A 144,179-nucleotide genomic window follows, 5' to 3' on the forward strand; every position below is an offset into this window, starting at 1 on the left:
CTTCCAGTTCACCAATTCTCTCCTCTGCCTCTTCAATCCGAGCCATGGTCATCTCCATTTTATTTTGCAGCTCATTGATAGCATTTTTTAGCTCCTCCTGGCTGTTCCTTAGTCCCTTGATCTCTGTAGCAAGAGATTCTCTGCTGTCCTTTTTACTGTTTTCAAGCCCAGCGATTAATTTTATGACTATTATTCTAAATTCACTTTCTGTTATATTGTTTAAATCGTTTTTGATCAGTTCGTTAGCTGTGGTTATTTCCTGGACGTTTTTCTGAGGGGAATTCTTCCATTTTGTCATTTTGGATAGTCCCTGGAGTGGTGCAGAACTGCGGGGCACTTCCCCTGTGCTGTCTTGAATACCTTGAGTTGGTGGGTGGGGCGGCAGTCAGACCTGATGTCTGCCCCCATCCCACCCCTGGGGCCACAGTCAGACTGGTGTGTGCCTTCTCTTCCCCTCTCCTAGGGGCGGGATTCACTATGGGGTGGCATGGCCGTCTGGTCTACTTGCACACTGCCAGGCTTATGGTGTTGGGGATTTGGCATATTAGCTGGGGTGAATCAGCAAGGTGCACAGGGGCTGGAGGGGCAGGCTCAGCTCGCTTTTCCTTTGGAGATCCGCTTCGGGAGGGTCCCTGTGGCACCGGGAGTCAGACCCCCCGGAGGGATCGATCCACAGAAGCAGAGCATTGGGTGTTTGCACGGTGCAAGCAAGTTCCCTGGCAGGAACTGGTTCCCTTTGGGATGTTGGCTGGTGGATGGGCAGGGAGATGGTGCTGGCTAGTGCCTTTGTTCCCCACCAAGCTGAGCTCTGTCGTCTGGGGCTCAACAGTTCTCCCTCCTGTTGTCCTCCAGCTCTCCTGTTCTACGAGCAGAGATGTTAGCTTATAACCTTCCAGATGTCAAGTCCCTCTTGCTGTCAGAACACACTCCGTCTGGCCCCTCTGCTTTTGCCAGCCAGTCTCGGGGTCTCTGCTTGGCCACAGGCCGCCCCTCCACCCCGGTTCCCTCCTGCCAGTCCGTGTAGCGCGCACCGCCTCGCCGCCCTTCCTACCCTCTTCCGTGGGCCTCTCGTCTCCGCTTGGCTCCGGCGACTCCGTTCTGCTAATCCTCTGGCGGTTTTCTGGGTTATTTAGGCAGGTGTAGGTGGAATCTAAGTGATCAGCAGGATGCGTGGTGAGCCCAGCGTCCTCCTACACTGCCATCTTCCCAGGATCCCCCTGAATAATTTTTTTAATGTATTGTTGGATCAGGGTTGGCTAATATTTGTTGAGGATTTTTGCATCCATGTTCATCAGGGAAATTGTTCTGAAGTTCTCCTTTTTAGTGGGGTCTATGTCTGGTTTTGGAATCAAGTTAATGCTGGCTTCATAGAAAGAGTTTGGAATTTGCCTTCCATTTCTATTTTGTGGAACACCTTCAAGAGAATAGGTGTTAACTCTTCCTTAAATGTTTGGTAGAATTCCCCTGGAAAGCCATCTGACCCTGGACTCTTGTTTTTTGGCAGATTTTTGATTACTAATTTGATTTCCTTACTGCTTATGGGTCTGTTCAAATTTTCTATTTCTTCCTGTTTCAGTTTTGGTAGTGTATATGTTTCTAGGAATTTGTCCATTTCTTCCAGATCACCCATTTTATTGGCATATAATTGCTCATAATATTCTCTTATTGTTTTTATTTCTGCTGTGTTGGTTGTGATCTCTCCCCTTTCATTCTTGATTTTATTTATTTGGGTCCTTTCCTTTTTCTTTTTGATCAAACTGCATAGTGGTTTATCAATTTTGTTAATTCTTTCAAAGAATCTACTTCTGATTTCATTAATCTGTTCTACTATTTGTTTGGTTTTGATAGCATTAATTTCTGCTCTAATCTTTATTATTCCCTGTCTTCTGCTGGTTTTGGGTTTTATTTGTTATTGTTTTTCCAGCTCCTTAGGTGTAAGTTTAGGTTGTGTATCTGAGATCTTTCTTCCTTCTTTAGGAAGGCCTGTATTGCTATACGCTTTACTCTTATGACTGCCTTTGCTGTGTCCCAGAGGTTTTGGGTTGTGGTGTTATCATTTTCATTGACTTCCGTATACTTTTTAATTTCCTGTTTAACTGCTTGGTTAGCCCATTCATTCTTTAGTAGGATGTTCTTCAGTCTCCAAGTATTTGTTACCTTTCCATTTTTTTTCTTGTGGTTGATTTAGAGTTTCATAGCGTTGTGGTCTGAAAACATGCACGGTATGATCTCAGTGTTTTTGTTCTTACTTAGGGCTTATTTGTGTCCCAGTATATGGTCTCTTCTGGAGAACGTTACATGTGCATTGTAGAAGAATGTATATTCTGCTGCTTTAGGATGAGATGTTCTGAAAATATTTGTTAAGTCCATCTGGTCCAGGGTGTCATTCAAAGCCATTGTTTCTTGTGGATTTTTTGATTAGATGATCTGTCCATTGCTGTGAGTGGGGTGTTGAAGTCTCCTACTATTATCATATTGCTATTGATGAGTTTCTTTTTGTTTGTGATTAATTGATTTATATATTTGGGTGCTCTCACATTTGGCGAATAAATGCTTACAATTGTTAGGTCTTCTTGGTCTATAGACCCCTTGATTATGATATAATGCCCTTCTGCATCTCTTGATACAGTCTTGATTTTAAAGTCTAGATTGTCTGATGTAAATATGGCTACTCTGGCTTTCTTTTGTTGACCATTAGCATGATAGATGGTTCTCCATCCCCTTATTTTCAATCTGAAGGTGTCCTTAGGTCTAAAGTGTGTCTCTTGTAAACAGCATATTGATGGATCTTATTTTCTAATCCATTCTGTTACCCTATGTCTTTTGATTGGAGCATTGAGTCCATTGACATTTAGAGTGAGTACTGAAAGATATGAATTTATTGCCATTATGATGCTTGTAGAGTTGGTGTTTCTGGTGGTGTTCTCTGGTCCTTTCTAATCTTTGTTGTTTTTGGTGTTTATATATATTATATACATATTATTTATATATATAATTAATGTATATAGTATATAAATATACATATATAAACACACACATATAAATGTATATATATACATATATGTAAACGTATGTATATATATATATACACATAAACATATATATACATACACACACACACACACACACACACACACACACACACAAACACCAAAAGTAACAAAGAGTAGAAAAGATGAAAAAAAAAATATATATATATATAAATGGATATATATGTATATATATATATATATAAATGTATACATATATGTGTGTATATATTATATATAAATATATATATATATATATTTATATATAATATATATATATTTTCATCTTTTCTCCCCTCAGAGAGTCCCCCTGAAAATTTCTTGCAGTGCTGGTTTAGTGGTCACGAACTCCTTTAGTTTTTATTTGGGAAGCTTTTAATCTCTCCTTCTATTTTGAATGACAGCCTTGCTGGATAAAGAATTCTTGGCGGCATATTTTTCTGATTCAGCACATTGAATATATACTGCCACTCCTGGCCTGTCAAGTTTCTGTGGATAGGTCTGCTGCAAACCTGATCTGTCTTCCCTTCCCTGTTTTTCCCTTGGTTGTTTCATGATTCTCTCTTTGCCTGAGTATTTTGTGAATTTGACTATGATATGCCTTGTTGATGGTCGGTTTTTGTTTAACTAATGAGGGTCCTCTGTGCTTCCTGGATTTTGACGTCTGTGTCTTTCCCCAGGTTAGGAAAGGTTTCTGCTGTGATTTGCTCATATAACCCTTCTACCCCTATTTCTCTCTATTACTCTTCTGGGACCCCTATGATTCTGATGTTCCTTTTTAATGAGTCACTGATTTCTCTAATTCTTAAATCGTGCTCTTTTGCCTTCATCTCCCTCTTTTTTTCGGCTTCATTATTCTCTATGAGTTTGTCCTCTATATCGCTTATTCTCTATTCTGCCTCATCCATCCTTGCTGCTGCTACATCCATCCATGATTGCAGCTAAGTTATAGAATTTTTAATTTCATTCTGGCTATTTTTTACTTCTTTTATCTCTGAAGAAAGGGATTCTAATCTATTTTCGACTCCAGCTGGTATTCTTCTTATCGTGATTCTAAATTCTGTTTCAGACATCTTGCTTGTATCTGTGTTGTTTAAATCCCTGGCTGTCGTTTTTTTGTGCTCTTTCTTTTGGGGTGAATTCCTTCGTTTTGTCATTTTGAAGGGAGAAAAGGAATTAATGAGGTATAAAAATTAAAATTAAAAAATAAAATTAAAAAAATATTAAAATTAAAAAAATTAAGCACACACACACACACACATCAATCGAATAAATGATGCTAGATCCTAGGTGTGTTTTGGTCTGGGTGTTGTAAGTGGTTTGACAGATTAGAGAAAAAAAGGGGGGGGAGGAAATCGTTTGAGAATTTGAAAAAATGAATACACTGAAATAGACTAAAATGAGATGATGGGAGTAAAATAAAATTTGAAAAAATATACACAAAAGTAAAGAATATTGTAGAAAATAATAAAAGAAAAATATTTTTAATGAAAATTAAAAATAAATATGAATTTTTTCTTTTTCTATATTCAAGAAAAAGAAACAAAAAAGAGGGTAACATAAAAAAAGAAAAAAGAAAAAAAGGAAATCATTTGAAATTTTGAAAAAGTGAATACACTGTTGTAGACTAAAATAAAATGATGGAAGTAAAATAGAATTTGAAAAAATTTACATAAAAGCAAAAATTATAGTAATAAAAATTAAAAATATTTTAATATAAATTAAAAGTAAAAATGAAGTTTTTCTCTTTTTGCATTCAAGAAAAAGAAAAGAAACAAAAAACAAAGAAAAGGAAAGAAAAGAAATTGTTTGAAAATTTGAAAAAGTGAATACACTGAAGAAGATTAAAATAAAATGATGGAAGTAAAATAAAATTTGAAAAGTTTTGCACAAAAATAAAACATATAGTAAAAATTAAAATATTTTTAATAAAAATTGAAAATAAAAATGAATTTTTTCTCTCTCTGTATTCAAGAAAAAGAAGTGTAAAAGAGAAAAAAAAGAAAATTGAATAGATGGACCTGCTAACAGACTGAAGTAGGACTGAAATTACTTCGTTTTCCCCTAGAAGTCAGTCTATGTAGCACTTTATAGTCCATAAACTAAGCCAGCGGTGAGACTTGTCTTCTTGAGGAGCGAAGTTGGCCCAGTTGGGCGGGGCTCAGTGTAATGACTCCAATCTCCACTAGATGGCGCTGCTATTCCACTGTAGTGGATTGTTGCAGTGCTCGTAGGTGCATATGCGCATGTGTGGGAGTGGTGAAAATGGCCATCCTCTGTCTTCAGCTTTCATCCGCTCCCCACTTTTTCACTGTCTGTGACCAGGCCCCAGGCAGTACCTCTCTCCCAAGTTTTGTCTCAGATGCAGCTGTTTTCCCCAGCCCCTTACTTCCAAAGGACCTCAGCTTTGACCCATTCCTCCCTCTGCAGGAGGGCCTCACCAAGCAGTGGCCAAATGAGCAACGGCCGAATGTTGGCTGCACTCAGGAATGCTTGCTGGACCCTGCTGCTGCCTGTGCCCTGAGACTCTGGCCAGGTGCCAGCCCACCCCAGAAAAAGTTGGCGAGATAGTGTGGCAACAGTGTTTCAGGGATTATGGAAAATCACAACACACATCTGGCACCAGGCTTCACCCTTAATGACCTTGTTCCAGCACCAGCGAATGTGGCCATTTTCTGGAGTCTGCTGGGACCAGGTAGCTTCAAAAGTCTCTACCAAATGTCCTTCCAGCAGTGGAACCACTTTTGCCCGTGTGGCCCGAGAACCTCCCAGACCCCACTCTGTTCCTGGGGATTCGCCCTTCCCACCAGAGCACTGCCAGGTATGGAGCTGCAGAGTTGCAGCCTTTGTGCTCCCCTTGTTTACAGTCTTAATGGAATTTAAACCCTCTCCTTTCTTTCTCCTTTCTCCTTTCTCCCTTTTTAGTTTAGTCCCAGCGGCTGTTTCCAATTTTCCACTTTCTCTCCAGCTGCTTTTGGGGAGGGGTGCTTTTCCTGTATTCCTCCCCCCACCTAGTCTCCATCCTCTCTCTGCTCGCAAAAGCATCTCCCTTTCTGTGCCTTCTCACTCCCAAAGTTCACCTCTCCGCACCGTGTATCTGCTGAATTCTGTGGTTCAGGTTGTGCAGATTGTTGTGTTAATCCTCCAATCAGTTCTCTAGGTGTGTTGGATGTTTTATTGTTGGTCTGGCAGTATTTTACAGACGCGAGACACACAAAAAGCTTCCATGCTGTTCCGCCATCTTGGCTCCTCCCCAGAGTACTTCTTAAAATACATGGTATAACACAAGGAAGAAACATACGTAATATGCTATAAGTTATTAAAATATTGTGCATATTGCATCAAATTCCAAAATATCTAATGCTAGCTCTGATGTCTCTTTACAATCAAAATGACAAATCTAAGGGACTCACTGGGCTTTACTGCATGCTTCTTAACATGATTTTCTTCAAGCAATGATATTTATTAAAAACCTATTGTGTTAACCTTTGGAGTAGCAAAGATTTTAAAAAAGACATGGTATATTAGTCAGTAGCTCCACATATAAAGAAGGAGGGAATATGTATAGATGTAATTTCAGTTCAAAGTATCCATTTTGATAAGTATTAGAAATATATGTTTGCACACAGTGAATAATGAGGAGTGACTGACTTTGCCTGAAGCCCACAGCAACACAGAAGGAATTTAGGTCTGGCAGAGATCTTACATTGTATCTTGTTGAAAGATATCAGCATAAAAGGCGGGGGTGGGGGGGTGGGGGGAAGATACCAGGTAAAAAGAAAAGTGTGTTCATCAGAGTCTAATCAGAAGACAGAAACCACATTCGTTAATCTGAACAGGAAAATAGAATTGTTAACCATTAACATTTAGCCACATTTTGGGCTAAAAGAGGAAAAAGAGAACTGAGAAATATAAAGAAATAATAAATACAGAAAGTGCTACTACCTCTAAGAATGAGGGAGAACACCCAAAGGTGGAACAAATTTGAAAAAGTGCACCACCCCAACTCCCAACCCAACCCCAGAATAAGTCAAACCTCATTGGAGAGTGTGAACAAGCAACTTGCTGCTGGTGAAGAAATATACCAGAAAGTCGGGGCTCAAGATGGTTTGGGGCACAGCCTCGTATGGGACTAAGAAACCTGCTAGACCAGAGTTGGTCCACAAGAACCAGGGCTGTGTGGGTGAAGTGCTCACTGCGGTGCCTGCTGGCAAGAGTCGGTCCAGAAGATGGAGAGTGAGTGTCGCTAGACCATCCTTTAGCCACTAGCTGCTGTATTACAGGAGGAAGGTGGAATCCCTTTGGACCAAAAAGAGAAGCCTATTCTTTGTTATGGTCTCGCAGTGGCTTTCCTGCATCCTTTGTTGACAAAGCCTTACATTGCACCAGGTGGTCATGGAAAAATACAGAGTTAAGTCTCACAAAGTAGGGTAAAGACAAGTGGATTGGAGCTGAGAAACAATACAACTTGTGGGATTTGGGCTTCATTGAGCATGAAAAAGCATGGATAACTTAGAAAACATCAAACAGTTGAGTGTGGCTTGGAGAGAATAAGATGTATAGAGGGTCTGGAATAGTTGAAGCCAGATAGTCAAAGCAGTGTAAAACAATTCTGAGCAGATCTTAAGGACAGTGGTAAGGTGAGATTTGTTCTGAATGCTTTCATCATGGAGGATGAACCAAATGATTTTAAGGCTTTAGCGAATGATTCTCACCCTTGAAAATGTAGCAGAATCACCTGGAAAGACATAAAGTATCATAGGATTCTGTGTTTATTTTTATCTTTCCCACATCAAAATCTATAGGCTAACACTCTTAAACCAGGAGATTCTAGTGTTAACTGACCTGAGTTTTTCAACTATAGTGAAAAAATGACAATGATTCAAATCAAAGCAGTTAGTAGTGAAGGTAGAATTGGGAAAACTTAATCTTCTAAAGTTGCATATTTTTAAGTGACTTCGTATATGAAACATATGTAGAGTTGTTTCTTTTTTTTTTTAATTTTTTTTTCAACGTTTATTTATTTTTGAGACAGAGCATGAACAGGGGAGGGGCAGAGAGAGAGGGAGACACAGAATCGGAAACAGGCTCCAGGCTCTGAGCCATCAGCCCAGAGCCTGACGCGGGACTCGAACTCCCGGACCGCGAGATCGTGACCTGGCTGAAGTCGGACGCTTAACCGACTGCGCCACCCAGGCGCCCCATGTAGAGTTGTTTCAAGGCAAACTTTCATCTTCAGTATTCTTCCTCTTTGATGCTCTCTCAACAAGTAACTCAAATACTCACCTATCAAAATTTATCAGGAAAGGTTCTCATGTCAATCACTTGTATGTAAGCGTGAATTCAAACCAAAGTGTTTCTTTTTCCTGGATGTATTTGAAGTTTGTGTCTGACCTTGTACTGCAGAATATACAATTTTGTTCTTATTAAAAGACTTCAAGTATCATGGAATTAGGCAAGTTGGGGGGCCCTCTGATATCCCATATACACAAATAAATGATTGCTAAATCTGGCAACATTTAAGGCTGTTATAATTGTTATCTGAGAGAGAGAGAGAGTGAGAGAGAGTGCTTAATGCTCAGAACCCAAGTTCTCATGATTCTGGATTAATAAATCATCTTGTATGGATGCTTACAGAAAGACAGATAGACTGATAAATAGATGAATATGTACTTTGTTTCCACTTTAGTAGACCCAGTTCATTTGTAATTTTCTATCTGGTAAGGTTTATATAAAAGAGACAAGGTACTCTAATACGCCTTGTGTATTTGGATTTTTGGTCATGCTGAAGCTGTTCTCCTGTGCCTAAAGAACCAGAAAATAAAGATACTAAAGGAAGTGCAGAAGCTCATTTAATGATTATATACTTAACAAAGTCTGAGGATCTTGAAGCAAAGACTATGATATCTAAAGAATTTTTAAGTACCCTGGTAGAATAATTAACAAATCATTACTGAAACAAAACTTATATGACATTTTCTGACATTTAATTATGTTTAAGGTCTAAAATAACGCAGTGTGTTGACAATTAAAAAAATAGATTTGGAAAGGTTGCATGCTTCAGTGCAATTTATTTTAGTGTCTGAAAAATTAGTTTAATCAAAAAATGGTTCCTCCCCTTAAAATGGCCAGTGCTAGCAATTAAAATGAAAATAAAGGTCCACTTGGTTTATTTCTATGTGAAACATATTGAGCAGATCTGCTTTAGAAATTGTAAGGCTTTCAAATCTGCAGGAAATGTACTGCACTCTTGATACCCCTTTATGTATTGGCTTATTGGAAAATAGCTCACAAGGTTTGGAATTGTGGTTAATTAAAACAGAGACAAAGAGAAAAGGCAACTGCTCTCAAGTTGTTGTCTGGAGTTCCCAGTTTCTGACTCATTCCATTAGCAAAACTGTCACAACATAGCACTTCATTGGCAATATGCAGAACAGCTTTTCAGGACCACCTGACAGAGAAAACCAAGGCTGCTTGTTATATCTTACATCTTGACTGGTTGTTAAAGTCCCATCAAAGCCAAATATGATTCTATTACAGACCCATTTTCAATCATTTAAATTATTTCCCCTTTAGCTTAATCCACAAAGGGTCCAAATAACATGCAGATGTTAGGGAAAGGAGGGTAACGATGATTGTTTAATATTTCAGTGAATTATTTGAGGTTATCTGGTACATTATATTTTCAAGTCTCCAGGTAAAGAAGCCTATGTACGGTTGGTGTTGATTGAAAAATAATAAATAAAGTTTATAACCATGGTTGGTAATCCATGTCAGATAAATAAAAGGGAATCTTGAAATTTGGTTGAAGGGAAATAAGATTCATATTTGAGAAGTGAAAAAATATTTTGAAGATAATACTTAGTTAACCAAGAATTCAGCTCAAATGATCACAAAAGGCATCTGGTCAACACAAGAGTGAGTGTGGAAAGAACTGAAAACCCTGTGTAAAGGGCACATGGCAAACACCATTAGTGAAGATACAGGGCTTATTGGGGAAAAAAATATAGACAGGCATCTAGTCAAGTAAACATAACCCTCATTATCTGATGGCTTAGGACAGACATACCTGGTCAGCATTCATCATGACCAGCACAGAGTGTCCAATAGAGAGTGTTCCTGTTTCTGTAATACTCTTAACTATTTATTGGGTCAGGGAGCAGACTACATCCATAAACCTATAAACTTACTGGTCAGAGAAGTAGACATGTTATAAATGGGAGGCTCTGGAGGTTGCTGGCATATGTCAGCTTGTTCTTCTGTTGACATCACTCAGACCTGTTATAACAGCTCTTCTCTAAGCTCCTACAAGTGGAGAGATAATTAGTCTCCAAACCTTCAATGACTTTATTCAGGAAACTGACTGTACTTTTCCTTTATTCCATGTGTTTATTATATCACTGCTTACTTTCATCATTGTTAATGTATTCCCTGGATAAAATTATGCCAGAATCAATGTAGGGTTTGTATGCTCGATATGTGGAAAGCTCCACAGCAGGCCCTGCCTTCCATTGTCATCCTTTCTCACTTTCTTGTCTTCTTCACAAAAAAATGTATTAATGACCTGTAATTCCAGAAGTTGAAAAGCCCGTATTCTGGTGTTATTTTATCTTGGAATCAAGTGGCTGTGGCAAATAAATTGATTTTTCAGAATAATTCTGTTCACTAAGTCTGTCAGCAGCATTCAAAGAACTAGCACTTACAGGTTTAGATGGCTGGTCCTATACATGTATTTTTAAGGGCTATGTATTCGGACAGTCCTTGATACAGGGACAGTCCTTGATACAAGCACTTGTTTTCCTCATTCTTCTCCAATCCCTTAAATCAATCTCTCTTTCAGTCTCATCCCAATTAGGGGTCCAATATATTCCAGCTATAGCACTAGTATTGAGTATCCCAATAGTGTGATCCATAGTGTAGGCAGGTGAAAAATCATGAGTAGGCACTACTCACATTTTGGACCATATCATTCTTTGTTGTAAGAGTCTATCCTGTGCATTTTAGAATGCTTATCAGCATCCCCAGCCTCTACCTACTAGATGCCAATAGCAACCTTCACCAATTGTGACAATCAAAATGGTCTCTACACATTGTGAAATACTCCTTGGTGAGCAAAACTCATTCTCTCTCTCTCTCTTTTTTTAATGTTAATTTATTTTTGAAAGAGGGAGAGACAGAGCCTGAGCAAGGGAGGGTCAGAGAATGAGAGAGACACAGAATTCGAAGCAGGATCCAGGCTCTAAGCTGCCAGCACAGAGTCCAATGTGGGACTTGAACCCACAAACCACGAGATCATGACCTGAGCTGAAGTCAGTTGCTTAACCAACTGAGCCACCCAGGCACCTTGAGCAAAACTCATTCTTAATTAAAAACCACTGATACATGTGTGTGTGTGTGTGTGTGTGTGTGTGTGTGTGTGAGAGAGAGAGAGGAGAGACAGAGAGAGAGAGAGAGAGAGAGAGAGACAAAGAGAGAGAGAGAAGGTTAGAGAGAGAGAGAGATACGTATCACATGCACATATGCATATATATAATACACACCCATAAACATGCATGTATCCTACATTACCTAGCACAGAAACTCAGAATAAACAGATGTTTACTACAAGCTGAAGAGAGGAAGAGAAACAGTGATGATAAGAGGAAGAAAAGGAAAGAAAGAAAAAGGATGAAAGAAGAAAGCAAGATTTATTAAAATTTACTATTATGTATAATTTTTTGTTTACAGTTAGATTATTCCAATTCTGTAATTGACAAATAAGTACCTCATAAAATCTTTCAACAAAATAAATATAGGCTTCAAGTATGTATGGGTTCAGGATTCCTTGAATATGAATCATTTTTATGTAAGTTTTACAACAGGTGTGATGTTGACATCTCATTTTATTTTTATCCCAGTCTAATTAATTGGTTACAAGAAGTTGACATAAAGATACTGAACCTGGAATCTTTGCCTCATCTCTAACAGAACCCTAAGTGCCTTAAGTTCCCTTTTGGTTTTTACCTCTCACATCCTCTAAGAGGGGTTATTTCCCTGTTTCTTGCTATTTCCCTGGCTCTCTGCTACCATTCAGTGCAATCAGTTAACATCCATGTTTCCTTCCATCTTTAGTTGACTCTTAGTTAAGAATAATTCGAGTTACCTAGACAAAGAAGAGTATAAAGACAATTCCTTTAAACCCATCCAAGTGAGTTGAAAGTACTGTTAGTATCTTTCTGTCTGAACAGTAGGTGTATCTACAAGGGATACAGTGGACATGGAATTTAGTGACTCCAAAATTTCATATTCATGTCTTAATGTCATGGTAGCTTAACCACACTCTCTATGAGAATGATGCACCTAGTAGTGAATTCACTGGTAAGAATTTGTCAAAGACTTTGGCTTATCAACTATTGTTCTCCCAACTTGTCACTTGTTCAAGTGGGAAGTTCAAGACTCAAGTCTTGATCTGGTCAATGTGGATGAACACAATAGTAAGAGATGCTGGAACTCCTGTGTGGCTCAGTTGGTTAAGCATCTGACTTTTGACTTCAGCTCAGGTCATGATCTTACCGGCTCATGAGATAGAGCCCCACTTCAGACTCTGTGCTGACAGTGTGGACACTGCTTGGGATTCTCTCCTTCCCTCTCTCTCTGCTCCTCTCATGTGTGTGCTCTCTGTCTCTCTATCAAAATAAATAAACATTTTTAAAAATAGTAAGAGATGTAAAAACTACTGCTATCTTTGGAAATAGGACTCTTTAGAAGTAGGATTTATGTTTTATGTATGTATATGTGTGTGTATTTATTACTTACTTATTTTTTGTTTGTGTGTTTTATCATTTCCTTACAAACTCCTAATACCTACTTATTAGGTGTGTATATCTACTTTCCACTGAGTCGGTGACCTCATCATGCTTAGTGACATAAAATTTAGTGGCCCTAGGAAATAAAATTTAAGAGTTGGAATCTGCTGTTTAATATAAGTTCTTACTTTTGCCTATCTAGCATAGTACATGATGACATATACTAAGAGATGCTCACACACTTTTTTTTTATATCTTAAGGAGAGGTCATTGAAAATAAGTTTAAGAATTCTCTTACTCCATAGCTCAGATCCCAGCTTTTTTCTTTGGTTCCATTCAATGAACTAGAAAACATAGCAGCAACAACTCAGAACAAAGGAATATTTTCCTCACTCTTAGGGGAATCTTCTCCTTTATAGATAAGGTCAACTTCCTAGGAGGCCCACATATATTTTACATAGAAAAAAATGAATGAAAGCTTGGTACTAATAGTACTTGGTATAAATAGAACTTCTGTTTGGCTATGACACAGACTAAATTTGCTTGTGGAATTATCTTGGAGCAAACCCTCTTTATCTTGTGGTGTCCAAAAGAAAATATTCTGAGTCTGGAATAACTACTGTAATAAGCAAACATTCAGAACACAATCTTGAAAATTGATTACAAACAGCTTTCTTTCTGTTTCTGCCTCTCATTACACCTTTGAGTTTAATATAAATATATATAATGTATGTATATATGTAAACATCTTATAATCTTAAGTCAGATGAAAAATATTAGTATCTGGTTAGAGAATATATAGTATTGAAGTGTATAAAAATACATTTTATGGCAGCTAAATGCAATATTGTTGATGTACATTGGAGATAAAAAGAAAATGGAAAATAGCCTTGCTCAAAATCCTTTTAAAAACATCACATTGTTAAAGTGTGCTCATAATACTTAATAAGAGTGTATGTCCTATATCAAAATGTGAAATACTGTGATAATGCCATGTTACATAACTTAAATTTTAAATTATTTTTATGAACATGTCTAGAAAGATAAATTTTGAAATATTTTATCATTTTGATTAGTGGTTTTATTGATTTGCAGCCTATCATTCTATGCAAAATTCAATATTAACTCAATTATCTTCAGTCATTACCTAGGGATCAATTTTAAGAACCCTCTTATTCCCACTATTAAATAAAAGCAACACTAATGATATTCTGTCAGCTTCAAATTGACTGATTTATCACATCATTACACAACCATTCTGCATCTGCGCTTTGTTTGTGGAATAATATAGCTTGAAAATAACAAATCACTATGTTCTCTACTAGTGAAATTGTTAGTAGAAAGGCAACTCACACACCAAGAAACAAATGGAACTGCAATGTTTAGGGGCATTTGACTTATATATTAGCTATGTGTCAGTCACACTTCTAAACATTTACAACTGCTCCATTTCTAAGATTTCTAATTCTCTCTCCTCACTGCTTCAGACTGCTTGCTCTGCTTTGACCATTTGATAGATACACTTCTGAAATCAATCCACCTGTACAAAATATCTGGTTCTGGTTTGTTCTGACCATTGACCTTATAAAGATGAATTTTATAATCATAACTTTTAAGTTGATAATGGTCATTTATTTAGCACATTGATGGTCAGAACAACTTGAATTCCAGAAAAGTTGAGGAATTTTGACTGGTAAACCCCTACACTTCTGACTCATAGATTTTTAGTAAAAAAAAAAAACTTAGTAAAAAAAATTACAATTATATATTGTAGATGCAGAGAGCCACTATTTTCACTTCCTTTTAGTTTTTCATTTATGGATATATACAGAATAACAGGGAAAAATGTAATATGAAATTATGTGTTTTTTTCTCTTTAAATGACTTAAATTATTTTATCAACCATATGATTGCTTTTGGTTTCAGAGCAGTGCTGAAAGTATCCTAAGTATTACATTAACCAAATTAAACTTATATTTGGTTAGATTATGTAGGAGAAATATTACCTGTATTTTTTAATAATTACAAATGAAAAAAGGAGAATATCCTAAAAACTTAAATTAAAAAAGATTATTGAGAGGCGTTTGGTGGCTCAGTTGGTTGGGAGACCAACTTCGGCTCAGGTCATGATCTCGCAGTTTGTGAGTCCGAGCCCCGCAGCAGGCTCTGTGTTTACAGCTCAGAGCCTGGAGCCTACTTCGAATTCTGTGTCTCCCCCTCTCTCTACCCCTCCCCTGCTCACGCTCTGTGTCTGTCTCTCAATTATAAATAAATGTTAAAAAAATGAAAAAAAAGATTATTGAAAAATTCAATCATTTCACTATGGTAAATTAGCTTCATTAATTAAAAAAAGTTGAATCGAGTTAGCATCTTATTCTAAATGATTCCCTCAACTTATTTGGAACAATTTCCAATTGATTTTAAGAAACCAAGTGGGAATTGTGGAGTAGCTTTTAATAATATTATGCTTTTAAGAATTCATCAATGTTAATTGTTGTTATTTAAAACATCAGTCTCAGGCTATTACTCTAATTACTAGGTATGGAATATTCTAATGGAAGCATTTGCTCTTTGTATTATTAAATTTTCTCATTATCATTTAAGCATAGTCCTGAGTATTTAAATGTTACCTGAAAAAAAAGTTCATTATATAAAATTGTTGTTATGGCAACAATCCTGGCTGAAGTTAATTGTTCAGAGTGTACTCACATCTTCAATGTGAGTCAGGTAGCTCTCAACCACTTTGTTAAAATGAATCTACCTCTAGCTTTCGTTCAAAAGTGATTCTAATAAAGGCAAGTTCCTATAGCAAGTGTATATATATATATCGATATATATATATATGTGGATATATATATGGATATATATGGGTATATATATGGATATATATACGGATATATATATATATGGATATATATATGGATATATATATATATGGATATATGTATGAATATATATATGGATATATATATGAATATATATATGGATATATATGGATATATATATGGATATGTGTGTATACGCACATATTTAGAATTAACATCGTTAACATAATATAATTAACTGTATTGTCGACAGTATCTACAGTTGTATTAAGGAAAAAATGTGAATTTAAAAACGGAATATGTTTGCTCTAATATTCCATAGATTTGGAATTTGTTCTTTTAGTTGATATAATCATGAATTACTATATAATAGAGCTTATCATTATAATATCACCAGTTGATAAGAAACTACATAAATCAAATTTTATAAATACTAATAAACATTACCATTAGCTTTATTGAAAGATAAGAGTTGTAAAATCACATTAGAAACAATCTCAAAGTGCATGGCTCCTGCCCTATCTCCAAGAAAATAGAATATACTCAGTGTTCCTTGAAATATCTCTGTGAGTCAGTAATGCTACATGATATTAATCTGAAATATATGACCACATTCATACTAACACTTAGGTTAAAAGCATAAGCAGGCCACAGAACTTATTCTCACAGCAAGCAGTCTTATACATTTGTAATTTTGTTGTTTCAGTCTTACTAGGTACCATTTAAATTTATCTTGCTTATTCTCTTCTGTCCCACCCTCTATGCAACACACGTGAGGACACTCGCTCTTGACTATTGAACAAGAATTTGAGTGTAATCTCCAAGCTGAGGCTCACTCCATCATTTCTCTTCCTTTATGGCAAAAGGAGCCTGATGCAGGGCTTGAACTCACAAACTGTGAGATCATAACCAGAGCCGAAGTCAGACAGGTAACTGATTGAGCTACCCAGGCACCCCTGTACATTGTATCTTAATCCCTTGGGGAAAAGTGGGTTGAGAAAAGGCTGTACTGGATACTGTCAGGAGGGCCTTGTCTTTATTGGATATATATTTATGATATAAATAGGGGGTTTAGCTTGAAGAAAGAAGTGAAACTAAAAGAGTCTAAGATACTCTTTGGAGGACTAAAAAACATCTGAATGATTATTTTTTTGTAATTCATTTTGTTATGTTGAATGATGTATTGTTGATATATATTTCCTCTAGGTGTAGAAAACAGAAATGATAATGTTCTAAACATCTGCATCTTAAAAATTCTGAGTACTATTTTATTTATATAAAGAGAGTTATCCAGCAATTTTTATTCTCCATTACATTTCAAAAATCTAGAATTGATTTAAAAATACAAGTATAAATTAAATATCACAGTTTCTTCAACAAAATTCATGCATCACATATCACAGAGAAATGTGATTTTATAAACTAACATATTGAAATAATCGTCATCATGAGAAAAGGGAGGAGGAGCAGAAGGGGAGATAAGAAGTGGGGAAGAGGTGGGGTGCCTGGGTGGCTCAGTCGGTTAAGCGTCGGACTTCAGCTCAGGTCACGATCTCACATTTTGTGAGTTCGAGCCCGGCGTCGGGCTCTGGGCTGATGGCTCAGAGCCTGGAGCCTGCTTCCAATTCTGTGTCTCCCTCTCTCTCTGCCCCTTCCCTGTTCATGCTCTGTCTCTCTCTGTCTCAAAAATAAATAAACGTTAAAAAAAAAAAAAAAAAGAAGTGGGTGGAGGAAGGAAGGAAGAAGAAACTCAGGACCATTAACAAAGGAAAAAATTTTCCAACACATTTCTGAGAATTTTGAGGAAATCAATGTATAAAAACAAATCTATGTATAAATTTTTGAGGATATCAATATATAAAAAGTAAACTTCATGATTTAAATTTAATATTGACTATTGTAAAGAAGATAGAAAATTATGCATCACAAGGTACCAGGATTTTGATATGTGTTGTTAAAATATGATTTGCTTTTGGGGCGCCTGGGTGGCGCAGTCGGTTAAGCGTCCGACTTCAGCCAGGTCACGATCTCGCGGTCCGTGAGTTCGAGCCCCGCGTCGGGCTCTGGGCTGATGGCTCGGAGCCTGGAGCCTGTTTCCGATTCTGTGTCTCCCTCTCTCTCTGCCCCTCCCCCGTTCATGCTCTGTCTCTCTCTGTCCCAAAAATAAATAAACGTTGAAAAAAAAATTTTTTTTAAAAATATGATTTGCTTTTTGTTTGCCATATATGCTCATTTAACTTATATTCACAATCAGCCTCTTGAGATGTTTAATTCTTTTTTTTATTTTTTAATGTTTATTTTTGATAGAGGGAGACAGAGACAGAGCATGAGCATGGAAGGGACAGAGAGAGAAGGAGACACAGAATTAGAAGCAGACTCTAAGGCTCTGAGCCCAATGCAGGGCTTGAACCCACAAACTGTGAGATCATGACCTGAGTCAAAGTTGGACACTCAAGCAATGGAGTCATCTCAGAGCCCTGAGATGTTTACTTCTTAATTATTTTTTAATATTTATTTATTTTTGAAGGAGGGAGAGAAAGAGCATGAGTGAGGAGGTGCAGAGAAAGAGGGACACACCAGAATCTGAAGCAGGCTCCAGGCTCCAAGCTGTCAGCACAGAGCCCGATGCAGGGCTTGAACTCACAAAACGTGAGATCATGACCTGAGCTGAAGTCGGACACTTAACCGATTAGGCCACCCAGGCACCCCGCCAGATGTTTACTTCTTTAATAAACAAGATAAATGCCATGTCTTGAAGCAGGATTTTCACACAGAGAGATGGGACATCGAGGCTTTTCTTTCCAGGAAGCAATTTTATTCATTGTGCCAAGCATAGGTTCAGTGGGTTTGTACCCAAAAAACTGAGCCTGGAGCACAGCAGGATGTAGCCTTTTATGCAGTTTCTACTCTTTGTCTCCCATATATGATGACAGATAGTCTAATTGGACACAGCCCAAGTTACAGAGCCATTTCAGAGCTATGTATGCCTGTATAGGAGTTGATTGGGCCTTTGTTCTGTGGAGGCCTCTAGCACATTCCTTAGGAAGGGGCTCTACCACAGTCTCTCTCTCTCTCTCTCTTAATGTTTTTTTTTTTATTTTTTTTTTATTTTTATTTTTGAGAGAGAGAGAAACAGAGTGAGCGGGAGAGGAGCAGAAAGCGAGAGACTGAGACACAGAGTCCGACGCAGGCTCCAGGCTCTGAGCTGTCAGCACAGAGCCCTACAAGGGGCTCAAACTCATGAGCCGTGAGATCATGACCTGAGCCGAAGTTGGATGTCAACTGACTGAATCAACCAGGTGCCCCTCTACCACAGTCTCTCTTAAACAAAAGAAATTTTTGAGAGTCTTTGATTCTGGACTTTTGAGAGTGTTCTACATGGTAAGATGCATTTAGAATTTGAAGAGGAAATCACTGTGTAGTTTCTCCCAACATTATTTGTAAAAAGAACTCTCCTGTGGAGTTCTCTCACTTCACTTTGAAAAATACAGCTCTACTGCTTATTCCTTTTTTCTTAACGCGTTGCTTCTGAGCTGTTGTGTGGGAATGTGACATGTTATCCAAGTAATTATTTACTTATTTACATGTTTATTTTGTACATGCCATTGCTCATGCATGGAGCAAGCTTCTGGAAATATAAAGATGAATGAGAGAGTTCATGCTCCCAAGAGCTTATATTCTGAGTGGAGGAGGAAGGCAGGTAAATACTCAATTATCATACTTACTGATATATGCTGTACTAGAGCACAAGCATGGAACCCTTAAATATAAGAAAGCATTTCACCCAGACTAATGAATTTGCGTCTATAAAGTGTTCTCTGAGAAGTGACATAAAAGTGAATCTAAAAAGACAGGTAATGGTTAGCTGTGCAATGTAGAAGGGGTGATGGTATAGGGAGAAAGGATAAAACAGTTCACAGGCTGAGGGAAAGCACCGACTAAGCTCTGGAAGTGAATGCATTGGTTATGGAAGGTTCTTATGAATTAACAAGAAGAAAAGAAAGGTGAGATTGGAGATGTAAGCCAGGGCCTGACAGTCCAGTGCACTATCCTAGGACCATTATACTTGACTGAGGGCTATCAGGAATGAGAAAAGGTGTTTTAATAAACGGTAACATAATGATATTTATATTTTAGAAAAATCCAGCGGCTGTTTGGAAAATCGACTGTCAGAGCAAGGCACAAGAAAGGGAGATAGGTTTTTTAAGGTAGGGATCCAAACAAGAGATGAGGAGAACTTGGAAACAAAGTCCTTACACTGTTTACATATAAAATGAATTGTGAAGTATATAATACAGCTATGAGATGAAAATGTGTATGTAAAATCATGATATTTTCTACAAAAAAAGAATCAATTTCAATATACATTTATAAAATGAAGTGTTTTATAGTTCTGGAATGTTATAATATGATTGGGTCAATTTTAGTTTTGTGGACTTTGCACATAAACATTGGAAGAAACATGCTAAGTAGACATGTAATACAATATGCCATGATTTTGTAAGTAGAATATATAATTGAAATATTGTTTTACCCAAATCACACTTAACACTATAAAACACATTCTCTCCATGGCAGATTTTTAATTACTTCTTTCTATAGTAATCCTATTAACTTTTCTTTTGTAAGGTAAATAGAGATATTTTTAAGTGTACAGTGAAATTATATACAAATTCAGTGTATTTTTATTTTTATTTAACATTTTGAAATACAATTTGGATTTCTAAAGCTTTTAAGAAACACTAAAGTTTTAATTTTATGGAACTTATGTATACACACATACCTATATTTGTATATATATTTTCTATTAATAGAACTCCTATGAATGGCACATATACTTATGTATCTATGTCAGTATCTATGTTTACTATCAATAGAACTCCTGTAAATAGATGCAAAATAATTTATCTTGTCCCCTACTCATGTGCAGTTTTTCTTAATTTTTACTTTTAAAAACAATTCTACATGGGTGTCTGGGTGGCTCAGTGGGTTAAAATTAGATCCTTGATTTCAGCTCGGGTCATGATCTCACCATCATGGGATCGAGCCCCGCCTCAGGCTTTGTCTGACAGTGCAGAGCCTGCTTCGAATACTTTCTCTTTTCTTCTCTCTCTTCCCTTCTCCTGTTCTGTCTCTTTCTCTCTGGCTTAAAATAAATAAATAAACTTAAGAAAAAAAAAACACAATCCTGCAATAAATTTCATTGTATTTAAATGTGTGTAAGACCACATTTAGAGGTAGTGTCTGACATGGTTCAATCAAATAATACATTTTTTCTCAAATTTTGAATTACCAAAATTCCTTTCACTTGCACCGATTTATTCCACTATTTACTAGGCTAAAAATGTCTATTTCTCCACAACCTCACCAAATACTAGTATTATCAAGCCTGTTGGTCTTGCCAATATTGTGAAAAATATTGTATTTTTTTTTCTTTAATTGTGGAAGAAGTTGAGCTTCTCCCTTAGGATCAACAGGATTAGTCACCACCCCATGATGGCCAGCTGCAGGAATGACTTAGAGCAGAAATCTAGTGTCCAGCTGCTGAAAGAAAGAGCTCTTTGCTCTGATTCACACTAAGCTATCACAGTAGCCAGTAGAGGCACTGATTTGCTCAGATATTCTTTGGCTACCATTCTATGGAATTGTTGAAATCTGTCTTAGAGCTATGACTTTTTTTTAATGTTAAGCATGTTTATTCTTTGTCTTATGTGCTGCAAGTTCATTTCAGAATTTCATTTTGGTTGGTTTTATTTTTATCTGTAGAATTTTTTTTTCACCATAAGAAGTTTTAAATTTTTGTGTAAAGTTTATCACCGTTTCCTTCTTATGCTTATAAAGACGTTACCTTCTCTAGCAAAAGGGAATAGTATGCATATTTTCTTTTATATATTTAAAGTCACATATTTATGTTAAAATTTTGATACCTAGAATACGTTGTGCTGTAGGACTGAGCTAGAAACCAGTTTTATCTTATCTCCAAATAACTAATAATTTTCCCCTCGTTGAAATGTCACTTAAAAAAATGTTTATTTATTTTTGAGAGAGCGTGCACAAGTGGGGGAGGGGCAGAGAGAGAGAAGAGGACACAGGATCCCAAGTGGGCTCTGCACTAACAGCAGAGAGCCCCATGCAGGAGGGAGAGGGAACAGGGGATGGAAGGGGGTGGTTTGAACTCGGAAACCCTGAGATCATGACCTGCGCCGAAGTCAGACTCTTAACCAACTAAGCCACCCAGGCGCCCCCTGAAATGTCACTTTTAACATCACTTCTAATTTATACTGAAATGTGTTTCTGGATGTTTTTATTGCTCTGGTTATTTATCCAAGTACATTGGGCTATTTTACTATTCTAGGTTTATAATATGATTTGAAGTACAGGAAAATTAATGATATCTCCCTTTTTCCCCCTAGATTCAGTGGCTTGATCTTAAATGTTTAGTATTATAGGGAATTTTTAGTTCCAAATTAAATAATATAGCGGTCCTTTAAATTGATATAATGTTTAATTTAGAGATAAAAAATTGGTTTACATGTGAATGGAAACAATACAAAACTAGAAGGCAGAGGAGATAATTATATGAAAATACGTCTAGGAAAAAAAGGAGCTGATAAATTGGAAACAGAATACAGAAAATTTTGGATAAAATGAGATAATGTTTAAGGAGTTGTACTGCTCATCAGTGATGACTTATGGAATCTTTTAGCTTTCATAAATTCTAATTTTGCTTCATATCCAGTTTCCCTTTGCTTAATTACACCTATCCGAATTAGACCTGCAAGATCATCCCTATGCTTTACAACAATGTTGTGTTCTGTTGACATTTGGGCTGTTGAGGTCACACTCTTTTTACCCCCTTGGATTGCCCTATTTGTAGTTTTATTTTGCAAATTCGTATCTATAGACCTGTCTCCAAGTATAGATGCCATGCCTATATCTTAATATTTAGACAAGCTGGATTTTATCTCACCTTGCCGGTTATTCTAGATGCCATGCCCCATATTTCCCTGTCTATTCCAAATTTATGCTGCTGGAATGAGAAGTTCAAATTATAAATTTAAAACGTGCTAAATGCTGGAAAAGATAGAAAATAAGTATAAAATATAAACTTCAGCAGCATCTAGCTGAAAAACTTGCACTAAGGTAGTTTCATTTTCGTAAAATCACTAATTTGTAGCACTTCTATTATACCCATACATCAACTCATCTATAATATCAAAATAATTGAGGAGGGCTTGGGTGGCTCAGTCAGTTAAGCATCAGACTCTTGATTTTGGTTCAGGTCATGATCTCTCAGTTGGTGAGTTCGAGCCTCACATCAGGTTCTGTGCTGACATCATGGAGCCTGCTTGGGATTCTCTCTTCTCTCTCTCCCTCTCTCTGTCTCTCCAAAATAAATAAACTTAAAAAAATTGACAGAAGTACTATTAAATCATACTCTTGTAATTGGGCAAACAAATAGGACAAACACTAAGAAAGTGATATTTGTCTTTGATATCCCAGAGCCTAGAAGAAGTTTTCCTCATAGATGCTTTATGGTAGGCACTCAATAATATTTAATGAACAAGCAAATAGAAAAGGAGCTACTTTTTGGAGTAAACATTGTATTTTAAATTTTAATGTTATTTGAATATCAGTGTGAAATTTTGGAACTTTTATTAAAATAAAAATCAATATAGCACATGTTGAATCATTACATTGTACGGTTGAATGTAAGGTAACTTTGTGTGTAAACTATACTTCAGAGACAAAAAATCAATATAGCACAGGTAAGGGTAAATTTTAGGATGAGAATATATAAGAGTAAGTTTTCTTGGTGCCACACAGACTCTGTTAGAGTAAAGGAGTCATCTAGTTTATAACAATATGTTTCTTACTTAATGAGTATCTAATATTTTAATATTATGAAATTAATATTTAAAATTTTAATATGTTAATTATTTAATATTTTCCATAGAACTCATAGGCAAATTTGTCAGGTGCTATGGCTGCTTGAAGATATCAAATTGAACAATCTACACCTAGTTGAGGCCTGCAGAGTTCATATCCAGTGATCTGTGTCTACTTGTACTAGAGATCATAATATATTTCAAAATGTGTCCAAGTTCCACATATAAAACATTTTCATAAGACCAAAAAAAATGAGAATGTATACAAGGTGGAATTTCTAAAAATTAACACTTATATTTCATCTAAGTTGGACCAAACACAACTGATCTAATCCACAACTGTTAGCAAAACTGTGAAACCAGGTCATAGAAATTAAATAAACTTTCTTATTTGTCTTAGGAGCATTTTATATGAACATATGAATAAAGTGGTGAAGGAGGAATTCATAATAGATAAAATCAAATAATGCCCTATGAAAATATAAAAACCTGGTACCAATCTTATTTTAAGGAGAGTCATGACTCTTGATTCCTGCATTTTACTAATTTGATGATTGGGAAGTAGCTATCATCTGGCCAAAAGGCTAATTTAATCATTTGGATATGAATGTCCCCATGGTGAAGTTATTTCAATATTGGCACATTTTTAGTTCTCTGCTCATAATTAATCTTATGCATACCATTTTTACATAATGTAAATCTATTTCTTGCTTCTAGTAATTGCATATCTAATTTACTGTGAAAAGAAGCAGCCAATATTGCATCTGCTAAAGTAACTAAAAAGCACAACTGAAAACATCATCCACTAATGATTTTTATCACTTAGCTTTACTTTGTTAACTTTTGGAACTTTGCAAAATACAGTTGCTTTTGGCCAGAACTTTGAATTACAACTTCAATTTGGAAGAGGAATTATGTCTTGGCATGAAACAATACTTTATTTTAAACACAAGTTTCTTGTTGATGGTTATGTAAAGAAAGCAATCCAAAAACCACTACTGATAGGAAACATTACACTTAAATAAAGCTGATTTTCTTTTTTTTTTAGCTGAAGCCCAAGGGATGAATGTGAAGCAGTAGAAAACATTTCAAACAATGCAGTTGTAAAATATGTTTTAAGAAGTGCTTACTTCATTATAGTTGTTCTCTCTGGTTGTAAACCATTCTGCTGCATGGAAAATCTTGAGCACAATGCTGACTTCTGGTACTCTCTAGATTTTGAGAAATACAAACTTATGTTTGTTTGTTTCTTTGTTTTACTTCTATAGAATAAAAAATCTAAAGGTGATTTTTAATTTTTTTTTCTTTTTCCTTTGTAGCTGTGACATCTTCCTCTCAGTTTATCTCCTGAGTTGGTTTTTGTTGTGGCAACTTGATGTCCAGTTATTCCTCCCATTTTTTGAGTTTTTTTCCCCCAAGGTATTATTGTTAATAGAATATAATGATAAATCATGAGACAAAAGAGAATTTTCCTTGGTATGGGGTATTCTACAATTCTCTGCTGGAATATCCAGTCAAAAATCTCAAGGTACATGTGTACTATTAATGGCCCTGACCTCAAATTTCATCAAGAAATATTTATCTTCTTCCAAAGTTTACTAATGATTTCCTAACCCCAGAGCAGAAAACTATTTCTGTTCATGTGAAAACATTGTTTTTCCCATTTTTTCTTGATTCAAATCAATGGTAGTGATCTTTAAATCTTAGAGAATTAATGAGGTATTTATTTTACCTTTTTGATTCATCAAATTTCATATGAGACAGCATGGTTTTATAAAAACCTCAATAAAAATTTTCCATTGATCATATTTCCTAGCTGCTACTTAAATTTGAATTCCTACCTCTACATAGCAAATTTTTCTGAAATTTTCCTAACTTTATTTTTTGGTAGTACATTTTATGAAAATTTAAATTTCCTTTTTTTTTTTTTTTTGAAAGAGAGAGAGAGAGAGAGAGTGCATGCACACACAAGAGAGAGCAGGAGAGGGGCAGAGGGAGAGGGAAAGAGAATCTCAAGCAAGCTTCATGCCCAATGTGGAGCCCAATGGGGGGATGGATCTCACCATTGTGAGATTATATACCTGAGTGAGATTATGACCTGAGTTAAAATCATGAGTTGAACATTTAAATGACTGAGCCACCCAGGCACGCCTAAAAATTTAAATTTCATGGAAAGTGTGGAGTTTTACTTAACACCCCAGAAACAAACAATCCATTAAAAAATGGTCAGAAGACATGAACAGACATTTCTCGAAAGAAGACATACAGAAGAAAACATGCTCATTATCACTTTTCACCAGGGAGATTCAAATCAAAACTACAATGAGATATCACCTCATACCTGTCAGAATGGCTAAAATCAACAACACAAGAAACAACAAGTGTTAGCAAGGATGGGGAGAAAAAGGAACATTCATGCACTGTTGGTAGGAAATCAAACTGGTGAAGCCACTATGGAAAACAGTACAGAGTTTCCTCAGAAAAGTTAAAAATAGAACTACCCTATGATCCAGCAATCACACTACTAGGCATATACCCAAAGAACACAAGAACACTAGTAGCAACATTATTTACAATAGCCAAGATACAGAAGTAGCCCAAGTGTGCATCAACTGATGAATAGATAAAGAAGTGATATATATATGTATATATATATAGATATGTATATATAGATATATATATCTTATCTATATTTTATCTATATATCATCTATAATTCTCTATAATATAATCATAATATATAATTTATATATATAATTATATCTTAAATATATAAAAATATATACATATATAATATATATACATGTATACATATAAACACATATAAATATATACATATATAATATACAATATAAATGTATAAATATATATAACTATATATAATTGATATATATATTAATATATGTGTGAGATATATATAGCCCATGTCCATCAACTGATAAATAGATAAATAAGTGAAAAAATATATATATATGTATGTATTTAATAGATTACTCAACCATAACAAAGAATGAAATCTTGCCATTGGCAAGGACATGAATAGAGCTAGAGAGTACAATGCTAAGCAAAATCAGTTAGAGAAAGACAAATACCATACTATTTCACTCACATGTTGAATTTAAGAATCAAAAAAAAAACCCAAAAAACAAACAAATGGAAAAAAAATGAGAAGAGAGATCGAGAAACATACTTTTAATTATAAAGAACAAATTGATGGTTACCAGAGGGAAGGGAGAAGTGAGGGGTAAAATAAGTGATGGGGATTAAGAAGTAAACTTGTGATAGCACTGGGTGTTATATGGAAGTGTTGAATCATGATATTGTACACCTGAAACTAATATAATACTGCATTTTACTTAACTGGAATTAAAAATAAAAAGAAAGTGTGGAGTTAAATGAAATTCAGTTTGAGATGGGATGTCAGATCTATCTGTCATTTACCTGATTTTTCTAGCCTAAAGTCAAGCTAATAGATCGTCTTCATTTCCAGTTTCAGGTTAGGGGGTTAGCAGCAGAGATTAAAACATTATGTCAAATCCATTACATTCTTTGTATTGTTATTTGAAGAGTTTGCAAGTAAAGTAAAAGGGGTATATTTTAAAAATTCGTGTGTAAGTATTTATTCCACTGCTTGGTTAAATCTTTGTTTTGATACCTGATTTCTATGTGAACCTCAGCCAAAACTGTGTTACAAGTAGGTGCTTATGGTTTTACAAAGGCATTTTGGGGTCTGCAGATAGATTTTGTAGGAGGAATCAAGATAATCACTCTAAAAATTGAGTTCTAAATTATAGTCTATTATTTTCTCATGAAGGGCAATATTATCCTATAACCCAATGGTCTAACCCTGAAAAGTCACAAATCCTAGATTTTTATAATGTATTTCTTCCACTGTAACAAAAAATGGGAAATAATTTAATAATGAAAAGTTCTAAGTACCATATATCTATGTATAAAAGTTACCACTTATAATTATAAGAAAGATACTTAAACTTTTTGTTTATATCTTCATTTCTACACTTCAAGTATGCATATATTTTTTTTATTAACTCAGATGAACTCCTAATCATATCATCCCTATTGAGCATACTCATCTAAAAACTTTTATTAGAAAATGCTTCCCTAGCTACATATTGGATAATTTTAAAGTATTCTGCCTTTTTAAAAATCCCCTATTGTTAAAATGTCAGACATCTCTATTTACTCTAATTGAAAAATGTATACTAATGTAAAGATTTCAGAGTTATATATTTGCTTTACCTCTTTTATTAAAACAAAAAACCAGTCCTTTTGATATTTAATTATTATTAGTGACATCGTAAAAGAACATGCTGTAAATTCTTAAGCACTTGGTTACTATTTTGAATTTACATTTCACAATTTTGCAATAATTTCACATAATTTTATTAGAGCATAGCATCCTAATTAAATATATGCATTTACCTTCTTCCATAAAAGTTAAAACAGATAGGTGATTAATTTGTTTATATTAAAATAAGGACAGTGGTCAGAGTTTATGTTGTTCCAATAATATTTACTATCAGTTAATGTTATATATTCTAAATATTTTAAAAATTATATTCACCTAATTTTCTTGTCCTTCCTAATGTATCTTGTAATTATCAATTAGAAAACAATTATAGATTCATTTCTTTATTCCCTTTATTAAACTCATATGACAAATTTAAATGACAATCTTATCATTATCAAACATTGCAACACGCTGTTTGGTTTTACCAAGCATTTTAAAAAAATTAACCATACATTAAATGATTTACCTACCAAATTTAATTAGTTTGACATAAGAGGGAAGTCAGGCTATTCAGAAGATTTCTTTCATAATAGACCTTGAACTATTTGCTCCTTATTAATAGTGAATCTCTGAAAGAATTTTTTTCACCTACCATACAAATGCCATTTATGAAAATACTAAATAATCTCTGGTAAATGCAATTTGTTCAAGATTTGGACAAGAACATTAAACTGAGCCCGGAATTCAAATATGTGACCATATGATGTTGGCCTTATGCTTTAGTTTAAGACAGTGGCTGATGTTTTAAAGTTGTCTGCCTAGTGGGAAGACCAACAACTAATAATGCTCATGGTTTTTCATTAGTTGCTCCTGGCTCCTCCTTGATTCAACTTCCTTCCTCGTTTTAATGTAGGATTTCTGCTTCTGCATTAGCAGAGGCCTCTCCAATTGTCATTCGATTAAATTCCAATCCTCCTGAGGCCTTATGTTGATAACATTAATTTCAAATTCAGTTAGCCGATTTCCTTTTGCAATGGCCAGCTCCAATCTGTGATATGATGTTTGTTTAATCTACCTGTCAACATAGAATGCTGAGTGATAAATCACTGGTCTATTTCTAGTCTAGTCTATTTCACTGTCATGTCATATTCTGATTGGTTGGTTTCAAAATGGTAGCATATTGTGCTCTTCTTCATTTCTTGGGTGCATATTATAGACTTTTTGGGTAATTCTGCTCTGGTCATTCACCAGCTTGTCTCCACTAAAACAACTTGACTGTTATATTTTGGTAGTTTGAGTGTCACATTAGTTTATGTCATTTATAACAATTAGATCCTGGCACTCATCCCATTTTCTAATGATGGGTTTGAACTTTGTTGAAAGCACTGTTGTCTTTTTTGTTTCTTTGTTGTGGCAAAAAGTAACTTTGGAATAAGCTGACAATGAATTCACTGGGGTCCAAAGTCAGCTATGGTTACCAGTTCTGTTGGAGGATGTGTGCATTTACATCTAAGTGGGTATAAGTGTTACTTTAATTTAAAGTTTTACTTTTTAGTGTCTCATTATTATTTAATCTCTGTCTGTGTAGTTTATAAATAATGGATTTACTTGACATATGAGCAATATACAATATGCCACATTTCACTTTTGGTTATCCCATCTTTCTTATTTTTAATTTTTAAAATTTTTAAAATTTATTTATTTACTTTGACAAAAGCAAGCAGGGGAGGAGAAGAGGGAGAGAGGGAGAGAGAAAATCTCAAACAGGCTCCATGCTGTCATAGCAGAGCCCAATGCAGGGCTTGAACTCACGAACCGCTCTGATCATGACCTGAGCCGAAACCAAGAGTCAGATGCCTAGCCAACTGAGCCACCCAGGTGGCCCTTCCATCTTATTTTCTAATGGCATCAAAATGTCTTCAAAAATTTTTAGGACCTATCAGTTGAGTTACTTTTAGAAATGAGTTATTTAGTTAAAAAAATAAAAACTATTAAACAAGCTCTAAATACAACAAATAAAACCAGGAGATGTATGGGATAAAGTAAAAAGAACTGATGTATTTCAAAGGATCTCATTCATTGTCTTTCAAGGTACATACTGATGCTCACTCTGCCTTATTCAGGTATTTGCATTGTACACACCAATATTTTAATTTTAGTCACACTAGTTTATGACAAACCAGTGGAAGTGATGAGAAGAGAGAGGATGTTGAAGAAAACTAAAGAGTGATGCAATGATTTACAGAAGTTGGCTAGAAGAAAACCAGTGTTTCTTAAATCAGGAGAGCCAAACTGAGAAACTGAATGTCAATTGCAGGTTAGTTTATCAGTCTTCTCAGGCTGCCATAAAAGGTACCACATACTGGGTGGCTTAAACAACAGAAAAAATTTTTTCTCATAGTTCTGGAAGCTGGAAATCCAAGGTCAAGGTGCTGACAGGTTTGCTTTCTCCTGAGGCCTTTCTTGTTGGTTTGTAAATGGCCGTGTTCTCACATAGCCTTTCTTCTATACACACACATTTCTGGTGTCTCTTCTTCTCCTAAGGACATCAGCTCTACTGGATTAAAGGCCTACATTTATGACCTCATTTAGCCTTAATTATGTCTTTGAAGCCTCTGTTTCTGAATGCAGTCACACTAGGGTTTAGGGCCTGAGTGTATGAATCTGAGAGGGTCACAATTCAAATCTATAAGAGTTAGCAATGCACAAATCAGTACAAAACCATTCCAGAAGATGACACACTCTTAGGCTACATCTATCAATTGTATTCTCAATAGAGTCTTGACACGGTTTGAAATTAAAATACCCGCATCAGCTACAAATAGCAGTGCCAGGAAGCAAAGGAAACTACCAGACCAGTGGAAAGCCATGAAGTGTGAATGGGCTAGAATTCATGCTTTATATGAGATTTTTGGTCTTAAAATCTCTTCATTAATAACAACAATGAACAAATGGAACTTGAGGGGCGCCTGGGTGGCGCAGTCGGTTAAGCGTCCGACTTCAGCCAGGTCACGATCTCGCGGTCCGTGAGTTCGAGCCCCGCGTCGGGCTCTGGGCTGACGGCTCAGAGCCTGGAGCCTGTTTCTGATTCTGTGTCTCCCTCTCTCTCTGCCCCTCCCCCGTTCATGCTCTGTCTCTCTCTGTCCCAAAAATAAATAAACGTTGAAAAAAAAATTAAAAAAAAACAAAAAAAAAACAAATGGAACTTGAAATTAATAATGCAATACAACTTACATTAGCAACCCCCAAATAAAATACATAGGCATAGATCTAACAAAATATGTAAAAGATCAATAGGAGGAAAGCTACAAAACTCTGATAAATTAAATAAAAAATGAAGCGACAGATCATGTTTATTGATAGGCAAAGTAAATGTCATCAAAATGTCAGTTCTTCCCAACTTGATATATACACTCAATGCATTCCCTAACAAAATCCCAGGATGTTAGTTTATGGATATCAATCAGCTGATTCTAAAGTATATATGGAGAGGCAAAACATCCAGAATAGTCCACACAATATTGAAGGGAAAAAACAAAGTTAGAGGACTGATACTTCTTAACTTCAGCCTTTACTATATAACTATATTATTCAAGATAGTATTCAATATTGGTGAAATAACAGGCATATAGATTAATGAAATAGAACAAAAAGCCAAGAAATAAACTTTCATAAATATAGTCAACTGAACTTTGACAAAGGAGCAAAGGAAATACAATGGAAATGCAATGGAGTAAAGATATTGTCTTTAACAAATGGTGTTAGAACACCTGGACACCCACATTACAAAAAAAAAAAAATGATAAAAATTTTAAAAAAGAATCTAGATAAGGAATTTAACCTCTTCATAAAAATTAACTCAAAATGTATCACAGACTTAAATGTAAAATGTAAAACTATAAAACTCCTAGAAGGTAATGTAGGAGAAAATATAGATGACCTATGGTTCCACGACATCTTTTTGATATAATACCAAAGACATAATCAATGAAAGAAAAAAATTGAAAAGCTAGACTTCATTAAAATTAAAACATTCTGCCCTGTGAAAGACAATGTCAAGAGAATTAGAAGACAAGCCACAGACAGGGAAAAAATATTTGCAAAGACACATCTGATAAAAGGCTGTCTTCTAGTATACATAAAAAGTCTTAAAACTCAACAATAAGAAAACAATCTGATTAAGATATGATCCAAAGACTTTAAAGATGCTTCATCAAGGAAGAAAAGGAGACGGCAAATAAGCATATTTAAAGATGTTCCACATTCTATGTCACCAAGGAAATGCAAATTAAAAAGCAAGGTACCACTATATACCTATTAGGATGGCTAATACCCAGACACTGGCAACACTAAATGCTGGTGAGCATACGAAACAACAGGAATATTCAGCCATTCCTGGTGGGAATGCAAAAGAGTACAGCCACTTTGCAAGATAGTTTAGCTGTTTTCTGCAAAACTAAACATACTACTACCATGCAATCCAGCAATTGTGCCTGTTTGTATTGAGCCAAAGGAGTTGAAAACTTATGTCCACACAAATACCTCCGCATAGTTGTTTATAGCAGCTTTACTTATAATTGCCCAAACTTGGAAGCAAGCAGGATGTCCATCAATAGACAAATGGATAAATTGTGATACATCCAGGCAATGGAATATTGTCTATTTAATACTAAAACGACATGAGCTATGACATCGAGGAAATTTAAATGCATATTACTAAGTGAAAGAAACTAATCGTAAAAGGTTACATACTTTAGGATTCCAATGATCTGACATTCTTGAAATGGTAGAACTATGGAGACCAAAAAAAAAAAAAAAAAAAAAATCCGCGGTTGCCAGAGGTGAAATAGGGAGAAATGAACAGGCAGAGCACAGAGGATGTTTGTGGTAGTAAAACTACTCTGTATGAAACTATAATAATGATATATATCATTGTACATTTGTCCAAATCCATAAAATATACAACACCAAGGGTCAGCCCTAAAGTAAACTACAGACTTGGGATGATTATGATATGTCAATGCTGGCTGACCTTTGGTAACAGATGTGACATTCTAGTGAGTGATGTTGATAATGGGGAAAACTATACATGTGTTGGGGTAGGGATTTATGGGAATTCTCTGCACCTTCTCCTCAATTTTGCTGTGAACCTAAAACTGATATAAAAAATCATCTTTAATAAAAAATCTCTGAGTTAAATCTGCATCTTCTCAACTGGCATTAATGATTAAAAGATAGCTGTATGTCCTATTATCCCAGGGCCTCCAGTATTCCTTTTAATGAACAGATTAATTGCCTCTATCAACATGGCAACCTAAATGAGACAATTAATGCTTCCAGCAACTTGCCAAAAAAGACATGAACAAAACCATGGATAGATAATAAAAAAAGATCTGAAATGACTGTGCTTTTTGTTGTATAAACTCACTCTTAAGATGTTTTTCAAACATTTCAAAAATCAGACAAACATGAGAACACATTTTTCAAAACTTGAAATTAGTGGTTGGTAAGAATGCAGATCTCTTTTACAAAACCTAAATTTACTCATCAGATTAATTTCAAAAGTAAAGATTTCAAACACATGTTTACCAAAGGAAGCATCAGGATGGGGAAAATTGTGTCTATTTTTTCCTATGATATCCTGAACTCCCAGAATAGCAACAAACTGGGCATTTGTAAGTATTCTTGAATAAATGGGAGGCTAAAATAGACAGCACTACAAACATTATATTCATATGATTGTTCAGAGATATTAACCAAGCATTTTTTTAATCAAATCAGGTAGAAGTGAGTGCAGTACTTCCAAAGCAGTGTCCCATACTGTGGAGATAGCTCATGAGGGAGATGCCATCATTCTAGAATGATTTGAGAGGTGTAAGATTGTTTCACCGAGTGCCTGGGTGGCTCAGTCAGTTAAGCATCTGACTCTTGACTTCAGCTCAGGTCATGATTTCAAGGTTAGTGAGTTTGAGCCCCGTGCTGGACTATGCTCTGACAGTGCAGAGCCTGCTTGGAATTATCTCTTTCCCTCTCTCTCTGCCCTTACCCCACTTGTGCGCTCACTCACTTTTTCTCTTTCTCTCAATATAAAGAAACTTTTTATTTTTGTAAAAAAAGATTGTTTCTCAATTTCTAATAGATATGAGACAGAATTGGTCACCATTTATCACATCTGTCCATACTAAAAATGACTATGACTAAAGAGGAAAAGGACCCCAGCATCTGGTTATTGGCGCTTTGATCTGAATGGCCTACATGTTGACTAAGAACACAGAAGTGTTCAAGTTCAATCTATTCTCTGAGGAGTCATCTTTAAAGAAAACACTTTGTTTTTCTATTTATAGGTACTCTTTTACTGAAAGTTGCTCATATGAAGGGAGAAAATGCAAATGCAAGAAAGTAGCCTGAAAGGGAATACGAGTCATTATTTGCAGTTTTCTAGAAATATATATTGTAAAAATATACTTGAAAACACTGTTCTGATTTGATCCTGAGATCAACTCTTCATAATAGGACCTCTAACAAAGGCTTGCAGTTCATAAGGCAAGTAAGGCTAAGTGACTCTCTCTTTGTGAATTAAAGGAAATAATGAGTTCACTGAAATATGAAGTACTGAGGACAAAAAAAAAAAAAAAAAAAAGAAAGAAAAGGAAAGGAAACAAACAAACAACAACAACAAAAAACAACTCCAGAGCTGTGCACCAAGAATAAAATAAATGATGCATAAATTATGCAATTCTAGTAGATTTGTCACTTTCCCATGATTGGTTTAAATTAATGGGCCCCTGCCTGTTTCCACAACATGATTACAAAAATAGCCTCTCTTAGGAGAAAGCAAATATGTAGTGTCTCAGTAGTATATAAGTTGGCCTGTCCACTTGCAAAATTTTAAATAACTGGTTTGTTCAGGGAAATCATAGCTCTAAAGTATTGTTTACAATGTGTGCAGAACCACATCATAATGACAGCAGAGTTAAGTTGAAAACTTTCAAGTGACATACATTATCATCTGAATTGGGAAATCAAATATGGAAGCTTTGCAGCAAGCAAAATAGTGATAATCTATACTGAATTTTAAAAAATTAATAATGCAAGCCAACTGTTAATGAAATAGAAAGGCTATTCACACACACATACCAAAGAAAGGCTATTAATGGAAATAAGATCAACTTCAAATTAGCATGGACGATTTTTTTAATGTCGGCTTATATGCCAAATATAAAATCTCTAAGTACCATGGAATCTGGCAAGAAGTTCAAAACAAAAGAGAGAATAGAATGATTTAAATGTTACATGAGGAAATACTTTACAAACATGTTTATGAGAGGTTACTAACATCTCACAAAGTAATAATTAAGTGCATTCCTAAATTATTAATTGCAGTGAACTGAAGTATACATATTTTTTCCATTTTGAAAACTGAATGAACATGTTCTTAAAAAAAATAATTCTCTAGTTGTTCAAAATGGGAATGCAACACAAAGGTACAGTGATAGAATGAGACATGCATATGAGATCCTTCCAGGCAATGACTCCTTATTTGCCTTTATTTCTCTAAAACTGAAGGGTCAGTTGCTGAGACATAAAAGATGGTAAGTAAATGTTTAAATAATGAAATTGAACTGAGTCCTAATGAACATAATCATTGGAGTCTGACAGCTTTAGTTCAATTCTTGGAGCCATCATTTACATGCTGAGTTGTCTTGGAAAAAGTCACCCAATCTATTGGACTCATTTTTTTCTTTCTTGAAAATAAAAATGTCCCCACTTTTTCAGGTCATTGTAAAGATTAAATGAGGTTATATGAATATTGAGCAAATGTGGCACACAGAAACATGTTGTCAGCACTCAGATCATGACAACCGTTGTTAGTAATCCCTTCTGGTTTTTAGGACATTCCCAAAAGGACAGCTCTCTCAGCCTCGGTCAATATGCCGAGCTGCCCCAGGAGGCTTAGTTGCCTATTTCCTATTCCCGGGCTATTGCATTCCCTCTCCCATCTCTTTTAGTGCATTCGCTTCACTTATGTTAATTCTTATTATTGCATACACTGTGCTATTTAAAAATTATCTGCCCTTTCATGAGTCTGCTCCAGTAATATGTGAGTTATCTAACAAGAAGAACTATGTCATATCAGTGACTGATAGAGTCCTTTTAGATAGTAGGCGCAACCATTTGATTAATTATCAATACACAGGAAATAATATTTCCTTATATTTTTCTTTTAATTTTTATGGATAAGTCCTTGTTTGAGAGAAAAAGGTTGATCTTGGAACATTGTGCTATAACTTTATTAAAATAAAATTGAAGCGCCTGCGTGGCTCAGTCAGTTAAGCATCTAACTCTTAATTTCGGCTCAGGTCATGATCTCTGGTTTCTGGGTTTGAGATCCGAATCAGGCTCCAAGCTGATAGCCTGCTTGGGATTCTCTCTTTCTCTCTCTTTCTCTCTGCCCCTCCCCAATGTATTCTCTCTCTCTTTTTCAAAATAAGTAAATAAACTTAAAAAAATAAAATATAATATGATGTTATGACACAAAATGCTGTTGTCAATGTACTTTGAACATGGAGTTGTGGATGTGCTGATGCAATGCCTATTAACCATGAGATTCAAGAAGAGGAAAGATTAAGCTGTGTGTGGGAATTTAATCAGAGTATCACACAATAATCACACATCGGCGCATCTTTAGAGGTCCAAGAAAAGAAATTTTAATTTACTTTGTGAAACATAAGCTTCAAAAGGTATTTGATCTACTTATAAAAATGAATTCAAGAAGGAATTGAGTAAAGCTATAAATAATAGATCCACAGTAAAGTATTAAAAGGAAACTTAAAAATCAGTGAGGAGAGAGTATATCCCTCACCTTTGGAAATTTTTATCTTGGAACGTAATTTCTGTGCTGCCATACAAAGATGTTTTAGAGTTACTTTCAGAGAAGTTTAGATTAATTCCATCAGCACAGTATTTCTTGCATCCTTACTATAAAGAAAGTTGGAAAGTTATTTACTCTGTTTTCATATTTTAAAGGAAGGAGAATCACATGACTCAAGTCTCTGGAATACATTAAGTAGATTTTAGAAATTCCCATATGATCAAGGTCCCCAAAGTATAGAACTTTAGGACAAAATAAAATGGAGGGAGAAGGAAGGAATGAATGGAGGAAGGAAGGAAGGAAGGAAGGAAGGAAGGAAGGAAGGAAGGAAGGAAGGAGTGTCTTAGAACATTGTTATTAAGATTTTTGTATAGATGAACTGTGAAAATTGATATTGTATCAGAACTCTTATCTCTAACTCAGACACAGGGAGATTTCAGATCAATTTAGTAGGAAAATCACCAAGGAATAATACTTAAAATTTGAGATGCAGAGAGTGAGGTCATTGAGGGAATTATTCCAATGACCTGAAGGACTTCAGTTCCATTTTAATCCTGCTTAACATAATCCCCTATTATACACACTCTATATTTCAAGAGCTTTGTGGAAGCACATTTCTCAAATTGTTACAACCTAGTTCTCACACAAAGAAATAGTGAGTACATGTTGAAGTTTTATTTAATCCATTGAGTGATCATCTCAGAAGAATGACTTGAGATGATCAACCAAAAAAAAAAAAAAAGAAAGGAAAGACAAAACAGATATATACACAGTTAACTAGGGCAAGTAACAAGAGATGAGTGCTACGTTATGCACAAACTGGTTAATATCCTTTAGGCCAAGGAGACTGTCATTGCTGAGGTCATCTTCTCTATGGGAAAGGAAAAACTATTAACCCACCTTACACTTTCCTGCAAAGTTAACCTGTAACTATATAGGATGCTAAAATAGCTGAATCCCTATCAATTGTGAAGCTACTCCAACAAAGTAAAATTCCACAAGAACGACAGATGGTCATTAAAGAGGATTATTAGGACATGATCTAAAATGATATTAAAAAGTCTCACAATCATCATATGCTTAATTTCCAAATTCCAAGTATTACATAATGTTTCGTGCACACCAGCTAAAGAAGATGAAGTAGCTTAAGGCACAATTCTAAATTCTTAACTAAATTCAAGAATAGGAAAGGAAAAAAAAAATGCATGGATGGAAAGAAAACTATTGCAAGCATTAGGAAGAAAGTGAAATTTCATATTGATGCTGGTGAGTGGAAGAACAAAGATGTGTGGGAGAGAGAGACACATAAAAAAAAAATCATTCTTTGAGCTCTATGACAGCTATAAAGCCATTTCTATATAGGGAGAATCTCTGTTTTCAGGTAGAGTGGGAAATGTAGCGGTTTCTGCCTCTTCCAGAAGAATCACAGGATTCTCAGGAAATAGGGGATATGGGAATGCCATTAACTTCTCATAGGTAGGAAACATAGTGATGATTTATATCTCTTACCTAAAAATCAGATATAGACCTGGCCAGACAAACCTGGTGCTTTAAAGCTGTTTCAGAGGTGTGTGTCTGGATGGCAAACTGACCTGACTTATCATCACATGTTGGGACAAATAAGAGACTTTCTAGAGACGGAAATCCAACTTCACCCCCAAAGAATCCCAGACGTTGTTTAGTACCATGAGTGTCTCCTCTGTTTACCTCTTAAAACTAGCTTTTCCCAATCCTTAACACTTCAAAATCAACCAAAAAAGGTGAAATCTCTATTAGTTTACTCTTGGAAATCTTTGTGATCATGCTCCCTCTTTCTTATTCCCTTTTCCTTTTGCTACTTTTTGTAGCTCCTAGAAAATCACCTCTATAACTTGACATTTCCTTACCTAAAGTCAATCCTGCCTTTTCCCTAATGCTGAAGTATTCTTTGAACCCCCCACCCCACCAGGAGTAGACATTGCACTCTTCCTTCTCGGTGGATTTCAGGACTGTGAGCTGATTGGCATCCTCTTTCTTGGCTACTGCTCTTGTACCCATGTTACTTTGTCCAAACCTCTTCTCGCTATTAACACATCTACTTCGATGCATTCCTAAGGAAATTTGGTACTGTCGTAATTTTCACTTCATGAGGTTTCTGACTTTATCATATTTTTTTCATTAGCCTAGTACCAATTAGGCAATCAGGAGTCTTAAAGAGACATGCTGCAGTCAGAAAGGTATTCTTTATCTTATTCTCCAGAAAAATAATCTAATAGGGGATTTAAGCAATTACATATCTAGAAAGTAAAGTACACTTGCTAAGAACAATAAGCAATGCCACACTAATCCATTTGATTTTTGGAAGGGTTAATGGACTGGAAACTACCTGAGGACAAGGATTACATCTATGGAGGTCATCACTGAAACCCTAGTACTTAGCAAATAATAGGTACTTATTAAATGTGTGTTGTATGAATGAATGACTGACCAGCTAACTAATTAAGAGTGAGTCATAATCAATTTCCAAGCATAGTATGCAAGGATTTTCCTGGGATTTCCAACAGTTCTTAATAAAGTTTTGGGAGTGATGGATGTTATAAACCAGCCAAAAGATAACTTCTACCTATCTTCTTTTAGAAAGACAAAGCTAGAAAAGCCCCAAAATAAGAGATGTATTACCTATTTAGTATTATTTTATGAACAAAATTAATACTGATTTGTTCCATTTAAAGAGTCTAAATTTCTTGGAGATTTAAAAATATATTGTGTAAAATTTTTAAAAATTAGCTAATTAATGAGATTAAACATACATTGTTTTATAAATATGTGATCCTACTTTAGGATAAGAAAATATAGGTAATTCTGATTTTTAATGATTCGCTAAATAGAATAGCAACATTAACTTTATGTTAATGGAAACTCTTAATTGAAGAATTAAGGAAAACATAAAATTCATGGAGTCTATAATATCCAAATATCCTAATCAGATGCTTCCATAGCATGGAACTATTTGAGATTCTGTATTATTGGGGAAATACTGATATTCTTAAATTATTGTATCACATTTCAAAGTGATGTTACTTAATTTGCTCTTTGGTCTTTGTATGTAGAGGTCATGGTCTGTAAGCAGAAAACTAGTCTGTTTTTTTAAAAAATACTATAAAAGTAAAGTAAAAATAATATATCTTACTGGCAGTCTAAGAGGAATTTTTGTAGTAGGTAACATGTTTCCATTTTGACCTTTTCTGGGGTAAACAAAACATGTATTATTTGTAATTCTTCCTAGATACACATATTAAAGTAAAGGCATAGGAAAAAAAAAAAAGGAAAAAAAAAACCAAGGACTTTTCTTTTTCTTTTCAGTCATTTCAAAATGTGAGTCATCAAAGCTTTGTAACAATGGAAACTTTTGAAAATATGAAACAATCTGAAATTAATCCATTAGTTTCTTATGTATATGTGTTATTTTTAGAAAAAGCAATATATTTCAAAGCAATTCAATATTTGTATAATACTGGATATATTAAAATTATAATTATATAATATTAATTAAATTAAATGACACTATAATAGTTAATGCTTAATATTAAAACAAATATGCATTATGTAGAATGTTACATTTTAAAATACTAGCATATTGGATTTATAATAACATATAGATTAATTTGAGGAAACTTAATTTTGGCTGTATTACCAAATAAATAATGCATGATTTCCATAACTAAAATCAATTTACCATGTCTTTGCTTTACCAGTCTTACTCATTTTTTAGTAACATCAGATGACGAATTACATATTATACCTTCACTCTGAGTTCCTTTGAGAACTTAGAACTGACAAGGTACCTATGCTAATGTCATATTGGTCTGTTATCAGAAAAAAAGGCATTTCATAAAAGTGAGCTTTCTAGATACTGAAATTTTAATAAATGTAACCACTGAACAATTATTAACTATTTTATGAAAATCTTTCTAAAGTGCAAGATATCTGTATGATTTTTTTAAAACGTACTCTGAATATGCAATTAACTTCACTTCATGACTATGTTATTTGTGTTTGTATTTAAATTCCAGTATATTAACATACCATGTAATATTATGTTCAGATGTATGATATAGAGTCAATACTTCCACAGATAGCCAGTGCTCATCACAAGTGCCTTCCTTAGTCTCTGTTACCTTTTTAACCCATCCCCCCACTTCATGACTATGTTATGTAATTAATATTGCTCATTATAATGCTTTGCTAGATGTGTGTGTGTGTGTGTGTGTGTGTGTGTGTGTGTGTGTGTGTGTGTTATAGTATGAAAGGCAAGACTTAAGCATGCTTTGGTGCTTTTATAATTCTTGAACTTGCTTTCTTTTATCCACCTACTGCTTAACACAGTTCTAGCTTCTGCAATAATAACTTCTGCTTATATCCAGTTGGACTCAATATATACAATATTACATTTTATATACATTTATATACCTCATTTTATATACATTTTTAGTACATAGGCAGACAATCTGTTAGCTTTTTTGAATATTAAAGATAATTTTTTTATCTTTGGGTTCTTGCCTCTATTCTGAGTTACTGTTATAAAATCTCAAGATAATGAGGTATCTGTATATACATGTTAGTCATTGTTACTCTGCAAGGCAGAGGCAGAAATTATTGTATAAATATTTGCACACAAGTTAAACATCTCTTATTTAAGTTACTACTGGTGTTGTAAAAGAAGTCTGGTGAATTTTTAGGGGATAAATTTGTCATTTAGAAGTTTCAGGATCTTAAAAGGATGATGCACTTGAAAAATAAAGTAATAAAGGCAGATGAACTGAACCAACAAGTATAGAAATTGCAAACAGGTGATAAGGAAAACTTGCATAAACTCATAGTTAGATGCCATGTGACTCAGTTTTGGCCAAGAAGATGAGATTCTGGGAAATATTCTGCTTTTCTGATAAAAGAAATAGATTTGTTATTGCCCTTGTCCCCTTCATCCTACCTTGTGCTTCGATCTAATATCTGGAGCTAGACAATCAGTTTGCCACCAGGAAGGAAAAAATAGGTTGAGGGCTCAGAAAAATACTGTCACTGGCATCATCAGGGCACTGATCCTTGAACAAGTGAACTGAACTGAATAAGTTCAGTAACTCTGTGCCCCAATTTACTGCAGACAGTACTCCTAACTGATGAAAGAATTGCACAGAGTTTGTTATAAACAGAGGTAAAATGAACAAACCTTGAAAATAAATGTTAATTTAGTTTGGTAAATTATTTTTGCTTTGATTCTTTGTTGAAATAAATTGTATAAAAGCATCTGCAGCATGCCGTAAATCCAGTACTCTTTGATTTAGAATTACTACTATTGGTAAAAAGGACACTCAGTAGTCTGAGAAGATATGTTTAAATATCAACTATGCCATTTTCTATTTGTGTAGCATTGCGTAATTTAGATAGCCTCCCAGGCCTAAGCTCCTCTGTAGTTACTATTTGTACTTTGTCATAATGTTAGAAGCAAATTAAATGTTGTAATGCATATAAAATACACAGGAGGGTGCCTGGCATATAGCATATAGAGTCAATGCTCAATATTTTTTATTTATAGTATATTGTTAGATATATCAATTATTTTATAGATTATCTAATATTGATAAGTTAAAAATAAAGAGAATTTCTTTAAATCATACCACCCTTTATTTTTGTTAAGTTGTTTGTTTATTTATTTCTTCATTTATTTATTTATTTTGAGAGAGAGAGAGAGAGCATGAGCAGGGTGGGGGCAGAGAGAGAGAGAGAGAGAGAGAGAGAGAGAGAGAATCCCAAGCAGGCTCTACACTGTCAATGCAGAGCCCAATGTGGGACTCTAACTCATGAACCTGTGAGATTATGACCTGAGCTGAAGTCAGATGCCTAATGGACTGAGCCACCCAGATGCCCCAACCATACAACACTTTAAAGTAAATATCGACTGAATTTATTAGACATTTATGAAGTGCTCACTAAGTATCTGAAAGTCTGTCAGTTGCTGGCAACACAGAGATAATCAGAATATAATTCAGGAGATGTGGAATAGCAGGGAAGGTGAAGATGAAAACAAAGCATAGTAAACACTAAAATACAATTACAGACAAAGGACGGGAGGAGTAAAGAGAGAAGTATACTTAATACTCCTATACTTACTAGGGGAGGAGTATCAGATATTTGCAGTAAGTATTAAAGGAACCTAGGATAGAAAAATAAAGGAGAAAATGTCATTTCAGGAAGAGGGAGAGAATACATAGAGGCAAGAGATTTGCCACATAGTGGTATGTTTTGGAAAATAGAACCGTTTATGCATGGCTGTGACAGAGGCTTATGGGGAGAAGTGGTAAAGATGAAACAGAACATATTCTTGGAATCAGATTAGGAAAGTCCTTGTATAGCTCTCAAAGCTTAGATTTCAAATCAGCATAAAGAGTGGTTTTCAAATTATGTTCCACAGAATCCAATTATTCCACAGAAGCCTCAGGGCTTCTGGCTTGTGTGTGAAAAAGAATAAACAGGTGCAGTTTTAGGATTCACTCCTCCATTTAACCAATTTCTGCACATTCTTGTTGTTGTTAAAAATGTACGCACACATGCAGATACTTAGCTAGGCATTGGCGTATGATTGCTTTTCCAACGGGGAAAATCATGCCAAAAATAAAGACCTGATTATCAGATAACATGTTTATGTTTTCATATTTTCTATTCAAAAGTTTACTCTGGCAAGGGTGTGAGGAATGTTCCTGTGAAGGTCGTTAATAATCAACATGAGAAACCAGATAGTGTAGGCTTGAACTAAAGCCCTGAAAATGGGAATAAAGAAGGGTTGGAAGTTATGATAGTTTCAGGGACAGAATCAATAGTTTGGGGGACTTAATACAAAGATCTTCAAAATCTTTTCTCTCATAACTCCTAAAAATAGTTGTGAAACCTTTGATCTCTCATCATGTACTTTTATATTGGTTTCTATTTTTTTTTGTTTGAAATTTCAATAGTAGCAAAGAATAGACTTATCTGGCATATTTTAAACACTGATATTTTATTTTTTTTAATTTTTAAATATTTTATTTATTTTTGAGAGTGATAGAGACAGAGTACTAGTGGGGGAAGCACAAGAGAGGGGAAGACACAGAATCTGAAATAGGCTCCAGGCATTGAGCTGTCAGCACAGAGCCTGACAGGGGGCTCCAACTCGTGAACTGTGAGATCATGATCTGAGCCGAAGTCAGACACTTAAATGAATGAGCCTCCCAGGTACCCCTAAACATTGACATTTTAAAAGATACTATTCATTACTATCAAACATATCCAGTAGAGTCTAAATTCCGTAACAAGTTGATTTCAACCATTATTCAGTAGAAATGAAATAAAAAAGATTTTCTTTAACAGTTGTAAATTTTATCTCACTACTTTTATTCCTTGACTCTATACTAATAAAAATATTGCATATTTGAAAGTTTTTGATAGTCACCAGATCATGTTTTTTTTCCAATTTTGAAATTTACACTTAAGATTTTAATTTCCCTTCATTTTTTTTTTGTCTGTAAGTTGTTTAGTTCTATTCCTATTTCATTCTTAGAGAATGAAATGATATTTTGTCAAAAATCAATGAAAGGTACAAAGTTGCAGTTATGAAGGATGAATAAGTCGAGAGGTATGAAGAACAGCATGAAGGCTAAAGCTCATAATACTGTATCAAATTTTGGAAATTTGCTGAGAGAGTAGATTTTAGCAATATGAAAAAATCAGTAATATGAAAATATATTCATCAGCTTGACTAGTAATTATTCCACCATGCACATGTATATCAAATCATCCTGTTGTATATTTTACATAAATTTTATTTAAAAATAAATAAAAGGAAAACAAACTAAATAAATAAAAATGTTCTTCTGTGATTGTAAGTAAATATTTATATTTAAATATTCACACTAGGGCAAAATTAGCATTGGATATATACTTAAGAAATTAATTTGTTTCTAAACATGTTCTGACTGCATATTACTTTGTTACTAAAAACTAATAGCACTCTATGATTCTAATGGTACAGGAAAACTGTGCACTTTTAGAGGTCACAATGTTTCAACATTGCACCAACTATTTAATTTCTGGACCATTGGTTATGGAACAGATTATTTTTTCATTAAAATGAGAGATAACTCAATATATTCTATTTACTTAACACTTTAATACATCTTTGTAAAATAGCAGACATGCAACAAAATGACAGGTGCGTGATTAATCTAATATATATGTTAGGCCCTTCTAAATAAAAAAAATAATGATTTTTAATTTTTTGGTGTAATTATCTTTTTTTCCCAAGGTTTTCCTTTAAGGAGAAAAGTTGTTTCCACAAAACTTTCAGTGAGAGGGATGGGCTAATTCTATATATGCCATTATAACCCCTTCAATTACAAGTGATCATAAGGGATCAGATCAAAGATGTAACTTTGCTGAATACCCACTGAGAGTCAGCCAACAGAGGAAAAGAGAACTTTCAAAAGCCATTGCTAACTCAAAGTCTCCAGTGGGTTGTCTCCTGGGAAGTTCATTGCTTTAGGGTGGAAGGAAGAACAGGAAACCTGTCTATTTGATAGCTTTTCTTCCTTGTGTGAGCAGGAAGCTGTCTAAACCTAAATAAAAACCACAGAGATAGAGGTGTATAATTTATGTGAGAATCAAATTGTAATTAGCTATAGAAACTTTAGAGATAATTATGTGTACTTTTTGAATGGCTGTTTTATACTGCCATCCCACCTCCAAAAATGCCATAGAAATGGTAAAATAACTGAAGAATATTATTTGGACAGAACAAATTGAATTATCAATAGCTGGATATAGTTCTTAAAAGTTTTTGCCTTTCATAAATTTAATTTGAGCAAGGAAGAATTCCTATTGGTGAAATTGATTTAATAAGCATGAATACCGTCTGCAGTGAAAGACAGGTGCATGTAGCATAAAATGTAAACTGGTGATGAAGTAAAAAATGTCTTAAGTACTGACAATTGAGAACTCCTGTTCAAAATACAATTGGATTTAGTATGATTTTATACACAAAGTTGAGCTATAGATGCAAATATCACAGTTTAACTGCTAAGTGCACTGACACAGAATGTGGACTCTGTGTTAATACTGTATATATTTGTTCACAAATGTTCAATTTCCGCATTCAGCTCTGAAATTATTCCAATTTGAAATGACATTACTTTAAAGGTAGTTTTAGCAAAATTACATATATTTTCACATATTTTATTTAGTAATGAATGTATGTTTTATTCATTAGTATGATATCTGCATCTCTTATAATAAATCTGTTAAATATTTGAAAGGATAAAAAATTAATCACATTTTTTTCTCCCTAATTAGCACTCATTCATGGTTTTGTGCACTCACACATGAGTTTGTGTGTGTGTGTGTGTGTGTAAATAAATTTGATGCATGCATTTTACTTTTGTGGGTTTGTTTTTAATTCACGATGACCAAAGGTGCAATGCAGTGTGATATTTGGATTGTGGTAACTATCAGCCTGAATACTTGGACTTAAACTGCATTGGAATTAACTGTAATATTCTAATATAAAATATTCCAACAAAATTCCACTCGATCATGATGTGTAATCCTTTTAATGAGTTCTTGAATTCTGTTTGCTAATATTTTATTGAGAATTTTTGTATCTATATTCATCAGGAATATTGGCCTATGGTTTTCTTGTGGTATATTTATCTGGTTTGGTACCAAGTTAATGTTGGCTGCATAGATGAGTTTAGACATGCTTACTCCTCCTTGATATTTCGAAAGAGTTTGAGGATTGGTGTTCTTTATATGTTTGGTAGAATTCTCCAGTGAAACCATCTGATACTGGAATTCATGTGTTAGGAGTTTGATTACTGATTCACTGTCTTATAATTTGTCTGTTCAGATTTTCTATTTCTGTCTGATTCAGTCTTCAAAAAGACTGTGCTTCTAGAAATGCACCCACTTCTTCTAGGTTATATAACTTTTTGGCATATAACTGTTCATAGAAGTCTCTTATGATTTCTATGCATTTCTGTAGCATCAGTTGTAATGTCTCCTTTTTTATTTTTAATTTGGGTCTTGCCTCTTTTTCTTAGTATAGCTAAAGTTTTGTCAGTTTTGTCTTTTCAAAGAACCAGGTATTAATTCCATTACTCCTTTTTATTGTTCTTTTAGTCTGTGTTTATTTCCACTCTGATCCTTATTATTTCCTTCTTTCTCCTATCTTTGGGCTTAATTTCCTCTTTTTCTTCTAGTTCTTTGAGGAGTAAATTAAGATTGTTTACTTGAGATCTTTTTAACTTCTTAATATGTGCATTTATTGATATAAACTTTCCTCTCAGAACTGCTTTTGCCACATCCCACGATATCTGTTATGTTGTATGTCCATTTCCGCTTGTTTTGAGATTTCTTTTAAAAATTCCCATTTGATTTATTCTTTGATGTACTTCTTATTTAGAAATGTGTTGTTTACTTTCCACATCTCACTTTCTTCTTGTTGACTTCTAGTTTCATGCCATTGTGGTCAGAAAAGGTAGTTAGTATGATTTCAATCTTTTTAAATTTCTACTATTTGTTTTGTATATTATCGCAAAGACACATCCTGGAGACTTCCATGTACACTTCAGAGGAGTATGTATTCTGCTTTTGGATAGAGTGTTCTCTATATGTCTGTCAAGTCCATTTGCCCTAGTGGTTATGATTTAATTCCAGTGTTTCTTTCTTGATTTTTCTCTTTGGACAATCTATCTATTGCTGATAGTGAAGTAGTGAAGTTCTCTGCTCTTATGGTTTTGTTGTCTATCTCTCCCTTAACATCTGTTAGTATTTGCTTAATCTATTTCATTGCTTGGGTATTGGGAGTGGTTATATTTACAATAGTTACATTTTCTGATGTATGACCCCTTTATCATTGTATAATGACCTTTGCCTCTTGTTACCCTTTTTGGCTTGAAGTTTATTTTTTCAAATATAAGTATGGCTACACTCACCTAAAAGTTCCATCCTTTTACTCATCTCCTTTTATATTTTTGATATCACAAATTATCTTTTTATGCTGTGATTTCATTACCAATTGTAGTAGCTATAGTTATTTTAATGTTCTTTTTATTTATTTAACATTTATGCCATAGTTGTTTAATATACTATTCTAAAAAAAAAGAGTTACAGTTTTCTAATTCTGTCTATCACCTTAATCAGAGTTTTGTGTATTTTCGTCTTTTTGTTTCAGCTTGAAGAGTTTCTTTCAACATTTCTTATAAGGTTGGTCTAGTAGTGGTGAACTCAGCTTTTGTTTGTCTGGGAAAACCTTTATTTCTCCTTCATATCTGAAGAATAACTATCCCAGGATAAATATTCTTGGTGGGTAATTTTTATCTTTCAGTTCTGAATTCGTCATTGCAAACAACATATAGAGATTCTATAGAGATTCTGCAGAGAAATGTGCTGGTAGCCTAATGGGGTTCTAGTGGGTTTTATTTTACATTTTTTCTATTTTATTATTTTTTTAACCCTAGCTACCTTTACATTTTTTATTTTTAAGAAAATTTAAATGTTTATTTATTTTTGAGAGAGAGAGAGAGAGAGCGTGAGTGGGAGAGAGGCAGAGGGAGGGAGACACAGAATCCAAAGCAGTCTCCAGGCTCTAAGCTGTCAGCACAGAGCCTGACATGGGACCTGAACTTATGAACCCCAAGATTATGACCTGAGCTGAAGTCTGACACTTAACTGACTGAGCCATCCAGGCACCCCTACAATTCTTATCATTGACTTTTGATAGTTTTAACATAATGTGTCTTGGAGAAGGTATTTTTGTGTTGAGACAATAGATGTTCTGTCAGTTTTGTGAACTTGTATTATCCAGTTCCTTCCTCTCGTTTGGGAAGTTCTCAACTATCATTTCTCTAAATACACTCTCTGTTCCCTTCTAATGGGTACACCTACTAACAGTATGTTAGGTCTTCTAAGGATGTCTGAAATTCTTGTAGGGTTTCTTCACTTTTTAAAAAATCTTAGTTATATCTCCTCTTCTCCATGAAACATTTCTATATTTCTATCTTCAAGCTCTCTTATTCTCTCTTCCATTCTCTCTTCCACATTCTAATATATTCATCTCATTTACTGAGTTCTTCAACTTCAGAATTTGTTTAGTTCTTTTTAAAAATTTCAATCTCTTTGGTAAAGTACTCCTTCTATTCATTAAATTTTATTCCTGAGATCAGTGGATTGCCTTTCTGAGTTTTCTTGTATCCCAGAATTTCTTCATAACAGCTATTTTAATTTCTCTTTTTACTGTTTGTTTATTTTTGAAAGAGAGAGAGAGAGAGAGCAGGGGAGGGGCAGAGAGAGAGGGAGACACAGAATCCACAGCAGGATCCAGCTCTGAGCTGTCAGCACATAGCCAGATGCAGGGCTCGAACCCATGAGCAGCGAATTTATGACCTGAGCCAAAGTCGGATGCTTAACCAACTGAGCCATCCAGGTGCCCCGTAAGAGCTATTTTAAATTCTTGATCAGTTAGGACCAATATCCTGTGTCTTTAGGTTCAGTTGCTAGAAAACTGTAATTTTCTTTTTGTGATACTGTGTTACCGTGATTTTCCATGTTATTTGATGAAAAGTGTCTCTGTCGCCACTTTTGCGGTAGCAAGCACCTTTCTCATCTAGCAAAGTTTTGTTTATTTTGACTCTAAGGGTGCAACAAGTTGGTAATTAGGAGCTTTTCTTTTGTTTCCCAGGAGGTGGCGCTAGAGCACAAGTTTTTAGTTTCTCTTACCAGCTCTGACTCACCATTAAGGTTGGGAACAAGTGCATTAAAAACAAAAACAAAAACAAACAAACTAAAACCCTGATGGATAGGAATTCTTTTCAAAGGTAGGAGCAGAGTGGGGGTGAACTTGGCACCTGTGGCTTTGGGTATACCCAAGCCCAGTAGGGAGATCCTTGAGTGGTGGGGTGGCGGTGGGGAACGGTGGCGGGGAGTTGTGTCCCTGAGGTTTGCAGGCAGTCCTTTTTGCCAGAATCCTGGTTTGGACAGCAAGAATGTATCCACTCAGTTCTATTTATCTTCCTTTTTTTCCTTTCCTTTCTCTCCTCACAGTCACTGCTATTTCTCTTCAGAAAAACCAACAGGTCGCTCCTGCTGCAGCACTAGTGGCCAGGTAGACTTCCCCGTTGAGACCTTCATTCTCCAGCTCTACTGCCATAAAGGCGATGCTGGCTCAAGGCCTCTGCCAACCTTTCTGCCGGCTGCCTCTGCCACCAGTACACCTTCCTTGTGACTCCCTTGGCCCCACAGCTTCCTCGTAGGTCCAATGCACTCTCTTTCAAGTGCACAGATGGATGGATGTCTCTGGTGTCCTGGTGTGCTGTGCAGAGGTGAGATTAAGGTGGGGGAGATTGTGTTTTGGGTTTTGGTTGTTTTGGTTATAGATATCCGATTAGTTGTAAATGGAAGGAGAAAGGAAAATAAAAGGATGACTCACATGCCATGATGCTGACTTCACTCTCCAATACAATATGATCTTGGGGAAGATCAATTATCACCTCTTGGGGAAAAAGACATTAAGCAGCCCTCAAAATAATATTAATTATGAAACAAAAAACCTAAAACTAAATACAGTAAAACCATGGTTTGTGAGCATCATTCATTCTGGAAACATGCTTATAATCCAAAGCACTTGTATATCACAGTGAACTTCCCCATAAGAAATAATGGAGACTTGGGGCGCCTGGGTGGCGCAGTCGGTTAAGCGTCCGACTTCAGCCAGGTCACGATCTCGCGGTCCGGGAGTTCGAGCCCCGCGTCAGGCTCTGGGCTGATGGCTCAGAGCCTGGAGCCTGTTTCCGATTCTGTGTCTCCCTCTCTCTCTGCCCCTCCCCCGTTCATGCTCTGTCTCTCTCTGTCACAAAAATAAATAAACGTTGAAAAAAAAAATTTAAAAAAAAAAAGAAATAATGGAGACTCAAATAATTTATTCCACAACCCCAAAATACTCATATAAAAATTATTACAATACTGTAATATAATACAAAATAATAAAGAAAATACAAAATATTAAAAAAGATACAAATTAACCTGCTTACCTTTGAAAACCTTCTTGGCTGGTGTGAAGGAGACAAGAAAGAGGAGTGTTCCTGTGTAGGACGACTTTCACTGTCAGTAATGGAATCACTGCTATCTATTGGCTCAATGGAATCTTTTTCTTTTCATGCAACTTTAACAAGGAACCTATCCAATGACACTTACTCTTGCTTCCTTTTGAGGATTTTGCGGAAATGTGACATTGCATTGATGATCACCCACAATCCTGCAGCAGGGGAGAGAGAGAGAGAAGAACCACTGGTAGTTGTGATCATGTGACTTTTGACATCAGGCACTACTATTGCCAGACAATGCTTGCTTACCAAGTTAAAATTTATTAGAAATGTTTGCTTGTCTTGTAGAACACTCGTGAAACAAATTACTCGCAATCCAAGATTTTACTGTATATAGTAAGAATCCCTTTGTTAGTGGGTAGTTCAAGATTCTCAGATGGGCCTCATTTGGCCATACAACCACTATGTTTATCATCTAGTTTTCTTAGTTGTTTCATGGCTAAGGATTACCCTTTTTTAAAAAAATGTTTATTTATTTTGAGAGGGAGAATGAGTGGGGAAAGGGCAGAGAGAGAGGGACAGAGAATCCCAAGCCGGCTCTGTGCTGATAACAGCGATCCCAATGTGGGGCTCAAACTCATGAACCTTGAGATTATGACATGAACTGAAGTCACATGCTCAACCAGCTGAGCGACCCAGGAACCCCAGAATTATTCTTATATGTTGCTTTGAAACTGAACTTTCAAAAGTTACATACAAATGGATTTTGAAGAGTAAATAGATACAAACATTGAAAAGACAGTATGGTAGCTAACAAGAGAATTTCTCATATCATTTACTAGTTTACAAAGTATGTTACATGGGAAATTAATACTGTAAAATTAATCTAAATACAATGGAAATACTGGGTGCCTGGGTGGCTCAGTTGGTTAAACATCTGACTTCAATTCAGGTCATGATCTCATGCTTCGTGAGTTCGAGCCTCGCACAGGGCTCTGTGCTGACAGCTCAGAGCCTGGAGCCTGCTTCAGATTCTGTGTCTCACTCTCTGCCCCTCCCCTGCTGTGCTCTGTCTCTCTCTCAAAAGAATAAATAAACATTTTTTTAAAATTATGAATAAATAAATAACATGAAAATATACAATGAGATCACAAGCAAAATTCTGTCAGAGGAGTAGAAGTAATTAACAGAACAGGAGAAAGTAAATCAACTTTAAAAAACAATTAATGAAATTCAAACATAACAACATTAGACATTAAGCGACAAACTGGTTCCACATGTGGAAAGTAAAGGTAGCTAGAAAAGTACATAAAACTCTACAGCAAACATCTTTATCTAGGTTTTCTTTTTTTTTTTAATTTTTTTTTAACGTTTATTTATTTTTGAGACAGAGAGAGACAGAGCATGAACAGGGGAGGAGCAGAGAGAGAGGGAGACACAGAATCTGAAACAGGCTCCAGGCTCTGAGTTGTCAGCACAGAGCCCGACGCGGCTCGAACTCATGGACCGTGAGATCATGACCTGAGCTGAAATCGGACGCTTAACCGACCAAGCCACCCAGGTGCCCCTATCTAGGTTTTCTTAAACTTTGTACAAAAACAATGTAGAACTCTTTCTGTATTATTGGAAATTTTAATTCCTTAGTGTCTGTCCAAAATAAATGAATGATGTCTTTCAGTGTGACTTTGCTTTAAATCCATCTAACACAGATGGATGAACACTTGAGAACTAATTCTCATTTGAGAATGAACATTTGAGAACTGTTCTCAAATGTAGAACATTTGAGACTAAACATTGAACAAATATATTCTGCAAATAATTACTGGACTTTTGTTTCAAGAACCAGAAGAAATAACCTCTGGATTGTTTCTCTAAACAATGTTTTCCTTAATACTCTACTGCATAGCAATGGAAACACTGGGAATACCTGTGCTTGGCAGAAGACCACTGTATATTGCCATGGGATGTAAGGCTGGTAATGGCATTTGACTAATGCCATGCTATTTTCTAAGTGCGCAAAATGGAAAGTCTATTTCTAGAAACTGCTAAGGAGTCTAGGTCTCGGCTTGCTAAACTTCTAATAGATTCCCCGTCGTTCAAGAGAGATAACTGGAATTTTGGAGTTCCTACAGTTCCTGTATTTTGGTATTTCACCCATTTTTCTTATTTATTTCTCTATATTAATGAATGAGTCATCTTATTAAAGTCTATAGCAGACTGAACCAGCAATTATATTAAACATTTTATTGCTTCTGTGTGATTGGAAAGTGTATTATTCAGAAACAGTAAGCACCACAATACCTTTTTCCATGTGCTTTAATTTATTTTATAGACATATATATGTATATATAATATATATATACACATATATAATGTATGTATACATGTATATACAATGTGTTGTATATATGTATATATAATGTGTACACACACACACACACACACACACACACACACATCTTCCGGATGAGCATTTAATTCTGTTGACAATTTCCCTTTCTCAAGACATCTTTTCTATTTCACTCTACTCTAAGCCTCTAGATAAACAACCTCCAACTGGGGGAAACTTTGTGTCTCAAAGGACATTTGGTGATATCTAGAGATATGTTTGCTTCCTCAAATAAGTGAGGGAGGACTGCTACCAGGATCTAGTGGATAGAGGTCAGGAATGCTACTAAACATCCTGAATGACCAGAACAACACCCACAACAAAGAATTCTCTGGCCTAAATGACAACAACATGAAAGCTTAAAACCTCTGATGTAGAACGATAAGATTAGAAGCTGAAGTTGGAAGACTGGAGTAAGTAAAGATTGTAAAGTGTTTTGTATGATAGGGTCTGTTTGCCTGTTTGCCTAATAAATAGTCATTTCCCTTTCCCATCTTCTAACTGGTCCTGATAGTCAGGGGTTGTGAAATTGTTTATCCCACAGAATAAATTCTAATTGGTCTAAATTAATCATGGAGTCCGTCCTTCTTTGCTAGTTATTGGCCTAAAATAAGAAGTGTAACTTTTCTGATCAAAGATGTTTGCTGGAGACCTCTTGGAAGGCTGGAATTGTCATTCCATCAAAGGAGAGAAATCTACAAAGTGAAAATCCTTTTTTGTTCCTTTCCTTTTTTCTGGCCTTGGGTTCTGTTATGAGATGCCACGATACTTGAAACTACGTCAGCTATCTGATATCTATGAAGTGGAAAGTCTCTAGGTCAGATGCAATACTCAGAAGATTTTCGAATGAAAAGATCCTGTGTCCTAACATTCAGTCACCAGAACCAACTCCGGGACTTACTCAAAAAATATGACTAAGTAAAAACATGTGAGGTGGTGATATTCAGCTACAGTTGGATGGTTGATACCAAATGATATCTCTGCTGATAATAAAAATAAAATCTGTGAAAGTACTAAAATAGCTTTTTGAAAGTATCAGAGAGAAACCAAGGCATCCAGAACTTGAGAATCCAAGATTCCAGACAGAAAGTAAGCTAAATGATGTGGACTTTCTATTCACTGCTGCCTTTTCTCCACAGAATATTTACTGATAAATATGAAGTATAGGGCCACAAAATATTCTAAGAGTAAAGGTTTTGCAGAAAAGGAAACTTCAGAGAAATGACTCAAATATGCTGCACATGGTTCTACCTCAAGGCATTTGGTAATTTCTAATCTGCATGTGGAACATGATAAGAGTCTGAAAAACTGAACAGAAACTGCGGGAGGGGGGCAGCTAAAAAGGCAGGTGTTTGCTAGAATGTGAAACAACTAGAACACTAGTAGTAAGTCAATTACACTTTTGGAAACTGTTTGGCAGTATCTACTAAAACTGAATATATGCACAACCTAAGAGCCAGGAATTTCATGCACAGATATATATACTCAACATAAGTGCACTCTTGAGCATTAAAAGACATGTGTATAACTATATCAATGTTACTGTTAGTAGCCACAAACGGAGAACAACCCAATATCCATCAAACACTGAGTGGATAAATAAACTGTACAATAGTCATAGAACGACATATTCTACAACAATTAAATGAACAAACTCTACTGCATGCCTGAACGTGGATGGAACTTGTATATATTATACTGAAGAAAAGAAACCAGAGACAAACAAAACAAAACAAAACAAAACAGAAATGGACTGCTTGATTTCACCTACACAAAGTCAAAGTAGATAAAATTTATTATATATAATATATTACGCTATAATATACTATAGTATACTATAAATAATATATATAATGTATTTTATATATATACTATTTTATTTGAATGATAAAACTCAGAAAAGAGTTTGTTTTTTGAAGGTTTACAACTCGGTGGACACATCCAGAAGACACAATGGTAGCTGAGATTAAAATATTCACCATAACAGAAATGGTGATATAAAGTTAGATTAAATATTTAGAAAAGTAGGGTTGTTTTATTTAGAAAAAAGTAATTGCTGTTTATTTTAATTTAGTGTAACAGCAAAGTAAAATCTATAACCTATATACTCTCATTCTTTCTTAGCAAAGAAATACCAAAAATATGCAAAAAAATTTTCTGCCAATAACTAATACAAGAGAAGTACAAATAAGTTTGCTGCCAATTTTCTTTGGCATAACACTAATATTTCAGCTATTTCTGTATTATGATTTGCTCTCTTATGTCCTTTGAATTTTACTTGTTATGGAAAAGGGCCATTGATTGGTGGTACAAAGTGTGTCTTAAAAGAGTAGATTATCAGGAATATTGTTTTAATGTTTATTTCTTTATTTTGAGAGAGAGAGAGAGAGAGTATGTGGGAGCAGAGGAAGGGCAGAGAGGGAGGGAGAGAGAATCCCAAGCAGGCTCCGTGCTATCAGTGCAGAGCCCGTCATGATACTTGAACTCATGAACTGTGAGATCATGACCTGAGCCAGAATCAAGAGTCAGACGTGTAACCAACTGAGCCAGCCAGGCACCCCAGATTATCAGGAATAGTAATTGTAAGGTGGATGAAATCGATTCTAAACCCAGGTCACTAATTGTGCCATTTGTGACAAAGTGAGTGAGCAGGGCATAGAAAAACGCCAATACCATATTCAGGAAAAGACTGATGTAATTCAAAGTGCTAGTCCTTAAAGGTGCTAACTCAAAAGATTCTATTAGTTCACAGGAACAAGCCTGTAGCACTATTGTCACAGCGATGGGACCTTTTAGCAATAGTTTGTGAATAAGAACAGCTTCACAGATTTCAGATGTCTGATGCTCTGTATCTTTGTAAAACACATGCAGACCAGAAATAGTAAATGGAAGTATTGAGTATATCAAAATACTTTTAATGTGTTTTATTCTGGTTTAACAAGTTTTAATCATAATGAAGAAATCAAAATAAAACCACATAGAAGATTGATATAACTAACATAGGTACTGGCTTGAATAGTGTCCCCCTCCAAAGGTATGTCCATATGAACCTCAGAATATTACCTAATTTGGAATAAGGCTATTTGCAGATATAACTAGCTAGGGATCCCAGGACGAGATTATCCTAGATTAAGGTGGACACTAAATCCAATTATGTGCTCTTATAAGAGACAAATAGGAAAAGACACAGAGGAGAAGGCCCTGTGAAAACAAAGGCAGAGAGGAGAGTTTGCTACCACAAGCCAAGAAGTGCCAGCAGCCACCAGAACCTAGAAGCACAGAAAGATTCTGCCCTGGAGGCTCCAGAAGGAGTGCAACCATGATTTCAGGTATCTGACCTCCAGAACCAAGAGATAATAAATTCTTGTTGTTTCAGCCCCCAAGTCTTGGTAATTTATTACAGCAACCCTAGGAAACTAAAACACAATATACAAGTATGGAATATCCCATAATGCTATAGCTAACAATTAAAGGCAAATACATTATACCACGTGTCTTTCATCCCAGAATACAATGTACTCAAAATAATAGGAAAAAATATTTGAGCTTGAAAACTTATTTTTAAAAAAATTGTCATAGAACATTTTGTGTCAAATTAAATTGGTTTATTTAGAGTGGCCTCTATGGCTGTTGTGTATATAGAAATATATTCTGTATTCCATGCCCTAGGTAAGAGGTTCTTCCAAGGAATGACAGGTTTTTCTTTTTTTTTTTTTTTTTTTTTTGGTGGTTGCTATTTTGTTTTTGTTTCTTTTTTAATATTTTGTCCTCATTGAAGAATTCAGAGAAAAACTATTTTTTATGGCATTATCCATTAATCAATATGACTCTTCATGTGTCAGTCTCTCTCCTTCTCTCTCTCTCTCTCTCTCTCTCTCTCTCTCCCCCTCTGTTTAAAGCACTAATTTTCTTTTTTTTAGTCATAAAACAATCACATCTTAGGCTCCTATTTAGGCCATATTAATGCACTGGATAGATGATCTAAACATATCTCCTATGGATGATCTAGCCCTATAGTACCATTCTCCTCACATAACCTATTATATTTTCCCTTGCTCACTTTATCCCAGTAGCAATGGTTCCTCACTATTTCCTGAGCAAACAAGACACATTCCTTCTGAGGCTTCCTAAAAGGCTCTCCAGGTAGTCACCTTACCTTCCATTACACCTCACTTAAACTCTTTTTTTTCCAACGTTTTTTTTTTTTAATTTTTTTTTATTTTTGGGACAGAGAGAGACAGAGCATGAACGGGGGAGGGGCAGAGAGAGAGGGAGACACAGAATCGGAAACAGGCTCCAGGCTCTGAGCCATCAGCCCAGAGCCTGATGCGGGGCACGAACTCACGGACCGCGAGATCGTGACCTGGCTGAAGTCGGACGCTCAACCGACTGCGCCACCCAGGCGCCCCTCACTTAAACTCTTAATTATATAATGCTTACTTAAAATTCCAAACCCCTCCTCCTCTATGCCTCTTCTTTTATGCTTTCTTTATTTCCATCTTGTTGCTTTTTGAGATGTGATGTATAATTCATTCATATGGTTATTGTAGTATGCATCCTCTCCTACTGAAATGTAACCTGCATGAGTGTTAGCATTTTGTTTTTTTTAAATACTGTTTTCCAATGCTTAAAACAGTATTTGGCACATAGTAGGACATATAAAATCTTACTTGAAAAGAAAATAATAAAATTGTGCACTAAAGTCAACTCTTGAACACTGTTTCAGGTGTTTTAAATGTCAGAATGCATATGTCCATTTCAAGCAAAACAATCAATGGCTGTGCTCTTGGATATAACACATGTGTATGTATTAAATGTAGCCTATTGACCCTCATATCTTAATTTTTCCCTAGTATGTTTTCTCTCTTGAGAATTTTGGTTTTGATTATTTTTCATTAACAGGATTTCTTGTGTAATATTTGGAAGGCTCCCAATGTCATCTTTCAGTAACACAGACATATACAGGTAGGGTATGTAATTTCCATTCACTTCTGAGCATCACGTGAACTACCTGTTTCAGTGGTAAAGAAGAGAGCTGAAATCATTTGTAGTTTTCTGAAACTCTGTTATTTTATGATTTCTTAATTTCTAGCTGTAGCTTTTTTTCACTCACCCCTTCTCAAACTGCTTATCTTACTTCCTGCCTGCTTACTCTATTTTTTGTAGCACTTATCACCTTTAACATATAATATAGTTTAATTATTGATTTTGTTTTCCTATTTCATCTGTTTTCCCCTATAGAATGCAGGCTCCAAAAACACAGTAATATATTTCCATGTACACTGATGTATAGAAACCACATAGAATTGTACCTGATTCATTGTAACTACTGAATAAACATTTTTATTTTTTAAATTTTTTTTTCAACGTTTTTTTTTATTATTTTTTTAGGACAGAGAGAGACAGAGCATGAACGGGGGAGGGGCAGAGAGAAAGGGAGACACAGAATCGGAAACAGGCTCCAGGCTCCGAGCCGTCAGCCCAGAGCCTGACGCGGGGCTCGAACTCACGGACCGCGAGATCGTGACCTGGCTGAAGTCGGACGCTTAACCGACTGCGCCACCCAGGCGCCCCTGAATAAACATTTTTAAATAAGTAAAAACTAAATGAGTAAGTGAAACTTCCTTAATCCCTGCAGGAGACTCAGAATGCAAGTGTATAAATATAAGTGGAATAGTTTCTGTATACTAGCCACTTAAATGAGAATGGTAAATAAATGAACAAGATATTTGCCTCCAAGCTGCTAATGATATAATAACATCCACATCTGTAAAATTTAAAAAACTCTAATTCAAGGTAAAATGCTAACAGAAGGTAACAAAAGCTACAAAACTTTGGCTAGGAATGGAACTAAAGGTATTCCATGCTAAGGGTGCAATATGGATTTAGACTCTAAGGTAAAGGATATCTGTTATGGCTGCTACATTTGTGAAGATCTTTAATATATTATCAGATGTTTTAGAGTATCTACAATGGAACAGAAAATAGGCTGGACTTGGGAGATGTGAAAATGAATAATACTGGGTCAATGTGTTCAAAATTGTGACAACATCTCACCTGGTACCCTAAGTATTTATCAATTATGACATTGATAGCATTTAATTTTCTTCCCTTGAAATGGAATATCCTACATAGTCATGAATAACTGACACTTTCAGGAAGGCTATAATGTCAAGACTACTTAGGTTTTATAGGCACAGGCCAAACACACACAAGATGTTATCCTTCAAGATAAAACTCCCATATGTTAATCGCTTCTGTGAAGTTTGGATAACTGATAAAAGCATATTCAGAAGACATATTCTTGTAAGTGTCTGAACCTTCTATATCAGTACTGAATGAATTGAATTTGACATGCCCAAGAGGATTACAGAGGAAGTGCACGCAAGGAAAGCAGACCATTTTACACACGACCTCACCATCCTCACAAGACATAGCAGAGATACTCATATTGGTCCCAGCTTATTCTCTGAGATGGATACATTAGGGATATTATGACTGTGGAATGGCTTTCTATAGTTGGAGAGGGAGAAGATTACAGGGATTGTGTGAACACTTTATAAAATTCAAAATACCATGGGCTAAATGTTTTATTTATCGGCCATATTTTATTCTTTGACTTTTCCAAAGAAAATTTTTGAAAACATTAGAATTAAAGGGATACACATCCCTGGCACATAGTAGATCACAATAAATATTGGTAACTGATGACTAAAATAATATATGCAATAAAACTAATAAAATATGCAATGAAGTCACAAAAATGATAAATTATTATACCACAAGTTGCCTATTTTACTCATATTTTCATTGAAAATTTCTGACAACCTAAGTAAAAATAAATAGTGTAGTATATAAGCTTCCTTATTAAATAAGAGGGTCTCTTCAGGGTCTGCAGAGAGTTTTTAACTTAATATTATTCTTATTGCTGCTACCTCTTTTCTTGGATCAGACTTGGAGCCCTTCCAGAGCAGAGACTGAGCTAATACAAATAAGTGCTTATAGGGCTTGGTAAATAACATTACTGGGAAAACAGGCTAGGTATATGGAGATACCAGTACAAAGCGCTCCTGATTAATCTCTATAAAAAGGACAACTGCTCTAGTTGACAGATGCTTGATAGGAATATCAGCTATGTGTTGCCAGGTTTTTGTATTTTTAAAAAGAAAACCCCCCAATATTTAGTTTTTAAGGGTAATTACACTATATGTAAATGTTTGTATTATTTCTTAAAACCAAGTTGGGCCAAATATGTGACCAGCAGGCTACTAGGTTACAAATTTTGGGTTATAATTTTTTATTTTGAGTATATTTTCTTGCATATAGAAATATTTGTCAATGCCTACCGAATTAATGGTTTCTAAATGACAGACTGAACAACAGCAACAGAAGAAGGAAGAGGAGGAGGAGGGAGAGAATGACAAAGAAGAGGAGAAGAAAGGGAGGAAGAAGGAGAAAAAGAAGAATCTTCATTGTTTTCTTTTTTTTTTTTTTAATTTTTTTTTTCAACGTTTATTTATTTTTGGGACAGAGAGAGACAGAGCATGAACGGGGGAGGGGCAGAGAGAGGGAGACACAGAATTGGAAACAGGCTCCAGGCTCTGAGCCATCAGCCCAGAGCCTGACGCGGGGCTCGAACTCACGGACCGCGAGATCGTGACCTGGCTGAAGTCGGACGCTTAACCGACTGCGCCACCCAGGCGCCCCTCTTCATTGTTTTCATCATCACCATGACATTTCCATTTTACATGATGTAGCATTGAAAAGGTTTAACAGTTTTTAATCATAGTTCTTGATGGAAATTACTGTGGGAACTGATCTCTGATGAATTCTCTGTTCTCTTAGTTTCTTCAGATGGTTCTCTTAGCTTCATACTCATCTTTGTGGTAAATATTTAAGTATAGAATTGTGTCTCTCTCACTCTCTGCCCCTCCCTGTTCATTCTCTCTCTCACATGCGCTCTTTCTCTCTCTTAAAAATAAGTAAATATTAAAAAAATTTTTTAAGAAAGAAAGAAACCTTCCTTTAGAGAACCAAAGACCTGTTAGGAGGTCTGTGCTCAACACATTGTTATTGTTTGAAAATATATTGTAAATTTCATATACTTCAAAATTTGTATAAAAAGTTAGGAATTGTTAAAATGAGTGCAGAGATGGCAAGAAGAAAATAAAAAAGCAAAATTAAGCATAGAACAGCATTATCCCAATAATAGTAATCTTTGAAGGAATATGAAGAGTAAAAAGTAATTCCATGAGGACTAATCACTTCACATTCTTGCTGCTCCAGGCCATATCTTATGTAATGAATGAAAGTAGGCCAAAGAAAAACAGTTTCTCTAAGAAAGGACACTTGAATTCAAAAGTAGAAAGCATTTATATTCAGACAAAAAAAATAATTTAAAGGTCTGTATCCCATGCTGGACATAAGAGGACTATCAGAAGCTGAAAGAGACATTTGTTTAGGTCAATATAAAAATGTGCCATTATAGCAGTCATGCTTCTTACATAATTGAATGAAGCTAATGGGCATTCTTGGGTTTTGTTTCGTATTGCAGAAACTAGAATTTATATTCATGCTATATCAATGTTTCAGAATCCCAAGGAGTCATAAAGTCATATTTGACTATGTTAAAACCTAAAAAAAATATGCCATTCCAATATTTAAGGATAATTATTTTCTATCAGTCCTTCTCTAACATTGCCTGTTTTCTCACTTGCATGATTAGTTTCTGTCTTGGGGACTTGTTTATTCTTTTTCCCACTAACAAAGCACGTACTCTAGGCTACCTTAAAATAATACATAAATATATAAAATATACAAGTGATCTTAAGTATGCATATAATAAGCTGTCATATATGTGATTAGGAGAGTTACCATGAAGCTAAGAATATGTTTTAGACTCATAAATGATACTGTGACAGTGTGCCTTTGTTTGCCTGTTGAAAAAAGTTATCTGTAAATTACCAACCTTACATACAAATGCTATATTTCTGCTTCACCCTACAAATTCTTCTTCTGAGGGGAAAGAAAAAAAGGTAGTGTGGCTCATAGAAGAAAAACAACATGAAGGAAATGTCAGGTCTCAGAGTGGCAATTTGGACTTCCTCTGCTGCCTGGCTTCCACATGCTTGAGCAATACCTGGCTTCTCTGGCCCTTAATTTATCCATTGCGAAGTGAGCATAACACCACTAGCTCATAAGACTGTTGTGAGGAGACTCTAAAAAACACTTTTCAAAAATGCTGCATAAATGCTAGAGTAAAACATGTCTCGTTTCCATTGCATTTATGGAAGCTTTACGCGTGGGTTATTCTTTAATGAAGAGCACCTCACTGAGCTTCAGCAACCTTTCAAATACCATAGAGGCAAGCAATCCTTTTATTTATGTGAATGCAACATACATCTCTTATTCACACAGACAAGCATCTTGACCATTCAACACATATTCTGCTATATATACATAAGTATGTGAAATCTATTCAAAACTATTATTAGAGGTAAAGGATATAGCACTCTATTTTGCAGAATAAAATATATTTCATACTCGGGTGCAAAGGGAACCACTGTGGATTCAATATTTATATTCTTTTTTTTAAACATTTATTTATTATTGAAAGACAGAGAGACACAGAGCATGAGCACGGGAGGGGTAGAGAGAGAGGGAGACACAGAATCTGAAGCAGGCTCCAGGCTCTGAGCTGTCAGCACAGAGTCCAAGGCGGGGCTCAAACTCACCAGCAGTGAGATCATGACCTGAGCCGAAGTAGGTTGCTTAACCAACTGAGCCACCCAGGTGCCCCTTAAATATTTATATTCTAAATCGTTTGATTTTTAAGGAGATTTTAGACCATAATTAACTCTACTTTAGTGGACTTCAGTAGAAATAGTTACAGATGTGGAGACCATGTTCTAGGTTAGATAATTACATGCTTTCTTGCTTTAATTTGTTTTTATATATGTAATTACAGGTAAATAGATGCAAATAAAGTAAATAATCTTATAATTAGAATTTTGTTAATTAAGCTAGGTTTGTTGAATTGGTCACTCATTCAAACATGAAATATTTTTAACAAATTCTTTAATATTATCTACTTTGATTTAAAAATCAAATTAGTGAAGTAAAGTTGTAAAGGTATAATAATTTCAATGTTTCAAAATCCTATTGGCTAAATATAGACAGGTATTTATACATGTAACTCTTAATTTGCACACCCTATGTATCCTAGAAGAATTGGGTCTAAATCAGGCTATAAATATGGAAATTCCACTTATTATTATTTTTTCATTAAAAAGCTAAAAGGAAAATATTGTGGCTCTACTGATACTAAGCATGTGAAGCATGTAATTTTAACATTAGAGTGGTACATATTTTCTTCTTATTCCTAGCAGACCCACAGACTCCTAAAGTATTGAGACCAGAAGAGATAGTAATTTAGTCTAGTTACTATCAAAATGAACTGCTCATTTCAATTACCTCTGAAATTCAAAACAGTAATAATACAGTTTACTGGGCACTATTTTATTCTGTAGATCTGAGTTGGGCCTTTAAAAAAATCAGTTCCTCAATGATTCTGTTGTGCAACCTGTGACAGAAACCATTAATCCAATCAACATATTATTTAGTAAAGAAGAGTGAGTCCCAGAAAGGTTGAGTAATTTGGCTAAAATGTATAGCTAATTGACAGAGCCAAGTCTAAAGGCCTGGTATACAGGGACAAAGGGTTTATTATAACATTCTTCCCTGAGGAATAAAATAATGCTCCCAGCATGAAAATTCCATAAGTTTCAATTCTATAGATGAATTAGTGTTCAGCCTTTTTCAATTCCATACATGCATACATGTGTACATGTTTGGTGTGTGTGTGTTTGTGTGCATTGGATTTTACTTTTTTCTTGCATCATATTCCTTTTCCCTAATTTTGCATCCATAAGATTGTTTCTCTCAATAAATTGCACCTGTTTATTTTGTGTAGAGTTGATACTCTTATTCTGGAAATGTTTAAAATAATCCTTGAATAAGAAAGAAGTATCTTTATCATTTCCTAAGGATTTTTATAGAAGCCAAACACCATAGTGGTTGACCAAAAGGCATGATCCATGTGTTGTGAGTGAGGAGAATATTTTGAGATCTGAAAAATATGCAAGCTCCTGAGAGCCATATCTACGGAAAGGCATCCAGAGGGACATGTTAATATAATAAACGGCTTAAGGAAGTAACTATGGACTCTGTACTGAAATTTTGTTAATAGTATATCAATCATGTTATTAATGATTTATTCTTACCTATAGCAGGAAGATGATTGCTAATTCAGTTGGCTGTTCTCCAATATATACCATCCAATATATTCCTCAAAGGTCAGAAATTCTGCACAATTAAAGGAGTGAACATGCTATCAGCACTCTTAAAGATTCTCCAAGAATATTCTAAATATTCTAAATAGTCTCTAAACATGTATGCTGTAGTACATGATATATTCCTCATTGTAGAGTCAGAGTCATTATTATGGCAAGTTAAGAAAAAAAGTAAGTAGATATATAATCAAATACAGATATATATAATTCATTTCATATATATTTTCAACATATATATTGTTCATCAACAATATATAAAAACAGCATCAACAAAAATGTCTATTTTCAGCCTAAACCCCTTTTTTGACCACTGTATTTGTATAGTATATTTAATAGCCTATTTTTCATATTCACTCAAATGTCTACAAAGCACTTCAAACTATTTACCAGACTAAGGTTTAGATATGTTAATCTATGCTTTTTTTTGGCAGATATTGGCCTACTACCCATTGCCACCCCCCTAACCCTTCCACCCCCGCCTTCAAGCAAAGATGCACATTACCTAAAGTTAGGGATCAGAAAAGCAAAAAGACAGAAAAAAAAAAGGTAAGTTCTCTTTGGATTTTGTGTTCACTTTGTAAAATTTGGTTATAAATTTAAAATGTGTGAGAAAAGAATGGGCAAAACACTGGAACTTTCCCAGGAAATACTATCCGCCCCCCAAAATGCCTTGGATTTAGATAAACTGAAAGTTGAATCTTAGAGAGACATCTGGCAATCCACCACTGCATGCAAGCCAGAGAAACTATCAAGACACCACAGAGGAAATGGATGTATGCAGAATCCAAAGGCAGAAGCCATATGAAGCCTGGTAGAGATTCCTGAGTTATTGCTATAGAGGCCACTCTCTCATCTCTCTCAGATAATTACTCCTACTTATTTTCAGAACTTAATTACACTATGACTTCTTCATAAATGTCCTTTGTTATATGCTCTCAAGCACTTTACTACTTACCACTTATATAACATTCAAAATTAGAAATGTATTTGAATGATTTTATGATAGTGTCTATCTTTAGGGTAATAACTTCTCCTGTCCTAAGAAAACTCTATGAGAGTAAGGCTTTGTTTATTGTTTTGTCAGTGCTCAGTAAATAATGTTTCAGAGAACAAAGAAATGAAATTATTATTATCTTCAGAACTCACTTTGTATAGTGTTTCACAGTTATGTTGTGGTTGGGCAATAGATCCTAAGAACATGCCCATATGTCCAGAAAAATATTTTTCTTTTGTATTCATCAATCTTCAGGGCAACATACTTGTAACTACTTGAGGGTCTTACTCCTGCTTAATTCTGAGTTATATTAATCCAAAGCCATTTGCTTATGTCCTACAGAGATAAAAGTAATAAAACCAAAGACAATAAAGGCAGCCCGCAAACTAAATCATGTGTGAATTGTACTCCATATGATCTTAAAAATTAGCTTAGGGTTACGAGATTAACTGTCCCCTGAAAGCCCAAAGCTACCATGTCCAAATGGCCTTCCTACCAATTTATACATTCCTGGTTTCTTTAGAGTATCACATTCTACCACCTATCTTTTAAAAACTCTTGGTTCTTCAAAACAATTCACCTCTAATAATTTTATAAAAGAATTTTTAACATAAAATGTTATTCTAATTTTCATAACAGCTCTCTGAATAATGTCATGCATTATCATACCCACTGCCATTTTAAAGATAAGGACACCAGGGATGCCTCCGTGACCTAGTTGATTAAACAGCCAACTCCTTATTTCGGCTCAGGTCATGATCTCATGTGTCATGAATTTGATGGCTACTGTCAGCATGGAGATTCCTTGGGATTCTCTCTGTTTCTCTCCCTGCTACTCTCCTGCTTATGCTCCTTCTCTCCCTCTCTCAAAATAAATAAATAAATAAATAAATAAATAAATAAATAAATAAATAAACAAACAAACAAACACAAAAAAAAATAAAGATAAGGACACCAAAGTTTAATGGTGTCAAATCACATGCACAAGACTGTACAAGACATACATGGCAAAGCTAAAATTTAAACTAGTTTTATAATATCAAATATAATTTTTCTATTTCATCATAATTCTCTCCTTAAATATTATGCTGAATATCAGTAACTTTTAGAGCTAGGCGCTGCCAGTAAATAAACCATATCAACAATTGTTCTTCGAGTTATAAGTTATCTGTAATTTTGTCAATAAGATCTTATCTAACTTTATAAATGTTTGGATATATAAGTGATTACATCACCAGAGATTTGAGAGCTAAAATTTTACATAATTTACATTAAACATCATTTAGTGCAAACCATTTTTTGCAATAGGAAGTTGAGGTCCAAAGTGACCACGTCTAACCTAGCCCATCATCACACACCTATCTGGCAGCTTAGCAGATTCAAGTATTGATTCTTTTAACATGTTTCTTACTACACGTAAATTTTCAAGTTATTATGTATACATGAGAAGGACCCAAGAAAGTGGTTCTCAACACTGTGTGTGCATTCACTCTTTACATAGGAATTTTCTGATAAAGACTAGGCCCAGGAACAGTGAATCAAGCCTTTGTAGTGAGGTCTTGGCAACAGTATTTTTATAAAGTTCCTCAAGTTAATCCTAATGTGTGGCACGGCGGAGAACCTAAGTTTAAAAACTATATAGTTGCCAAATGTTGTCTTGAGCTTTCAAAAAGCACTTTTCTCTATTAACTGCTGAATTCCATGTTTCTTCTTATATCCTTCATAAATGTCATTTCATATCATTCCTCCACTGAGTTGAGTATTTGTGTGTGTGTGTGTGTGTGTGTGTGTGTGTGTGTGTGTGTATGTACACCTCCGTGTAAAGTAGAAGACTGTTTAGCTTCCTAACACATTGTATGTATAGGGAATACAGGCAAAATCCTGCTTTAAGCATTTATGTGAATGACTGTATGTGTATGTCTGTGGACCTCCTGAAAATGAAATTGAAAGCTACTTGAGTTTAAAATTTTTGTCATTCTTGCCTAAAAGTTTTATGTCTAAACTATCAGATATGTGTACATCATTGTAAATCTATAGGTAAAGTAAGAGAATGTTATTTCATTCTGATATGTTTATCCCACTTACCATTCTCCACCATGTTCGTTAAGGTAAGGAATTAGAATGCAATCACTTGTTAAAATGTGTATTAACAGTTATAACTATATATATGGTTTAAACTTCTCTTTTTATGCATCATTTCATTTCCATCAGTGAAATTTAGCTTTCTCCTTACTTTAGGATTGTTTGTAGGGCAAATGATTAACAGAGCAAGTCTTTATGCAAATTTTCCCATAATGAATACATTAATTAAATGAATAATAATAATAATAACCAAGAAAAGGGACACACCAGGGTAAAACATAGTGTGGATATACACATGAGCTCGTAAGTAATGTGGTTTGAATAATGCATGCAATGACATTAGGAAATATTTGTATTTATATGGCATGTGATTGCTATCTCAATATATTAAGTGTATACAATCAGGTATTTTTACTTTCTCCAAGTTTTGCTAATGGTCTCATGGTGAACAATTTGAGTTTGTGGTTAAAATTCTAGATGTATATAAGTGCTGAAAAAATTAAAAGTCCAGGCAATAGATCATAATTGTTTTGAGAAGAAGTATCAAAATTAGAAGCTGTGTTTTGGGTAGCTGCACTATTCTCTTTGAATGGAAAAGAAAGCTTGTCCCCCTACAGTAAATATTCTAAGGTATTTTCCATTTCATTAATTTACAACTGAAGAAGAGTAGTAAATGTGCTCAAGTTCATGGTTATAATTATACATGCCTTTGTAAAATAAAAAGACTTTCACATTTTGGTTTTGATTTACATATTTAAGTTTCTGGAAAAACATATTCTGAGAAAAAACTATGTATAACCTAGTTATAAAAGATAAGTTTATAATGCTTATAATATATTCAGAATAAATTTAAAATATGAGTTCCTTTTATCATGAGCTTATAAAAATCATGAAACATCAACCCAGTGGGCTGGAAATATTGACAAAATATCAAAAAAACTGTCTTCATTTGCCACAGGATTCTGTTTTCCAACCTTTCTTTGACAAGATATGTCATCTTGACAAGCCAGTTAGCATAAATGACTTACAATTCCCTGAACTTTTGTATTTAATATAGTCAGGACCCTGCACTTCAAATTGTCATACACCATTATCATGTTTCAGAATGTCAGTCTCTTTTCAGAAGGATATTACCTTCCCAAAGTGTAAATTCTTATGATATTTTGTCTTTCGATGTCAGCATCAAAATATATTATCTTTGATCACTAATCTAATATTTTATGGAGCTGTAAACAGACAATAAGAAAGCAAGAAATTTGTTTTGATTGATAGATTGTTACTTTGTGATCTTGAAATCCAGGGAATGATTTTTATTGACTGCTTACGTCTTCTATCATTTAGGATCAAATCCAAACCTTTATTATTACAGAATTTAAATTAAAATACTTTAATATTTTAAGCTATTTATAGCCTTCAGCAGCTTTCAAATTTAATTTTCAGAGGAGTTATTCTCCAAAGGCAAACTAAATTAATGAAATTTGATTCTTGTACTCCTCTTGTGTACAATAACCAGCAGAATTTCATATTCTACATGTATATAAAGAATGGTTACATAAAAGTTCATAAAAATCATAAAAAATTTAGACATTTAAGACCTATCTGCATTCATGGAGTAGTGAATTTAATAGAACTGGACACCTGGGTGCTAACCTCTTCCTAAATATTGTTCAATAATGCCCATGACTGAAAAGCTCTGACACAGCAAATCAATGTAGCTAAACATTTATGTACACATATGGTAATTAATCATACAATTATTTGTAAGAGTAAACTAATAGGGAAAAAATACTATGTATTGGGGTGCCTGGGGGGCTCTGTCAGTTATGCGTCCTACTCTTGACCTCAGCTCAGGTTATGATGTCACGGTTATGAGATTGAGCCCCACCTGGGGTTCTATGCTGGGCCTGGAGCCTGCTCGAGATTCTCTCTCTCCCTCTCCCTCCACCCCTCCCCTTCTCTCTCCCTCTCAAAAAACAAAAGCAATGACAACAAAACAAAAACCAAAACTATGTATTAAACAGTAGGAAACAACATACAAATCACCATGTACCTATGTAGTAGAATATTATGGCATGCCAATATTTTACTTTTCAAAAAGGACATTAGTGCCTTTATGTATTTTATTGTGCTATTAAAGAGCTGAAGGTTTATGTCTCATCTGCCTACAGTATCCAAACAATAGAAAGTCTTCCTTGAGCAGAAATTATTCAAAGATTTAATTTACCATGTGAATTTAAATATTTATGATTAAGAGAAAATGCATGAAATCCAATCGATGTATATAATAAATATCTTTTTCCCAATTTCAAAAGCTTTTAAAGACTTAAGAGAGGCATATAAATCACTCAGCCATCTGTAAGAGATCACTAGTGACTAAACACACTTATTCTCATTCTATAAATGTTTGCATCATCTGTACCTGCAAACACTGCTAGAATCTGAAGATACACAAGTTAGGTTTATGCCCTGCTGAAGCTCATCATTTATGAAAAACACAGAAGATGAGTAAATACATTAGAAAAGAATAGATGAAATATCTGAAGGCTTAATAAGAGACAATAATTTCCTATTTTCACATAGCTAACAAGTAGTTATGGTCTTGAAGGCACCACTAGCAAAACTCTAAAATTTTTCATATGTCAGGAATGTAAATGGACAAATCCCCAAATCATATTTTGTATAAAGTCCCATGACATTATGGACTAAGAACCTGAATCTGAAATCATTCCAGTGGAAACAAATTAAATTTGCAGTGGAGTAAAGCAATGTATGAAAGAAAAATTCTCTCCGCCAAGTGAAACTCAATAATGCGGTTTGACAGTAATATTCTTTTATGATTTTTTTTGAAAACTTGGTAATCATTCTAGTAGCTTCTTCACTGTGGCTAAGCAGAGACTTAAAAATCTCTTTGAATTGTATAAACAGGTATGTTAATGTATACATAGTTTTTTGGCGATAGAAAAGACATATTGGAAAGAACTGCAAAAAGAATTAGGAAAGATTCTATATTATCATTTAAACTAATATATATTTTTTGATAGCCTCTAAAATAACATTTAATATATTTTACTGAAATACATTGTTATGAAATTTGCCTTCATCAACTCTAACACATTTGGCTGAGTCTCTCATTAAAAAAAAAAAAAAAGACAGTGAGAGTCGGTAATGACAAGTTAAACTTTTCTAATAAGTCTTATTGCAATGCAAATTTACATTCCACGCTGTATATATAAGGGATAATTTGGACAGATGCTTAACTGACTTTCCCTATTAAAATTCACTATAAATGAACTGAAAAATTCAAATTGCTCTAAGCACAAAAGCCAACAAAGTCAAATTAAAGTAACTAACAGTAAAAAAGATTACTGCAACTTCTCAAAAGAAAAAAAAATTAAAAATAATTAAATGAAGGGTAGCCTTGTGTGTATGACAAATAAAATGAAATAATTACTTGAGTTTGACCTGCTCCCAAATCTTTTAAGAATGTCTTTATACATGAAGAAAAAGGAGGAAAAAATAATGTTTGGTTTAGCTTGTGTTGTTGTTGTTGTTGTTGTTGTTGTTGTTGTTGTTGTTGTTTCAGGCAAATCAGTATTTTCTCTTTACGTATGAAAGAGGACACAAGATTTCCCCCTGTGTTTACATATTGAGAAGGGACTTTTCATTCCATTTCTGGAAGGAACTGCAAGAAAGAAACATTCCAGAAACTCTAAACCCCCACGCTATTTTCCAGGAGAAATGATTTAGTGGACAACTGCGATTGGGAGAGGAAAATAAATATGAAGACGGCCCTTCGTAGCTCTCTCTTTGGGAACTGCCTGCCTGCAAAGAGGGTACTTGGGGACTGCTGATGGCAGTAGCTGTCCAACACTGTCTGTGACATCATAGTACTCCCACCTAGAATATATATTAAGAGGTCCATTTGGCCACAAGTCCATTCTACTTTCTCCAGTTTAGATTCATCAGGAAAAAAAGTTCATTGTGGTTTTGAGTCTAGCTCCAAAATGAATCCAAACTTGGGTATTAAAGAAGGGTGTTATTTGTCATTCTTCCACAATCTACATATGCATGACACCAACACATGATAGCAAATCTATGAATTAAATCAACTACTTTAATCAAGTTCTCCTTTAGAATGTAAATAAAATATGAAGCATATCTATTTTTCATGGGCTTCTTTATTTTCCACCTCAGATTATTCTGTTTCTGTGACCATTTTACACACATCACGTTGTTTCATGTATTTTGTCTGTCAGGTATTTTTAGATGTTTCACATGGGAGGGTAAATCTGGTCCATGTTAATCCATCTTGGCCAGAAGTGGATGCCCTTGGTTTTTCATTTGTACTGTTTCTATGTATCCATCCATAATTATTCTCAAAAAAGCTAGCAAAATATTCAATTATATTTGCCAAATAGTCTAGCATGTTAGATAATTTGTTCATTCAATTTAATTTCATAGGCACTTATTTCTAAGAGCCCTTCATCCTTCTATTCCTTGTCATTTTCTTTACATTGGCTTTAATTTTTAGAGCACATTTAAGCTCACAGCAAAATTGAGAAGACAGTACAGAGAGTTCACACATACAACCTTCCCCCAAAACACAAAATTTCCCCATTATCAACATCCCCACAGGAGTTGTTGATGAACCTTATACTGACACATCATAATCATCCAAAGTCCATAGTTTACATTAGGGTTCACTCTTCATACTGAACATTCTATAAGTTTGGATGACTGTATAAGACCATGTGTCCATTATTACGATAACATACAGAATATTTTCAGTGTCCTTATACCCCACTCCTGATCATCGCTGATCTTTCTTAGTGTCAGCAGCCTTTTCAGATTGGTTTCTTTCACTTAATAATATGCATTTAAAGTTCTTCTATGTATTTTCATGGCTTGATAGTTATTTCTATTTAGCACTAAATAATATTCCATTGTCTGGTTGTGCCATAGTCTATTGATTCATTTATCTGGGCTGCTTGCAAGTTTTGGCAATTATGAATGAAGTTGCTGTAAACATCTGTGTCTAGGATTTGTGTGGACATAAGTTTTCAACTCTGTGTCATAAAGATCAAGGAGCATAATTTCTGGATCATTTGGAAAGAGTATGTTTAGTTTTACAAACCCACCAAACTGTCTTCCAAATTAACTGTATCATTTTGCAAACCCACCGACAGTGAATGAGAGTTCCTGTTGCTCTGCATGCTCACCAACATTTCATATTGTGTTATGGAAATTGACCATTCTAATAGGTATATAGTAGTGTTAATTTGCATGATCCTGATGCCATATGATGCAGAGCAAGTTTTCATATTCTTATTTGCCATCTGTATATCTTCTGGTGAGGTCTTTTATTTTTTTTTTAATTTTTTTTTAATGTTTATTTTTGAGACAGAGACAGACAGAGCATGAACAGGGGAGGGGCAGAGAGAGAGGGAGACATAGAATTGGAAGCAGGCTCCAGGCTCTGAGCCATCAGCCCAGAGCCTGACGCGGGGCTGGAACTCACGAACCGTGAGATCGTGACCTGAGCTGAAGTCAGACGCTCAACCAACTGAGCCACCCAGGCGCCCCTGGTGAGGTCTTTTATTAAGCTTTGGCCCATTTTGTAATTGGATTGTTTGTTTTCTTATTGTTAAATTAAAGAAGTTTTTGTATATTTTTGATAACAGTCTTTTATTAGATGTTATCTTTTGCAAATAATTTATCCCAGTCTGTAGCTTGTTTTCTCATTCTCTTGACATTGTCTTTCACAAAACAGAAAGTTTTTGGTTTTGTTTTGTTTTAGTTTAATGAAGTCCAGGTTGGTCCTTTCATGGACCATGCCTTTGGTGTTCATCTAAAAAGTCATCATCATACCCAAGAACATCGAGGATTTCTTAAATGTTATCTTCAAGAATTTTATAGCTTCAAAATTTACATGTATATCTACTTGGAGTTAATTTTTATAAAAGGGTATAAGGTCTGTGTCTAGGTTCTTTTTTTTTTTTTTTTTTTGGTTTGTCCAAGACCATTTATTTGAAAGTCTTTCTTTGCTCCATTATATGACCTTTCTTCATTAAAGATCAATTGACTATATTTATATAGGTCTATTTTTGGCCTCTCTATTCTGTCCCATTGATCTATTTGTCTATTCTTTTGCCAACACCACATTGTCTTACTGACTACTGTAACTTTATAGTAAGAATTTGGTCAATAGTGTCCATCTTCTAATTTTGTCCTCTTTCAATGTAGGTTTAGCTATTCTTTGACTCTAAACTTTAGAGTCAGCTGAAATCCACAAAATACCTTGCTGGAATGGGAATTGGAATTTCACTCAATCTATAGATCAAGTTGAAAATAACTGACATCTTCATAATTTTGGGTCTTCCAATCCGTAAATATGGAATATCTATTTAGTTCTTCATTAATTTTATTTATCATCATTTTGCAGTTTTCTGTATATAGAATTTCTATGTATTTTTTAGATTTATACCCACAGTCTTCATTTTTAGAGGGTACTAATATATTTTGTTGAAGATGTTGCATCTATGCATGAGAGATATTGATCTGTAGTTTTTGTAATTGTCTAGTTTTGGTATTAGGGTAATGCTGGCCTCATAAAATGATTTGGGGACTATTACCTCAGCTTCTAGGCCTCTGAAAGGGATTGGTAGAATTTTTTCCTTAAATATTTGGAAGAATCTACCAGTGAGCCCATCTGGACCTGATGCCTTTTGTTTGGAATATTCACTCAATTTCTTTAATAGATATAGGCCTAGTGAGATAATCTATTTCTTATTAGCTTATGTCTTTCAAGGAATTTGTCTCTTCCATATTGGTTATCAAATTTGTGGGCACAGAACTATTCATAGAATCACTTTATTATTTTTTTTTAATTTTTTTAACGTTTATTTATTTTTGAGACAGAGAGAGACAGAGCATGAACGGGGAAGGGTCAGAGAGAGGGAGACACAGAATCTGAAACAGGCTCCAGGCTCCGAGCTGTCAGCACAGAGCCCGACACGGGGCTCGAACTCACGGACTGCGAGATCATGACCTGAGCCGAAGTCGGCCGCTCAACCGACTGAGCCACCCAGGTGCCCCACTTTGTTATTATTTTAATGTATGTGTTATCTATCTTTTCTTTTTAATAATAACTTGTACCTTCTCTCTTTTTCTGTCCTTAACTCTGCTAGAAGATTATCCATTCTGCAGTTTAATTTTCTCTCTTTTCTTAGAATATCTGTTAGAATTTTTAAATAAATTTAAATAAATTTAAATAAATTCTATTTATTTAAATAAATAAATGCTTTAGGTGTTGCTCATTCAAGTCCAATTTCAAATACACCAAACAACTTGATGAGTAGTCTGAGTTCCTAATAATAATGAAATGATCCTAACTTCTCTCTCCTGTCTCTTGTTTCATTGCTGTCATTCATTCTATTCATGATAAGCATACAAAAGTGCATATATATTAAATATACATATTACACATTTATATGTATTATTTCTTATTTAACTTACATTTATATTTAGATATTAAATATATATTTCTGATATATAGCATATATAATATGTATGTTTTGCATATATTATATATAATATATCACATATATAAAATACATATAACATATAACATATATATAATATATATGTGTGTGTGTGTTTATATATATATATTACATATAACATTTGATTATATAACATATATAATCAATTACACTGTTGGCATCATTATTTTGGACTGTTAGATCAACTAAGGAGAAGAAAAATAATAGTTTTTATTTTACCTTCACTTATTTCTTTAGGGCTCTTCCTTTCTTTATGAAGACTTTATGAAGTTTGTGACCCATATCATTTTTCTTCTCTCCAAAGAATTTTTAACACTTCTTGCAAGACAGGTCTACTAGTAACAAATTTCCTCAGTTTTTGTTTGTCTGAGTAATTCATTATTTGTCCTCCATTTTTAAAGAATAAGGGATCAGGGTATTGAATTCTATATTTTGTTTGTTTGTTTGTTTTCTTAACAGTATGTATTTCACTCTACTCTTCTTGTTTGCATGGTTTGAAAAGATGTCAGATGTAAGTCCTACATTTGCTCTTCCATAGGTATGATGTGCAATTTTCTTTTCTTTTCTTTTCTTTTCTTTTCTTTTCTTTTCTTTTCTTTTCTTTTCTTTCTTTCTTTCTTTCTTTCTTTCTTTCTTTCTTTCTTTCTTTCTTTCTTTCTTTCTTTCTTTCCTTTTTGTCATTTATCCTACCAGCGTTCTATTGATCTGTGGTTTTGTGTCTGAAATTAATTTGGGAAAATTCTAAGTTATTGTTTTAGATATTTCTTCTGTTACTTTCTCTCTTCTTGTATTCCCATTATGTGGATGTTACAACTTTTGTAGTTTTCACTCAGGCCTTGGATATTCTGTGTTTTATTTTGTTGTGTTTTTAGTCTTTTCTCTTTGCATGTGGGTTTTAAGGATTCTATTGATATATCTTATATTCTATTGATATAATCTTAGAGATTTTTTTCAGCTATGTCCAGTCTACTTATAAACCTGTCAAAGGCATTCTTCATTTCTGTTACATGGGAAGGAATCAATGGAAAGATAATATAATCTCCTTGATGCAGACCCCGTAATCCTGGTGTACAAAAGTTTCACCCATTAACCTATATTATTTGACTAGGGCTGACACAACAAAATACTACAAATTGGTAGCATAACAACAGAATTTATTTTCTCACAGTTCTGGAGCCTGAAAGTCCAAGATCAAGGTGCTAGTATGGTTGGTCTTCCTTGAGGCCTCTCTCCTTCACTTGCAGATGGTTACCCTCTTGTTGCTTCTTTTCATGGCTATCTCTCTGTACATACATCCCTGAAGTTTCTCTCTATATCTTAATCACCCCTTGTAGGGATGCCAGACAGACTGAATTAGAGCTCACCCTTACATCCTGATTTTAACATAAATTACCTCAACAATGGCCCTGTGTTCAAATACAGTTCTGAGGTCCTGAAACTTAGGCTTCAGCATGTGACTTTTGGAGGCACGGAATTCAATCTATAATATCATCTAATTTTTTAAATATATATTTATTTATTTTGAGAAGGAGAGAGAGAGCAAGCAGGAGATGGGCAAAGGGAGAAGGAAAGAGAGAATCCAAACAGTCTCCATGCTAGCATAGAGCCTAACATGGTGCTTGATCTCATGAACCATGAGATCATGACCTGAACCAAAATCAAGTCAAACAAACAACTGAGCCACCCAGGTGCCCCTACATCACCTAAAATTTTCAGCCGTTTTTTTTTTTTTTATTGCTCCCAATGCGTCAAATTCCTTAAAATTCAGTGCTCTACAGTTTAAACGAATGGTAACATCTCCTTACAGGTGTACTTCTCCATTGTACTTCTCATTTACCACTTACTTTTCCACCTTTTACATTTTCCCAAAATTTATTAAAATTTGTTTCCCACTATTGTTTCCTCAACTTTTATATTAATTCCAGTGTATTTTTACCACTTTATTTCCATTTATCTAGGAACGTAGAAGTGAGATGTGTTAAAGAGAAAGTTGAGCTGGATATTTTATCAGAAATTAAATAAATATTTTTTTACCTAAACTGGTTGCTGGTAACATCATTCAAATAAACACAAATATTTTAATTTTTTCCTCTAAACTTGTCTCTTCCAACATATTTAAAAAGGTCTTCACCCAAAGAGTATAATTAGAATTTATAATCCCAAGCAGTCATGGGGTGCCTGGGGTGAGCCTCTTGGCTTCCTAATAGTATAAGTAAGTTTGGGCTGAGGACTGCCAGGGAGCTGAAAAAGAGCAGCACTTATTCTTTCAGTGCCAATGGCCATGTGTATATGATTATTAAAAAATGCATTTAAGTCTCCTATGGATAGAAGCCTGGTTCCACTAATTACTGAAGCAACTGAGGCATTTGAAAAATGTTAATTTAAAAAAATAGTGTGGGAGTTTCACTTGTACCATGACAGTGTAAGGCATTCCATAAATCTGTTCCCCAGTGAAGCTGGTGACAATGATAAAATAGAACAGCAAAATTTAAATTTTCTGGAAATGGACTGAAGAGCATAAAGAAAAAAAAAAAATTTAAGAAAATATACTAAAACTCAGTAAGAATTGTAAGAATCTATTATCCCTTAACCAAAACTTATTGCATCCTTCCTCCTCCCAGCTAAGTGAGGTGGAAACTCTATTCCCCACCAGTACAGTCAGTAAGATGGGGCTCCCTCTTCTTTAAGCTCTCAATTAGAGGATGGGCAGGACTTTAGTATTTTGCATCTTGCCTTCAGCTACTCATTGATGAGGCTAGATTCTGGGGAGTAAAATCAGGAGATGGTCTCTCCAATTCTTCACAATTCTATTTGTATAACAGAAGTTCTACCTAATATAGGGTGCCACTGAGAATATCAGTGTACTGATTATCTTTGGCCTGGCTTATAATGTGGGAATCACATGACCAGGCAGTCAACCATGGAGACCTAGGCCTGCTCTCCCCTACCCATGGAGCACTCAACACCTAAAGTAGGGGTGTCAGAGAGGAAGTGTCATTTTTCCTACCCCTGGCAACAGTGATATGTCTCAGAGATTTTGCCTTGGAGGAGAAGCAGTCATAGAATAGAGAGTTATAATGACTCCAATAAACTGACTTTTTTTGCCACAGAGTATGCAGAACTTCATGCCTAAGGGCACTATTAAAAAACAATGGGGGTTGATAAAAAAATGATTGATAGGAATTGATGGATTCATTAGAGATATGGGTTAAACTGTAGGCCTGATAGTTTTCCAGAGAGTAATAGAAAAAAACATAGCTGGGAAGAGCCCTTCTGAAATCAATACAAATCTCAGACACTGACTTTGGCAGCTTTCCCTTGTAAAGAGCTTGAATTTGGTTGGATTAGTCTGTAAAGCAAAGTATACCATAGGATATTATTGAAAACAATATAGTAATCATCCAGCAATGAGTGTGGTGAGAGAAAGACAGACCTCTGCTAAAATCACTGTCATCATACAGTGATTATGAGCATACATTTCTAAGATGTATCTCTTAGAAACAACATCAGAGGCTTCACACTAGAGGTGGGGGGAGTTGGAATAAATCTCACCAGAATCGTCAGTCACTAAATGAGTAAGTAAGTAAATAATAACAAAGCCCAGATTAAGGAAAGCAAGAATACATAGAGTTGCTATCTTATACAAAACACAGTTTACCACAACAACCACAAAATGAGATATGCAAAGAATCAAAAAAGTATGACCCATATACCAAAGAAAATAATAGGCAACAGAAATTGTCTGCAAAATTCACTCGATGTTGAATTTAACAAAAAACCTTTAAAGTAGCTAGTATAAATATGCTCAGAGGATGAAAAGAAAAAATGCTTAAAGAGGCAAAGAAAGCTATAATAACAATGTTGCATCAAACAGAGAATATCAATAAAGAGACACAAATTATATTTCAGAGTCCAGAGTGCTCATTATACAAATTATGTTTCAACAGAATAAAATGGAAATAAGAGAGTTATAAAATATAGTAACACAAAAAATTCACCCAGAGTAGCTTAGCAGTGGATTTGAACTGATAGAATAATTAATACACTTGATAATAGGTGGGTGGTGACTGCAATTTGAAGAACAGAGAGATTTAAAAAATGAAAAATAGGGGCACTTGGGTGGTTCAGTTAGCTAAGCATCTGACTCTTGATTTCATCTCAGATCATGATCTCATGGTTGGTGATTTCAAGCCCTGCATCAGGCTCTGTGCTGACAGTGCAGAGCCTACTTGGCATTCTCTCTCTCTCTCTGCCCCACCTCCACTCATGTTCTGTCTCTCTCTGTGTCAAAAATAAATAAACATAAGAAATAAATAAAAATGTTTAAAATTTTTTTAATGAAGAAAAATGGTAATTAAAAAAAAAAAAACTCAGGGGCGCCTGGGTGGCGCAGTTGGTTAAGCGTCCGACTTCAGCCAGGTCACGATCTCGCGGTCCGTGAGTTCGAGCCCCGCATCAGGCTCTGGGCTGATGGCTCAGAGCCTGGAGCCTGTTTCCAATTCTGTGTCTCCCTCTCTCTGCCCCTCCCCCGTTCATGCTCTGTCTCTCTCTGTCCCAAAAATAAATAAACGTTGAAAAAAAAAAATTTAAAAAAAAAACTCATCACAGCATTAAGTATATCAACATACACAAGTGGAAATATCAAAAGAGAGGAATGAAAGAGGCAGAAAAATATTTAAAGAAATAGTGGCTTTCACTTCTCAAATTTATTGAAAAATACTAATTTACACATCCAGGAACTTCAACAAACTCCAAGCAGGATAAATACATATATCTATAAGTACAAACTTCATAGTAAAAGTGCTAAAAGACAAGGAGAAAATCTTGAAAGTGGCAAGAGAATAATAATTGCTCACTTATAAGTTAATCCTCCTAAGATTAACAGCTGATTTCTTAACAGAAGCAATGAAAGACATGAAGCAGTGGAATATATTCAAAGTGCTCAAAGAAAAAACTAAAAACTTGTCAGATAGAATTATATGAAGAGAAAAGCTATCTTTCAAAAATTAAGGCAAAGTAAAGACACTCCCACGTAGACAAAAACTGACAAATTTTTGCCAGCAGATCTGCCTCAGAAGAAATACTAAAGGATACTTTTCAGACTGAAAGTAACTCCAGACAGTAATATAAGCTCACATGAAAAATCAAAGAGTACTAGTGAAAATAATTATATAATTATTAAAGAGTTGTATTATAAAGGATTTTTTATTTTTCTTGTAACTGAATAATTGCATAAAACTAGATGTGTATAATATATGGGGCTAACACAAACATACAGAAACATAATGTGTTTGCTAAAAACAGCACAAAGGAGATGGGTGGGAGAAAATCTGAATTTCATTATACTGTGTTTTATGTGGAAAAGAGACAATATTTATGCATAAGTATGAGCCTCAATATCCTAGGTTGCCTGGGGAATTATAAACAGATTTTTAGAGAATGAGCCTCAATATCCTAGGTTGCCTGGGGAATTATAAACAGATTTTTAGAGAATAGGCTATAGATTTGGGACATGCACTTAGGATGCTATATTAGCAAAAAAGTAATTTTGTGCAGTTTGCACCATTACACATGTTGGAGCTATCTGTTTCAGGCTTTCAAAGTTTCTTGAAGGAAGAAAAGGAATTAATAAGATAAAAAAATTAAAATTAAAAACTTAAAAACAACATACACAGACACAAAATCAAATAAATGATGGTAGATCCTAGACGTGTTTTGGTCTGGGTGTTGAAAGCTTGATAGATTAGAGAAAGAAGGTGGGGGGCGGGGGGAGAAAAGAAAAACATTTGAAAATTTGAAAAAATGAATACAATGAAATAGAATAAAATTAAATAATGGAAATAAAGGAATTCAAAAAATTTACAAAACAGTAAAAATATAGTAGAGAAAAATTGAAAAAATATTTTTATCAAAAATTGAAAATAAAAATATTTTTTCTTCTGTATTCAAAAAAAATAAAAAAAGAAAAAAATTGAATACATGGACCAGTGAACAGACTGAAATATGATTGAAATTACATTGTTTTCCCCTAGAAGTCAAACTATGAAGTACATTATAGTCTGTAAAGTAAGCAGGTGGAGACACTTGTGTTGTTAAAGAGCAAGGTTGGTCCATTTGGACAGGGCTTAGTGTAATTGCTCCATTCTCCACTAGATGGCGCTGCTTAACTTACTGAGGTGGATTGTTACAGGTGTGTATGCGCATGCGCGGGAGGGGTGAAAATGGTGTCACCCAGCTACGGCCTCAAGTGTGGGAACTGTTCTCCCCAGTCAGTAATGGCGCACCCATCCTTTGTCTCCGGCTTCCATCTACTTCCTGCTTTTTCACTGTCTGTGACCAAGCCGTCACGTTGCCAGGCAGCACCTCCCTCCTGAGTTTTATCTCAGATGCGGCTGTGTTTCCCAACCCGTCACTTCTGAGGGACTGCGGCTTTGACCCTCTCAGACCTTCGGGGGGAGGGTCTCACTGAGCGATGACCAGGTGCCAGCCACACCCAGGAATGTTCGCGGGACTGTGCTGCCTCTGATGCCCAGAGACTGCGGCTGGGTGCCAGCCCGCCCCAGAAAGAGTTCATGCGATCGTGTAGCAGCAGCGTTTCAGGGATTATGGAAAATCACAACACACATCTGGTGCCAGGCTTCACCCTTAAAGTCCTCGTTCCAACACCAGTGGATGTGGCCATTCTTCAGGGTCTGCTGGGACCTTTTCCGGTGGGGAGGCCACACCGCCTCTACCAGATGTCCCCCCAGCAGAGGAACCGCCTCTCTTCATGTGGCCCAAAGACCACCCGGACTTCACTCTGCTCCTGGGGATTCGTCCTTCGCACGAGAGCACCACCAGGTATCGAGCTGCAGAGTTTCAGACTCTGAGTTTCCTGTTTATAAAGCCTTAATGAAATTCAAACCCTCTCCTTTCTCCTTTCTCCCTTTTTAGTTCAGTCCCTGCGGCTGTTTCCAATTTTCCACTTTCTCTTCAGCTGCTTTCGGCGGGGGTGCTTTTCCTGTACTCTCACCCTGTCCCTGTCCTCTCTCTGCAAGCAAAAACAGCTTCCTCTGTGGCTTTTCTCTCCCCCAGTTCATGCTGCATACATCCAGAGTTCTGTGGTTCAGGTTGTGCAGATTGCTGTATTAATCTTCAAATCAGATTTCTAGGTGTGCACAGGTTGGTTTAGTGTTCAAATGGCTGTATTTTATGGACGCGAGATGCAAAAAAAAAAACTTCCATGCTGTTCTGCCATCTTGGCTCCTACCAGGCTTTCAAAATTTCTTTAACCAACAGAAACATTATTCAATGAGTAGGGTGCTTTTGTAAGTGATATAAATATAATTAGCTAAACCATTTAGCTGTGATCTGTAAGGAAATTGATGTCAGCAGCTAGAAAACCAAAGATCCTTTTTATGCAGAGACAACATACTTGGCAAAACTGTTATGGCTGATAACTTGGAAAGCAGTCCATGCCCCTAACAAGGCTGCAGCTCTGTGGGAAGTGCTTGGAAAGAAATGGATGATAGTGTTGGCATTTATTTTCTGCTTTTACTATAGTACTAAACAAGAGAGATGTGCTCAGGCACAGAGAAGAATTGACAGTTTTCAGGCAGATATGTAAGAGAATAAGTAAAGTCCAGAAATGAGTGGCTTAGCCAGGTTGGAAAACCCAATTGCTTCTTAGCTTTAAAATCTAGTAAATGAGGGGCGCCTGGGTGGCTTGGTCGGTTATGCGTCCGACTTCAGCCCAGGTCATGATCTCACAGTCCGTGAGTTCAAGCCCTGCGTCGGGCTCTGTGCTGACAGCTCAGAGCCTGGAGCCTGTTTCCGATTCTGTGTCTCCCTCTCTCTCTGCCCTTCCCCTGTTCATGCTCTGTCTCTCTCTGTCTCAAAAAATAAATAAACGTTTAAAAAAAAATTTTTTTTTTAAAATTTTTTTTTTCAACGTTTATTTATTTTTGGGTCAAGATGTGTCTCCTAAGGCAAGTCAAACAAAAGCAAAAATAAACTATTGTGACTACATCAAAATAAAAAGGTTTTGCACAGAAAAAGAAATCATCAACAAAACAAAAAGACAACCTACTGAATAGGAGAAGATATTTGCAAATTACATATCTGATAAGGGGTTAATATCCAAAATTAATATAAAGAACTTATCAAACTCAACACCCAAAAAACAAATAATCCAATTAAAAATGGGCAGAAGACACAAATAGACATTTTTTCCAAAGAAGACATACAGATGGCTAACAGACACATGAAAAGATGCTCAACATCACTAATCAGCAGGGAAATAAAATAAAAACAAAGAGATATCACCTTACATTGGTTAAAACAGCTAAAATAAAAGTGACAGGAAATAACAAGTATTGGCAAAGATGAGGAGAAAAATGACCACTTGTGCATTGTTGGTAGGAATATAAATTGGTATAGCCACTATGGAAAATATTTTGAAGGTTCTTCAAAAAACTTAAAAATAGAAATACTATGTAATTCAATAATTCTACAACTGGGTATTTGCCCAGAGAATATGAAAACACTAATTTGAAAAGATATATGCACCTCCATGTTTACTGCAGTATTATTTACAATAGCCAAGACATGGAAGCAACCTAAGTGTCCATTAATACATAAATGGATAAAGAAAAAAACTGTCATATATATATATATATATATATATATAAAACACAAATATTACACAGCCATAATAAAGGATAAGATCATGCCATTTGAGACAACATGGATGGATATCCTAGAGGATATCCTAGAGGATATTACGCTATTATGCTTAGTGAAATAAGTCAGACTGACAAATACACATACCCTATAATTACATTTATAAGTGGAATCTGAAACACACACACACACACACACACACACACACACACACCACAAAACACACACCAAATGAATAAATAAATAGTTGAATCAGATGTATAAATACAAAGAACAAACTGGAAATACAAAGAACAAACTGGTTGCCAGAGAGGAGGGGGGGTGAGGGGTTGGGCAAAATAGATGAAGGGAAGTGGGAGATACAAGTTTCCAGTTATGAAATGATTAAGTTACAGGAATAAAAGACACAGCATAAAGAATGTAGTCAATGATGTTGAAAGAGTGATATAACAGGACAGATGGTAGCTATACTTGTGAATATAGCATAATGTATAAACTTGTCAAATCACTAAGTTGCACATCTGAAACTGATGTAGTACTGTATGTCATTTATACTCAAATAAAACAAATAACAAAAAAGAAAAGTTGTGCTTACACAAAGCCTGCACACCTGCATATGAATGTTCACAGGAGTTCTATCCATATCTTCCACATTTGATAATCATAGTACTTCCTTTTCTGCCAGCCAGCTCTATGCACAGAAATACAGAAAACTTTGAAGTCATGTATTAGATGGAAGAACCAAATATGCATTAATCCTGAGTATCTTGGGAAAAGCCTCCAACCAATTAGGAAGATGTTTTGGATCTTAGTGGAATGCTTTTGGTTTTGTTGTTGTTGTTATTTGTTTTGTGGAGTTATTTTTTGTATCAGATGGCATTATTTTGTTTACTTACTATCTTCTCTCTTCATCCTCTGTACACACCAGGAAGAATAAAGTTATACTTGGCATGATAATTTTAAAATGATATAGAGATTTAAATTCATAAAATATTGGCCTATTTGGGAAGTTAATATTTTTGAAGAGAGGTAATTCTTGCCCTTAACCAACTATGGAAAAAAAAAGGGAACACCTGATAGGTTCCTGCTTTCCCTTCCCCAAACCAAATAATTAAGATACAATAAAAGTATTTATAAGATTCAGAAAGGGCAAGAAGGAGAAATATACACCTTATTTCTTTGCTTATCTTATGTAGTTATATGTGACTGGCATGATATGATTCCTTAAATGAATACTGTAATAAGGTTGTAGTAAAATCTTTTGGGATTGTTGCTCATTACACACGAGGCTTGTGGTCCATTAGCAGTAGTCTCTTACTAAGATATTCCATTCTAATTCCTGGCTGCTCTCAGATAAAAATGGTTCTTTTGAAAGTCCCTTAGCCAAGTACCTCCCTTCTCTCATATATTTACCTTTTGTACCATGCTGTGTTTGGGTACAACCCAGCTTTAGGAAAACCTAAAGCCCCCAATCTCACATGGGAACTCCTGTACTCCACATTTCTGGAACTTGTATGCAAATGTCAACTGCACCTTCCATACCTTTCATAAACTATGAGCTTGAAGGTGGGATGCATTTTCTTCTCTACTTGGATATACTGTTATAGCATTTGTCTCAGCCCTTTCCCAGTTCTGTACCACAAGGAATGGTTATAAGCATGGTGGCTGAGCAGCTGGTCACTCAAGGAATGATCTCAAGGAGGAGATATAAATTTCTCCTTTCATCTGAAAAGATTCTCTTGGAGGTGCCTGGGTGCCTCAGTCAATTAAGCCTCCGACTTCGGCTCAGGTCATGATTTCATGGTCAGTGAATTCGACCCTTCTTTGGGCTGTGTGCTGACAGCTCAGCACCTGGAGCCCTTTTTGGATTCTGTCTCCCTTTCTCTCTTCCCCTCCCCCACTCGTACTCTGTCTCTCTCTCCCAAAAATAAATAAACATTAAAAAAAAAACTTTAAAATATTCTCTTGGATCCTCCTTAGCTTGGTTTGGGGATTTAAACTACACAATGATCTGTCCCTCCACACCAAATAACTTAAAAAAAGGTAAATGATACAGAAGCACTGAGCTCCCTCAGAGGATACCCTATCTTTACATCAATTATTTATGTCTGGTGTAAATAATGATAAGTGATAAGTCTTCAGGGTTAAATGGGAAATACCTGGGTAGGGACCAAATCTAATCATGATATACTATTTTTTTAAGTTTATTTTTTGAGAGAGAGAGAGAGAGAGAGTGTGTGTGTGTGTGTGTGTGTGTGTGTGTGTGCACGAGCAGCAGGGGCAGAGAGAGAGGAAGAGAGAGAATGAGAGAGAGGGAGACAGAGAGAGAGACAGAGAGAGAGAGAGAGACAGAGAGAGAGAGAATCCCAAGCAGGCTGCATACTGTCAGCGCAGGATCCAACTCAGGGCTGGATCTCATGAACCATGAGATCATGACCTGAATCCCAAGCAGGCTGCATACTGTCAGCGCAGGATCCAACTCAGGGCTGGATCTCATGAACCATGAGATCATGACCTGAGCGGAAATCAAGAGCTGGACACTTAACCAACTGAATCACCCAGGTACTCTGTGTTATACTATCATTATTACCATAGTTGTGCATGATTACTGGCAGGACTGATTTCAAGGCAAATGGAATCTAGGAGAATTATAACTGGGGGTATTTGTCCAAAGTAATTAATTTCATTGTTAAATTCAGACCTTTGTACTTGACATCTATTAATTCTGACTTTCTTTTGGCTTCTTATCTTTAATCTTATTAAATACATAGTTTTTAAATTTTTTGCACCTTCTGTCCTCCTTTTGACTTCTGCTTTCCCTGTACCCTTCTCTCAATAGCACTTTTACTGATTTTAGACTGGCAATGAATTAACACCTAAATTTTACATTTGTCTTTACTGCAGTTTAAATGTCTATCTTTTCTACCCATGCAAACTTTTCAATTGGAAACACAAAACAAAACAAAAATAAATGAACTTACAGAATGAGCATCATTGAGAGCATATGTTCTTGAATTTGTTCTGATGCTGCCTGCTGTCCTACAATTAATTGCCTTGTAAGACTTTCAGGTCCCAACTGTACCACAGGAAACATGAGGAAGAAGAATCATGTTTTCAGTTTGCATTGGTATGGGAAGATCCATAAGTACACATGCCCATCCAACATTCTAATATAGCATAATCACTTAGTATGAGTTGAGTTTAGGAAAACATGCTTTATTTCCAATATTATTATGAATAAAATAGAACATAACTTGATATTTACTATTCTTCCAGGAATAATGAGATTTAGTAGTCATCAATATATAACACACTATATGAAAAAAAAAATTTCAAGAAGATAGACCTTCTGGAGAACATTATGGTGAAACTGCTAAAAGTAAACAATTCTAACTAGAGATTAATCACTTCAACACGAATCAATTATTCACTTTCAAGACAGATGTTATGAACTAAATGTTTGTATCCTCCTAAATTACCTATGTTGAAGCCCTAAACCCCAGTGTGGCTATATTTGGAGATGTGGCCTCTAAGGAGGTGAAATTAGTCATAAGGCTGGGGCCTTATCTAATAGGATTACTGTCCTCATAAAAAGAGATATTGGAGAGCTCACTCTGTGTGTGCTTGTGCACAGGTGTGTAAACACACATGTGCATGCATGCACCAAGGGAAAGCAATGTGAGGATGTAGGAAGGAGGTGACTACCAGGAAGAGAGCTCTAACCAGAAATTGAAAACCAAATCAGTTAGAACCTTGGTCTTAGCCCTGTAGTGTGATAAACCGGGATAAAATTAATGTCACATAAGCCACCCAGTGTATAGTAGTTTGTTATGGCATCCTGAGCAGACTAATACAACACACTATCACACATATATTCTCTTTAGCACATTATTTTATTTGTTCAAATTTAAAATCAAAAGGAAAACGATTAAGCATTTTCAACATTCATAATGTATATTCTTATATATTTTATGTAATGTCTTGTGTTTTCACAATAATACTATACATGTTTTCATATTTTTTCTAATGTAAAATAGCATCAATTCTATATTTTAAAAATAGATATAGGAAATGTCAAATAGAAGAGTCATTTAGGCTTAAAATAGGTAACAGGTAAAAGTTACTATGTTGCATGTTAACAATATAGGCTATTTTTCTTTTTATTTTATAAAATTGATTGTACCTGGCTTTGTATTCCCACTTGCAAACTTTAGAAGGGAGTTCGTAATAGCTATTTCTGTAGCTTCTTTACTGAAGCTTACATAGCATGGAAACATAGGAATGGGGCAAGAAATGAAGCCTCTGGTCACTAACTCACATTGGTTACTTAACGCTGGATCTCTGACATTTGTTAAATATGGCTATAGGGTCCTAGCCTGGCCCATTTCAGGCAAGGAGATCATAGTAGAAGACAGAGATAGAGCTAACAGCAGTCCTGACTATGTGTATCCCCAAAGCCTACTAAAATTTCTTTCACTTATTTGGAATTTCATAAGTACTTGTGTGATGAACAAGTAAATATTTTTAACTATTCCTTTTCTTCTCCTCACCCCAATTTTCTTCTTTTTTTTCATGTTTGGTTTATTTATTTTTTTAATTTTTTTACGAAGTTTACTGTCAAATTGGTTTTCCAGACTTTTCCTGTGGTTGATTTCAAGCTTCATAGCATTGTGGTATGAAAGTATGCATGGTATGATCTCAATTCTTGTATACTTATGAAGGGCTGTTTTGTGACCCAGTATGTGATCTATCTTGGAGAATGTTCCATGTGCACTCGAGAAGAAAGTATATTCTGTTGCTTTGGGATGCAGAGTTCTAAATATATCTGTCAAGTCCATCTGATCCAATGTATCATTCAGGGCCCTTGTTTCTTTATTGATCGTGTGTCTAGATGATCTATCCATTTTTGTAAGTGGAGTGTTAAAGTCCCCTGCAATTACTACATTCTTATCAGTAAGGTTGCTTATGTTTGTGAGTAATTGTTTTATATATTTGGGGGCTCCTGTATTTGGCGCATAGACATTTATAATTGTTAGCTCTTCCTGATGGATAGACCCTGTGATTATTATATAATGCCCTTCTTCATCTCTTGTTACAGCCTTTAATTGAAAGTCTAGATTGTCTGATATTAGTATGCCTACTCCAGCTTTCTTTTGACTTCCAGTGGCATGATAAATAGTTCTCCATCCCCTCACTCTCAATCTGAAGGTGTCCTCAGGTCTAAAATGAGTCTCTTGTAGACAGCAAATAGATGGATCTTGTTTTTTTATCCGTTCTGATACCCTATGTCTTCTGGTTGGCGCATTTAGTCCATTTACATTCAGTGTTATTATAGAAAGATATGGGTTTAGAGTCATTGTGATGTCCGTAGGTTTCATGCTTGTAATGATGTCTCTGGTACTTTGTCTCACAGGATCCCCCTTAGGATCTCTTGTAGGGCTGGTTGAGTGGTGATGAATTCCTTCAGTTTTTGTTTGTTTGGGAAGACCTTTATCTCTCCTTCTATTCTAAATGACAGAGTTGCTGGATAAAGGATTCTTGGCTGCATATTTTTTCTGTTCATCACATTGAAGATCTCCTGTCATTCCTTTTTGGCCTGCCAAGTTTCAGTAGAGAGATCCGTCACGAGTCATATAGGTCTCCCTTTATATGTTAGAGCATGTTTATCTCTAGCTGCTTTCAGAATTTTCTCTTTATCCTTTATTTTGCCAGTTTCACTATGCTATGTTGTGCAGAAGATCGATTCAAGTTATGTGTGAAGGGAGTTCTCTGTGCCTCTTGGATTTCAATGCCTTTTTCCTTCCCCAGATCCGGGAAGTTCTTAGCTATTATTTCTTCAAGTACATCTTCAGCACCTTTCCCTCTCTCTTCCTCCTCTGGAATACCAATTATGTGTATATTATTTCTCTTTAGTGCATCACTTAGTTCTCTAATTTTCCCCTCATACTCCTGGATTTTTTTATCTCTCTTTTTCTCAGCTTCTTCTTTTTCCATAATTTTATCTTCTAGTTCACCGATTCTCTCCTCTGCCTCTTCAATCCGAGCCGTAGTTGTCTCCATTTTATTTTGCAGCTCATTGATAGCATTGTTTAGCTTCCTCTGGCTGTTCCTTAGTCCCTTGATCTCTGTAGCAAGAGATTCTCTGCTGTCTTTTATACTGTTTTCAAGCCCAACAATTAATTTTATGACTATTATTCTAAATTCACTTTCTGTTATATTGTTTAAAATCGTTTTTGATCAGTTCGTTAGCAGTTGTTATTTCCTGGACGTTTTTCTGAGGGGAATTCTTCTATTTCATCATTTTGGATAGTCCCTGGAGTGGTGCAGAACTGTGGGGCACTTCCCCTGGGCTGTCTTGAATAACTTGCATTGTCGGGCGGGAAGGAGTCAGACCTGATGTCTACTCCCAGCCCACCGCTGGGGCCACAGTCAGACTGGTATGTGCCTTCTCTTCCCCTCTCCTAGGGGCAGGATTCACTGTGGGGTGGCGTGGCCCGTCTGGGCTACTTGCACACTGCCAGGCTTCTGGTACTGGGGATCTGGTGTATTAGCTGGGGTGGATTGGCAAGGTGTACAGGGCCTGGAGGGGCAGATATAGCTCGCTTTTCCTTCGGAGATCCGCTTCAGGGGGGGCCCTCTTCCGTGGGCCTCTCCTCTGCTCTTGGCTCCGGAGACTCCGTTCCGCTAGTCTTCTGGTGGTTTTCTGGGTTATTTAGGTAGGTGTAGGTGGATCTAAGTGATCAGCAGGAAGCGCGGTGAGCCCAGCATCCTCCTACGCCGCCATCTTCCCAGGATCCTCCCCCAATTTTCTTCTTTTACTTCCTATACTACTTAAAATTTTCTCACTATAAAGTGATTCCAGACCTACCTTTAAATATGGTCTCTTTTTCATCCTTACCCCATGAATTTCACAGGGTATATTGCTCAACTATAACTTCCTGTTAAATCCTAATTCATATCTCATTACTTCACAACCTATGTGTAGAAATAATTTTCTCCTATTTATTGACTTAACTTTATATATCAAAATATTTAATTTGCCAATTTTATTGACCCCAGTTTTATAATTAGTTATGAAAAAAAGAACTTTTCAAATGTCAATAGACATTACCAAACAGACACAAACCATACCTCTGAAGCTATGTTATAGTCCCTTCTTTTTTTAGAAAAAATATAATAGACTGTGTTATCCTCATTTTATAGAAGAAAAAACAAAGACCTAGAATTATTCGAGGTCACAGAATGAATAAAATCTGCAATGTAAACTCAATTCTGTGACCTAGCAGCATTTTTAGTTTTTCTACAAAAAACTTCTCTGCAGTATAAGGATCAATGTAGGAATATAAAATAAATATCAATATTGAGAGTGATTTTCATCCAAAAACGTTGGACCTCACTTAATAAAATACATACCTGGAAGTTAAAGCAATTAAAATCTAAAATTTTCAAAATTTAATGTATCAACTTTGAGTATGTTAGTGTTAGTACTCATTTAACATGGCTATTATTTCTTTGGATGATTGAAATATTTACACTACAAGGTTTGACATGTCCTCTCTTAGTGGAGATTTTTTTAGGTCATTCTATAACAAACTTCTTGAACTTTATTATACGTAGTTTTGACCTTCAAAAATTATGAAACCCGATTATATGAAGTAAATATATGTGTTATACTATTGAAATGTACTGTTGTTTATTCTTGGGGATGACAGCACCTACTCATTCACTGGAATTTAAATAAAGAAAAAATATATGACTGATTATTCCTATTAAATGTCATGGAGTCTGGATATTGATGCCATGGTCTACAAAATGTGACAGGGAGTCAATATGTAAGGGATAATTCCACCTTGTTTGAGGACTAGGAAAAAAAATTCCATATATATCTGTTTAAACAAGTGAAGGGGATACATGACAATATGCAATGCCAATTTTTGTGTAGATATAGAGAAATAGAAACATACAGAAAACATATTTGAAACTTGTTAATGCTTATAATTATATACTTAAATAAAAAGACATGTTCCTGTTCTTAACCTGTCACAGTATCCAAAGGAATTTCTATTGCACCAAGATTGCTATCAACAATCTTCTTAGGAAGAACAAAACACTATTGTTTGATAGGCAAATCACCCATGATTATTTTTCAACGTTTATAATATTTTTATAAAAATGTTAATTAAAATATATGGTGTTCCAGGACAATCATATAGTCAGTCACTCACCTTTGATTCAGCTCACAAATATACAACATACCATCAGTTTCTTTTATTCCAACTAAATTTTGTATAATAAAGCATATGCATGGAAGTTCAGGGTATGGAAATTAAGGCAGTTAGAGGAAATTGAAACAGTAATATACACACAAAATCTTTTTTTAAAGTAAGTCTTTTTAAAAAATGTTTATTTGGGAAGAGAGAGATATTTATAATTAGTTATGAAAAAAAGAACTTTTCAAATGTCAATAGACATTACCAAACAGACACAAACCATACCTCTGAAGCTATGTTATAGTCCCTTCTTTTTTTAGAAAAAATATAATAGACTGTGTTATCCTCATTTTATTTTTTTTTTTCTTTTTTTTTTTTTTTTTTTTTTAATTTTTTTTTTTTTCAACGTTTATTTATTTTGGGGACAGAGAGAGACAGAGCATGAACGGGGGAGGGGCAGAGAGAGAGGGAGACACAGAATCGGAAACAGGCTCCAGGCTCTGAGCCATCAGCCCAGAGCCCGACGCGGGGCTCGAACTCACAGAGCGCGAGATCGTCACCTGGCTGAAGTCGGACGCTTAACCGACTGCGCCACCCAGGCGCCCCTGTTATCCTCATTTTATAGAAGAAAAAACAAAGAGTCAGTCACCCAACTGACTGAGCCATACAGACACCCTACAAAACTCCTCTTTTGAAAAACTCAAGAGACACTAAATTTTATAGGATGCAAAATGCGGAATTTGTGACAGTTACCTCATTCCCAAAACAATAGCCTAATGATTGAAAGATGAATTAAGCTCTATAGAAATAGCTTATTGATTCAAGAATGCAACCAAACTGTAAACGCAAATGCAATTGTTATTAGTAAGCTTAGATTTTGCTGAACATGAATGTGAGAAAAACAAGTAAATTCAAAGCAGCAAATATAAAGAAAATAGTTTCTATTTTACTTATATTAAGGCCTTAAGGAAAGCAATATGGATAATATTTTAAGTCTGAAATATGAAAGTGAAGGGAGGTTATTACTACATAGAGAGAGAGAGAGAGAACATATGTACATATGTATGAACATATCCTTTTGGAAACACATAACATTGTACTTACAATTTTTAAGTAATAAGTCATTCATATTAGAATAAATGAAAATATCTACTATATAAATATTATTGAAGACATACATAAGAATATTGGTATTAATCAGATCTATGTTTTAGCCACTTCATTAGTGACCATGGCAGCAACATATATAGGTAATCTAATAATGTATATCATTAGAGTTAAATTTTAAATTGCTTGCTGAAAAAAAGGAATGCTTTGATGGGAATGGTACATTAGATAATGATGACCAGCCCTTTTAGTAATGTTAGTTAGAAGCGCTGAATAATATATTTTAATAATTTGTTTGAAGGTACTGGGAAGCTGGTAAGTCAGGGAAGTGTTTACAGACCAAGACCAGAAAGGGAAGGCTGACACCCAGCCACCTTCCCGTAGCTAACTCCAAAAGAATGAGACAAGAATCTTGAGATGCTGACTTGCTGTTACAACAATGTCTGTTTCAGGCTGTGTCCTTGGAAAAAAGTGAAATTGATATGTAGGATATTGTGGATAAGAACATTTGGAAAGAAGAATAAGCAAGCGGCATTGAACACAAAGAAAAATTAGCTATTTTTTTTAGCCCCTCCTATGGTCTAAGTCAATCTCATGAGAAGCACTAAGCTGAGATGACCCAACATAATTATTCTGAGTTTGGAAGGAGTCAAGAACTTTATATGTTAGGTTGATCACTCATTGATGTACTTTAGATCTCAATTACAACAATGGACAGATCATATAATCAGAAGATCAACAAGGAAATAATGGCTTTGAATGACACACTGGACCAGATGGACTTAATAGATATGTTCAGCTTATTTCCTCCTCAAGCAGAAACATTCACATTATTTTCAAGTGCAAATGGGACGTTCTCCAGAATGGATCACATATTAGGTCACAAATCATGCCTTAACAAGTACAAAAGGATTGAGATCATACCATGTATATTTTCTAAACACAACACTATGAAACTTGAAGTCAACCACAAGAAAAAAAAATTGGAAAAAAATAAAAATACATGAAGGTTAAAAAACAACCTATTAAAGAATAAATGGGTCAACAGGAAATTAAAGAAGAAGAAAAAAAAACACACAAACTACATGGAAACACATGAAAATGAAAACACAACAGTCCAAAACATTTGAGATGAAGCAAAAGTAGTCAAAAGAGGGAGGTATATAGCAATCCAGGTCTTATTCAAGAAGCAAGAAAAATCTCAACTATGCAACCTAACCTTACAGCTAAAGGAGCTAGAAAAAGGACAATAAATGAAGCCTAACACCACCAGAAGAAGGGAAATAATAAAGATTAGAACAGAAATAAATGATATAAACACACACACACACACACACACACACACACACACACACACAAGACAGTAGAACAGATCAATAAAACCAGGATCTGGTTCTTTAAAAAAAATTAATAAAATTGATAAACCCCTACCCAGACTTAATAGAAGGAAAGAGAAAGGACCTAAATAAATAAAATCACAAATAAGAGAGATCACAACCAACACCACAAAAATACAAGAAATTATGGGAATATTATGAAAAATTATACAAACAAATTGGGCAATCTGGAAGAAATTGGTAAAACCATATATACCACCAAAACTGAACAGGAAAAAATAGAAAATTTGAATAAACCAATAACTAACAAATAAGTTGAATCAGTAATCAAAAACCTATCAACAAACAAAATTCAGGGTCAGATGGCTTCCCAGGGAATTCTACCAAACATTTAAAGAAAAGTTAATACTTGTTCTTCTCAACTTGTTCCAAAAAATAGAAATGGAAGGAAAACTTCCAAACTCATTCTATGAGGCCAGTATTATCTTGATTCCAAAACCAGACAAAGATCCCACCAGAAAAGAGAACTATAGGCCAATATCCCTGATGAACATGGATGCAAAATTTCTCAACAAAATACTAGCAAATCAAATCCAATAATACATTAAAAGAATCATTCATCTTGCTCAACTGGGGTTTATTCCTGGGTTGCAAAGTTGGTTCAACATTCACAAATCAATCAGTGTGATACACCACATTAATAAAAGAAAGAATAAGAGACATATGATCCTCTCAATAGATGCAGAAAAAGCATTTGACAAAGTAGAGCATCCATTCTTGATAAAAACCCTCAACAAAGTATGATAGGGGATACATACGTCAACATCATAAAGGCCATCTATGAAAGGCCCACAGCTAATATTCATCCTCATTGGGGAAAAACTGAGATCTTTCCCCTCTGAGGTCAGGAACAAGACAGAGATGTCTACTCTCACCACCTTTACTTTAACATAGTACTGGAAGTCTTAGTCTCACAATCAGACAACAAAAAGAAATAAAAGGCATCCAAATCAGCAAGGAAGGAGTTCAACTTTCTCTATTTGCAGATAACATGATACTCTATGTAGAAAGCCTGAAAAATCTATATGTGAAAAAGGAATCTAGACACAGACCCTTCACAAAAATTAACTTAAAATGTATCTTAACCTAAATTATAGAAGCAAAACTATAAATTTTTACAATGTAATTAAGAGAGAACCTCAATGATCTTGGGCATGGTGATTCCTTTTTAGATATACTGTACCACTAAAAATGCAACCCATGCAAGATATTAATAGATAAGCAGGATTTCATTAAAATTAAAAATGGAAATGGCTGTTCTTCAAAAGACAATATCAAAATAATTAGAAGACAAACCACAGACTGAAATAAAGTATTTGCAAAAAACCACATATGATAAAGGACTATTATCCAAAATATACAAGACCTTTAAATCTCAGCAGTAAGAAAACACCCTAATCCAAAAAATGAACGAAATACTTCAACAGACACCTTACCAAAGAAGATATATAGATGGCAAAAAGGCATATGAAAAGATGTTCCACTTATGTCATCAATGAAATACTATTTAAATGATGAAATACCACTACAAATCTATTAGAATGGCCCAAATCAAGAAGACTGACATCATAAACTGGTAAAAATGTGGAGCAACAGGAACTCTCATTCATTGTTGGTAGGAATGAAAAATGGTACAGCCACTTTAGAAGACAGTTTTGTGGTTTCTTACAAAACTGAATATATTCTTATTATATGATTCAGCAATCAAGCTCTTGGTCTTAATCCAAATGAACTGACAGCTGACGTCCAAACAAATCTCTGCACACAAATGTTTATAGCAGCTGTACTCCTAATTGCCAAAACTTGGAAGCAACCAAGATGTCTTTCAGTAGGTGAATAAATAGTGGTACATCCAGATGGAATATTATTCAGCACTAAAAAATAGCTATAAAGCCATGAAAATACATAGAGGAAACTTAAATGCACATTATTTTTTTAAAATTCTTTTTCATGTTTATTTATTTTTGAAAGAGAGAGAGACAGACAGACAGACAGACTGTGAGTGGGGGAGGTACAGAGAGAAAGGAAGACACAGAATCTGAAGCAGGCTCCAGGTTCTGAGCTGTCAGCACAGGGCCCATCGCAGGGCTTGAACTCACCAACTGCGAGATTATGACCTGCGCCAAAGTCAGTCGCTTAACCAACTGAGCCACCCAGGCACCCCAATTAAATGCACATTATTAACTGAAGCTAATCTAAAAAGGCTATTTATTGTATGGTATGATTCCAGCCATCTGACATTCTCAAAAAGACAAAACTATGGACAATAAAAAGATCAGTAGTTTTCAGATGTGAGGTGTGAGTAACAATGAACTGTAAGGGCCCAGAGAATTTTAACTCTGCATGATATTTTAAAAATAGACATTTGCTATAATTTGTCCAAATGCATAGAATGCACAATACTGAAAATGAACCCTATAGAAAGAATGAACTTGGATGATTATGATATGTCAATATATGTTTATCAATGGTAACAAATGCACTACTCTGGTGAAAGACACTAATAATGGGGGAGACTATGTATTTTTTTTTTATTTAGTCTGAAATATTTTTTAATTTCCCTAGAAACTTCACTTTTGACCTCTGCATTATAGAAGTGTGAAGTTTACTTTTGAAATATATGAGGATTTTCCAGATCTCATTCTGTTATTGACTTCTAGTTATTGTCTGAGAACATACTTTATATGATGTCTATTTTTTTAATTTGTTATTTTAGTTTTTTGGCCCAGAATATGGTCTATATTGGGTAATGTTACACATGCACTTGAGAAAAATGAGTATTGTGTTCTTATTGCATTGAATGTTTTGTAAACATCAAATAGGTCAAGTTGTCTGATAGTGTTATTCAGGTCATCTATTTCCCTGCTGAATTTCTGCCTGGTGGGTTAAGCCTTTTATTGAGAAAGAAATGTTCATATCTTCAACTATAATTGTGGAGTTACCTATTTTTCCCTTCAGATTTACCATCTTTTGCACCTCATGCATTTTAAACGTCAGTACTACATCTATATGTAATGAGGATAATTCTGTCTTCTTAGATAATTGATGCCTTTATGATTTTGTAATTCCCTCTTTATCTCTGACAATTCCATATTTGAAGTCTACTTTGACTGAAATAACGATCTTTCTCTTAGATAGTATTAGGATGGCATTTCTTTCTTCATTCTTTTATTTTTAACCTGCCTATTTTTAGACTTTGTAACTACTCAACTCTATCACTGTAGCATGAAAGCAGCCACAGGCAATATCTAAGTTAATAACTTTTTTTGTTTCCTCACATAGTTTCTGACAGGCAGTTTCTGTTTAATTCTTACTCTTTATCCACTGTAAGTAATATATGTGTTTTTTGTTAGCCATCTTCAAATTTTTCTCTTTGTCTTTAGTTTTCAGCAGTTTAAATATAGTACGGCTAAGTTGATTGTTATTTTTTATTTTATTTTTGGTTGATGTTTTCTGATCTTCTTATCTGTCACTAATTTTGAAATAATTTTGCCCTTTATTTCTTCAAAAATTTCTTTTTCTCTATTTTCTTTCTTCTTTAAAGATTCCAGGTTGCATATGTTAAACTGTTTGATATTGACTTAAAGCTCTTAGACTGTTTGGTTTGCTGTTGAACTCCGCCACCCCCACTTTTTCTCTTATATCCTTTCAGTTTAAGTAATTTCTCTTTGCCATCCTCAAGTTCTTTAATTTTTTCCAGCTGCTCTGAAGCTACTGATGATCCCTCAAAAGTATTCTTTATTTCTATTACTATGTTATTTCTAGCATTTAGATTTAGCTTTTTCTTCAAGCATTAAACTCTGTGTTGAAAATACATATGTGATCTTATATGTTGTCTACTTTTTCCATTAGGGTTTTTAACAAGTCATTCATCCCTACCCTATAGTTCCAACATATGTGTTATATATGACTTTTATACCAATGATTAATTAGTCTCTTCAGACTGTTTTTTTCTTACCTATTTGCATGCTGTATACTTTTTTGTTTAATGGGAAACCTGCTTTATAGAACAGGGATTAGCAAACTGTGGCCCTCAGGTCAAATCAGGCATGCCAAATCAGAGCTGATGTTGTACAGCCCATGACACAGAATGATTTTTCATATTTAAGTGTTTGAAAAAAAATCAAAAGAATAATAATATTACATGAAATGTGGAAATTATAAAATAAATTATATGTAAATGAAGCCATGATAATTAAAACTATTTCCAATATACATAATGCACGGTTTTAAAAAAAAGTCAAATACATAGTAAATATTTTTCATGACATTAATCTTCATATTTATAATGCTCATCATCAGGTACCAGATAATATTTTTCTTCCATCAAATTAACTTTCTCCTTCAGTATACTCATTAGCTATTCTAAAGGTTAAGTCTTAAATAATTACAGAAATCCTCTATGGAAGTTTAATCTCCAGTAATTATTGTCATCTTCTAATATCCATATAATTGTTCTTTATTTACAACCACAGATTATTTTAAGAAATTAAGATAATCTACTAACTCCTAAGTTTCGAAAACTTCCGTATCTGAAGAGATATTTGAACTCCAACCTCTAAATATTTGGTCAAGATTTTGAATGATTTAAAACCTTTCATTCATTTGCATTAATCCAAACTCAAGAACCTATTGTATTAACTTACACAGATATTTTTGTATTTTATTCTATAAACCCTTTTAACTATTTAGTGCATTTTTAAAAAGTACAGGATGAAACAAAGCTAGCATTTTCAAGCTTTCCAATCTCCCTATAGATCTCAAAACTCGTAAGCAAAATGAAACAATTCAATGTTTTTGACATTGAAATTGGAATGCCACATATTTCATTTCCTTTAGCAACCCTTATGTCAATGTCATTTACTAGCAAGAGCAAAGTCATCTCTGTTAGGATAAGCATTTGAACTGTCAGAATCTGAATGGTTATACTGGACATAAGTAATTTATGGTCAAAAAGCTCTTCTACTCAGTACCATCAACATCTATTACATGTACTGTTGAGAAATATAGTTAAACCTTTCTAATGCATAGATTGATATTCAATGCCAGTCACATATGAGATAAATCATAGCTCTTTAAATCTTGATGGTGGGAAGGTTATAATTTCTTAGTCTATCTCCTTCTACTTTAGCTAATGAGAAATGTTCAGATAATATTTATAAGATTTGGTCATGTGTGTGCACACACACATACACAAAAGTGTGTATATATATATATATATATATATATATATATATATATATTTTTCTCCTTTATCTATATCCCAGCATCTAGCTGGCTTATATTGCATTATATTATGGAAAAGAAGAAAAAGAAAGGAACAAAATATTCACATATTATTTTTTGATGGAAACAAATTACCAAAAATATATAATATGTAAAAGATAGTTATCTTATAATCATCTTGTAAACATGTATATTATAAATATAATTATAATAATATATAGTTACATAAATATAATTATAAATATAATTACATATGTGTACATAACACCTTGAGTTACTCTTGTTTTAAGTTTAAAATTTGAGGTAAGAAGGTCTGATGTATATTGCTTCTTGGTAACCCGTTTACTGCATTGTATGAAACTAGTATGGCAGCATACCAAAAAAACTGGCAAAACAATCCACATGCAAATCATCTAACTTACAAATGAAAGAAGTAGTTCCTAGAGCAATAATCTGTTCAGGTAGAAGTGCAGAAATTCTTCCCTTCCTTAATTAACAGCAAGTATTAGGAGACTAGTCAACAAAGAATACACATAATGTTGTAAATCAAAGTTACATTGAAGCAGTAGGAGAAAATATGTTCTCCTCATGAAGAAGATAAATATAATAAAGATTATGTGCTCTATGTAAACATACAGGCTTCACTAAAGATTATAAAATTCATTGGACATTTGAATCTGATTAATGAGATATGATTTTTCTTTCTCCTGCTTTAAACTTTTTTTTAGTTTTTTTCATTCCTTCTTCTCATTTTGACCTTCTCCTTTTCTATTCTACAAATTTCCCACTAATTTGGAAACATATTGTCTTCAGAGGGCTTCATTAAAGTTTACTACAAGGGGCACCTGTGTGGCTCAGTTGGGTAAGTGTCCAACTTCAGCTCAGGTCATGACTTCGTGGTTCATGAGTTTAAGCCCTGCATGGGGCTTGTTATTGCGGGCCTGGAGCTGTCTTTGGATCCTCTGTCTCCCTTTCTCTCTGCCTCTCCCCACTCATGTGCATGTGCTCCCTTTCTCAAAAATAAATAAACATTAAAAAAAGTTTAATACGAGATTTATATAAATGTATTCTGCCTTTTTGTTTTTCAAGTGAATGAGGGTCACATACTATGTGAAAAATAAGAAACTAAGACAATAAGATGATTGAAGGTATCATAAAGTAAATAATATTAAAATATCACATTTTCATCTAGGCATACCTAATATTTGCTTATCTGTTGTTTTCTAGGGTTATTTTACTAACAGTTGTCTGGGTGGTTTAACCCAGAAGCTGATCCACTCTGATTTTAACTGGGTTCATTTACTAAATTGTTTGTAAGACTTCTGCCTCACCCTTTTTTCTTTTTACTCCTTTGCAAGAGCACATATCAACTGTGACCAGAAAGTATGGTATGTTTAGTCAATAGGCTTTATGTTCTTTCCCAAGGTATGCCTAAAGATATTCAGGAACTTACTCTTTGCATACTTAATATATGTGGAAAATGAAAATGCAATTATTATATAGAGAGCTCTAAATATTTCAGAGCATTTTAAATATAGCATAATTTAGAAATTATTTAATATTTTCATCTAGTGATATTATGCTAAGTGAAAAAAGTCAGTCAGAGAAAGACAGGTATCATATGATTTCACTCACATGTGGAATTTGAGAAACACAACAGATGAACAGAGGGGAAGGGAAAGAAAAATAAGTTAAAAACAGAGAGGAGCCAACCCATAAGATACTCTTAAATACAGAGAAAAAACTGAAGGTTGCTAGAGGGGAGGTGAGTGAGGGGCTGGGTTAAATAGGTGACAGGCATTAAGAAGGGCACATTTTAGGATGAGCACTGGGTGTCTTATGTAAGAGATGAATCACTGGGTTCTACTCCTGAAGCCTTGACACACTGTATGTTAACTAACTGGACTTTAAATTAAAAAAAGAAAAGTTTTTTTGAGTATTTAAATAGTGATTTTAGACATCAAAACAAAGGATGTATTTCATATAAACCAAAAAGGCATTATTTTGTCTATCACCTATATGAAGGTTGGGTAAAGGTTGGTTTACATATAGCCTAGACTAGCCTTTTTATTTTTATTTATTTTTTTTAATTTTTTTAATGTTTATTTATTTTTGAGAGAGAGAGAGCATGAGCGGAGGAGGAGCAGAGAGGGAGGGAAACACAGAATCTGAGGCAGGCTCCAGGCTCTGAAATGTCAGCACAGAGTCCAATGCAGGGCTTGAACCCATGAGCGGTGAGATCATGACCTGAGCTGAAGTCAGCCGCTCAACTGACTGAGCACCCCGGTGCCCCATAGCCTTTTTACTTTTAAAGAAATAATGCAGGCCTATTACCTTTTCTTTTTCATAACATCAATATGAAGAAAATTCTATTTCTTCAAATTAGTTTTTTCTGGATAAAGACCAAGCTTAGGCTAGTATGTAAAACAAAAGAAAAAAAAAACTATCAATTGTGTTTTGTTTATGATGTATATTCTGAAAGTTGTCTAGGTAAAACTTTTATGCTTTCACTAACACGAGTGCATTTTAATCCTTTTCCATGGTCCTTCCATTAGTTAGCTTCAGTAAATGCTTCACAATGTTATCAGCTGTAATAAACTCAGAATCTCTAATCAAAAAAGAAAATCAAATCAAATAATAGTCAAATATGGAAATTAAACAAAATACTGTAGAGTACTATATATAAAATCAGACACTGAATACAATTGCAGATAGTTGTTTCCGTGAATGGAAACTATATTTCTTGCTGCTTTTCATCACAAAGTAGAAAGCCTATTTTATTTCATGCTAATAAAATTATAAGGAGTTATGCATATGGTACTAAATTTGTACTGGATGAAGTTACAAAACAAGATTTTATTCAAAACTATTGCAATAGGAAGTGATACTACTGCAATATGGAGAGAGATTGAACTCAATTCCATTGAAGCAAAAAGACAGTGTAGTTTTTAAACACGAGGGTGAGTTAATCAAAAAGTACTAAAGAACATTAGAGACATTAGTCAATGTGACTGCACCATATGTGTTTGCTGATTGGTGCTTACTGAAGTTAGGCTCTTACCTAACACAGGGTGGGAAATAAAGAATCTATCTTCAATGATTACATTTCAACGAGATGGCTTTCAAGCCCTTGAGAAAGACATTCCTGGGTTGAACAACTGGCAATAGACATGGAAAAGATTTATCTACATTCCAAAGAGCAGAGAAAGAATTTGGAATTATGTGTTTTTTAGAGTAAATACTCTAAGAAAAGGGGGTTTAGAGGTCTACAGTCAAGAACAAACTTGCCTTAATTTTTGTCAAGCTGAGGAGGAAGTTGAGGCCATCTTGGTTAATATCACATGATTTATTTTAGTTTATTACAAATAGTTTATACTATCTCAATATGAACACAATATGATACAATGTTAAATATTTAATGATAGGCAATGTTTGAGAGAAGACAATATTACATGTAAGAAGTTAAGGAAAAATGATTTATGACTCAGAATGTGAAACAGACATTCCATATCATGCTGTTTTTTTAAAGAATCACTGGATACTGGACAGATGTGACGTTTATTATTTTGGTGGTTTTGTTTGGTATTGCAGGAAGTAGAGAAAGCACAGATGAATGATATAGAATGGATTTGCTAGAATTAATAACTGGTCAATTGTTACATATAATTCTGATTTGGTAAGTTAAATGCATCTATCCTATTCTTGAATCTGTGGCAGCATGAATGCTCATCAAAATACTATTGAAATTCTATTAATCAGCAGGTAATGAACAATGGAAATGTAAAAGGATGCACACATATAAGACTTGAACAATATTTTCAAAAACTCTCTTGGCATGATTGGAGAGTAAATAGCTGGGGAACGTAGGCATGACAAAAAGAATGACATCATCATGGTGACAGTATAATTTTGTGGATGAAATTCCTCCTAACCTTGAAGACAGCATAGATCTCCAGCCTTTTATGACCCAGGGAGATAATGTAACCCAGGCTAACATTTTAGATGTTAATACACAGTTGGATTTGTTTTTGTAAAATTAGCTTGAAACAAAGGTAACTTTCACTGTAGGGCTGAAAGAGTACGTGCTCAGGGCAGGAAAGATTGGTGCAGAAGTGATCAGGATTTGAAATGGAATGCCAGAGTCATGTTTGGGGAAAAAAAATAAGATCATCGTTCTCTTGGAAAATTTAGCTCTTAATGATACAAAAGCAGATAGATGAGAATAAACTAATATTATTCAATGTATCCTAGGAAAAGGTCGGGTCCTATGTTGTCAAACTTTCTCTGAAAAAAAGGAGTATTGGCTCTGAAAGTTTAGGATCAAGGAGGCAAAGCCAAAGTAGAATTGGTAAGACTGAACACTACATGCTGTTGGCGGTACTTGGAATGGAAGAATAGAGTGTGGATCTTTAAAGAGTTGGTTTAGAGGTTTCTGTACATAAAAACATTTCCAGCCAAAATGCAGACATTACCAATTCATACATTGGTATGCATACCCCATGTTTGTCATCAGGTAGTTAGCTAACTATGTCTTTTGTCTTTTGTGCCTTAAGGAAGGGCTCTGTTTTAAAACCAGTATATTCTGTCTGTTTAATTATGTTAAACAATTGGAAATCCTTGTCATTCTAGTCATTGGTGGAGGATGCATGGACAATGAGTAGGGGAAGAATCTATCATTACATAGGTGAGATTTGAAGAAACCCATTGGCTTAGAGACCCTTACAAAAGTAGGCATTTTGTGTATTAAATGACTTTGTTATAAAAAAAAAAATGTAGTACAGCTTATGCCTACTTCTTTCCAAACCTTCTTGATTGTATCCAGGAGGAAAACAGAGACACAGAAATTCACTTAGGTCAGTAGTACCTAAAAAAACAGCACCAACTACTCTGCTTTCACATCTGTTATTTGTAGTGTAAATATGAGCATCTGCTCATGGTGGTCTTTTGCTCATGGCAAATTACTTTCAATGGAGATGGATTGGAGAGTGGCTGACTTCTCAGAAAATGATGAGAAGATTTGGAACCATAAATTGTCAGGAAACAACTATCTGATTATAGCCCATCTGGCAAGCTGCATGATTCAGAAAGAACAGGGCTTGGAGTTAGGAGGTTTCTTCAATGGCACTGTAAATACCTAAAATCAAGGTGATAGGACGTTAAAGAACAAAATTCTCAGCGTATCACCAAATCAAATGGGGGCACTGAAAGGAAACATTAAGGTATAGATTAGAATCAAGAATCAAGGCTGGAGGGGCACTTGCCTGGCTCAGTCTGTTAAGTGTTCAACTTTGGCTCAGGTCATGATCTCATGGTTTATGAGATTGAGCCCTGAATCATGCCCTACACCGAGAGTATGGAGCCTGCTTGGGATTCTCTCTCTCCCTTTCTTTCTCCCCTTCCCCCATTAGCGAGGGCATGCACACACTCTCTCACTCTCTCCCAAAATAAATAAATGAACTTTAAAAAAAAGAGTAAAGTCTGGAAAGACTAAAACATGCAGGTAAGTGTCAATACTGAAGTCACTGAGGTTCAAGTTCAGGGCTCTTTGCATTTAATTGACATGAAGTTCTAGGTGTATGGATTGTTTGGACTTAAAAAAAAAAGCAGAAAAGATGCTAGTGTCTATACTATATCTCTAAAAATGAATGACTACTTAAAGCCTGGATCCACATAATTGATGTCTTCTGTATAACTCCTATCCTTTTGATAAATCTTCACAGAGCATTTACTATTTATTAGACTCTACTACAGAGTGAACACACAATGGCTAAGGCACAATCTACTTTCGAAGATGCCAATGTCTAGCATTGAAGACTACATTAGCTCTCTATTGCTGTGTAACAAATTACCAAATATTTAGCAGCATAAAATTACACATTTATATTGTGTCAAAGTTTCTGTGGTTCGAGATCTGAACATACTTTAGAAGAGTCCTCTTCTCAGGGTCTCAAAGGATGGGGATGGAGGCTTCAGCCAGCTTATGTTTTTATCTTCAGGTATGACTAGGGAAAAATCTGCTTCCAAGTTTACTTAAGTGGTTGAAAGATTCATTTCCTTGAGATTATAGGACTGAGAGCTCTGACTTACTGCTCCAATTTATCTGCCAGCGGCTGCTCTTAATATCTAGGAGCCACCCTCAGCTTCTAGAGGCCGTCTTGCAGTTCCCAGTGGACTTCCACAATTTTTGCCTCATGACGTTTTTCTCAATATGGCCCTGTATTTCATTAAGACAGCAAGTAAAATCTCTAGAGAAGCCTTGCGATAGCAAGATGGAGTCCTATATAATGTAATTGTGAGAGTGATATCCCATCACCTTTGCCATAGACTATCGAGTAGAAGCAAGTCACAGGTTCTGTGTATACCCAGGGAAAGAGGATTACACACAGTCATGAACACAGGCAGTGGGAACAGTGGGGAGCTACCTTACAGTTTGTACACCACAAAGACTGTGATATATGTAGAAATGCAAATCAAAATTGTAAGAGCCAAGACAAACACACAACTAAAATGAAAACTGTAGACAAGAGGGAACTAATTTGTTATATGGATTGGAAATAGAAGAAGAAATCATGAATATCAATTTAGAGAATTTGTTATATGAAGTAATTACCCCAAAATGAGTAGTAATCTGACTGGATAAGAAAGGACCCAAGAAATTCTAAGAAAGTAAACATTATGAGTAGCAATGCAAAATTTAAAGATAATGACATATATGGGATAAGCAACTTTATATAGTGAAATATCAGATGCAGAGGAATAGACAAGCTAGAGACAAGGATTAGGTCATGGAGGCACTGGTAGAGCTCTGTAAAACTTGAATTTCATTTAAAAATCATAGTTCCATTAAGTACTCATTCTTAAGGAGATCATCAATCAAGGTTGGGTCACAATCTAAAGATGAAAGTGGGAGTATGGAGGAAGAAGCATGTAGGAAAATACCCCAGGTGTATTCCAATATACCTCTTGTTCCACGACTTATTAAAATCACTGCATTAAGTGATTTATGGTAGAAATGTGCCATGCTTAGTTTTTTTTATACTTGATAGCTATTCCAGTAGTGATATAAAGATATGTTGGAATGATAAGAGATGGCAGATAAATTATGAGGGCTGGAATGAATGTGATGGCAATAACAATGAAGTGAAGTGGGTAGATTTAAGAAATACCTAGTAAATGTGTCGAATGTGGTGAGTGACTGTCTGAAATCAGAAGAGAGTGCAGAAATAGTCAAAGCTTCCTCCTCCAATTCTGCCAGTGGTAGCTGCGATGATAGCATTACCAACTTAACTGAGAAAGCAATGGAACAACAGGATTGATGGTGACAGTTAATAACACTTTTCAAGATATTGATTGTGAATTGCCTATGGTAGACCAAATTCTAAGAATGACCTCCCACTCCAATGAATCACTCTTGGATAACCTCATGCCCTGCGAATGTAGTTGGAACACTGAATATGATATGCTATCATTCCCATGACTATGATACATCATATGGGAAAAGGAAGATGCATAGCCTTTAAGAGTAATCTGGATGGTGGCAGACGGGGAAGACAAAAAAAATTTGAAGTGTAAGGAGGATTTAATGCTATCTTAAAGACGAAGATACCGAATAGCAGTCTATGCAGAAGATATGAGGTGTGATCTTGGTAATGTGAGAGGGTGGAAAGAGGGTGCAAGGTTTAGAGTAAAAAATGCACAGGTGTAATTTCCAAGTATGACTACACTTGGCTAAAAAATTAGAAATGGTTATAGAAGGATTTTCAAGTCAAGGAGCATGTGCACATAGTCAATACATTGGAATTGTCAAAAATTCATTATGTTACAAAATTGAGAGGAAAAATTCTGAGTTATAAAATCCAAATCAACCCATGACCCTCTGTCAGAAAAACAGTATTGTCGAGTACACAGTTGAAATGAGTAAATGGGAGGACTTGACCTTTTTAAAGGTCAAAAAAATAACAAGCAGCTCTACACTAATTGATATTGGTGTGTTCGTTGTAAATGGCAGAGAGCAGGGGAAGGAATCAATGACGAGCAGCCTGGGAGAAACTTGCAAAACAGATATGTCAGAAGAGACGACAAGATTGAGTGAGCGCTGAAAGACATATGAAGGAGAAATAAGAAATAGGGGGATTTTGGCTGTTTGCTTAGTCCTTGGGTGTTTTCAGATTGCATGCAGAAGCAGAAGGTGGAAAAATTTTGTCTAAAAAATGAGGAAAAGGTTTTACTTTTTTATGTTAATTTCCTGTGTATCAGCTACCTTTGTGAAAATGAAACCGAATTATAGTACCAAACTTCTATGAGGACTAGGAAGGAATATGTTCAAAGGGGAGTAGGTAAAAAGAAATAGAAAAATTAAGGGCCTTACAATCAACCTAGAGCGGGTTTCCAGTCACTTCTAAGATTTGTGAAATCTGACAGCTATAAAAAAATTTCTAGGTTCTAATTTCTCCTATAGAAATTAGATTTCTACACATGATTCTCATTTTTGTAATATAGTTAAACAAAGTGTAAAGTGGTTTATTTTATGATAATGAGTAAGTACTTGGTAAATATTTTTATTTCTTTAGAATTATCGAAGGATAACAGAAGGACATCTCTATTGAACACTATGGAGGAATCTGTGGCTGCATTGCAATGATCATGATTCTTTAATATAATTTTATAGCTAGGAGCTCGTGGTTAAGAATTTAAGAACATACATTTAAGTCCAAATCTCATGCTCCTTTCTTTAACATTTCTTATGTTAACCAGGAAACTAGATAGAGATGATAAATAAAACTAAAGTAGATGATAAAGGTGAGATGAAGTCCCAGTTTTACAAGAGGATGGCACACGTGCATACACACAAATACAGTCCACTGCTATTTAGATATTTATGTCCTCAATTGAAATTATCCTCTTACTCCATTTATTATTAATTGATAATTATAACATCATTTCTAATGGTTAACTTACAGTTTTCAGAGACAGTATCTTAAGCACTTTACATTAACACAAACACAGCCAATTACTGAATTGCCAGTTTAAGACAAAAATGTATAATGCATGGGGCGATTTGCTGTCTATTTAGAGATGCCAGATGAAGAATATTTTTAAGAAGAAAAGTAAGAGAAATCATTTTCATCAAGCTATTCTCAGCTGTAAGTCCTAGAGATTTTATGAGGAAAAATACTGTTCTATAAAATAGTGAAATGAAACATAATTTAACTTGTCATATGAGAGTGAAAATAATGAGTAATTTTTGCATTGAGCATTAAAAATGCAAACCCTGAGAGAAATTTTCAATATAACATTTTAGCAAATTCTGAAATTCATGTTCCATTTCATTTCTAGTCATTTTCAGAAGATAATAATACAAACCAAGACAAACCACACTTTAGTTTTAAAGTATCATTCTGTAAATGAAATTTCTAGAATGATCAACAACCTTTTGCTAATTGCAAAACAAATGCATCATACTGCAGAGATTCTCCATTTTTTTGGCTGGGATCATCTCTGTCAATGACACGAAGTAACTTAGAAAACCTTAAAAATATGTATAATATGTGTATTAAAAAGTATTGCTGGTTCTGGAATATTGTTTTCTTTGTTATTTTATTATTAAAACATAATAGAAAATAGGTAAGTACATGATTTTCAAATTTTGGAGTAGACCAAAATTAAGAATAATAACAGTAACTAGCATAGCTAACATATCAAATGGTTTGTAGGTGTCAGAATATTATTTGAATTAGTTACATAATTTGTACAATAATCTTACTATATAGCACTAATGTTACCTTCATTTCTACAGATAAAGAGGTTGCGATTCTCTCACTTAGGACAGGGGCCCAGTCATCTGTATTTTTCATAAGATTCCTAGATGGCATGGATGCAAATCACATTTTCAGAAGTGGACTAAAGCATATTTTGTACTAATTAAAATATATTGTCATTAAAATCTTGTCTATACACATGAAACTTCTCTGATTATCTTGTACTGTAAGTTCAGTTAACTCATGATCTAAAAACTCACTGATTCATTGGGTGTGTCAAGGTTCTAGATACATTTTCTAGAACTGAATTATTTTTAGAGAGCAAAATACTCTAATTAGGAAATTCCAGGAATCTTCTTGCCTCCAATAGATTGATGTTCTCTGGTGATTTGACATGTTTTACACACTGCACATGTTTGGATCTGAAATATGATACATAATACACCTTTTCTTTACAATAGCATGTGAGATGCTTAATTTTCACTCTGTAATTAAGTCAGCATATCAGCAAAACACACAAATGTTCACTATACAAACTATTAAGTAGTTGATTAGTTTTTTAAGCTTATTTATTTTGAGAGAGAGCAAGTGAGCTAGGGAGGGGCAGAGAGAGAGGGAGAGAGAGAATCCCAAGCAGGCCCCACACTGTCAGCACAGAGCCCAATGCAGGCTGAAACTCATGAACCATGAGGTCATGACCTGAGCCGAAGTCAAGAGTTGTATGCTTAACTGACTGAGCACCCAGGTGCCCCAGTAGTTGATTAAGATTTAATCAATAAAGGGTAGTTAAGTGTCATATATCAAAATGGCCAACTAAAATTCTGTCTCACCAGATTCAGATAATTTAGAAGGATGTCAATCTTACCCTGTGGTCTTAAGTTGAGCAGATCTACTGCCTTGAATGCTCAGTCTTTCAGGACATACACTATTTAAATCCCTTCAATATGGAATACTTTCTTCTGTCTTGTGCCTTACATTCTTCCTGAGAAACATTGTTACCAAGATCTTGACTTGGCAATTAAAATTTTCCCACAGAAAAATATGGGAAAAATGTATTTACAGTTTTAGTTTCTAAATCTAGGCTCTCTCTCTCTTTTCGCACATCCTCACCCCTGCCGTCCCTATATCTCTGCCACACACAAAACCACAATGAGAACTTGAAGGATGCTTCAGCAGCAATTTAGGCACTTAAAAAAATGCAAAATATTAAGCAAGTAAGTACACAATAATAATGAATTTTTTACAAAATTCAAGTTAAAGAAAACACATCTTTATTTTCTATTGTAATATCTTAATTACATGTCATAATTATATATATGTATATATATATATATATATATATATATATGCCATTTTGATGGAAAATAAAGACATGCACTCACTTTGACTTAAATTTTTAGAGGCAACCATAAGAATTAAAACCATATTTTGATCAAATTGTCTATTCTTAGTTGGGGTATTCAATGGTGCTTGTTTCCAATCTAATAATGGTGGCTATTAAAATTCAAATAATTGCCTGGCATTCTTTTTTTTTCTTTAAATATCATAGCATGCCAGATAGAGTACTGAGTGGTACATGTTTCTGAGAGAATTTCATATTTGAAATTTTAAAATGCATATACATTCTCAAGAGATTTTTGTCTTATATTACCATTTTAAAAGTGTGTGGGAGTGAACCCCAACATATAGAAAGTTCAACTTAATGAGAGCTTCAAGAACATCTTATTAGAAACTGTCAGGATAGAGATTAAAGAACCTGAGGTCATTACAAAACTAGTGAGCTGCGATGGGAACTAACCCTCTAACACTTAGGTTTCCTGACACATCCCAGCTGGATTTATTCTATTCCATGTGCCATTTTTCCCTTTATCTAAGGTTAAAAACAGCAATAAAATATACCGAAATCTACCCCTGGTTTGATTCTGGGTATGTAGAAAATGGATTGGTGGAGACACCCTAAATTTCAAATTTCAGGGAGAATATGTGGGTACTCTAAGTTAGACCTGTACTTGTCCATGATTTTAGACTGTAGCTACTAAGACTGCATCTATTTGGTATGAGACAATGAGTTAACTTTTATTAACCTTTCACTTTGTGCAGTACACTGCTCTAATGATTTCTATGTTTCAGTCTGTTTAATTATTATTGGTTTTGTATTTTAATTATTACACAAAACTATGGTACTATTTTTGATTCCTTTAAAGAAAATTGTGATACCGACTGAAAACATTAAATGCCCACTCTCTCTTTTTGAAGGAAATATCCCTGTCACGGAAAGATACTGAATTTAAGAAGCTGATTTGTATTAAGACCATATCAATAAGAGTAAATAATGACACCACAGGACACTTACTCTGAAAGCCAATTCAGTCATCTGTGTGGACGATATTAACAATTGTAGAAAATGGTCATTATTTCAGCCTCAAATACCTAGACAATTTGAATTTGAATAGACTCAGACTTGATGTCCTAGACTCTGGGTCTGAAGTTCTCTCTTGTCCAGCAAGAGAGCAGATGCAAGATTGAAATGTGAGAGAAGCTAATGTCCAGGGGGAGTCAAGAGCCCCAAATAAGGGTCTTTGCTCTGATTTTATTAGGGTCAGAAGGCTTACAAGTGTGCACAAAGAAAGAATGAGACTGTGAACATTAACTCAAGGGCATGAGAGGAAAAGGGGGCATTGAAGACATGCGGTGTTACAGATTTGGGTCAATACAAAACAAAGTCCTGGAGTTGGGCAGATGGTTGTTTACAGCAGGCATGAGGAGCTACCTTAGGGTCAACAGGCACCATTATTTTGCTAATTAGCTCTGCTCAGGCAACTTAGCCCTGCTGTGGTCTACAGCCCTGTTTATGTATTTACCTAATTTGGTCCTTCCCTCCTGTGAAAGCAGCTTCTGCTATTCTAAGTTGGGGGGTGGTACTACCCTGAATACCTAATCTTGTTTACCTCGTTTTTTGATGCTTTCATTCTGAGGCTTTTCTTTTCCTATATCTTAGTCCTATGCTGGGGGCCTTTGCCCTATTTACCTAATCTTGTTTATCTAATCTTGGATACCTTTATCCTGTGGCTTTCTATTTCATTATGCCTTGTTAACCCATCAGTGCAAGCTCAGGGAATTCCTAAGCTTATTCCTCACAACTTGACCTTTTCTTTAGGTGAGGTGCTGACAGGAGACCATTTTGAAGTTATATTCTTGCTCAAAGTCATATAACTAATTGCAACAGAATGGTCAAAAATGCTTTTCCTTTGTTTTGATGTTAGAGAATTTGAGTTTTTAAGGAAAGGAATTTGTGAGAGAATATATGTCAAAAATAATCTATAACTAAACAGAAAACGTGTGTAATGCAGACACTAGTAACAGCTCAAAGGAGCAGTCAATGCTTCAAAAAATGTGAAGTTTCCTCCTCTGGAAGTGTCATGATTAGGAGCAAATAATAATGTATAAATCTACTATTTTACCCCATCTCTAGAGCATAGGACTGAGGGTAATTGAGTGACCAGCAACCTTTCTTTATTGTAATATAGGCTCTGTGCTTTGCTAGATATTGTCATTTTCAAATGTGAGATTTTGATGGAGACTGTCAGCAGCTGATATACCATTGGTGATTTTGCCTTTTATATATACATGTAGCAGGTGATGAATCTCTGATTTAATTAGCATATTTTCCTAGTCTATGAACATCACAATGAGCAGGTCATATTCCCCTGAACAAATAAAAGTGGAGTTATAGGGGTAGGGTGTGTTAGTTGACTCTATTACTTAAATAGATGAAAAACATTTATAATAATGAAACTGAATTCAAGGATTTCATCCTAAGTACATTATGTCTATTGCAACTAACTAAGCAGAGTGAAAATAACTGTGATTCACTTAGAAGCTGAGAAATTTTCCAATAGCCAAAATTTCATGAACTGACTCTATATTATAGATACGACTTCTAAAATTTTGGTTGTTTATTTCCTTTAGGCACACTTTTAATGAAGCAAGATGAGAATTTCATTAATCTCTATTTACTATTGGTAACTAGTAAAAAAATTTTAGGTGCAATATGTGCAATTTTATTTGTAACTGAAGTACAGTTGACTTTTAAAATGTTTATTTTATTTTTAGTTGCATTTTTAAGGTTATCTCTGTTCAAACAGATTTTTGTCATTTTTTTTCAATGTTTATTTATTTTTGAGAGAGAAGGAGAGTGGGGGAGGGACAGAGAGAGAGGGAGACACAGAATCTGAAGCAGGCTCCAGGCTGTCAGTGCAGAACCAGATGCAGGGCTCGAACTCACCAACTGCGAGATTATGACCTGAGCCAAAGTCAGTTGCTTAACCAACTGAGCCATCTAGGCACCCCATGTTTATTTGTTTTTAATGTTTATTTATTTTTAAGAGAGAGAGATAGACAGAGACAGTGCACAAGTGAGGGAGGGGCAGAGAGAGAAGGAGACACAGAATCTGAAGCAGGCTCCAGACTCTCAGCTGTCAGCACAGAACCTCATGCAGGGCTCAAACTCACAAACCCTGAGATCATGACCTGAGCTGAAGTCAGATGCTTAACTGACTGAGCCACTGAGGGGCCCCTGTCATTATGTTTAAAATGATTCCAAAGTTTTTCTTTCTGCTACCAGAACTACCTATTTAAGATCTATATGCTTTATATATGTTTTATTCCTTAATAAAAAATACATTAAAAAATTTACAGAACCACTTACAAGGAGAAATAGACAAATCCACAATTATGACAAGATATTTTACATACCTCTCTTAGTAACTGATAGAACAAGTAGATTTTAGATCAGTGAGAATGTAGAATATCTGAATGACATGATCTGCAAACTTGATCTAACGGGCATTATATGAAACATTGAACCTAAGAACTAAAGAACACGCATTCTCCTCAAGCTCACCTTGACATTTACAAATCTGGCTACATGTTGGTCTAATGCAAATCTCAACAAATTTCAAAGAATTAAATTCATTTAGATTTTTTTTACTGTAAGACAATTAAGGTAAAGAGAAATTTATAATGATAATCAGGACATTCTATATATTTGGAAATTAATAAATACACTTAAAATTTGTTCAATGTTCATTTATTTTTGAGGAAGAGAGAGCATGATCAGGGGAGGGGCAAAGAGAAAGGACGGGAGACACAGAATCTGAAGCAGGCTCAGGCTCCGAGCTGTCAGCACAAAGCCCAATGTGGGGCTCGAACCCACAAGCAGTGAGATCATGACCTGAGCTGAAGTCGGACGCTTAACCGACTGAGCCACCCAGGCGCCCCGATAAACACGCTTTTAAATAGCCCACAGGTCAAAGAAGAAATCACATGAGTAGGAATTAGAGTTTTTAAATAATTATAATAAAAATACATGTTGAAACTTTTGCACTGCAGTTAACACCATGCTTGGAGGCAAATTTATACTTTTAAATGCATATATTAGAAAAGAAGAAATGCTGAACATCAGTGAGCTAAGTACCATCTCAAAAAGGTAGAAAGCGAATTTAATCACTTTGGTCTTTATCATTTCTATACCCTTTCAGTGAAGATGTTATAATGTATTTTAATTACCAGTTTTCTTGATCTCACCAGAAACAGTGATCTATGAGTTCCTTGGGGGGATCACGTCTTATTCCTTATATCCCTGGTACCTATTAGAGTACCTTGTACAAGTTGATACTTGTTTGAACTGAATTAAGCTCATCATCAGTGCCTTAGATTGTTACATCCCCAGAGTCTCAGACCCAAGGGCTTACAAAAGCCAGGCAGGTGATATGATGGATGGGGCACACTATAAACTGGAGAGCACATGCCCCATCTGAAGCAGGACTGCTGCTTTTTAACCCCAGGTGGTTGTTGTGGTGGGAGAATGCTGGCCTGGTATGGCTAGATCTCACCTACTCGTTTATAAGAAGGCAGAAATTCAGATTTCAATGTGAAATCTCCATTTTTAAACGTTAGAAGCAGATATTCCTGTTTAAATACAATAGTTTACTTCTATGTTTTCTATTCAATTAATGATTTCCTAAATTCTATGTGTATTTACTTCCAAAGTTTCATTTGACTATAGTTATTGTAGCATTAATCCATGAATTCTGTTTTCCCATTTGCTTTTACGTACAACTAACCTGATACTTGTACTCTTGTGCTATTAATTTAATCAGAGTGTTTGACTTCCTTAAGAAGTTAATATATTGCATAATACAATCAGTATTCAGTGTTGAAGAAAATTACTAATAACAATTTATTGGTATACTTTTTTCCTGCTTTTAATTTTGACTCATTTCCTAGATCCACAATTAACTTAATGTGAAAAAAACAACAAAGTTTACAAAATTAACCTATTCCTGACCTGAAGTGAAGAATTAGGCAGGGAGTAGAAAAGGAATAAAGCCTAAAGCTGTCCATTGTAAAGGTCTACCTTCTTGTGAAAGAGCTATCCACTCACTGTGTGGCCTTAATTTCCCTGACTGTTTCATTTATATAATGGAAGTGTGTTGGGCAAGATAATAACTTGGATATCTCCCAGCTCTATTATTTTTTCTTACAGAAAACTTAACATTATGGTAAAAAAAAAATGGCAAATATTTGTTACATTTTTTTATTATAGTGAGTTTCTCTTGGCATTTTTCAGAGAGAATTATGTAGCTGACACAATGCCAAATTGTCACCTTTTAAATGATTCTTTGAAAAAATAATGCCCACCAATATCCTACAGTAGTAATTAATGTGAAGTAATCCATTAACTGCATGTGTTGCTTTTTATTTTTTTCCAATTCTGTCCCTTTCATAATTAGCCAACAAAACAGAACATTAGGGAAAAGAAAAGAGGGAGAAAATATTATGAACAGTACAAAAACACTGTCACTGACAAATTAATATAGCATAGTCTCTTGGTTCTATTTTCATGGCTGGTCTTCTAATTTTGACTTGCAGAGGGTAACTCTTACAGAGTTAAATCCTAAAATTGGGTACCTGCCCTTCCCCTCTTATCTCTTTCTTTCTCTCTCTCTTGCTCTTTCTGTTTCTCTCTCTTTCTCTCTCTCTTGCTCTTTCTGTTTCTCTCTCTTTCTCTCTTGCTCTGTCTCTCTGTCTCTCTCTCTCTCTCTCTCTCTCTCTCTCACACACACACACACACACACACACACACACACACCTGTGCACACAACCATAACATCAATTTGAAGAAAATTTCAGTAGTTATTTCAGCACTAAGTAACAAATGCAAAATGTAAGCAAGTAAACATAAAATAGTAATGAATTATTTTCATCTCTGTGCTCCCTACTTAAAGTATTAAAAATTAGAAGCATATAAGCAAGTATGCTATGGCCACATGGTGAGTCTGTGGCTATATTCAAGTCTAAAATAAAATACTTCTGTTCAAGAACCTGTTGCTGCAAGTTGGACTTATGTAATAAAAAGTGTATTGCTGGGCATTACCATGAAGCATATGTAATTTGAAGGTTTACTTATTTGTACATTTAGCTTCATATAATGAAGGAAACACAGGAAAAAACATTCTTGATTGATGCAACATCAGATTTAAATGGAAATAAATGATTTTTCTGCAATTCTTAAAGGAATACCAAAATGATAAAATTATTCTCTTTGCTAGTAAGCTTTGTTAAGTTTTGACAGTTTCCTGAATTTGGAACTTTTGATGAAGGGTAGGTAGTCTCTTGATTTTATGAATTAGAAGAATCTAATGCAGGTTGGTTGCCTTTGCCTCTGCTTTTTGCAACGACAAAAGAAAGTAAATGCAACAAAAGGAGTTTAAACTGGAAAATTTCCCAGATTGCTGCTTTAGTTAGTCTTTCTTCAGGTTCAGTTCCCACTTTTTAACATGTAAAATATTCAGTTTAAATCTACACTACACAGAGATATATGGAGTGTCTGAAAATAAAGAGTGAAATAGAATTTATTTGCACTGGAGTAAAAAAAAATTAGTAAACTAAATGGCACCATTCATTTCACTGTTTTTATATTGTAAAGTATAATGTTTTCATTTTATTCTGACCTTCTGATTATTACAGTATCTTTTATAAGAGCACAACCATTCTTTTCCACTTAATATGCTTTTAACGCAAAAATATTTAAAATATTATTTCAGTTTGAGGCACCTGAGTGGCTCAGTCGGTTAAGTGTCCAACTTTGGCTCAGGTCATGATCGCACGGTTCATGAGTTCAAGCCTGGCATGGAGCTCTCTGCTGTCAGCGCAGAACCCACTCTGGATCCTCAGTCTCCCTGTCTTTCTGCTGTTGCCCACTCACACATGCACGTGCTCTCTCTCTCTCAAAAATAAACATTGAAGGAAACATTTAAAAATGTTAAAAAAATAATATTCTGATTTAAATTTATTACACATATTTAGAAACATAGGCATTTTTGACAGTGAGTGAACAGTGAATAGATTAGTTGACAAATTAATTTTGTGTTCATTATGAAGACACAGGCTTTGAAAATAATATCCATCGTATTCCAAAGGAGGATGTAGATGTAATGCTAGTGTGGATAGAAGAAGTGGAAAAGCACAGCAAATTCTAAAGAGAAGCTTATATAAGGGTTCTTATTCTGGGGGCAGCAATAATTTTAAATCTTTCTTAGAATATTTATGATGATAAATATCAGAGATATTATGACTTATATCTCCTATATTGGTACCCATGTGTTCTGGAGAGAGAATTTGTTGGCACAACTCTCTAGAGTAGAAAAAATGTTTTTCATTTTGCATATTCTTTTGCTTAAATGGGAGCAAATATATATATGAAATCACCATGAGCAATCTTCACACAAGGAACTTTGGCATATTAATAATTAAAAAATAGAAGATTTCGTTTGCTCAGAATCTACATAAATACATATATTTCACTTCTTTCTGCCCTGATTATGGTTTCCTTTGATAAAAAATGCATTATGTATCTTGAACTCTAATGTCATAACCAGTTTTAAAACATAGTAATTAACTAAAGCATTTCAAAAATTGCTGTTAACATTCCTATTTTGTTAATTTTAACTTCAGTAGCCAGTAATTTTGACATATTAACCATAGTGGCCAAGAAAAAAAACAAACAGATGACTCATCGAGTGCTGCTGTGTACTATACACAAATGCTTAATTATTTTACATGAATAAGTACATTTTACTTGAGGCCATTTTTTTCAGCATCTGGAAAGCTGATTTTCTTGTTATTTAATTCTCTAGGTCAAGTGGCCTTTTTATTATTATAACTATAAGGGTAATTAATATAAAAAATTAGGATTTCCCATTTCCATGCTATGTGAGCATTTAAGACCCCATCAGCTAGGTAGTTACCTATATTGTATTATTTGGAAGTTAGTTAAAGACCACTTACTAAAACCTATTTTGGATGAAAAGCATATTTTCTAACATTCCAAATGGCCTTGTCTCTTTAATCACTGGAAACACTCTTAAAAATGGAACCATGTAACTTGGGACATTAACTTCCAATTAATCATGAGCCCCTAACCATTTTATATTGTAAAACAGACCCTCTCTCACAGGATCTGAGGCAACATGGTAACACTTATGCTTAGGGTAACATTGGAATGTCATTGAACCTCTTTAGATTCCTCACCTTGGCTATTGTTGCCGTGATCTAGAAATAACAACATGTGCTTGAGAGAATTATTATTAAGATTAAGAAAAAAGTATGTGAAATGTGAAACTGCCTAATTAATGATCTGGGATATAGTAGACACTCAATTTTCAGTTAAATGCATATAAGAAAGATACAGTTTTTTGTGGAGGAAAAGATCTGAATTTTTTTTCAAGCAAGAAAAGGGTTGGGGGTTACTTTTGGGCAAAGTAATAACGTCTCAAAGAATAGCACTGAAAGGAAAAGAATAACAAATATCTTAAAGAGGTATTCCCCAAAGTGGGGAAGAACAGGGCAAAAGACAGATTTTTACCAATCATTGAATGTTGTGATTACACATGCATCTCTATTTATGTACACATATTCTAATGTTATGTTACCCTAATGCTATAAATATGTAGTATGGCAAAAAACTTCTGGAAATTAATACTTTTTAAAATAACCTAGAATAAAGCATAATTTATATAAAATAAAATTTGACAATTTTAATGTTACAGTTAGATGAGTTCTGGAAAATGTATGCTGTCATTTAAATGCCACCACAATCATGAAATAGAACATTTTTTATCACCCAAAAGGCTCCTTGGTATTCATGTGTAATCATACCTCTACTCTATCTCCCACCTGGGATCCTTAGCAACCCCTGATATAACCACTGTTCTAAAATATTCATATAAATGGAAGCATACAAGTGGAAGGTTTTTTTGTATTTGGCTTTTGTCACTTAGCATAAAGATTTTGTGTCCATTCATGTCGTTGGATCTGTCAATAGTTTGTTCCTTTATATTGTTGAGTAGTAGTCTCTTTTATGGACACAACTAGTCTAACTATTCAGGTTATTTCTGGAGTTTTATTTTTTTCTTTCTGTTATTAATAAAGTTGCTATAAATATTTAAGTATAATTCTGTGTGGATATTGTTTTTATTTCTTTTGAAAAAATACAGGCATGCGATTGCGAGGTTGTATGATAATTGTATGCCAAATGAATTTGCTAAAATTCTTTCCAAAGTATCCATAGCAGTTCCTTCCAACCAGCATTGTAAAGCATTTTATTTGCTTCACATCCTCTTCAACACATGTTTTGAACTGTCTCTTTACTTCTAGCCAATCTAGAGGATGGGCAAGGGTACTTATTTCCTGTTCCCTGATTCAAAGCTTGATAATATATTGAACAGGTTTGCAATTGCTAAATTCCCATTCCTATATTTTCTTGGATGAAATACTCACCAAAATGTTTGTCCAAGTTCTTGAGGGCTATTTTTCTTCCAATATTTCATTTTAGGGAATCTTTATATATTCTCAACTCAAGACTTCCTCAGAATTATGCTTGGAAAAATTTTCTGCCAGTTTTTGGCTTGCCATTAAACTTTCTTTAGAGCATCCTTTGGAAGCAGAAGTTTTCAATGTTTTAGAAGTCCAATTTAATCTTTTCTTGTGTTTTATAGTTTGTACATTTTTCTGTTTAATCTTAAAAATCTTTGCTTAAATAAGGTCACACAGAGTTTTCTCCTGTTTTCTAGTTTTAATTCTTATTTTAGGTCTAGCAGTCATTTTTATTTATTGTGTCTACGTGGGAAGTAAAGGTACCAGTTTATTTTTTTCCCTTTATATGTGGACATTCATTTCCTTAATATCGTATGTTTAAAAACTATCTTTTAACCTATTGAATCACCTGTTAACTGTGTCAAAAATCAATTTACCATATATGTATGGATCTCTTAATTTTGTTCCATTGATCTGTATGTGTATCTTTATTATAAATATAATACTGTCTTCATAACTACAGCTTTATAGTAAGTGTACATCATCCATTTGTTCTTTTTTTTTTATTTGTTTTGCTTATTCTCAGTTCCTTGCACCTTAATACACATTTTTGATAAGTCAGTTTCATTCTTTTATAATCATAATTGGACTTGTCTTGATTGAATAGATCAATATAATTATCATAAGAATAAGGTGTCTTTCAGTCCATGAACATACGTATCTCTCCATATATTATAATAGTCATTAATTTTTGTCAGCAGTATCTTATAGTGTTCAGGGTCCAAGTCTGGAACATATTTTGTTAAATTATCCTTAAATGTTTCATAGTTTGGTGATATTTACATGACTTTTTTTTTCAATTTCAATGGCCAGTTGTTTGTTGCTAGTGTAGTGTGTGTGTTTGTGTGTGTGTGTGTGTGTGTGTGTGTGTTTGTGTGTGTGTGTGTGTGTGTGTGTATCTTAAATACTGCCCTGCTAAACACAAGTATTAGTTCTACAGATTTCTGTAAAGTCCATGAGATTTTCACAGGATTTTTCCCTTACTTTATTATTATACTGACTAGAATATCCAATATGATCTTGAATAAGAGTGGTGAGAGAAATCTTTACTTTATTCCAGATCTGAGGGGGTAGACACAGAGAACTTTACCTTTGAATGTGATGTGAGCTCTAAGTTAAATATGGACCCTATTTACCTGGTTGAAAAGCTGTCTTATATTCTTTTTTTCCCTTTTTTATTTATTTATCTATTTATTTATTTATTTATTTATTTATTTATTTATTTATTTATTTATTTTTAAACATTACATCCAAGTTAGTAAGCATATAGTGCAACAATGATTTCAGTAATAGATTCCTTAATGCCCCTTACCTACTTAGCCCATCCCCACTCCTACAACCCCTGCAGTGACCCTCTGTTTGTTCTCCATATTTAAGACTCTCTTGTGTTTTGTCCCCTTCCCTGTTTTTATATTATTTTTGCTTTCCTTCCCTTATGTTCATCTGTTTTGTGTCTTAAAGTCCTCATATGAGTGAATTCATATGATATTTGTCTTTCTCTAATTTTGCCTAGCATAATACCCTCTAGTTCCATCCACCTTATTACAAATGGCATGATTTCATTCTTTTTGATTGCCTAGTAATACTCCATTGTGTATATAGACATCACATCTTCTTATCCATTCATCCATTGATGGACATTTGGGCTCTTTCCATATTTTAGCTATTGTGGATAGTGCTGCTATGAACATTGGGGTGCATGTGCTCCTTCGAAACAGCATACCGGTATCCCTTGGATAAATACCTAGTAGTGCAACTACTGGGTCGTAGGGTCATACTATTTTAATTTTTTTAGGAACCTCCATAATGTTTTCCAGAGTGACTGCACCAATTTGCATTCCCACCAACAGTGTAAAAGAGATCCTCTTTCTCCACATCCTCGACAACATATGTTGTTGCCTGAGTTGTTAACGTTAGCCATTCTTACACATGGGAGGTGGTATCTCATTGTGGTTTAGATTTGTATTTCCTTGATAATGAGTGATGTTGAGCATTTTTTCATGTGTTGGTTGGCCATCTGGATGTCTTCTTTGGAGAAGTGTCTATTCATGTCTTTTGCCCATTTCTTCACTGGATTGTTTGTTTTTGGGGTGTTGAGTTTGATAAGTTCTTTATAGATTTTGGACACTAACCCTTTATCTGATATGTCATTTGCAAATATCTTCTCCCATTCAGTTGTTTGCCTTTTAGTTTTGCTGGTTGTTTCCTTCACTGTGCAGAAGATTTTTCTTTTGTTGAGGTCCCAGTAGTTCATTTTTGCTTTTGTTTCTCTTGCCTCTGGAGATGTGTTTAGTAAAAAGTTGCTGCAACCAAGGTCAAAGAGGTTTTTGTCTGCTTTCTTCTCAAGGATTTTAATGGCTTCCTGTCTTACATTGAGGTCTTTCATCCATTTGCAGTTTATTTTTGTGTATGGTGTAAGAAAGTGGTCCAGGTTCATTCTTCTGCATGTCACTGTCCGGTTCTCGCAGCATCACTTTCTGAAGAGACTGTCTATTCCATTGGATATTCTTTCCTACTTTGTCAAAGATTAGTTGCTCGTATGTTTGTGGGTCCATTTCTGGGTTCTCTATTCTGTTCCATTGATCTCAGTGTCTGTTCTTGTGCCAGTACCATACTGTCTTGATGATTACAGCTTTGTAATACAGCTTGACGTCCAGGATTATGATGCCTCTTGCTTTGGTTTTCTTTTTCAAGATAGCTTTGGCTATTCAGGGTCTTTTCTGGTTCCATACAAATTTTAGGATTATTTGTTCTAGCTCTGTGAAGAATGCTGGTGTTACTTTGATAGGGATTGCACTGAATATGTAGATTGTTTTGGGTAGTATCGACATTTTAACAATATTTGTTCTTCCTATCCAAGAGCATGGAATATTTTTCCATTTTTTTGTGTGTCTTCTTCAATTTCTTTCATAAGCTTTCTATATTTTTCAGCATATAGATTTTTCACCTTTTTGGTTAGATTTATTCCTAGGTATTTTATGGGTTTTGGTCCATTGTAAATGGGATCGATTCCTTGATTTCTCTTTCTGTTGCTTCATTGTTGTTGTATAGGAGTGCAATCAATTTCTGTACATTGATTTTGTGTACTGCAACTTGCTGAATTCATGAATCAGTTCTAGCAGTTTTTTGGTGGAATCTTTTGGGTTTTCCATATAGACTATCATGTCATCTGAGAAGAGTGAAAGTTTGACCTCCTGGCTGATCTGGATGCCTTTTATTTCTTTGTGTTGTCTGATTACAGAGGCTAAGACTTCCAAACCTATGTTGAATAACAGTGGTGAGAGTGGACATCCCTGTCTTGTTTCTGACCTTAGGGGGAAAGCTCTCAGTTTTTCCCCACTGAGGATGATATTAGCATTGGGTCATTTGTATATGGCTTTTGTTATCTAGAGATATGATCCTTCTGTCCCTACTTTCTTGAGGGTTTTTATCAAGAAAAGATGTTATATTTTGTCAAATGCTTTCTTTGCACCTATTGAGAGGATCATGTGGCTCTTGTACTTTCTTTTATTGATGTGATAAAGCATACTGATTATTTTGTGGATATTGAACCAGTCTTGCATCCCAGATATAAATTCCACTTGGTTATGGTGAATAATTTTTTTTAATGTGCTGTTGGATCAGTTGGCTAATATCTTGTTGGGGATTTTTGCATCCATGTTCATCAGGGAAATTAGTCGATAGCTCTCCTTTTTAGAGGGGTCTTTGTCTGGTTTTGGAATCAAGGTAATTCTGGCTTCATAGAAAGAGTTTGGAAGTTTCCTTCCATTTCTATTTTTTGGAACAACTTGAAGAGAATAGGTATTAACTCTTCTTGAAATGTTTGGCAGAATTCCCCTGGAAAGCTATCTGGCCCTGGACTCTTGTTTCTTGGGAGATTTGTGATTACTAATTTGATTTCTTTACTGGTTATGGATTTGTTCAAACTTTCTATTTTTCCTGTTTGAGTTTTGGTAGTGTATATGTTTCTAGGAATTTGTCCATTTCTTCCAGATTGCCCATTTTATTGGTGGATAATTGCTCATAATATTCTCTATTATTGTGTTGGTTGTGATCTCTCCTCTTTCATTCTTGATGTTATTTATTTGGGTCCTTTCCTTTTTCTTTTTGATCAAACTGGCTAGAGGTTTATCAATTTTTTTTTTTTTTAATTCTTTCAAACAACCAGCTTCTGGTTTCATTGATCTGTTCTACTGTGTTTTTTTTTTTTTTTTTTTTTTTTTTTTTCTGGTTTTGATAGCATTGATTTCTGCTCTAGTCTTTATTATTTCTGGTCTTCTGCTAGTTTTGGGTTTTATTTGTTGTTATTTTTCCAGGTCTTTAAGGTATAAGGTTAGGTTTTGTATCTGAGATCTTTCTTCCTTCTTTAGGAAGGCCTGGATTTCTATATACTTCCCTCTTATGACCAACTGCCTTTACTCCATCCCAGAAGTTTTGGGCTGTGGTGTTATCATTTTCATTGGCTTCCATGTTCTTTTTAATTTCCTCTTTAAATTCTTAGTTAGCCCATTCATTCTTTATTATGATGTTCTTTAGTCTCCAAGTATGTGTTATCTTTCCACATTTTTTCTTATGGTTGATTTAATGTTTCATAGTGTTGTGGTCTGAAAACATGCACAGTATGATCTCAATATTTTTGTACTTGTTGAGGGCTGTTTTATATCCCAGTATGTGATCTATTCTGGAGAAAGAACCATGTGCACTGGAGAAGAATGTGTATTCTACTGCTTTAGGATGAAATGTTCTGAATATATCTATTAAATCCATCTTGTCCAGTGTGTCATTCAAAACCATTGTTTCCTTGTTGATTTTCTGTTTAGATGATCTGTCCATTGTTGTGAGTGGTGTGTTGAAGTCCCCTACTATTATGCTATTATTATCAATGAGTTTCTTTATGTTTGTGATTAATTCTTTTATATATTTGGGTGCTTTCATATTTGGGGCATAAGTGTTTACAATCGTTATATCTTCTTGATGTATAGACCACTTAATTATGATATAATGCCTTTCTTCATCTCCTGTTACAGTCTTTATTTTAAAGTCTAGATTTTCTGATATAAGTATGGCTACTGCAGCTTCTTTTGGCGACCATTAACATGATAGATGGTTCTCCATCCCCTTACTTTCAATCTGAGGTGTCTTTAGGTCTAAAGTGGGTCTCTTGTAAACAGCATATAGATGGATCTTGCTTTCTTATCCATTTCTGTTACCCCATGTCTTTTGATTGGAGCATTTAGTTCATTGACATTTAGAGTGAGTACTGAAAGATATGAATTTATTGCCATTATGTTGCCTGTAGAGTTGGAATTTCCAGTGGTGTTCTCTGGGCCTTTCTAGTCTTTGTTGCTTTTGTTTTTTGTTTGTTTGTTTGTTTGTTTGTTGTTGTTGTTGTTTTCCATCTTTTCTACCCTCAGAAAGTCCCCCTTAAAATTTCTTGCAGGGCTGGTATAGTGGTCATGAACTCCTTTAATTTTTGTTTCTCTGGGAAACTTCTAATTTTTCCTTCTATTTTGAATGACAGCCTTGTTGGATAAAGGATTATTGGTTGCATATTGTTCTGATTCAGCACGTTGAATAATATCCTACCACTCCTATCTGGCCTGCCAAGTTTCTGTGGATAGGTCTGCTGCAAACCTGATCTGTCTTCCCTTGTAGGTTAAGGACTTTTTTTTTTTCTTGCTGCTTTCATGATTCTCTCCTTGCCTGAGTATTTTGTGAATTTGACTCTGATGTGCCTTGTTGCTGGTCGGTTTTTGTTGAATCTAATGGGAGTCCTGTGCGCTTCCTGGATTTTGATGCCTATGTCTTACCCAGGTTAGGAAAGTTTTTTGCTATGATTTGTTCACATAACCCTTATATCCCTTTTTCTCTGTCTTCATCTTCTGGGACCTCTATGATTCTGATGTTGTTTCTTTTTAATAAGTCACAGATTTCTCTAATTTTTAAATTGTGCTCCTTTGCCTTCATCTCCCTCTTTTTTTCTGCTTCACTGTTCTCCATAAGTTTGTCCGCTGTAACACTGATTCACTGCTCTGCCTCAACCATCCTTGCCCCTCAGTTACAGCATTTTTTATTTCATCCTGACTAGCTTTCATCTCTGCAGAAAGGGATTCTAATCTGTTTTCAACCCTAGCTAGTATTCTTATTATTGTGATTCTAAATTCTGTTTCAGACCTGTTGCTTGTATCTAAGTCCCTGACTGTCATTTCTTCCTGCTGTTTCTTTTGGGATGAATTCCTTTGTTTCATCATTTTGAAGAATGGAAAGGAATTAATAAGGTAAAAAAATTAAAATTAGAAAAATTAAAAACAATGCAAAAAAAAAAAAATGACGCTAGATCCTAGGTGTATTTTGGTCTGGTTGTTGAAAGGAGCTTGACAGATTAGAGAAAAACGGGAATAAAAAAGGAGGAAATAAAAAATAAAAAGAAGAAAAAAAGAACAAATTAGAAAATATTTGAAAATTTAAAAAAATGAATACAATGAAATAGAATAAAATTAAATAATGGAAGGAAAGAATTTGAAAAATATACAAAACAGTAAAAATATAGTAGAAAAAATTAAAGAAAAATATTTTTATCAAAAATTGAAAATAAAAATAATTTTTCCTTCTGTATTCAAAAAAAAGAAAAAGAAAAAAATTGAATACATGGACCAGTGAACAGACTGAAATATGATTGAAATTACATTGTTTTCCCCTAGAAGTCAAACTGTGAAGCACTTTATACTATGTAAACTATGCAGGCAGAGAGACGTGTGGTTTTCCTGAAGAGGGAGGTTGGCCCAGTTTGGTGGGGCTTAGTGTAATGGCTTAAATCTCCACTAGGTGGTGCTGCTTAGCTTACTGGGGTGGATTGTTGTGGTGCTTGTAGGTGTGTATGTGCATGCACAGGAGGGGTGAAAACAGCATCACCCAGCTACCCAGTCTCCAGTATCAGAACTCTGTTCTGCCCATTCAGCAATCACAGACCCGTCCTTTGTCTCCAGCTTCCATCCACTCCCCAGTTTTACACTGTTTGTGACCAAGCCATCAGGTTTCCAGGCAGCACCACCCTCCTGAGTTTTACCTCAGATGTGCCTGTGTTTCCCAACCCCACACTTCTGAGGGACTGTGGCTTTGACCCAGTCAGACCTTCTGGGAGAGGGTCTCACTGAGCAATGACCAGGTGCTGGCTGCACCCAGGAATGTTCAGAGACTGTGCTGCTGCTGCTGCCCAGAGACTGTGGCTGGGTGCCAGCCCACCCAAGAAAAAGTTCATGTGACCATGTAGCAGCATTTCAGGGATATGGAAAATCACAACACACATCTCTGCTCCTGGGGATTCGCCCTCCCCACCAGAGCACCTCCATGTATCAAGCTGCAGAATTTCAGACTCTGCACTCCCCCTGTTTATAGAGACTTAATGGAACTTATACCCTCTCCTTTCTCCTGTCTCCCTTTTTAGTTCAGTCCCTGCGGCTGTTTCCACTTTTTCTGCTTTCTCTCCAGCTGCTTTTTTTTTGGGGGGGGGGGGCGTGCCTTTCCCATATTCTTCCCCAGTCTCCATCCTCTCTGTGTGAGCAAAAACAGCTCCCTTCCCTCTGTGGCTTCTCTCTGTCCCAGTTCACCACTTCACACTGAATACGTGCTGAGTCCTGTGGTTGAGGTTGTGCAGATTGTTGTGTTAATCCTCAAATCAGTTTTCTAGGTGTGCCGGATGGTTTAATGTTGATCTGGCTGTATTTCATGGACACGAGACACAAAAAAGACTTCCACGCTGTTCCACCATCTTGTCCTCTCTCCTCCAAAAAGCTGCCATCCTTTCTTAGTCTTTTGAGACTTTTTGAAATATATGGGTATTAAATTTTTTCAAAATTGTTTTCTACACATATTAAGAAGATTATGTCATTTTTCATTTTTATTTTTTACCCATGAAACATTTAAAAATTTTTTTTCATTAATTTTATTTTTAAGAGAGAAAGAGAGTGTGAGCAGGAGTAGGGGAGGGGCAGGGAGACAGGGAGACACAGAACTCAAAGCAGGCTCCAGGCTCCATGCTATATGCACAGAGCCCAATGCATGGCTCAAACTCATGAACATGAGATCATGACCTGAGCTGAAATTGGATGCTTAACTGACTGAGCCACCCAGCCTCCCTTTGACCATGAAACATTTTAATAACATTCAAGAAAAGGTCAAGGAGAAGGAATTTCATAGTCCCTGAGCAGGCAACTATAATTTCAGTTCCTCCTACAACAAAGGATATAGAAAGGGCAGGCTGACCTCAGGAAATTACAGGGCAGTGGAGGACAGGTCAGACCTGGGCAGGGTGGTGTTTGTAGCCGCATAACTTACTACCTGCTAGGAGCTCTGGAAGCACCTTGGGGAAAACTGAGAGATAATGATGGGTAGAGATTTCCCAGGGGAATGCTTTCACATCCAACATTCACACCTCTTGACAGCAGCCTAGAGGTATCATGCCCATTTTGCGGATGAGAACATGGAGACTCAGAGGTGATGAGAGGAGATAGGAGAGGAGAGACCAGCATACAGCAAAGACAAGAAGAGCAGGGCCTATTCAATTTCACATGAAGTCCAGAGCTCCAGGACTGTCAGCACAGAAGTCCCCACTCTGACGTTTTTGTATAAGCTGATGTTGTACAGTGGCTGGCAGAAGATGGCCCATTGTCATTCTGAGAATGATCTTCGCCTCGTTATAGCCCATTTTCTTAGGCACATTCTCACTGGCAAAAGGTCAAAGTTGTAGTGGTCCATGGTCTTATAGTCCAAGGGAACCTAGATGCAAATGTCTGCTTTTCATTGGGCAGAGGTATGGAAGATGATGAAGTGCTAGGACATGTTCCCCACCAGATATACCTCAAACATGCTTTTCAGGCCCAAGTTCCATTACTGTAGGATATCCTCAACCTGTGGGCCACAGGACAGAGATGAAGGAACAGTGGAGTTTGGAAACCCCTCTGGAGAAAATGGAGTTCAGAGAGGTTGAGTGAGCCACCCAAGGTTGAACAGGTTGTTGGGGACAGAGTGAGGGTAAAAGTTTAGGCCCAGATCCCAGCCTAGGGTGACTTCCAGATTGAGGGAAGTGGGGTCAGGGAGTCCCTCAGTTGAAGCCTCAGTGCAATAATAGTTACTTGAGCAAACTGAGATGGTAACACTGAGGACTCTAGGGCCAAATCTAAGAGAATGTCAGCAGGTGAGGCAAAGCAGGGAAGGATGCCCTGAGATGGGGAGTTTTGAACTGGCTTTAGTAATGAAGGGAAAATGGACTAGAAGAGCTGGTTTTTCATTTTTAAAAATGTGTTGGGACATCTGAGTGGCTCAGTCAGTTAATTCTCCAACTTGATTTTGGCTCAGGTCATGATCTCAAGGTCATGAGATCAAGCTCTGCATTGGGCTTCTCACTGGACATGGATCCTGCTTGGTATTCTGTCTCTCTCTCTCTCTCTGCCCCTCCCCTGTGCTCTCTCTTGCTCTCTCTCAAGAAAAAAATGTGTTAACATGGTTGATTACATTGATTCACTATTTAAAATCGAGCCAACGTTTCATACCTGGGAACATACTTGATTATGTTACATTATCTCTTTGTAAAATGTTATTGAAATTTTCTGTTTGTGTTCTAGAGGGATACCTATCTCTAGTGTTTGTTTTCTGGAATGTGTTTATCTGGTTTTGTTGTCAGGACAATGCTGACTTTTCCCATGTTGTATTATCTGGAGGACTACATAAAGACATGGTATTATTTCTTCCTTTGTATTTGCAAAAGTCTTTTACTGGTACCTAACATTCTAATTTAAGATTTTTTCAAAAAAATAATTTCTTATGTTAGATATAGGGCTATTCAGATTACAGATCTCCTCTGGAGAGAGCTTTGGTAGTTCATGACTTTCAAAAACAAATCGTATATTTCACCTAAAATGTTAAACTCATTTAAAGTTGTTCATAGTATTTCCTTTTCAGCCTTTAATGTATATAGAAATATAATAATGTCTCATTTTTCATTCTTAATAATAATCTATGTTTTCACTTTCTTGTGTGTGATCTATATGGCTAAAATTTTATCAATTTTATTGATAGTTTCTAAAGATTTTGGTTTTCTTGTCTATTATTTTCTATTTTCTATTTTATTGATTTCTACTTTTACCTGAGTTATTTATTTCCTTCTGTCTACTTTGGATTTAATTTCTTTCTTGTTTATTATCTTCTTTTCAGGCATATTTTATATGGGAGTAAATAAGGAGTCTAGAAGTTTAAGTGTTTAAGGTAAAGCTCCACTATAACATATGGCACATTGGGAAAAAAATGGTTCCTCTTTTTATATCTTCCAGATGGTTAAAAAAATTTTTTTGCACTAAATATACCTGCTGAAATCAAGTTGCTATCTTGTAACAGCCATAACTTCAAGTCTTTCTATCCCTCTGTTGTCAGCCAATCCAGGCCCATAAGCCCCCTTACTCTGTAATAATGAGATATAAATTTAGCCTTGGTGGCTGAAAGCCATTAATTCTCTAGCATCATATTCTTATAGAAGTACTCCTTAAGGAGAAATATGCACCCTCTCCATTTTTAAAATCATAGACTAAAAAAAAAGATTATTAAATGTCTTCAACTGGTTTATAGTTTTGTAGATTCTGAGTAAAAACAGAAAGTGGTAAATAACATCGATTTATGTAGATATATATTATATATTATATACATCATATATTTATTATGTATGTATATACACACATATTAGTTGTATATATATACCAACTAATTCTAGTTATATATTTTTATATATATAATGAAAAAATTAATAAAATTGCTTTAAGCATCTTGTTGCATATTATATATATATGTATACATATACATATATGTATCCTCTAATTAAAATATATATAATCCTTAATATTTAAAAATGACACTTAGGTTTGTTATAGCAGATCAGGTCTGTTATATATTCATTCATATTTAATGAAAGGCAGAAATATAATTTAATCCTAGTTGTAGCATATGTGAACTTTGAAACCTATGCAGGTAAAAACTGTTCCTTTCTCCAATAAAATATATTAATTGAATAGGGTTAAAGGTATTGTGTTAAAATAGGTTCTATGAAATAATGGTATATATAGTTTATCTATTTAGCTCTCTGTGTCACACTTTAAATTTCACTCATCATTATTTTACATCATTGTTGTAAGACTGTAGAGGTTAATTTCAGTTAGATTCTATGCAAATCAACATGATAACTATAGGTTAAAGCTTGTATTTTATTGTCATTATATAAACAAACTAACATGGTATTAAATTGATATTTTAATTTTACATCTATTTATGCTGGTACTAGGCAGACATATACTACTTTCACCTCTCCTTTGTTGCTTAGAATTATTGTGACCCTGCTCCCCTTCTCACCAATAGGAAAATAAGTTCTTCATGTAGTACTATAGCAATATTCCATTTATATCCCTTATACTTGCTGATGAAATAACCAGTCAATCTATTTATCTGACTGTGTAAAACAACAACTGATATTATCTGTATGGAGACTTTTTCTACCACTTCTGCTGTCATTAGGTAAGACAGCCCTTAATTATGGAAACATCCTGTGTATTTTAGTGATCCTACATGTTCAGCAACTTCCAAAATAATGGACAGAGTTTTCCTTAATAAAACTAAATTGAAGAACATTCTTTTTCCTATTATTGGGTGTCAATAGTACCTAGGAGTCTGGTGGGAGATGACCAAGAGAAGAAGCACAAGTGCCAGAAACTAAGAAAAATATTTTTTTGTTATTTGACTCAATGTTTACAAGAATTATGCAGCAAGGCACTATTACCCATACAAAGTTAAAGTAACTAAGGCAAAAATATTAAATTAATTATCTTGAGGTTGTATATTTCATAAGTAAACTGGAAATCAATCGAAGTATCCCTGGCTCCAAAATTGATGATAATTTCACTGTAAGTTCACCTAGGCGAAAACTTGAGATAGCTAAGGTTAGCTGAGTCTTTGCACTCTTCTAGGCACTCAACGGAAGTTTTCAGAGTATATAAACAAAGGGAACTATAAATCAGGAACACTCAGTATCCACCACCTCCCAAGTGCAAAGAGAAGCTGAGAGGTTTCACGATAAAAAATAACTCCATTTATTAAGTAATTACCATACATTAGACACCTTTCTAGTTTAATAGATTAACTTAGTTAATAACCAAAATACTATGATGAAGTAAATAGTTTTATTGTTATTGCCATTTTGCCTAGTAAAACTGAAGCAGAAAGAGAAAAACTGACTTGCCTGAATCACTCAGATATAGATATAAGTGGGTGATGAAATTTGAACAGGAAGTTTGATTGTAGAGCTCAGCTCTTTTAACCATTATATTATGTTACCTCATCTCATAGATATATATCAGAGAAAGTCAAGAAATACATTTGCATGTAAGAAAATAAATAAGCCAGTTTGGGACACTTTGAGGATCTGGACAAATTCAAGCCATAAATCAATGTGCACTGATAATCAGGATCACTGCTGACATCATCACCACTAGCACAAGTTTCATTATCATTATCTAACATTTATTAGCACTGTTCTACACATATTACACATGTCTCTTCATTTAATCCTATCAATGGCCCTATTTCCTTCATGGCACCTATCATATCCTATCTTATATTGTGATTTTAAAATAAAAATATGATATTTCTCTACTAATTTATGGCCCTCTGTTGAAGGTAGCATCTGGCCTCTGACTCATCTTAATATTTTCATATAACAAGTGGAGGACAGTATTCGACATATTACTTAATATTTATTAAATGAAAAAGTGGATGGATGATTCTTGAAATATAGTCTGAAATGACTCATTTTATGAAAGACAATTTCAGAGATACATAAATATGGATAAAATAAACATAGTATCAAAATTGAACTATTATGAGAATAAAAGTACAGTTTGTAGTATAGTATTAGACATATAGCCATGGATATAAAAATTATGAAGACCTAAAACAAAAAATCATTTTATTCAATATATTATTTTGGTCAGATATTCATATCCTCATGAAAATAATATTTAGGTTAACATTCATCTTCTTTTCTACCACTAAGATTACATTTTATAATTATTCTTGAAATTTTGATTTTATTAGATCAGAAAAACAGGGAGAAAAGTTTTAAAATTCTGAATGCTGAGTTATTTTTAATTGCTTGATTAAATCTATGAAATACATGTTTCATTAAGATTGAATTAGAACACAGATACTTAAATAGTTGGGGATCCCAGATGGCTCAGACGGTTAAGCCTTCAACTATGGATTTTGGCCCAAGTCATGATCTCACAGTTCATGGGTTCTAGCCTACATTGGGCACTGGTCAGGCTCTGCTGGCAGTGTAGAGCCTGCTTGGGATTCTCTCTCTTAACTTAAAAAAAAAAAAAAAAAAAAAAAACTTAAGTAGTTAATAAGACAATATTAGTAGCCATAAGGAAATGGAAAAAGAATAACTGTTTACAACTGTACACTACCAGAATTTTAAAAAACTGTCAGAACTGATCAGAGCTAGGAGGACAAAGACAACAATATCAACAAAACACTGTATTTTTCCAGTAAAAAATAATTCATCTTTATCTAAGCATTATATGAACATTTACATAAAAATATATTTCAAAGTTGAATGAATACATTTCAATATTTTAAAAAAAGTTTTACAATCAGCACTATACATTTTTTGATACTTAATTAGCATAGGTGCAAAGATTGGTTGGGAGATAATAGGAAATAATAGGAAATTGATTGTGTATTGTATGTAAAATACGGATAAAGGACATCGTAATCTCCCTGATTAAAATGAAGTTGCTGAGTATGTTTAACATATATAAATAATATGCACATCAGCAGCAAGAAATGAGGTGAGAGGTCAGTGTTAAATATCTAAACTTATAGTTCATTAAAATCAAACTTTTTTTTACATCAGAACTAATTTAGATATTTCATATAAAAATTAGTTTTGAAGTAAAATTTTAGGTAATATAGTAAAAAAGAGGATATTACAAGTATTCTACATTTTTTTTCCCAAGAGTAGTAGTTTCCTTTTTTATTTTTTCTCAAATAGGACTTCATGTCATATTAAGGAAGTCCACTTTAAAAATAATATGTAGCTAGCTAAACGGTTAAACTCCAAATTTACTGTATGAAATCTTTTGTCTAGATATCTGAATGAATCATTCGGCAAAGATGCAGTATGATATTCAAAAACTAAATTAGCACTTGAAAAGAAGCATTTAGGGGCGCCTGGGTGGCGCAGTCGGTTAAGCGTCCGACTTCAGCCAGGTCACGATCTCGCGGTCCGTGAGTTCGAGCCCCGCGTCGGGCTCTGGGCTGATGGCTCAGAGCCTGGAGCCTGTTTCCGATTCTGTGTCTTCCTCTCTCTCTGCCCCTCCCCCGTTCATGCTCTGTCTCTCTCTGTCCCAAAAATAAAAAAAAAAAAAAAAAAAAAAAAGAAGCATTTATATTCCATCAATATATTCCAGGATTATGAAAAGAATGACTGCATATTCAAAATCTATTTTAGAAAATATTGAATGTATACATGAAAAAAGCACTAGATTTTTCATGGGAGTATTTTGCAATATGTAGAATATACATGTTGCATAATCAAACAGTTTTAAAACATATTTATAAACATTTTATTCTATTATCATAGGTTATTTTTTTTGCCAAACAGATATAAGAATTTTAAAGAACCACTAAAATATACTCAAGTATATGCAAATATATAAATGTAAATGGATGCACATATATATAAATAAGAGTATGCATACAGATATGTACTTGCATATGCATTTTTTTAATTAATTTATTTATTTTGAAAGAGAGAGAGACAGAGCACGCAAGCAGGGGAGGACAGAGAGAGAGGGAGAGAGAGAACCCCAAGCAGGCTCCACACTGTCAGTCCATAGCCTGACTCAGTGCTCAAACTCACAAGCTCTGAGATCACGACCTGAGCCCAAACCAAGAGCCAGAGGCTTAACTGACTGAGCCACCCAGGTGCCCCTAACATTATGCATTTCTATGTGTGTATCTGAATGTACAACATGGCAATATCAAATCTTCCCAGAAACCAAGTGTAAATACCTTCAACAGATAACTGGTCCCTTAAACAAGTAACAGGTTACTGGTGATAATTTTGCAGTAGGATTTAGAAAAAAATAAATACTTAAAAAATAAAGCAGATATGATATATGCTTTTAAGAATATTCAGGGAGGGGGTGCCTGGGTGGCTTAATTGGTTGAACATCTGACTTCAGCTCAGGTCATGATCTCATAGTTTGTGAGTTCGAGCCTCGCATTGGGCTCTGTGCTGACAGGTTGGAGCCTGGACCCTGCTTCAGATTCTGTCGCCCTGTTTCTCTGCCCCTGACCCACTTGTGCTCTGTCTCTCTCTTTCTTTCAAAGATAAATAAACATTAAAAAATTTAAAAAAAAAGAATATAGAGGGAATAGGTAACTGGTCCCTTGCTATCATTCCCTGGGTATTCTTAAAAGTGTATGTCATATCCTCCTTATTTGTCAAACATTTGTATATTTTTTTCTAAATCCCTACTGCAAAACTTTCTGGATGGTAATATGCTAATTGGTGTCGTAGTATTAAATATATGACAACATGCTTTAATATTAATAAGGAAATGTCCATCATTAGCATGTTGTTATTCAAATTGCAAAATTTAGGATTAATCAAGAAAACATAACACAAGCACCTAGATTAAAGCAAAATGCTTTTGTTATGAATAATACTGAATTTTGAAATCTATTTTATATAAAAATGCTATTTGGTTTCCTAGAGGTCACCCTACAAAAGGATTTGAAATACATAATTTTTAACCTAGTATATTGGGATGAGAGCCTCAAGAAGCAAGAATGAATACATGATGATTGCTAAACCAATTTCCTAGAAAGGCACAGACAGTACTCTAATGTGAAGAGTTCTGTGGGTTGCACTCTATGGGTAATTAGTTCAGATCAAGGAAATGGACACAGAGTATCACTGACAGTGGTACTCTGGCTCTGGTTTTTATCCAACATTGTCATGGTTAAGAAATATTTTTAAAATATGGTTTTGAAGAGGCCACACATTTAGTCTGGACTTGTATGTCCTTGCTCTAGAAGTCTGCACTGAGACATCTCTATCAGGACTTGCCAAGAAACTTACAAGGCATCATCATATACTATAGATAACTCTTGGACCATAGCTTGGACCTGCTACAGAGACTCTTCAAAAAAAGCAACCTTCTGAGCCACCTAGAAAATAGATCAAGAAGTATTCCAAAAGAGCATTATACATGCTCATTCCAAAACTCAAAAGAAGCTGATGAAACCTTATGCTTCTTTTAGTTGTTAGAGGTTCAATCTGAAATATATTGCCTTTTTTGGATCAGGTATTTTAGCATGCTCAAGAGCACTCAATTCCCTAATATTTCACTGATCATAAAAGACTTCTGGAGAGTTTATCTTCTAACCACTGGAATCTTACTAGTTTATCTGGAATATTGCTGATCAAGTCATTGACACAATGTCCCCAAGATAGCACAGCAGTAGATGTTCTGTTAAATGTCAGTGTAAGAAAGATTTAAGCGGACTACCTAGTGAGCAAGAGAAGGAAGGTTAACTCTGCCCCAGGGCAAGACTAAAAATGACTACTAATCTGATGATATTTCTTAATGGTACTGAAAAAAAAAAGGAATGTGCTAGATCAGTAGCTGAATATCAAGTGCCAGAGGCTGGGATAATTTGTTCTAGAAAAAAAAAACAACAACAACAAAACTACATCAAGTGAGGCTGTCCAAACTGGGGCTACAACTTCTTTTTAAGTTTACGTTGGTTCATTATTTTTCTGCCAAAATTTGCAGATATAATTCTGACAAAAGCAAATATGAGGGACACCATTCAGCATTGCATTCTGAAGTCTGTATGAGTGGTTCTAATTTCTGTCATTGCACCTGAGATACATTATTGTTTCCATCTTATTAATTTGGTCAAAACACAAAAGTTTTAAGGACTTTTCCTTTTTTTTTTTTTCCACTCTTCCTCAATAACAGAGCTGACTTCATAGGTTAAGGGACCCAATGTTAGTATCCTTCTAACTGTATCTATTCCGATTACACAGTCAGGGAAAGGTGAAATAGCCACAGACTGGATCTGTAAACTGACAGACTTCATGTGAAATGACCTTGGACCAGGACCAAGTCCTTATCACAGAGCTTCTGAATAATCCCACTGTAAGAGGGGAATTATGATAGCATTTTGAGTCTCTTGATATTAGTGTCCCTCTAGACCCTGTAACCAATACCCTTTAAAGATGTCTTTCTTCAGTATATAGATATTTACTTGATAAATGACCATCAATTTTGGGGGGGGGAATAGCTACTGCTTATATTTGCTGTAACATTACAAGATCTTTCCTTTCCTCAAGAGGACACAAGCTCTTCTTTTAAAATTCTTTAAGATTTTTACTTTTCTCCTTGAAAACTCTGCTAGCATATAGAGTGGATGAACCATTACTTAAAGCATATACTTTGCTAGAGAGTGTGGGGTCAAGGACCAACTACTTTGTTAGGATCTGGAAGACTCGTTAGATCATTTAAACTTACTGAATCAGAAATCTGCATTATTAGGTATTCCCTAAGTATATGAAGATTTGTGACAAACCAATTTTGTACAAATATATTGACCATTTGTATTAACTAATGTTTTAAGTTCCATCATTTTACCTCTAAATCAAAAAATGAAGTTGGTGGAGGACAAGAACTTTGAATATTCTTTTGTGCCCTGAAAAAAAAGCAAAAGATCACAAGTTACTGAATTAAGTTACTGAGACAATTTTAAGCCACATGTTATTAATGTATAGAAATCATCATGCTGGAGTTTTAGTCCATAAATTACAGAACCATGCACTTGTTGTCTCCATCATATGAGTGTTCTGGAAATCAGCACTTCCTGATGCCTACATTCTTAGGAGTTCTATGCTGTACCAATTTTGCTCACAAGGTGTTCTGTTATTATAAGATATCATATAACTGCACACCAAAAAATATAATTCTTGTTCTAATTCTAAAAGTACTTAATGTAAAAGATCTTATGCTCAGAAAGTAATGACTGAAGCACAATTTGAATCACAAAAACCAACTATCAGTTAGATAAAATAATCCAGTCTTTTTTTTTTACTTAATGATATGGTAAATTAGATGGGGATTCTTATATCCCTGGAGTTCAATTAAATCAGATGGTTTGTTTTGTGTTTTTAAATTGTAAGGTAGTTTTTAGTTAACAACATTCAAGCTCATTTTCCAAATAAACCATTGAGCATTTTTTTGAGACTCTAAGTGTTGTAAATTGAAGTTTCTTTATTCATTACCATACTCAAAATGGTTTAATTGGAAAATAAACTGTGTACTAGGTTCCAAAAATAAGATTACAGAATGATGATATTCTATGTTAAATAGTCTTAAGCTACATCACATCTATGCAGACAACTGTGAATGCAAAAATAACTATATCTAGGTATACATATACTGGGATACATGCAATAGGTCATAGATACAGCTAACTGTACACAGAGACATAGATATAAAGGTATAGATACTAGATATATTTAATACCTATCATAAAATTTTTAGTTTGGTAATGATCATTGGAGTTAGAAGTCAATTCTCTTTACTTGACTCATAAAGACACTCAGCCTCAAAGGAATGAACAATCTCTTTAGAAAACATTTAGCCAACAACAATGTCTAAAATCAGCGATCCTGACTCCTAGCACAGTAACCTCTCCTGAGGTTTCCTCTCTAGTCAGTGACTTTCTATTGTGGCTCTTTACATTGCCTAATTAACATATATTTTAAAAGTTTGAAAAAGACAGGTAGGTGCTACCAATAAAGCATGTGCTCATTTTAATGTCAAATAATCCAATACTTTTTTGCAGAGTTCTTTGCTTTTAACAGCCCAGTGGGATCCATTCTGCCACTTTATTCTTCAAAGTAATAAGTGTCCCAATTGCATGTGAAATGTTTCACTGCATTAGTATGAAGGTATAATCAATAAATGGCTGGTTCACTCAGTATTTTGAAGACTTTGCAGAATGTAAGGTCATGCCTGATGAGAATACAATAGCAAAAGTGTCACCGAGTGATTATAGTGATTCGACAGTTGAGTATTCCTTTTACTTAGATGTAGTGTTTAACTTGGTTACTACCTAAAGTGAAATTTAATATCAAGCTCTTCTTTAAATATTTTATCAGCAATCTAATTCCTAAATGAAATGTAAGGTCAGTCCCTAACCATAAATGTCCTTGAAGTACAGTCCATCTTTATGAGAATACTCGATCGGTGAGCATACACATTTCAACAAGTGATATTGTAAAACATAGCTAGAGAGGCATATAGACAAATTTATAATAATGTTTTTCAATAAATATTTGTTGTGTATTTGATCAAAGTGCTGAATTCAATACGGTAGTAGAAGAGAATGAATACTATGATAAGTTTAACAAGACAATAATAATAATAATAATAATAATAATAACATAAACAATATAATTTAATTGTTCTAAAAGCCTTTCCTATAGGCACTATAATCTCAATTTTTTAATGTGCAAACTGAGATGAAGAAAGTTATCTGCTTAGCATCATTTAAATTTAACTCAAATTTATTTGCATGAAAATTATTCTGCATTTATGTCAAATTTGAAAACAACTGGTTCCTGTTCTCAAAGGATTCATTATGTCATAATACATAGAAAAAAAACACACACACACACACAATTAGCAATACAACTAGGCACATTATGGTGAATATGTAAAGGTTTACACAAAATCTTAGGAGGGCTCCAAAGAGGTAGCATTTAAGTCTGACTGACAAATACAGAATGATTCCAAGATAAGGTAATATTTGACCTTTAACTTGAATGTTAAATTTTTATGGAAAAATGAGAAAAAGCTAGGCTATTTCTGTAATATGAAGCCTGTGGGTGGGTAAAGGCAATAAGTCATGAAAGACCCTGGCATGCTCAGATATTTACAACCAGTTTTGTTCCTGCAAAATACAAAACACACAAAGAAACTGCAGAAGAAGAGGGTTCAAGAGCTAGAAATGAAGTTATAAGATGTTATATATGAAGTTATAAGAAGAAAATTTGTGAAGTACTCAACATGTCATGCTAAGACACTTTAATTTTTTTTTTTCTCCTGGCAATGAGAAAAACAAAAAAATGATCAGATAGATTAATCTAGCAATGTTCTAAGGTGCAATGGCAAGCAGAATGATCAAAATCAAAGGTACCATTTGAGAAGACATTGTTTGGTCTTCACTGAAGTTAGATATACCTGTCCACTTATCCATGTATCTAATAAGTAAGCATGTATCCAGAATCATTTTCTCAATTGGTTGGTAATATTAACTATGATAATGATGTCCATTTGAATATCACTCAGTGAATTAAATTTGTTTTATATATTCCCATACTTAATCATGGGGGTGAGAGACATGAAAAAGGCAATGCAGGCATTCTGTCAACATTTTAGAGATACAGAATTTGTAGTAGAGAAATAAAGATACCTGTTCAGAATCATACAAGTAATAACTGAAGAAAACAAAATGAGACATTGGGCCTTCTGACCCTATTCATCGTATCTTACAGAAAACTTTTTTTTTTTTTTTTTTTTTTTAATATATGAAATTTATTGTCAAATTGGTTTCCATACAACACCCAGTGTTCATCCCAAAAGGTGCCCTCCTCAGTACCCATCACCCACCCTCTCCTCGCTCCCACCCCCCATCAACCCTTAGTTTGTTCTCAGTTCTCAACAGTCTCTTATGCTTTGGCTCTCTCCCACTCTAACCTCTTTTTTTTTTTTTTTTTTGTTCCCCTCCCCCATGGGTTTCTCTTAAGTTTCTCAGGATCCACATAAGAGTGAAACCATATGGTATCTGTCTTTCTCTGTATGGCTTATTTCACTTAGCATCACACTCTCCAGTTCCATCCACGTTGCTACAAAAGGCCATATTTCATTTTTTCTCATTGCCACGTAGTACTCCATTGTGTATATAAACCACAATTTCTTTATCCATTCATCAGTTGATGGACATTTAGGCTCTTTCCATAATTTGGCTATTGTTGAGAGTGCTGCTATGAACATTGGGGTACAAGTGCCCCTATGCATCAGTACTCCTGTGTCCCTTGGATAAATTCCTAGCAGTGCTATTGCTGGGTCATAGGGTAGGTCTATTTTTAATTTTCTGAGGAACCTCCACACTGCTTTCCAGAGCGGCTGCACCAATTTGCATTCCCACCAACAGTGCAAGAGGGTTCCCGTTTCTCCACATCCTCTCCAGCATCTATAGTCTCCTGATTTGTTCATTTTGGCCACTCTGACTGGCGTGAGGTGATACCTGAGTGTGGTTTTGATTTGTATTTCCCTGATAAGGAGCGACGCTGAACATCTTTTCATGTGCCTGTTGGCCATCCGGATGTCTTCTTGAGAGAAGTGTCTATTCATGTTTTCTGCCCATTTCTTCACTGGGTTATTTGCTTTTTGGGTGTGGAGTTTGGTGAGCTCTTTATAGATTTTGGATACTAGCCCTTTGTCCGATATGTCATTTGCAAATATCTTTTCCCATTCCGTTGGTTGCCTTTTAGTTTTGTTGGTTGTTTCCTTTGCTGTGCAGAAGCTTTTAATCTTCATAAGGTCCCAGTAATTCACTTTTGCTTTTAATTCCCTTGCCTTTGGGGATGTGTCGAGGAAGAGATTGCTACGGCTGAGGTCAGAGAGGTCTTTTCCTGCTTTCTCCTCTAAGGTTTTGATGGTTTCCTGTCTCACATTCAGGTCCTTTATCCATTTTGAGTTTATTTTTGTGAATGGTGTGAGAAAGTGGTCTAGTTTCAACCTTCTGCATGTTGCTGTCCAGTTCTCCCAGCACCATTTGTTAAAGAGACTGTCTTTTTTCCATTGGATGTTCTTTCCTGCTTTGTCAAAGATGAGTCGGCCATACGTTTGTGGGTCTAGTTCTGGGGTTTCTATTCTATTCCATTGGTCTATGTGTCTGTTTTTGTGCCAATACCATGCTGTCTTGATGATGACAGCTTTGTAGTAGAGGCTAAAGTCTGGGATTGTGATGCCTCCTGCTTTGGTCTTCTTCTTCAAAATTACTTTGGCTATTCGGGGCCTTTTGTGGTTCCATATGAATTTTAGGATTGCTTGTTCTAGTTTCGAGAAGAATGCTGGTGCAATTTTGATTGGGATTGCATTGAATGTGTAGATAGCTTTGGGTAGTATTGACATTTTGACAATATTTATTCTTCCAATCCATGAGCAGGGAATGTCTTTCCATTTCTTTAAATCTTCTTCAATTACCTTCATAAGCTTTCTATAGTTTTCAGCATACAGATCCTTTACATCTTTGGTTAGATTTATTCCTAGGTATTTTATGCTTCTTGGTGCAATTGTGAATGGGATCAGTTTCTTTACTTGTCTTTCTGTTGCTTCATTGTTAGTGTATAAGAATGCAACTGATTTCTGTACATTGATTTTGTATCCTGCAACTTTGCTGAATTCATGTATCAGTTCTAGCAGAATTTTGGTGGAGTCTATCAGATTTTCCATGTATAATATCATGTCATCTGCAAAGAGCGAAAGCTTGACTTCATCTTTGCCAATTTTGACGCCTTTGATTTCCTTTTGTTGTCTGATTGCTGTTGCTAGAACTTCCAGCACTATGTTAAACAACAGCGGTGAGAGTGGGCATCCCTGTCGTGTTCCTGATCTCAGGGAAAAAGCTCTCAGTTTTTCCCCGTTGAGGATGATGTTAGCTGTGGGCTTTTCATAAATGGCTTTTATGATCTTTAAGTATGTTCCTTCTATCCCGACTTTCTCAAGAGTTTTTATTAAGAAAGGGTGCTGGATTTTGTCAAAGGCCTTTTCTGCATCGATTGACAGGATCATATGGTTCTTCTCTTTTTTTTTGTTAATGTGATGTATCACGTTGATTGATTTGCGAATGTTGAACCAGCCCTGCATCCCAGGAATGAATCCCACTTGATCATGGTGAATAATTCTTTTTATATGCCGTTGAATTTGATTTGCTAGTATCTTATTGAGAATTTTTGCATCCATATTCATCAGGGATATTGGCCTGTAGTTCTCTTTTTTTACTGGGTCTCTGTCTGGTTTAGGAATCAAAGTAATACTGGCTTCATAGAAAGAGTCTGGAAGTTTTCCTTCCCTTTCTATTTTTTGGAATAGCTTGAGAAGGATAGGTATTATCTCTGCTTTAAACGTCTGGTAGAACTCCCCTGGGAAGCCATCTGGTCCTGGACTCTTATTTGTTGGGAGATTTTTGATAACCGATTCAATTTCTTCGCTGGTGATGGGTCTGTTCAAGCTTTCTATTTCCTCCTGATTGAGTTTTGGAAGAGTGTGGGTGTTCAGGAATTTGTCCATTTCTTCCAGGTTGTCCAATTTGTTGGCATATAATTTTTCATAGTATTCCCTGATGATTGTTTCTATCTCTGAGGGATTGGTTGTAATCATTCCATTTTCATTCATGATTTTATCTATTTGGGTCATCTCCCTTTTCTTTTTGAGAAGCCTGGCTAGAGGTTTGTCAATTTTGTTTATTTTTTCAAAAAACCAACTCTTGGTTTCGTTGATCTGCTCTACAGTTTTTTTAGATTCTATATTGTTTATTTCTGCTCTGATCTTTATTATTTCTTCTGCTGGGTTT

The sequence above is a fragment of the Puma concolor genome, chromosome C2, assembly GCF_028749965.1.
Source record: "Puma concolor isolate L17-30 chromosome C2, mPumCon1.1.hap2, whole genome shotgun sequence".
Lineage (NCBI taxonomy): Eukaryota > Metazoa > Chordata > Mammalia > Carnivora > Felidae > Puma > Puma concolor.